The sequence below is a fragment of the Pleuronectes platessa genome, chromosome 16 (assembly GCF_947347685.1).
Source record: "Pleuronectes platessa chromosome 16, fPlePla1.1, whole genome shotgun sequence".
NCBI lineage: Eukaryota > Metazoa > Chordata > Actinopteri > Pleuronectiformes > Pleuronectidae > Pleuronectes > Pleuronectes platessa.
Window position 1 is genome coordinate 8,330,609 of NC_070641.1, and position 110,055 is coordinate 8,440,663.

At 41.7% G+C, this 110,055-nt stretch overlaps 7 protein-coding genes and 1 long non-coding RNA gene across 15 annotated transcripts; 3 read left to right on the plus strand and 5 right to left on the minus strand.

The window, feature by feature from the left end:
- Positions 1–24,379: 24,379 nt before the first annotated feature.
- LOC128459081 (uncharacterized) lies at positions 24,380–40,358 on the plus strand. Its single transcript, XR_008342098.1, has 3 exons — positions 24,380–24,529; positions 33,620–33,710; positions 40,137–40,358. It is a non-coding gene; the product is annotated as an uncharacterized LOC128459081 (long non-coding RNA).
- On the minus strand, positions 25,476–38,270 carry kmt5c (lysine methyltransferase 5C). Of its 2 annotated transcripts, none has more exons than XM_053444190.1 (9): positions 37,918–38,270; positions 37,390–37,522; positions 36,802–36,967; positions 36,564–36,673; positions 36,258–36,421; positions 33,895–33,914; positions 33,538–33,674; positions 33,263–33,423; positions 25,476–32,320 (listed from the first exon to the last, which is right to left on the minus strand). In XM_053444190.1, the coding sequence occupies exons 2-9, from the start codon at positions 37,500–37,502 to the stop codon at positions 26,967–26,969; spliced, it is 6,225 nt and encodes a 2,074-aa protein (XP_053300165.1). In that variant the 5' UTR covers positions 37,503–37,522; positions 37,918–38,270; the 3' UTR covers positions 25,476–26,966. The 2 variants fall into 2 exon arrangements, with proteins under 2 accessions (XP_053300165.1, XP_053300164.1); XM_053444189.1 differs by having other exon boundaries at positions 33,251–33,423; positions 37,918–38,269.
- Positions 40,359–42,873: 2,515 nt separating the features above from the next.
- ppp1caa (protein phosphatase 1, catalytic subunit, alpha isozyme a) lies at positions 42,874–50,805 on the minus strand. Of its 2 annotated transcripts, none has more exons than XM_053444193.1 (8): positions 50,646–50,805; positions 50,277–50,387; positions 45,791–45,922; positions 45,332–45,562; positions 45,129–45,233; positions 44,814–45,037; positions 44,088–44,222; positions 42,874–43,775 (listed from the first exon to the last, which is right to left on the minus strand). In XM_053444193.1, the coding sequence occupies exons 2-8, from the start codon at positions 50,329–50,331 to the stop codon at positions 43,659–43,661; spliced, it is 999 nt and encodes a 332-aa protein (XP_053300168.1). In that variant the 5' UTR covers positions 50,332–50,387; positions 50,646–50,805; the 3' UTR covers positions 42,874–43,658. The 2 variants fall into 2 exon arrangements, with proteins under 2 accessions (XP_053300168.1, XP_053300169.1); XM_053444194.1 differs by having other exon boundaries at positions 50,597–50,747.
- Positions 50,806–57,484: 6,679 nt separating this feature from the next.
- cldni (claudin i) lies at positions 57,485–61,429 on the plus strand. Its single transcript, XM_053442637.1, has 3 exons — positions 57,485–57,666; positions 59,167–59,299; positions 59,812–61,429. Exons 2-3 carry the CDS (start codon positions 59,168–59,170, stop codon positions 60,313–60,315), a joined length of 636 nt encoding a protein of 211 aa, XP_053298612.1. The 5' UTR covers positions 57,485–57,666; position 59,167; the 3' UTR covers positions 60,316–61,429.
- Positions 61,430–61,471: 42 nt separating this feature from the next.
- Positions 61,472–69,851, minus strand: coro1a (coronin, actin binding protein, 1A). Of its 2 annotated transcripts, none has more exons than XM_053442633.1 (11): positions 69,692–69,851; positions 68,345–68,548; positions 67,196–67,318; positions 66,942–67,071; positions 65,354–65,535; positions 64,635–64,754; positions 63,837–63,941; positions 63,598–63,743; positions 62,758–62,815; positions 62,449–62,664; positions 61,472–61,800 (listed from the first exon to the last, which is right to left on the minus strand). In XM_053442633.1, the coding sequence occupies exons 2-11, from the start codon at positions 68,540–68,542 to the stop codon at positions 61,708–61,710; spliced, it is 1,371 nt and encodes a 456-aa protein (XP_053298608.1). In that variant the 5' UTR covers positions 68,543–68,548; positions 69,692–69,851; the 3' UTR covers positions 61,472–61,707. The 2 variants fall into 2 exon arrangements, with proteins under 2 accessions (XP_053298608.1, XP_053298609.1); XM_053442634.1 differs by lacking the exon at positions 69,692–69,851 and adding an exon at positions 68,700–68,840.
- Positions 69,852–72,219: 2,368 nt separating this feature from the next.
- On the minus strand, positions 72,220–81,991 carry paqr4a (progestin and adipoQ receptor family member IVa). Its single transcript, XM_053442635.1, has 3 exons — positions 81,678–81,991; positions 77,708–77,926; positions 72,220–76,073 (listed from the first exon to the last, which is right to left on the minus strand). Exons 1-3 carry the CDS (start codon positions 81,949–81,951, stop codon positions 75,640–75,642), a joined length of 927 nt encoding a protein of 308 aa, XP_053298610.1. The 5' UTR covers positions 81,952–81,991; the 3' UTR covers positions 72,220–75,639.
- Positions 81,992–87,124: 5,133 nt separating this feature from the next.
- Positions 87,125–90,975, plus strand: LOC128458877 (perforin-1). Its single transcript, XM_053443920.1, has 5 exons — positions 87,125–87,215; positions 88,484–89,043; positions 89,168–89,306; positions 89,379–89,593; positions 89,683–90,975. The coding sequence occupies exons 2-5, from the start codon at positions 88,511–88,513 to the stop codon at positions 90,560–90,562; spliced, it is 1,767 nt and encodes a 588-aa protein (XP_053299895.1). The 5' UTR covers positions 87,125–87,215; positions 88,484–88,510; the 3' UTR covers positions 90,563–90,975.
- On the minus strand, positions 90,320–105,491 carry LOC128458875 (uncharacterized). Of its 5 annotated transcripts, none has more exons than XM_053443916.1 (25): positions 105,217–105,491; positions 103,793–103,840; positions 103,499–103,525; positions 103,069–103,128; positions 102,944–102,976; positions 102,629–102,703; positions 102,440–102,520; positions 101,755–101,784; positions 101,441–101,485; positions 100,549–100,599; positions 98,711–99,373; positions 96,866–96,928; positions 96,699–96,743; positions 96,523–96,573; positions 95,511–95,561; positions 95,275–95,304; positions 95,123–95,158; positions 94,956–95,015; positions 94,622–94,666; positions 93,819–93,878; positions 93,365–93,439; positions 92,950–92,982; positions 92,262–92,300; positions 91,809–91,865; positions 90,320–91,524 (listed from the first exon to the last, which is right to left on the minus strand). In XM_053443916.1, the coding sequence occupies exons 1-25, from the start codon at positions 105,281–105,283 to the stop codon at positions 91,520–91,522; spliced, it is 1,830 nt and encodes a 609-aa protein (XP_053299891.1). In that variant the 5' UTR covers positions 105,284–105,491; the 3' UTR covers positions 90,320–91,519. The 5 variants fall into 5 exon arrangements, with proteins under 5 accessions (XP_053299891.1, XP_053299890.1, XP_053299893.1 ...); XM_053443915.1 differs by having other exon boundaries at positions 95,123–95,161; XM_053443918.1 differs by lacking the exon at positions 94,956–95,015.
- Between the last annotated feature and the right edge of the window lie 4,564 nt (positions 105,492–110,055).

Consider the following 110,055-nt stretch of genomic DNA (forward strand, 5'->3'; position numbering starts at 1 on the left):
CTGTCGAGAGGGAGAAAATATGCTTCAGACATCTCAAGGCTTTTCCTCAGGGGACACTGAGCAAGAGCTAAAACTATCAGTTGTCCAGTACGCCAAGAAAAGAGAAGGGGGAATACAAAATTAAAAAGAGTCACGAGAAAGTTAGGGTGAAAGACAGGACACAGCATTTTGGGGAAAAACTGCATCTAAGCACGTCATTTAGACTGAAGTTCAAGATGTTTCTTTCCTCTGTGTGTTATTCAGGCTTTTTGTAAATGTAAAAGTTCTACAAACTTAAAAAGCATAAAGTCTGTGGTAAAGGGAGAAAACACTGAAGCTCCTGAACCACCTGGACAATACTGCACCATTGTGATGTCATGTGAGATCAAAATGCCCCATATTTGCATAAAAAGGTTTAGAGGTCTACCTTTCCTACACGCACACAAAGCGGTTGACCAATCACAACAGAGTGGGCCAGCTGGCCAATCACATTAGACTGGGCTTTATCAAGACAGGGCCCCAAACAGACAGGAGCTAAAACCAAGTGTCTCAGACAGAGGCTGAAATGGACAGCATGAGGAAAGTTTCCCGATTGAACATCATATGTCGGTCTTCTCGCTCTTTCGGTGACACCTCAGTTTTCACACTAACAAACTCACTGGGTGCAGGACTGGTTGTGACAAACACTGACTCTGTGGCAGGGTTTCTGCTTTCCAACTTCTGAAAGCCAATTAGCAGGCGAACGTCTGTTCACAGTAACGAAGAAAGACAGCGATGGCGGAGAAGTGTGCAGCAAACTGTAGAGGTTTAACACAACATCCGGACTGCATCACCCATGTTGACGAGACGCTTTGATTTGCAACACTTGAAGCACAGCGACAAATGGAAGCTTAATCACTATTATAACCTTTTACTTCCTCATCATCACTGCACGAATGTGTGTTTTAGATAAAGACATTTTAAAGTCTCCACATCCATATACCATATTTAATGTTCTCATTTAAATCTTTATGTCTACAGTAGTAAATAGTAACGATACAGCCATTAAATAAATGCAGTGCAACAAATAGTGTAGAACCAAGAATAAAGTTGGATTTAACAAAATAACCTTAATCACTTGAGTTAATGCAAACATAAATGAGAATTAACTGGGCACTCGTTGTTAAGTTTCTCCAGTTGTTGCATTTTTAGAGCCTGGGAAAAGGTTAAAAATGTAAATGAGAATTAATGAGGCCTCTTACAAAAAGCTGTTTCTGACAATTTAGAGAAGTGCTGGAGGACTGAAAGAAAACCAATGAAATTAGAGCGGGCCTGTGAGACAGTGAGAGACAGCGAGAGAGACAGCGGATGACAGGGGAGGAGGAGGAGGAGGCTGGAAACCAAATAGTCGGAGGGGAATGATGAGCACAAGGGCACAGGGAGAAAGAAGGGGGGAGAACATCAGCATTGTCTGACCAATCAGAAGGCGGCACCTACACAAGATATGATAATAAGTGGAAGTGAGCAATCCATATTTTTGCATTTAATGCTGAGTAATCAAAGATAGTGGAAGCTCGAAAGGAGGGGGAGGGAAGGGGAACAAAAGAGGAGGGAAGGTAAGAGCGATGCAATTGGCTCTGTTAGGCTGGAATCAGGCCAAGTGGGCCCGGGAACTAAATGCAAACACATCTGAAGGCCAATTCATTTCGCACACAAAGTCTGTGTGATGTAAGATTTGTCATCTGTGTCCACAAAGGTCTGCCAAAGAATCGTGGCACCGGAAAGCGGATTTGTTTGAGCTCGAGGTCACTGGCCACCCAACTACACCTGAAACCTGCCATTGGGCAGTACTACTGTCAATCACACAGCACCATCGCCTGCCGAGAATATAATTTTAAATTTGAACATCCTGCTGTATTGAAGAAAACTTGAAACTAGGGATTGAGACAATAAACTTCTCAGGAAAATGTTTACTATCAATATGAATGAAGTGTCATTTTCTCATAGAGTTTTATAGAAATAGAAAAATAGAAATTGACCTATCTTTACAACCAGCCCCACCAGCCAGACGTTGACATTCTATGTCAACATTTTACTGCTAACTAGGACATGCTAATCTAGCATTGAAGGAATTGAAAGAATGATTAGAGCCAGTAAAACAGAGGGATCATCAGGGAAACTTGGATGTCTGTGTGACTTTTTTGCGTGACTCCATCACAAGTGAAATAATCTACGTGCTGGGAGAAGTGCAGTAAGAGGCAGGGGATTCCAAGCAGGGCCGGGTCTAGACAGGGGCAAGAGGGGGCCTGGCCCCCTCAAATAAATGTTGTGCCCCCTCAAACTAAATAGGGTTAGGGTTAGGGTTAGGCACAATGCCCCCTCAAGATTTGTGGCTGCCCCCTCATACATGCTTGTCTAGACCCGGCCCTGATTCCAAGAGTCATTCAACCTGAGGTCTGTAACAACAAAATGTTGTGTAACTTCATCACAAACATTTTAATTGCAGGGATAAGTGATTCCATTTTATTGTGTGAGCTCCGTAGATATCTGTATCAAAATGTAATAGTAATAAAGCCAATTGTTTGGAGAAAAATCATTGGAATTCATCCTCTGAGGATCATGAATGTCGGCACATATCTCCACGACAATGCATCTCATAACTGCTGAGAAACTTCATTCTGGAGTAAAGTGGTAAACCAACAAACCAGATATTAGCCAAGGGGTGGGAGACTATGACGAAACAAGAGACAACAAGAACACCTGGGTGAAAAGAGAAGAAGAGTGAGAGAATAGAGAGGCAGGAATGCTAGAGGTGGCTGTGAAACCAGAGGCGTGAACGCACAGGGATGGATGTTTGAGAGCAGAGAGGAGCGTAGGGCGGAGAGGATGAAGCCAAGGATTGAACCATGATACCAATGCCAACAATTTCTGTTGGATGTTACCAAAAACAACTGACTACTTACATTCATTATATTTTAATATGGCCTTTCTTTTCAAAAAAATGTTGTCCTAAAAAATGACATTTTGCTAAAGGCTTTGAAATGGAATTTGAGCCTCGTTGGACACAAAAACGCTTCAGTTGAAAGCAAGAGTCAAATGTATTTTATGTTGAGTAGCTCCTTAAAGCTGAGGCTGTTTTTTACAGACTCACACCTTGAAGCCTTTTAGTAGAATCCTCCCACACCTCACACAGTGATCACCAGCCTACTGAAATAATGATGATCTGAAAGTGGCGGTCGTGACAGTTTGTCACGCATTCTTGAGAATTCATATTTTTGATGATCCTGGAAAGGCGGAGCAGAGATAAGGACGGAGGAGTTAAAAGGGTTGAATCCAAACTTTTGAATCGCTCACCGTCAATTAAGCCGGAACAGGTCAGGACAGCGGGAAAATGATGAGATACAAAGTGATAATCAGTTCCAGAGAGAAATGTCATGACTCACACATTAAAGACCTTCATTATGAAGGCTCCGTGTGCGTGTGAGCTTATTTGTGTCTCTCTGTGAGTGAGGATGAAGAGGGCGATGGAGCGATTAGATATTGCCCAATGCAAACAAGCGATAATCATCTCCCCCCGCTTCATATCTCGCTCTCATAAACCTTGATCTCTAACTGTTCTCCTTGGAGAGCTGTTTCAGGTCATATCACTGACACTTTCGGTGAGTTCAGCAACTTAAAACTATATTAACCCTGCTGACCCTCACCTCATTGTGCGATCAGAGATGTTAGCTACACCGGAGACGTAAGACGACCCTGCAGTGTGAATGGCCAGTAAACGAAAACCAGTTGATTTTTAAATAAAAAGGTAGATGATGCACAAAGGATGGGGTGAGTGCCACAACTCATTGAGATTCCTCTGTGATATTCTGCTCTGACTAAGTGTTGCAGTTATTTTTATGGAGCAATTTCCTCTAAATCTACTTCAGTTATTTTATAATTCCTTCAGAAAAGTGAAGGGATGAGACATTGCATAATTCATTGTGGGTTATAAATACAAATCGCTGCAGCTTTGGTTTCTATCATCACGGCAGTGTTGGGATCATAATGTATGGACTACATAAAAGCGCTCCAAAAGTGAGGCCAGTGTTTTTGTTGGTCGCCCCCTGGTGGCAATAATACCCGGCCTCCCCCATGTTAGTGGGTGGGTCCATCACAGGTTGATCTTATCTCACACACACACAGATCAGCTAGTTTGGTTTTAATTAGTAATTTGAAGCTAAAGAAACGGTTTGAACTTGTCACGTCATGATTGACAGCTGGTACTGACTTGCGATTGGTCGAGCGCCAGTATCAGGAGGGACCATGCTTACGCACCTCCATCGCCCTATCGCTGCTTTGCATTGTATTTATGCTAATGCTGGCAGTGCTGTGTTAGATTGCGTGCCCGTGCCTTGGCATATCATCTGTAGAATAATTTGTACCCTTGCAAACATCTGACAGCTTTCATATTTGTCTGCTCCATCAGCAGTGTCACTCTCCGTCGTGTTAGTTGTTGACTCTCGGATTTAAGAGACAGCTGTGTTTTTGTTACACACACAGTCTATGTCATCCTTGCTTAAGATGTGATGTATATGTGGCTATGTTATTTCTCAGTTTTAATCACCCACTGGCATTTTACAATATGTGAAACAGCAGTTTGGTTTTTCATCGCTGCTCTGACAGCAAAAATATATGATGCACGTGGCTCTCATGGGTTTGTTCGATGTGACACCCAATGATCCATCTAGTCACACTCCAGGCTATTGGATGGGAGATGTGCCAAACCAATGAATGAAAATAAACCTTTGACACATTTTTCCAAAAGACAGTTTCTGGCATTTTTTCATTCTGTCACACTGTCACACGTTCGGCGTTGAGGGACTATCGGTAGAACCCCGATATCATGGCTCCACTTCACGATACTGCGCAGACTCTTTTACAGTATGTGATCCCTACATATTAGTTTAAAATGGGAGTCTTTAAAATAATCTGTTGTAGTCATCAGAAAACATCTGAATTGCAGGTATAAATTTACTCTCCAGCTCGAATGAATAATTGAGACAGTTGGTTAGCAGCTCAGGTAGAAACACACTTGTCACAAAATGAAATGTGAAGGTACCCAAGGATGGGGAACAAATGAGACGAGCTTTTGAACATCAGTTTTTAAAGATGCTCACAGGAGCAAGTGGCGTGTTTGGCAAATCTGTGTTTTGGCACGGGAGACGTGGGTTTGATCTCTTTCTGTTGAGTCACGACACAGTTACGAGGTGTGAACATAATCCATCTAAATCCTGCTTCATAGGCATAACCACACGGTCGTGCCGCACTTTAGAAACGAAAAATGGAGGCAAATGGGCTAAGGGTTTTTTTTTTTATAGAAGTGAGCAGAGGAAATCAGGTAACTTTGCAGGGTGAATGTCTGGAGTCTTGACCTGTTCTGCCGAGGTTCAATTTATCAGTTGTTCGAGTGATGGCATCCAAAGACTGATATCCCACCAGCATTGTGACATTTAACCTCCATCGCTCTTTTTATCTCTCCTACACTCCAACACTCATATCCACATGTGCTCTCTCTCTCTCTGTCTTTCTCTCTCTCTGATTCACCCTCTCTTTTATGTAGGACAAAACGCGTATATAGATAGATATTTTCAGTGTCTTGGTCCCCAGGAAATTTCACTGGGAAACTTCCAAAGAACAGATCGGCCCACTTTCCTGCCACTAAACTGGAACGGCCAATTTCCCTCCCTCCTCGTTTGACATCTACTCACAAAATGGTACACTGATGCGCACAAATGAACCTGAAAGCCCCGCACAGTGAGTTTGTTTTTGGGTCTCTCGACAATAACGAGGACCATTGCCACAACGCACTGTGAAGCTGTGAATGGACACAGCTAAAGGCTAATAATGTGTGTAAACCCTGACCCTCTGGTCAATTGAGCACACGTGTAATCATCCTCCAGGACCAAAGCGTCCGCATGGGAGCTGTACGTCACACACAATGCCAATCTGGACCTCAAGGACCCAGGGGAGCTTGAGTGAAGGAGAATGAAGCCACATGTTCTACTCTCTATGATCCACAATCTGATGTAAGCGTCCCTTGTGTTATAAAACTAGGGTGAGCGCCGGTGGAGGAATGGTTTGAGTTTGAGCGAAAAGGGCGGAGTGTACAACTGCATCATTTGTGTTCTCATCATGGACATTTTGTAGAATTGGGCCCAGGACACCACGGGAAACAACCCCAGCACATTTGGTGACCCAGAATCTCTCTTTCTACAGTCACTCATCTCAGCACATCTATACTTAGCGTGCCGACAGGAAGACTGAAGGGAACTTTAAGCCTTCCTCTGAGCTGCAGGTCACAGGGTCAGATAGGTTTGGGTTCTACGTCCAATAATAACTGTAACTTTCTCAAACCGAAGATCAAATGGTCACAAAGTCATTGGGAGGGATGAGGATTTAAGTTCTCTGTTTAGCGAGTGCAAAACTATAAATTTCTTCCTGGAGAGAACTTCTAATATCACTTTTACTTTGTCCAGCCTGGACATTTGGAACAACTAATAAAAATGTTTTTATCAAGACAAAATGTTCTATGAACATGTTTAGGAAGTATCATTAACCCAAGATGAAAAGTCAGGGAAACAGGGAATGTTGGCAGCTGTGGCTCCGGAGTAACGGCAGGTTTTTCATTAACCAGAAGGTCATTGGTTCAACCCCCAGCTCCTTGGTCAAGATGCTGAACTCCCAAATTAACCCTTGCAAATGTTCTTTCAGTGGGTTCCATAAAAGTAAAAGCTGCATAAAGAAGCACTGTGAGAACCTGTGTGTGAATAGGTGAATGTGATTTTCAGTGTAAAGCACAGAGTGGTCGATAAGAGTAAAAAAGGACTTAACAAATGCAGTCCATTTAACACTTTTAAGTTATTTCTAAACGTCCTGAAGGACATCAATTTCAGATGATCTACAAACTCATTTGTATTCATCTTCTGGGCACCATAAATATATGAACAAAATGTTGTTTTGAGTAAGGTAAAAATTGAGATATACTACAGTCTGGACCATAACAACCAACAGACATGTTCTGGAGTTCCACCTCAAATGTGATTAAAAATCATAATTAAGTTAAACCACAGACTTTTCTACTTTGAAAACCAAGTACTCTGAAACTATAGCTGCTTTGACCCGTCATGTAATAATAAACAAGGCAAAACACAAGCCAAGGCACAGAAGCCATGACATGTATGCTTACAAGAAAACAAAAACCTTTTAAGACAATAAGCCACGACACATCTAAACAATTCTGCCTCTCTGATTTTTGAGCATCAAAAGAAGCAGTGCTGTAGAACAGGAGGAGAATTCAGAGACATGCTGGGGTAAAGCAATAAAAGAATCCCCAAGAGGGATCCCTATCTTTAGACAACAGTGGTTTATAGTGAAGATGTGAGTGGGTGCATGAGACTCCATGAGGAACGAAACAGACATGTGAGCTCTTCCTGAGGGGTGAGGGTGACCTCGTAGCCCATTTTCCTGTGGTTCAAAACCGTGTCTACCTCAGGCAAACAAACCCTGCCTCTCAAAACATTTAAGGTATTTTCCATTTAAAATCTTGTTTTCCAGACTATTAAGCTTGCTGTAATAAATAGTAGCTGGAAACTGAGCTGGCAAAATCAGGGACAAAAATAAACAGCAGCCTATTTTACAAAGATTTCTCTTCTCTGTCCTCCACAGGTCGGTTGTAATATCATTTCCTCTACAAATATTATCAGGTTGTATCAAGGGTGCTGGTATCCTCTGAGAACCTGTTTGTTCATTTGCTAACCTATTGATCAAAGAGAGGCTGGGTTGTTTACACGATTTTGTGAAAATCTTGAAGGCTAATGAATGTCAGAACCACACAGGGAGCAGCTCCCTGACTGACTGAGCAACACGCTGAGACTCCTGTTCGAAAAAACAATAGTCACTGCAGTGATGGTACGGTTTAAAGGCTCCTTTTCAACCATCCATCTTCTATACTGCTCATCCTTTGAGGGTGGCAGTGAGAGGAAGCGGGAGAACCCTGAGACAATCCACGCAGTGATGGAAAGACAGGCCCCGGCCGAACAAGGATTTAAACATATGTGAGGCAGTCGAGCTAATCGCTGCACAGTACTATTCCCAGTTTCAGGTTTGTTCATTACAACCAGCAAGGAGGCCATGTTTTCACCTCTGTCTGTTTGTTTGTTAGCAGGATAATACAAAAACAACTGAACAGCTTTCCATGAGACTTGGTGTAAGAGACATAGGCCAAGAAAGAAGCCGTACAATGTTGGTGAAGATCCAGATCAGGGTTTGATCGTAGAATTTTGTGAGATAGAGGGTGTTTTTCAAAATGTGCATTGATTTCTCAAGGGGACAATAGATGGATCACGATTAAAATGTGTATTTAGATATTATGAATGTATGCAAGTTGGTTCCGATCCAAAGGAAAATCTGGATCCCGTTAAAAATGGCGTTGCATTCATTGAATCAGAAAAGAGACAGAATCCTAATATATGGGGTGAATCAAATACTAGTGGAACTGTATCTCCGTGAGATCACTCATCAGATTCTCCAATATCTTCTGACACATTTTTTCTTGAGTCGGCTCTCGCTCCATTGTCTGTTGAGTCATCATGACACTAAGCTTTCTGAAATGGAAACACTTCATTTCCTGTCATTGAGAGAATTTTCCCACAACAAAATTAATGTTTGCATGTGAAATGTCAGTGAATAGGTTAAATTTAAAGATACATTAGTTTGTGCAGGTGCATGTATGTGAAAATGTCACAGGTTGTTACAGACAGGCAACTGACAACATGAATCATTGCACAGATTCCAACTCAAAATCTAAACAGGCGAGCCAAAAGATTTCACATTAACTCTCCTGTTGGATGCAAATATTGATATTAAAGTGATATGTAATCCATAGTACAAGTTAGATGATGTAACAGTGATGAATGGCGATACATTTTGGCAAATAATGAATATTTATGATTATAAGAAGCACATTCTCATTGAACAATCATTAAATAATTGGACCTTTAAAAGGTCCGTAGGTTACCCAGACTTATCCTTTCACACTGGCACAATGCAGCAGGAGGTTTTCCGCACAGAAACGTTCACAACAGCAACAGAACCTCCGCATCATTTAGGCGAGAGGTGGAGCAGCCGGGTGCAGCAGACAGAGGCAGGAAGTGACATATTAACTCCACTGCGGAGATCATGGGATTTTCTTTAAAGCACACTGACACCGGTGTTGGCTCTAATCATCACACAATCTCTTAACATCTTCTTCAGTGTCTTCTACTAGATACTTTTTTGTATGTTTTATTTTTTAATTTTTTTGTGTCTGTTCCGTGTTTTAATCGACAACAACCCCTACACTTGCTCGCAGTAAATCCATGCTATATTCTCATATCGGACTCTCCTGGATTTCTAGGGACATTATACCAAGAGGCCAGGCAGAAAGACTCCACAGAGACTGTGGAGCGTCTCACACAGACATTTGCGTCCACACATGCCCCTCCAGAGAAAATCTTTTTTCATAAAGCAATCTTGTACAAGCAAAAACTTGTATGAATGTGAGGGGGCACAGTGTTTGTTAGAGCTTCTCTAGTCCCCACAGAAGACATGAAGACAGTCGATCAGCCTGGGAGCCAAAGAGCTCAGATCACATTCAAACAGCCTGTTAATTAATTAGCTTTATTCGTCATTGGCGGTGAATCTCTGTGGGACTGCATGGACTCAGTGCTCACTCTCTGGTCGAAGCTATGCGCTGTTTGCTGTATGTTTCAGAGAGTTGAGTAATAGACCCATCCTAAATCACACAGACTCGTTTCTCGTCTGGCTGAGGAGCTGAAGTGGTGGCTCGGCTCAGAGTGGCAGGACCCACTTGCTGCTATCTAGGGCCTCACTGAGGGCCATGTTGGGACTATTAGTTGGCAGCACACTGGGAGTTCATGAATAAACGAGCAACGCTGGGAGTAGCCGTAGGGGCGGAGACTGCCTGAACATATGAGGGGCCGTGAAATATTTAAGGTGGATGCTGCTCCCCGGCTGCAGGCGCCAATCGGAGCCTGGCCATGTGGCAACCTCAGGGTCATCCCTTTATGTTTCCTACAGGCCAACAGAAAGCGAATCAGCCGTCCAACTCCACTAGTCTCACCGTGGGTCACTTTCACACAAGACTGCTTGATTTCTGCTCTGCCTCCCTCTTCAGAACAACAGATCTTTGAAGCCCTGTCAGAAAGTGCAAGCCGTCAGCAGAGTGAGTGCAGCCATGGGAGTTTCGATCTCGACCCGCCGGGAGTCGACCAAAGCTGGGTTTGTGATGAGCGCGCAGCTCTGACGAGACTGAAATGTTTTATGAGGTGGTTGGAGTTAAGCACCTTCAACGAGGACACATCGTGGGAGCTGTGAAACACACTCACTGACACTGATGCAGAAATGAGCAGACAGCTAAATAGCTGGACAAAGCTGTCAGTGGGTGAGAGAGACTGTTTTGACCAAGTGGAGAGAGTTTTTGAGATCCCTGTGGTGCAGCAAAGGCTGAGTCAGCAATTCTTCCAGGAGGGTCTGTGGTTTCGTGTTTCAAGGCTTTTGAATGGAAAATCTATCCCCTCAGACGGATACAGCATCCCGAACAGGCGCATTATTAAACACATCTCTCACCACATACTGAGCAGCTCTGTGCTGTGGGATTCTTCGCACACAGCAGAACCAAATCCATTTCAATTATTAACACAGGCTAATAACAACGGTTTTATATCAACTGAGAGTTCTCATAACTTTGCTGCACAAGTAAACTCATAGTGGAGCACAGACTGTCAATAAAGATGGACAACCTGTCTCCAATTCCTCTCCATAAACAAAATTGAAGAAAAGAAAAAAAAAGTTTAAATAACAACTTGACACAGTTGAGCATTGAATTCTGACATAATATTCACTTGTTTTTAGGTTTTGCGGAGAGATTATATGAAGACATGTCCAACAGTTTATCAGTATGGGAGTTATATAGTCGCTCAAACAACCTAAGAATTCATAATCAAGGAATAAACATGGATAATACAATACAATCCAAGAAGCTATTTTCTGCATAATAAATCCTTTTGCTTTTGATTTTTAAGGAATATTTTGGTCATAACATTTCTTCACATTTACTAAAGTTTACTTGAGTACTGTACTTGTACTTAGCTTTAGTTTTAGTATTTATTTAAATGTTCTACTTCTTCTCACCTTCATCTCATAAGTAAATATTGTACTTTTTACTCATTGGCATGTGTCAGACAGATCATGTTACTTTTCAGATGGTAGCGTAAACCATGTTTGTCAAGATGTGTTGATATTGAATGTGTGTGATAAACGGAAGGAATGTTGTGTTATTTATGTGTTGAGGAGATTCTAAATCAACCCCTTTAAAAAAGCCTCTGGATGAACTGGAAAATGTATCATCACAAAGCAGAAATCAAGATGATTTCTGAGTCCATTAAAAGTTACGACCTGAGAGAAACATGGTTCTCAAAGACATATGAGGATCTTGTAGGAGAGGATGCATTGCTGTAGATTAAACAACAGTATTTAAAGTAGTTTAAATGAACTCAATGAAACACAGACATTAATTCAGCAATATTAATCTAAAATATAAGATAGAATAGTCAGATGGAATGTGTCCTTTTAGTTCAGTATTGGATTTGAATACGTCTTCCCCCCCATTGAGTCCTTCTCTCTCTACTCTGTCCCATTCACATCGGCTGATCTTTAAATCATTGTCCCGAACGTGTGGTGGGGCTTCACTGTTGTCGTTGACATCTTTGTCCTTTCTTTGCTAACATTCGAGCTGTCTTGTACAAACACAGGCTAACCTCCTTGTCCTTCACTTCCATAATCCCCTGGGATTGGCTTGTTTCTGTGTCATCTTTGTTCCTCGTTATCTCACTCGGAAAAAGTGACAGATAAGCTAGAAAAGAAGATGAGGAGCCGAACGACTTTGATCCAAAGATTGAATCAGACTTTATAAAGAGGAGGGAAATCCGGCACATGCTGGCTGTTTTCATCGAAGCTATGTAGGCCAATCAATATGGCTTCACATCAAACAGATCCGATATCTCCTTTGTTTCTATCCATGTGTTCCTCCCTCTTCTTTCACCTCTCCTCTGACTGTTCCACTCATTTTCAGGCTATGGCGAGGACTTAAACTCTCAACAACGCTTGGGTCACGATGCACTTGAACTAAGGCCCCCCCCCCCCCCCCCCCCCCTTTGGCCAATTTCACATCCAGCACTGCCTACCGCCGCAAGGAAGCTCTGATATCCAGGCAGAGCTGGCAGGATGTACGGTTATCTCATATATCAGCCCCCCCCCCCCCCCCCCCCCCCCCCCCCAATTGATGCTGCCATGGCCCAATTCCACTGTTACTATAAATACAGCCAGCAGTGCCTCCATTATTAATGCAGCAAGATGCCCAAACCTCCGCTGGCCCCCGAACATTGCCGATTCATCATCTCCCATAAACTTTAAAACACCCACTGCTGCCTACTGCTGGTTCAAAGTGATACACATAAACAAGCAGATGAGGTGCATGCACACACACCAACACACACACTTCTCTCCATGGCAAGTTCATTGGTGGAGGAGGGAGGCAGAGAGAGAGAGAATAAGCATGAAAACCGAAAATAACCCGTTGCAACTTGATGACAGATCGGTTACTGTTTTGGCAAAAAAAGTAATTGCAACACGAAGACAGAGGACCCAGATGAGGGGAGGTCTGTTGTCTCTTGCTTATCCATGGTAACAAACTGAGACATTTAAAAGGGGTTGCAGAGGGAGAGAGGAAATAATCATCTTTTACTGCACTGGAAAAGGTTGTGTCAAAAGCAAAAGCACGACTGCATTTTGCAGAAGTTGCAGCTGTTTCCCCGCAGCTTTACACTATGACAAATACAAGGCTATGTGCTGCTCGACACATTTCAATCACGAGCAGCAAACCTGACACCAGCAGGAGTTTGCACAAAGCAGCGAGTCACACTCAGTGACAGCAGCGTCAGCTGACGTCTCAACATCACCACAAAGGTCCAGGTCTGAACCGCCAGGGGAAGTTGACATTTACTCTAAAACATGGACGACCTCACGCTATTGACTGACACATCCTAACACAATTAAGGAAAAACCACATTCACTGTGTGACATGCAGTGATACGCACTGACAATCAAGATTACCTGTTTGGACTCAGTGTCGGTTACAGCTCTCACAGATCTTACACATTTCAGTGTTTGGCTGAATCAAATGAGCCCAGAGAAATAGGTACATCAAGCACTGGCTTTGGTTGGTTACTCAGAACACAGCTCACGATCCCATCAGCCTGTAGGGCTGCACTCAAGACTTTAGGGAATAACTGTGAGAACAAATTTAGGATTTCCAGCAAACAACATTGAAGTGTTAGTGCATCCGAACTCAATTCAGGTTAAAAGGTTGTTTTTTCCCCCCTCAAACTGTCTGATCCATGATAGCATTTTGCTGTTGACAAAGTACAATTCATGTCTATTCAGCAAACATGCAACTGGTAATTAAATCTAGATAAATAAAAGTGATAATCAGAGACTTCAGTCACTATCAGCTCACTAATGCACCATCCTCCATTGTGCCTTTGGCAGTGAAAACAGTTAATAATTTACTGTATAGTCGGTGATGTTGGCAGTCGTTGGTCGTACACCACCTGAAAGCTGATTCACACTGTGAGAACTTCGTGTCTGCTGCCTTTCCCACAGGAGCTGAATGCAGCATTAGATCCTGCAGCTGATTCTTGTGCGGCTGCCTGCGTGCACAAACACACACACTAACACAAGTCATACCCCACCCTACACTCTAATCTTCTTACCGGGCCAGCCCTGCTCCACCGCCACCATGCATCTGCTGCTGCTGCTGCTAAAAATAGCATCCCCACTTTGATGATGCAGCGGTGACTGTTGGGAGAACTCATCCCCCCTCTCTGCCTCTCAATGGCGCAATTAGCCCTAATAAACTGGGAGTGCCTTCATGATGCATGTAGGAGTCTGGCCAAAGCCCTCCAAACCCCCCCCCACCCCCCCCCACAGCACACCCGCCCACCTTCCTCTCCTCTAATTACGATGAATGGAGTCTTTGCATTGGTTCAGATGTGAAAACTCTGTTCATGAGGAGAGGAGGCAGGAGTAAGTGAGAGAGAGCAACATAGGATGACAGATATACGATAAAGATAAAAGGTTCCAGTGTGTGTGTGTGTGTGTGTAAGGGAGGATGGGGGTATCCTCTTGGCAACCAAAACCTGGCTGGTTCTTGTTTCCACAGAGAAACACAACCAGAGCATCCTGGATTTGAACAACTAGAATTACCAGCTCATGGTTCTATTACCTTAAACAAGCAGAAGTTTATATCCACGTCTGTCTCATAGATTGTATGTTAGATGGTTGACTTGACAGTTGCCCGGCGAGTGCACAGAAATTCTCTTGGTCACCTCCTGGTGGCCAGCTGCAGAATCGGTCCTGCTATCCCGCTTCACCCATCTTTGGATACAGTTTATGGTCGGCCCAGACCTACATGTAGTGAGGGTATGCTTGGCCAATAAAGTCAGTTGAAGCCATGACAGGAGGATAAACTAAAAAGGAAGTCACTGAAAAGAAGCTAAAAATTATAAAAAATGAAAACACAGAATCTTCCACCCAGCAGTAACACAGAAGATCCAGCTAACCAGGACAATAATTTGACTTTTCAGACACAAAATACTATCAGCTTGCATGTAGGTTCTTGAGCTATGGCAACATATTTATGTTTTGTGGTGTCATAATGACCCTGATAGGCTATCTGACCTTTGACCACCAAAATCGAATCACTTCTCTCCTGAGTCCAAGTGAACGTTTGTGCCTAATGTAATAAAATCCCTTCCTTCTTAATATTGCATTCACCAGTTTGGGACAGTCGGCTGCAGCTTTCACCAACACAAAGACATAAAAACAACACCCAGCAAACTAAGCTATGTTTACTCCAAATCGTCTTTATCTAAGATCAGAGGTGTTTCAGACAAACGGCAGGCAAACCTACATTTTCAGCATCACGCCTTGTGCAGTGGGTAATGATGCTGCCTCTTTCTCCCAAACGCCCTGACAGCCTATTTCCACCAGACAGAATCATCACTCTGCCATGATGAAACACATGCAGACCGAGAAATGAGTAATAAACACTGACACAGAGCATCTTTCCAAGAGAAAGGTGGACAGAGGTAAATGACGGGAGAAAAGGAATAAGGAGAGACAAGAGAGAGGACAACGCTGAAGTAGGACAGAGCGCAGGGGAGGCCTGTCCGTCCCAGTTCAGTCGTTTACCGCCGGCGAGAGTGGGATGAGGAGTGAGTGAGATAGGAAAAAGTGAGGGAGGAATAAGAGAGTAAACGAGTTGGCTAAATCTGGAGTTATGAACTACATCCCCTCTGAGCAGGGAGGAGGAGATCCTGACTTGAGCAAATAAACCATGACAAAAATACAGAGGCAAAACCTGAGAGAAAATCTCACAATGGGACTTTGACAGCACAGCAGCAATCCCTAAACAGAGGGATGATCGGAGGAGGAGACTCCAAATTAACTCCCTTTCTCTCCTTCCCACTCCCTGTGGAAGAGGACTCCGAATAAACACCAAGCTTGAAATAATCCAATTAATTCCAATTAACCAACGTTTATCTCGGCTAAGGCCTGTGTTTCTCATCGAGTCAGGTAAGCTGTGCCTCCGTGCGCTGATAAACCCTCGTTTTGTCAAGCTTTGTTGAGCTGGATGAGTGGCGAGAAGAGATTCTGGTCGTCTGATCCCCAGCGAGGGAGCTGCCCGGGTGTAAATGTCAACTGTGTGCTGTGTCCTCTGAGCCTGTAGTGAAGCTAAAGTGTAGCGTTCCATAACCCTTCCCAGCCAAGAAGGAATGACCTGTATTTCCCTCACCAACGTGGCATGAAGGTTAATTCATCATGGGTGTTCGCTGGATCACTCAACAGTAGCGGAATCAGCCGACTTCCATGAACCAAATTAATTGTGCACTGTGGAAGTCAAACTAAACAGATCTGAACTGAGCTAAACTGGGCCAAACTGCCAGATTTCACACTGACTGAACCCATTAGTCCGAGGCTATTTCTGTCTTCCCATCACACAGAGGCAGCTAACTTTATATAAAGCTGGACGACGTGAGGAGGAGTGACACATACATGTTCAGTGTTGTGTTGGTTCAACAGTGAAGGAATGGTTTTCGTTCACTGACATGATGCCTGTTGATGAGGTAAATAACAAGAAATAACAGCGTAAAATAGTTAATAAATAAATAGATAATTCCTGTTTCCCACCTTCTACCAGAATACAACAGTTTTTCAGGTCATAAATTAGAAATGCAAAATGAGTGTAGTGAAGCAAAATATTCTAACATGATGAATTCCCCTGCACTATATGAAAATACTTAAGACCTTAATTTGTGTTCTGAAGACCAAATTATGTTGTTTTCACCCAGTCATTACTGATGTGTTCGATGACACTGTGTGAGTGTGTGTGTGTGTGTGTATGTTTGTCTGTATGTGCGTGTCTGTGTGTCAGCCATTTCAGAAAAAGTGTCCGTCATTATGTGCCCAAGAGTAAAAAACAGGTCAACTGGACTTGGTTGAGTTTCATTCTTCTTTCTGCTTCAAGAAACTCAACCAAGTCCAGTTGACCTGTTTTTAGCACTTGGATATACCATGACCTGGATGACTGAGAATCTCCACAGACATACTGTCATTATGTGTGTGTCTGTGTGTGTGTCAGTGCAAGAGAGAGAAAGAGAAGAGTGAGCGAGCGGACTGAGGACGGACTGAATGAATACAGACGTATTACATAATAAGTGTTGGTTCATAGGTTTATTGTTCATAGAGTCGAATGAATACTTGAACAGACAGACCATTATGTTTCGCAAAATCACAACACAAAATAAAAAAAAAACAATTAACTAAAAAACAAATTGAACATATATATGTCCAGTCGCCCTAACCCTTGATAAAGGCGCCTTGGACAAAGGTCTGAACCACAGACCAAAATTCAGCCAGACTTGAAGGAGTTTAGGTCTTAATCAAAGATCAGTTAATTTATTGTTTGAAAATACTTTTTGAGATAGTTCAGACTTTAAGACCAAATGCAGGAAGTTGCAGTTTCTGCCTGTGATGATATAATGTCTGAAAAACAAGGACGTTCATTTACCTGGTAGTAATACCATAATGATATTGTCTGTGGTAACAAAATTAATGAAGTGTACCGGTTCATTAGTCTCCATTCTGACGGGAAGATGCCTTTTTTTTCTGAAGGCAACACTCCAACGTCAGATGAACACCTACAAAACAATCACTGTCAAGTATGAATTATGGAGCTTATGACGGGAAAGTTTTTGGGTGAAATCCATAAATTATATGTGAAACCAAAACTAACCACATTGAATGCAAATAATGTAAAAAAAAAAAAAAACATTAAACTTGATTCAGACTTTCTGGTCTTTCTCTACAGTTATGTCATGTTGCTCGCTTCATTTCTTTAGATAATATGACAGATTGTGTGTTTTGTTTTTTAAAGGATCTTATATCATTGTTGTGTTTCTAGTCTTTTTGTTTTAGTGATCTTTTATGAACACCATTTCCAATTAGCCCCAAAACGTATTGGGCTAAACTCAAAAGAATCAAAGGAGCAGGACCAGATGTTGAGTTTTTTTTGGGAGTTTTTAAACAACTAGAAAGATGAAAATAAGAAAAGAGACGAGGTGAGTTCTACAGACATGAATGAAACCAAGATATGACAAGTTGTTTAGGTGTATTTTTTTTTGTATAGAATAGAATAGAATGTCAGTATTATCATTGTACAAGAGAAAGTGCTACAATGAGATTGATAAATAAAAGAGTGGTTACCTGTTTGTTATTACACAGAATCGATATTGCACTTAAGAATGATGTGGATATATATATATCATCATATCATATTTATTAATAATTGTATATAGCCTCAGTTTTCTTAAAGTATGTGCTCTAGCAGATGAATAGACTGTGGCAGTTGCTAGCCTTGACATGAAGTCATGATTGTGACTCTCTACATGAAGAAGAACAAGATTAACTGTTTATTATAATGAAGTGCTCGTCTTTAAAAGTAACTTTTACATAACAGAACCGCAAAAATCACAAAGCAGCTCTATTTCTCTGATGATTGGAAGATGAATCAGCCAAAACTAAGTTCCAAACAAAGACAGTTTTTTTTCAAATTCATCCATTTAACCTCTTTGGCCTCATCTGAAATGACCAGTTCTCAGGTCAGTAGCCAGTCAGTGATTGGTTGGACATGCACAACTCCAGCCTCAATCACAAAATAAATCTTACAACTGCAGATTATTGAAATAAAAACTGACTGAACTGTTCTGATCAGAGTCAAATGTGTCAGGTAGATTTGAGATATATTTCTCCCATGAGCGAGTGAAGCGACAGAGAATCTGATCGGTGGAGAGCTCGCAGCGACGAGTCACTGGAAGCGACCGCTCGACATCAGCATGTTTGAACTCGGGGCTCCACTCGAAGCAAAGACTGAGTCACGTCTGTTCACCAACACTCAACACTGCACATTGACAAAAGCACTCCACTTTCATACATCACTGCAGACGGTCCACTTCAACAAACCCACCACTCACCGACAGCATTCAAAGTTCTCATCGTTACAGGTTCTGCTCTTGGCGTGTAATGTTGTCGCACTGTCACAAATCACACACAGAGCAGGGACGGCATGCGTGTGTGAGTTGCAATGACTGTGTGTGGGCGATATGCAACTGTCCATACAATCTCTGTAAAACCAATACCGAACACACACCCCCATGCCCGAGCACCTCCAACGAGCAAGTTTAAGTTCTGCTACATTTTGCTGAAACCCTCCTCGCCGCTCCGTGCGACAGATATTGCAATTCAGAAGAAGCCTGTGTGTAATTATGTCTGGTCTGCCATCACCTTCCTGTGGGCTGTGCTCAGAAACAAAGGCATCTATAGAAAGACTATAGACTGAGGTGGGGAGATAATGACAGGGGCAGAACAGACACTCATTCCCTGCTGGCTCAATGACCTGTTTCCTGTAGAGGCGGCCACTCAAGTGAGAGGACAGCAGTTTGAACGTCCGCTATCAAATCCATCTGCTGCTTAATGCATGGCAGAGCATCCACTGTATCTCCTGAGTGACTCACAACACACATTTTAAATGCCGGGGTGCACCTGCGTCCATGTTCACCCACGGCCACGCTGCCTTCACACGCTGGAGTCAATATGTCCAAAGTGTGATTTACCGGGTGACTTAGTGCACTGGGTAGCCTTTTGACTGTGAACAGCTAGCATGCACCAGATCCTTCGCAGTCCTTGGCATGCATGCAAACGTACGTGGGAGGGATTATCAGTTTGACACAATGACAAATCCAAGAGCTGACACGTAGCATCTGTCATACATCTGTCTATATATAGACGATGCCACGGAAACTGTATGATTCCCCGTCTTGTCTTGTGTTTGCATGATCTACACATACGTGTCTCCCCTAGTTCCACCTCTTCTTCTTATCCTCCCACTTCCTCTCATCTTCTGCCTCTCTGCAAAAGCTGAGATAATGCAATCATCTGCTGGTATCAAGGAGCAAACCACACTGCTGGCTTTGCCTTCCCCGTGTGCGTGCATCCCTCAGCAGATCCTCGCTGTTGTGCTTTTCTCATTTCATTTCATTTTCATTTTGGATGAAATATGCATATCTTCATATGAAACCAGGGTGTTGCATGCACAGAAAGAAATGTGACAGAGGAATACATGTTACACATCAATGCAGTAAACTTGAACATGCAAACCCTCCCTTTCCATTCCCTGCTGCACACACACAAACAAAACCCCTCTGACTCCACCACTACCCCTCCACTAACACAAAATCGTACTCCGCTCTGCTTTGCCATGCACCCCCCCCCCCCCCCCCCAAAAAGCTTTCCCTTCCCATCTCCATGCATGACAAAAGAGAAGAGCCAAAAGCAGAAAAGACAGAAAACATCCTTACTGTCTTCTACAATCCCTGATGAGCAATACAGAAATCCCTCCTCACAAAAAAAGGGGGACAGAAGTAAGAAAAGAGAGGAGGGGGAGAGCCCAGCGGTTGCCAGTTGCGGAGGATTGAAGGAGTGAGGAGGGGCGAGCGGGAAGAGGATGAAGAAGACTGTGGCAAAAGAAGAAGAAAAAAAAAGAAAAAGAAAAGAAAGGACAATCACTGCTGCAACAATGACAGCCCTCCTCCTCCTCCACAGCCGCCTCCGCCGCCACGAGATATCACAAGGTGTCCAGCGTACCGCTGCACTCTGAGGGATGGAGCATTATCCTCGGCTCCCTGCCCGTCCTCCAGCAGCAGCAGCAGCTCTGTAGTAACACTTCTGTCGGCTCGGTCCGGCAATCTCCCCATCCCTCCCCTCACTCGCTGGCTCTCCTCCCCACCTCCCTCCCTTCAGCATGTTCTCAGTGCCCCTCTCTCTCTTTTGCTCTCTCTTTTCTTGCACTGGTTGGTTGCTTTCTCTCCATCACCGCCTCCCCGCATGCCTCTCTCTCAATCTCTCTCTTTCTCGCTCTCTCTTTTGCTCCCCCCCCCCTCCTCCCTCCATCTCTCTCTCCTCCATCATTACCAAGATACAAGGCATAGCCCTCCCTATGTCCCCCCTGCTCGCTCTCTCTCTCTCTCTCTCTCTCTCCCCCTCTCTTTCTATCTCTCTTTCTCTGTATCTTTGATGTTTTGGAGTTTGACTCTTAGCTGTGAAAAGAATCTCGTTTTTCTTTCTTCTCCTTCTCGCAGAACTGTAAGCATCACAGAACACAGTGGGATCCACCCCAAGAGCACACACACACACACACACGCAGACACACACGTTCACAAACACACTATTATCCAGTAATTACTACACAATATCAAACAATAAAACCAAATACATCGATTAGAGCAAAATGTCACATTTTTATAGTATTACTTGCATAATCCAACAATTAAATCCATTTCAACTCTCTCTCTCTCACACACACACACACACACACACACACACACACACACACACACACACACACACACACACACACACACACACACACACACACACACACACACACACACACACACACACACACACACACACACGAATTAGGAATGAAAGAGATGTGTACAAGAGGATGAAGGGAGCCACTGCTGCAATGCTTATTACCATACATAGAGGTGGCTGAGGGAGGAGAGGACTGTGGGTGGAGAGGGAGCTTTCTACTGACGAGCTGAATTGAATAGCAAGTAGAAATCAACTACATTACACCAATCAGTGGCGAGTAAAGCGTGTCAAACTCGCCCCATGGGCACTGAGATGACACCCCTGTATTGGTTGGCAATGAGGGAAGAGGTCGGCTAAGATTGTCGTGTATACGTATGATAACAATGATCCCAGAGCAGCAGTCAGGTCTCTGTCTTGTTACTTGCGGAGATCAATATAAAACTGGAGCTGCTGGCCCATGAGCTACAAAAAGAACATCTGCTGGAGAAATGTCACAACGGAAAACTGTCTGGGTACGTTGACAAGAGCCAGGCGACATTTCACACGTTGACATAATCCAGTGATGAATCAAAGACGATAAGATCTCCTGTGTTACACTGCCACATCATGAAACATGAGTAGGAGATCATAAAAAGTGGTCGCTTCTCAGACTTAACAGGGAGAACTGTCATCAGTCTCTCCCGTAAATTCAGCTTCACGTATCCTTACATAACAAACTGAGTACTTCCTGGATTTTTCAGATTATCATTCTCCTCAAATTAGAAGCAGCTCAGTGCTCATCTATTTGATTTCACAGCTCGTCCTGAAGCAGTGATATCATAGTAACACTTTTCCTGTTTGAGGATTCCTCTCGCTACTCGAGAAACTGTATTACTGGTGAGATGCATATCTTCAAAATTTCACACCATGGTGCTGTTTTATTTGTTTTTGCCATTTGTTATATTATTTTTTCCAATTTCCTGATAAAAATCCTGCCAGATTGAAACCTCGCCTTTTAGTTCCAAAAACCTACACAAGCTATAACTCAGCAGCTGACTTACCTTATTCCAATTATGATTAATATATCTGACAATTGTTTTCTTTTAATTAATCGTCTAGCCCAAAAAACATGGATATGACTGCTTCCCAAAAAATAAGCCAAAGCATCTCAATTGCCCCCTGGTGGCTGACTGCAGTACAAGTCATAACCCTCGCCTCCTTTACATTAGCATATAGGAAATAGAGTTAACCAGGTGACAGATGGCTTTTTTCCCCCGACAGTGTAGAGATTAGTTTTATTAAAAAATAACTCTGTATGGACAGATAGCATTTTTTCAATTTTTTTACTTTTTACCGTTTCTACAGTTGACAATTTTATCTAGGGTTTTACCACGAAGTGTATTGTTTTATGCTGTAATTATCAACTATTTAGCATTGTTGTTAATCGTTTGTGAAAGAAAGTTACACATTATTTGTTTGATTGACTAACTGACTATACTCTTTGCACCGTTAGACGTCATCTGCCTTGTTATTTAAACTGAATTATCCATCACGCATCTGGACAACATTTACCTCATTACATTTTGCAAATGCCATACTGCATGTCCACATTAGTGCCGCTAATTCCATGTCAGGGCATCTAATTCAGGATCAATGAGGCAGTTGAATTAATTGTTTTCTGTTGACAGGAAAACCCTGACGTCTCAGACCTCCAGGGTAATGCCTATAAATATCACGTCATTCATTGTGCTTTTTTCTCATTGACATAACATTCATTAGCTCCAACCTGAGCATTTAGGATTGAATGTGAATGAAACGCAGGCAGGAGCCTTTCCACCTTTTTACAGAAGCAGTGACTCATGTGGAGGCAACTTTCTGACACAATATTAAAACTATGATAGCGATCTGCTCTATTGGGTTCTTTGATTGAGGTTTGCATTGATTGGTCGGCCTGCATGTGCCAGCACAGCTCCTCTGAACGACTCGAGTCTACATGAAGCAGAAGAGGCTGCGTTTACATTGTTTTGCTTTGTTCACCAGGCTCAAGCTGAACCCATAGTAATAACTGTTTGAGCAGTGGAAGCAAGTAAAAAAAAAATATGTATAAAAGGATTGCTGTGCTTCATCAAAACAAGGCGTGCGGCTGCAGCTCGTACAGGGAGACGGGGGAAGTGGGCTTAATAGCGGAGTCAGACTTAATCAAGAAAGATGGCCATAATAATGATAAGAGCAATATCCCTGACATGTTTATTCAGCCCCCTCTGTCAGACACGCAGGGTTTGGTTACAGTCATAATTTACACTAATGCACTGACATCTCAGCCAGTGGCCGGTCATTAGGAGCCTCTGCCACCTGGGAAATAATGCACAACTCCAGCACACCTTTCTAAAGCTCCTTCCTCTCTCCTCCTCCTTCTAAAGATTAGTTTCTCAGCGCTACAGATGCTTCGGCTTCCTCGCTGCTTCAACACGGCTGATGGCGACGGTGGTTCAAGCACTCGGCACTCCCAACAGCGACCCGACACAGTCAGCCACTTCCCAAGGCTGCACCGTTGCCGTGCAACACTTCTATCCCATGATGGATTATAATCCCTGGAGAGCAGAACACGGGGGGAACACGGAGTCATGTGGCCACGCACATGCATGTGGTTACAGGGTTTAATGGTATTATGATGTACACCAGAGCAGGATGAAGAGTGGGTGAGTTGACATGGAAATAAATAATTAAAACATAGAAACCTATGAGCATTAAAATGGTAGGAAAGAATTTCATGTGGCACAAACTGGAAAGTCACTGCATTTTGTATGACACTGTCCTGCACAGAGGAGTGAATATTAAAAGAGTTAAGTAGATTTACTCAAAAGGTGTACATATATACCACTTTGAGGTACTTCAACTTAAATACCATTCTCTTAATTTATACTTCTGCTTTTTCATACCTCAGAGGGATATATAGTAATTTTTCAAGGTTCCAGCAGGTTTCCACAAGTTAAATTGTAAGATTCGTATGACCATAATGAATGAAATATCAGAGTTGCACAATTAAAAAAAAAACGTTTCTTTTGGAAAACATGAATTAAGTAGAACGTGAACAAGATTAGGACATACCTAAACTGGTGCATATTATCTTAAATCACTGTTATAATAAGATCACAGATAATAGTAAAAAGTCACAGGGACTATTGATCTGGAATATCTTTATGTACTTTGGTGTAAATATTAATTATCCCAAACCCCCTTTATTTCCTGTCCCTTTAACTGAACCATGTCAAAAACACCCAGTCCCTTACTGCTATAATGGATCATCTCTCCATCCGTCTCTTTCCTTCCTCATTATAAGGAAACTGTTACTTGGCAATGCTCGGCTGCTCGTAAGAGCTAAAAAGAAAAGCAGAAGTGGGTCATGTGCTGGAGGAGGGGAAAGAATTGAGGGGAAAAGCAGAAGATGATCAACAAATGCTGGTTGAGTTGGATGACAACACAAGTTGTTAAGAGAAAAGAGGTAAGTGCCGAACAATGAACCAGGAAGATGCACGTTTGACTCGAAAAAATTAACCAGTTGAGTGTGTGAGAGCAGGAGACCGAGAATGAAGCGAGACCAAAACTTAAAGAGGAAATGATGCTGCAAAAACAAAAACGTATTCTTCGCACTTGACTCCAGGTCATAAGAATGTTTTCTGCTGATTACTGTGGTGGACACATCACACACAAAAACAGTAGAAACATTTTGCTATGCAACTTTTTTTTACCTTAAAACAGCAGATTGATTGAAATTACTCTGAATGTTCACTGAATGTTTACCTCTTTCATTTCTAAACGTTTGTTTTTGCTCCATGTACCTTTGGTGAGTGGGTAACATTTCCTGAGGGCCGTGTGGAACTGACTGATAGTCATAGCTTCAATTCTCAGAATCAGGTCCAATCAGATGAAATCATTGTGGAGTCCACAGCAGTGAACGTGGTCTTCACTTCTTACTCACCTGCTTCTTCTTGCTCTGCCTCGACTGACTCCATCCTGCCTTCTCTCCCGCCTCCTCTCTCCAACTTTGTGCTGCCAACTAAACAGGGCATTTATAATCTAATAAGAGGAATAAACTGATCCAATGTCGAGTGTTATTCTAGTTTAATTGTTTTATAAACTAAATTCAGGTGAACTCACAGGGGAGAATTTTTACTAAATATCAAGTCAAATATACAAAAAGAATTCAGCATCTTGATTTGATGAATCTGGATTATTACCAGACACATGATCATTTATTTAATTATCATTAATCATTTTTCAACATTTTGTGATTCCATAATCTCTATCATTTCAATCAGAAAAGACATACCGCTGCAGTGTATGCATGTATATTGTAAAATCGCAGAAATAATGTTAACAGATAGGATTTCTTTCTCAATTAACTTTTGGAAAACATTTTTTAAGAGTCAAAAAGAGAAAATACAAAAAAGAATTATGTGTCTTTAATGATATAGGCTACATTTGTACATTTCTACGGCAGACTTTCAGTAAGACTAACTGCCTTTTAGAAAAGAGGACAGACCAAGTTTAACCTGTAAAAACCCGACAAACTGGATGTCAAAGGCCGTGAAATTAAATAGTCAATGTAAATAATTAGTTCAGTATTTTGTCCCATTAAATAATAAAAACATTTACATCTTCCAACAATCAATGTGAAATATAAATTACTTTATAGCACCATTTCAAGAATGAGGATATTAAAATAAATAATTGGCCTTTCCGTATCAAGACAGTACATTTTTATGGTAGTAATGTGAGGATATGCAGTCACACTGAGCACTCCTACCAAACAGGGGTTCAACATACAGAGCATCATAACATGAGGGTAATGCTCACGTGACTTCCACAATCAACCAAAAATAACTATGGTTACAATATAAAAAGCTATGAATGTGTAGTTCCATCATGTGTCACTGAATTAGATGTTGCATGACTTATTCTTCCGTTCTTTCCCTTGGGGAAAAAAAGTGAGATATTCTGTGAGAAGATTGTAACTTTTTGTTTTGTAAAATGTTCGTAAATATTTGCCTTGAACTTCCAAATTGAAGAACATGTGTTGTACCATCCCTCCATCCATTAACCTGAAAAACATGTCCTACTCACTCATCTGCATGACTACTCAAAAGAGCAGCTGTGGAAAGTTTTGTCCCACGTCTTCACCCAGATGTCTAGATGTACAGTTTAAGGTATGGGAATCTTTACTTGTTTTTTTACACTGTTCATGCACAAACCTTGCATCTATGCGCTAATGACTAATGGTCTTTCTTACATCTGGCAGCGCAACTGTAACGTTATCAGGGACGACTACACACCTCACTTTAATCCCTCAAGACCTGCCTGCTAAATGCATGCACACACACACACAAAGTGAGAACAGAGCTTACTGTGAGTATAAAAAAACGAGGGCGGACTGTTTCAACGGGTACTTCAAAAAGTCACAGAGAACATATCAAAGACTGAGGCACAAAGCTGCCTTTTTAAAACCCACCAATACAAGTACCATGAAACCACATCTCTCGTCTCTACTGCCATACCTGGCATAGAAAGATTCACACAACTATGTTACAGTATAGTAAGAGGGCGTTCAGTGTTTACAGGTCATCTAGGTTCAAACTCCTACTCACAAATATATTTAATACTTTGTTTTCTTATATTAGGTATTCTCAACAAATCTATCATGACAGGGTCTTTTTTTCTCTCTCATACAGTAGCTAAAACACACTGATGATAGGTCAACTTTACATAAAGCCCTGTCCAAGTCATTCAAACAATCCATCAAAACAATGATTTAAAAAAATGTCAGTCAGTGGGCTTTAATAGCGGGTAGACTATGAATTACCATGTTTACCAAAAGATTTTGGGGGAGACACTATAATCCGCTTTGAGCAAAACATCGGAATATTTGCAGTGACTATAAATCAGTCCGAGTACTGGAGATCTAAGTCTACTGTGCCGTCTGTCACCACTAGCCTCACCCGCTTGGGTTTTGTGGGGCCCATGGAGTGAGATGTTGCAACAGGTCCGAAGTGGGGTGCGCCCTGGTGCTCCCCAGGTGGGCACTGTTGCTGCATGTCTTTCCTGCAGTGTTCGTCCTGACCTTTGTGTCCTGAAAATCCACCCAAGGAAAACGATGCCGGGCTTGAAAGGTGGGGCCCACGGGGCTCTAGAACCAGCCGCCCTTGTGTGCCCGAAGGTTCCATCAGGCAATGGTAGGTGTAGTTCGTTGAGCCGAGTCCTGGGTAACCGTCAGGCCCATCCCTGAGACCCAGGGTTAATGAATGGTCTCCACTGAAATTGACTACATAGGGAGGACCTTGACAGCCATAGGGGAAAGAGGCTGAGGAGGTCGAGGTCGAGGACTGGCTCTTGTGTGCTGCTGCTGGCTGACCAGGTTGCGTACTGTGGATCACTTGGGGGTTGTTGTGCTGAGGCATGGGTGAAAGAGAGGACCCGAAGCTGAAGTCAAAGGGGTCTTGCTGGGTGTAACATGGCTGGTGTTTGTCTGAAGTCGACACTGTGGATTTATCATGTCTCCAACTCTTCTCTTGTGGTAATGAATGACTATGTGTTACTTTGCTCGGAAAGAAGAAGGGTCTTGGCAGGGCTGAAAAGTTTTTGTATGTCATGCCTGTTTCTGCACTTTCCTGTTTATCAGATGACATCTTGCTTTTACAAAAAGACTGAGGAAAAGAGGCGCTGGATTGGTTGAAAGGAGGGGTGGACCTGTTGGGGGTGTTGGGCGAAACAAGGTTGCTAAAATCTTTTCCAAACCCTTGAGCAGAAATGACACCTCTGCCGTCTATACCAAAACCAAGTCTCTGATTCTGCTGGGGTGTCTCAATAGCATCTGATTTTGCACCAAGTGTTCTGGACGCGATGGTTGGGCTGCCAGCAGCCATGGTGTCTTTACAAGGAGCACTGTACAAGTTCTGACTCTGGTTCCCCCCTTGAAACTTGAGCACCCTGTGAATAACTGTTGAGGGTTTCTCGTGGAAGTTGAACGGATTGTCTGGAGGATTGGGATTTTTCACAGTGAAGAGCTGTGGAGATAAGAGTCTGTTGGACATCTGAGGTGGTGGAAAAGACTTTGTCGAACAACTGTGGGACAGTCCTCTGATTGGGTTTGGTTGACCACTACTTGAAAAAGACTGAGTTCTATTCGGCATGGCCATGCGGTGGAAGGGGGTCGGGGCTTTATGGTTAGTCTGGCCTTTTGACTGGCTTGTGCTCGGCTTGACGTAAATGGACGGCTGTGTTGTAGTAACAGGATGCTGAGACGTAACAGAGGACAACGTTGCACCAAATGGCCGAGGCTTGCCAACTACAGGCAAGGACTGAGTTCTGAGGTCTTCTTTGGATAGCCTCGTTGCTGAATATTTATTCATACCTCGATCCTTTGCAGTAAAGTCAGAGTTGCTAAGAGATGAGAAACTGAAACTGGGATTTGGGGGGTTTCTGTAATTTGAGGCATCCTTCACTTCACATTCCAGGGGAACAGAGTCACTTTTGGAAGAAATTAGACTTGGAAAAAACTGCAGATCCTCACTGGTGAAGTTATTTCCTGGACTGGGAGGGCCAATGTACGGCGTCTCGGTCGTCCATGTATCAGACGGGCTGTGAGAGAGGGGACTGCTGAAAGGATCGGTGGGTGGATCCAGTGAACAAAGATCTGATGGAGAAGATGGAAGGATGTTCTGAGGCTGGTAATAACCCTCAAAGTTGAGACACTGAAAGTCCAGGATATCATCGCAGCAGTTTGTGAAGCTGGGCTCACCAGAGAGCATGCTATCTGCTGTTGTGAATAGAGGAAACTGAGATGGGGACTGGACGACAGAGCTAGAAGTGTTGGAAATGGCTGTCGGCTTTTCCAGAGTCTGAGAGGAACACAAGCCTTCGGAGAGCCTGGAGAGGCTGTTGTCAATTTGTTGGAGAGTGTGACTAAGACAAGTGTTGGGTGTTTCTACAGGTCCATACTTGCGAGTTCTCTCCATTTTGTGCCTCTGATTCCTTCCACCACTGTTGATCTCTGGCCTATCACTGATTCTTTCTGCAGCCACGCACATCATTTCAGTTTTATTGTCAGTAAGCGGAGAAGACAGGGACAGCGGTGACAATGATAAGGAAAACGCTGGCTGTTCCGTTTTCATCAGGGCAAGGTTGTTGTTCAGTCTCTGAGAGGATGGGAACTCTTCTTTGAACTTGGTAAACTCAAAACATTCTTTTCCTAAAAGGTGACCCTTCATCTCTTTCTTAACTATGGGCTCTACTTTAAGCTCAGTGTGTAAGAGCTCCTCTTTGCTGTCCACCTCCCAAATATCGTGCGTCTTTCTACGTAGTTTAATTACTGGTAGCGAAAAACCATTAAAATCTAATTCTGGCTCCTGTTTCTGTTGTGACGCAGTTTCAAACAAACAGCAATTCTTTTTAAAGCGATCTTCTATTTTTGTTTCAACTACAGTCGGCAAAGATGCCTTGTCATTTTTTTGACACTCCAACTGCTCGACTCCAGCCAAAAGCTCCCCATCATTCTCCCTGAGTTCTACTTTGTCACCAGGAGTTTCATGTACAATTTCAACATGGCCTAGGACTCTGTCTTTCTCCAATTTTGCTTCTGTGGAGACATTTACTTCTTGCCTTTCACACAACCTCTTGCCTCTTTTTTTCAAACGATGCAGTCTGTTCTTTGACTTCTTACTAGCCTGCACGTGAGCCTGGGCGGCCTCCATCTCCGTGTTTAAAAGCGATACAGAATCCATGATGGCTTTAAAAGGATCGCATGTCACCAACTCGTTCCCCTTCTCCGTTTTTAACGCCATATTTTCAAGTCCTGCACTTTGCATCTCCCACACTCTCCCTTTCCTCCTCTTGAAACGAATCTTAAAATTAATACCAGGCTTCGTGTCCTCCAGATCACTTTGATCGATTAATATTTCCTCCTCATCCGTTTTTAGAAATTTATTTAAATATGAATTTCTACCAAAATGGTCTTGGATTGCCGGGTTCTCAGTTTGTTTGTTCTTCGCAAGCTTATGACCTTTGAGTGTCCGAGCTTTGTCGATGTCATAATCTCGCCTCTCACGTTTACACCTTCGAATCTTCCTCGATACATGAACTTCATTAGCTCGGGGGCGAAGCACTCTGATTAAGGAGTTGTGTTTTGTGATGCTTTTGGGCATTAACTTCTGAAGTTCGGTTTTTCTAAATCTTCTTTTAAATTCTCTTTTCACTTTAGTACCCTCCCCTGAAACCGACGTCAAGTCCTGCATCCGCAACGGAGAGGAATTTAACTCAGCGCCTTCTTTAGAGGCTTGATCTGAAGCAGAATTCAAACCATTTTCGGAATCTATCTCCATAGAACTGCGAAATGTGCGCTTCTTCAGAGGTATGTTGGACTGCATGTGTGCCTGTTGATTGGAATCTGGATGCAAACTATTTGTAGCCTTTGCTGAAGCTAGTGACCTATGAGGTAGTGTGCTGATGCAGGAGGCCAGTGGGTCTTTATGCCTCTGTGTTGAATGAAGATGTAAACTATCATCACTCAACTTGGTCTCAACTGTAGCTGGAACCTCTTTGCTCAAGGGTCCCTTGGTGATTCGTTTATCTTCTTTTGTTTTGGCTGCTCTGGGCCTCAGCTTTTGTCTTCTCCTACAGCTCCTCTGCTCCGTGCTTCCATTTATCTCAGTCTGTTCTGCTTGCTCCTCAGCACTTGGCATTTCTTTAGAAGCTTGGGTGGATAACCTTCTTCCAACAGCATCCTCCTGTAATCGCTCACCTATTAAGGGTTTATCTCTTCTTAAAATATCAGATAGCAGTACCTTTGCCTGCTTAATGACGATATCCTTTTGTCGACTTTCCGGACATTTACTCGCACTACTCGCCAATTGTTCTGAGAGTTGAACAACTCCCTCCTCTGTACACGCGCCCGCGACTTCAGTTGTAACACACTGGACGTTGTTTTGTTCTGTGATTTTTTCACCGGACACTATTTTACATTCAGACTCTTGCACTTCTTCTGGGGTTCTGTTAGTGTATCCTATCACTGTAGCTGCATCATTTGTCTCTACTTTCTCCCCTTCAACATTGCCTTGTAAAATATGCTGCTGCTCTTTTTGTGCAAAAATCGTTTCTTCTTTTGACACCGTTTGTATCTCAATAACCTTGACATTTCCCCTTTCCTCGCTGTGACATGAATCACCAACGGTTTCACTTGCATGTCGCTTCCTTAGATTTACTCTATCGGTGGCCTTAAAAAACATCTCCCTCACCCCTCTGTTACCTTCAGCTGCGCAGACCTCTGATGCTCCTCCCTGATTCTGCTGAGATCTCGACACTCTTTTTTCTGACTGTACAGTCAGAGGCGCTGGTCTAGGACACTGGCTTTGCCTGCTCCTTCCTCTCATCGCCATTCCAGCTTTCCTTTCTTCACATGTTTTTACTGCTTCTACAATTTGTGAAACTGATAACCTTGTAAGGTTGACTGTAAGGTATTGCTTCAGTGATATCAATGGATTGTCCTCCGTTTTCTTTGAGCCACCTGTGACATTGTCACCCACTTCTAACAAAGATGGTGCGCTGATGGTCTTTTGCGCTGTTTGCTCAGCAGCTGGACTTTGAGCAGATTCCAGGCTGCAGCACTTGTTGCTTTGACTGTCTGTGAGTGACTTTGCAATCTTCTCTTGTTTTATTGCACCGCAGGATTTCTCGATCTCCACAGGGTGACAGACTGGTGTATTGTTAGCTGTGTTACTGGACCCAGTTGGCTGAGTGAGCGTAGCTTGAACCATGCTCCTTGTTCTTGAAGAGGTCCTCATTTGGACTGGCTGCTTGTCCACAACTTTGACAGACTTCCGATTTAGACCAGCTCTATTTGCCGATGGTCTACTTTTCTGTTGGTCTGATGAAGAGGTATTTAGAGTGAAAGGCTTCAGGTTGACCGTACTGCTGTTATTTTCGTCACCAGGGGAGTTTGGTATACTCAGCCGGTTATCATTTAGGTTCAATTCCTCCAGCAAGGCCCTTTCTTTGCTTTTTGGATCCCTACAGCAGAGTAAGAAATCCACTGAGTGATGCCGTAGTCTGATTCGGAGGTCCCTCAGTGTAACTTGGGACAAAAGAGGAACCGTCCGATGCTGCTTGACTGTGGAGGACTTCAATGGGGGCTTTCCTGACTGTCTGTGTTTCTCTCGTCTCCACTTCTGTGTTTGACTCAGTTTTCTGTTCTTCAAGGCATTTCTCCTCATCTGCTGGGTAAAGGAATTCCTTGAGGGGATGGCTAGGAATGAAAGAGAACAACAAAACAAAAGATGAACTTGAAGCTGCTCTATAGTAAATTGCATTTCTTCTGCAGATGTGTACATTTGCTACATATGCAGGTCGTGGAAATCATGTTTGTTTAAACAGTAGCCAAAAAAATGAATTATTCAAACAACCATGTCATGGATATGGTCTGAGTAACTGAACACAGACCTTGAGCCAAGATGTGGCTGTGGAGACACAACAGTGTGATTTCAAGAATCCTGCTCATTAAGTAGCTTTAAATAATTTCCCATCCTGTGAGCAATTTAATGCAAAGGAGATGCTAAGGTAGTGCTAACAGAGTATAAGATGTTCAGTGAGGTGTGGGTAAAAGTTAACAAATATACATTAACTGTAAAATACATGTTTTAGCAAATTTTTCTTTTAAAGAAACATCTTAGCATGTCAATTAGAGGAGAAAATATTGAAGCAGCACTTACACATCAGTTTAGTAGCAGTATGCTACTTTTAAATTATCAAAAGAACATTAAATCGAGTTTGAATTCACACTCCCTGTTGAATATCATATTCCAATGTAATTGGTTCTGGATGATGCATTCGCAGTTAATTACAAAGCAGCTCAACACCCCCATCTGTTTAAAAAGTGTACACAAAGTTGATCATTAACAGTAAACTGTCTGTATAAACTGAGATTTATGATGCAACATTGTGCCGAGGTGTCAAGTAGACTTAAAAGATTTATTAGATAATGCAAAGCTGAATTTAAGCTGAAATCTTGATAAAAATGAATAAAACATATGTTGTGATCTGCAGGTAGATTACTTTTGAAATACATCTATGGTGCTGACTGGGTTTTTAAAAAGCCAATTGTTTTCTATTTAAAGTAGCTGACCATCAATATTTACTTTTTTGACTGATTTGAGAAAGAAAATCCCTAATCGGTTACCTTTAAAAATACCTGGGTGTATTCCTGGTGTGATCGGCCTCGGAGGAAAGTGACTCTTCTCTCTGTGGTGACGAAGATATCTCTCTCTCAGGCGGTATTTCTGGCCCACAGAGTCCTTTGTTTCTTCACACTCAGGCTGTTTCCCTTTGTGTTTGAAGTGGCCTTCTCCATTCCTATAAAACATTCAAAAAGTAGTATTTTTGTCATGTTGGATGCAAGAAAACCTTCAGTATCGAGCAAAAAACTAAATACAATAAAGACGATGTCTGATGCAACGATGGACACACCTCTCACAGGTGCAGCATTCACACATTTCGTTGCCTTCGCCAAAAAAGCTGGCGCCATAGTAACACGTGATCTCCTCCCCAGGTGAGATGGGACGAATCACCTCCACACAAGCGTTATTCTTCTCCCCAGGGACGAACTGGGTGGGTGACAAGAAAGAGAAAGACAAAGAAAGGTTGGTCCACCCATGGGATACCTCAACACAGCAGATAGGAAGCACACTGAGAACATAATGTTGTTTATTCATTTATAACTGTATATAAATGAATAAAAACATAAGATTATGTATGGAGTAATAAATATTTTTCCTTCAACTTATCAATTTTAAGTGAATATGATAAATGAATATTGATGATTACCTTGCAATTCGGTTTGCAGTCTTCAGGCGAGAAGGACAAAGAGAGACAAACACAGAGAAAAAATGTTTAGTAAAATGAATCATTTAATTCACAGCAACGAATGACACATTTTTGATCAGCTGCCATGTGCTGAATCCTTTCTGCAAAGTCTCAAAGGCTAAGCTGAAAAACCCTCAAACATTATTGAAATATCTTTTGACAAACTGTCCTGAGCTGTGGAAAGATTTAACTCAAATTACACTTGATCATTTGTACAAATTACAATTCAGGCCGCGATGCTGACTGACATCTGGCCTAAGAAAAGAAAGCTACTTGTCCTAATCTGATGTAATCATGGCCGACTTCTATTCCATATTCACGTAATCAAATCATGATTTCAAATAATTATTTTACACAAGTTTTTCAGGCTTTAACATCTTGTGTGATACATCGATAATCAATTTTGTCATAAAACGTCAATAAATAAATATTGTCCATAGCAACCTAATTGACTCTCTTATATGTCTTGTTTTATTTGACTTACAGTCCAATATCCCAAAATATTCAACTTATTATCAGTGTGGACTATAACCAGCAAATACTCACATTTTAGAATATGGCATTGGTGCATTTTTTAATGCTCAACAACAATCAAATAACTTTGAAATGAATCCTGTATTAACCACTTAAAGTAATACTCCTAATTCTACACTGAGCAATTTGTTGAGTCAGATTCAGTCATGACAATAAAAAACTTCCTCTACCGCCCTTTAGTTACACATTTTTTAGTGGTGTTTACAAAAATAATTAACGGAAAATCTGAATTTTAAGTGTAACTACGCAACAAACTAGTTTACCTATGTAAAGTGGATTTATTTTCCAAACTGAAATAGGAAACCGTGTAAGAATTTACATAAAAATAAAGGTTGAAGGAAATCAGGGAACTGCGCGAGTCAGATAGGGGAACAGCATTGTCTCCTGAAGTTAAGGAAGATTTTATATATTTGGCATTTATGTATAAATTATGTTCTATATTTTTATTAGATAATCTATCAGAGTATCTACTGTTAGAAGAATTTGTTTCTAATCCAGCGCTCAAGCAGATCAAAGAAATTATCTTTGATCATTTGTACAGCATTAACATGACATGTAAAGATCTAATCATCAATTGTTAACCATATCAAATGCAAAACTTTTTGAATACATACTTTTTTGGGGATTTTCCTTAAATTAGCAGACATTATCTCTCTTTCATTAACTGGAGTATTCACCAAGAATTAGGAAAATTATTTACTCAGCCTTGTTGTCATGTGTGATCGCGTTTACATTTTTAGGTGTCCGTCAGTTTTTGTGTGTTGTGATTAGGGTCGCAAAGGGGTGGAAACTTTCCGGTAAATTTCCGGAAACTTTCCATGGGAATATTGAGCTAGGGAATTTTGGGGGGGGGGGAATACACAGACTAAACGCTGAGCAATAAAAACATCATTCAAAAGTCTATTTAAAAGATGTATGGAATGCAGCACACGCTGCACGTTGAATTTCAACCCTGCACTGTGCATTTCTCCATCACTTGCGCAGATAATTCCCAGCATCCTGCACACTACAGCAGGGCTATTGAGGCCTTCTGTAGTGTGCAGGAATAGTCATGTAAGTTTCGATGATATTACTGGGGAAAATATTTTAACATGCTGATTGAGGATTGTTCATCTGCTCATCTAGCCTATTTCTATTCATTTATCCATCAATTGTAAAATATTTTTAAAGACGATTCCAATTGTTTGGCAAACTATTTATATCTCTGGCATTGCATTAGTGTTTTTTAGCTTTTTTCTCATCTTATTCTACAGAACAATGCACCGTAATGTGTCGAGACACTTCACCCCAGCCAATGTAGAAGGAAAGGCTGTATGCATTTGCAAATACGATGCAAAGACTTATGTTAAGAATGACACAAAGATGCAGATTACAGAAGCATATAGTCAAGTGCCCAAAGTTTCCTCAGGGCTCATGACAAAACAAATGTTTATATTTATGTCTGTATATGACGAGGTTAATACAGTTAGTATAAATTACCCACACAATTTCCAGTTTATTCCCGTTAATTCCCATGGAAAGCTTCCAACTTTGAATATTCCCGGAATTTTTCAACCCTAGTTGTGATTACAATTTCCCACCTTGTGTTTTGATTGTAGGTATGTGTGTTCATTTCTTTGAACATTTGGTTTACAGACTGCATCCTAAAAAAGGTCCTCCTGGTGAAATGTAGTTCTGATTAAACTCACAGACCAGCAGCACTCCTATCAGCTATGACCACTTTGAGTTGAGTCTGTGTAAATAAGTGCGTGTCCTTAGATAGAGTGAGTCTTGAATGCGAACACACTCACCGTGGTTAATGAAAGCTGCAGGTCCAAGCCAAAGCTGAGCGCAACGTTTGCGTGTGGAATACATCACACTGAAGTCGTTGACTCCTGCCCTCAGGACTGCACTGTCGGTGGGACTCAGCTCTGCTATGCAACCCAGCAGGACCTCCATCCGCTCTCCTGCGAACCTGAGGATCGACAATTTGAGCATCACAAATCTCCAATTTAAAAAGCAACCACCTGGCCAGGAAACTCTGCTGTGACAGTGACCGTTGCTATTCAGCGACATGCTGCCCTAACAAATGCAATGTTAAATTTCCAAGTTATTACCAGTGTCTTGTTGAGGTTATCTTCCCGCCATTGGTCTCTGATGAGTATCTGTCACAGGAGTCTATTTTCACACCGCTATCCAACAGGAAGGCACTGAGGTAGCGATAAACCTGCAGACATCACAGATGGTGTAGATTGTGTTAACACATTCAAGTGACAAATTCACGAATTTATGGTAGCTTCCAGTCAACCTGTGATGTTATATGATACTGATTTGTAAATTTAATCATGAGCCTACGTGTTGTCTCAGCAGCTCCTGCCGATGGTTTCCCAAAGCACTGAAGTAGTCACCAGCCAGTTCACCCACTGTCAGCGCCTCAAACGTGGCATTGAAGTCATGCGTACGCTGAAAGCGCAGCAGGGTCTCTTTCAGGTTACCCCATCGCCGGATCTCTGGTGGGGGACTTAAGAGAAGCGAAAAGCAGATAACAGCACATAAGAAGAGGAGAGCGGCATTCTAGTTTAAGCTGTTCTTGCTGCATTATACAAAGAGGCACCCTTGGTATTTAACAACTGTTCATATAATGCAAGGCAGCACCAAGTGCATCCTGTAAAATTAACATCAAATTGGATCAACAACTCTCTGAAACAATTACGATAAAACTTTGTGACCTTCAGTAACTTGAGATTTCTAGCAGGACAATCTGCATTAGACTGCAACAGCTTTGGCTCAGTGATACAAACAGTCTGACAGACAGGGTGTCCGGCCAGAGTAAACAAGCCAAGACTGTATTGATGTAAAACAGAAGGGCTCAATGGTGATTTGATTAGGACTGATCTGAGGAAGCGTTGGACTGTCGTGTTGATTCATTTGACCTGACGTTACCTGATGTTCATCTTGTGCGTGCTGAAGCCCAGCAGGGGGTCCAGCACCAAACCGGTGGCCAGGTCATCGGTCTCACACAGCTCCTTCACACTCATTCTAGTGCACCCGTCCATTGCCTCCCACCATCAGCATGCTGCAATCACAGGGTCAAAGTAATGCTCTTACATCAACAACAACAAACCATCAACCACTAGTTTTGCATTCCTGCAGATCCAGCCTGGAAATAACAAAGCATTAGCTGCCGGCTCTCTTGTTGAACACATACAAAGCCGCAACACTCACTGAGACCAATAAATCATAACGGTGTTTACGAGTTAGGAACGCGCCTAGGTTCCCTGATAGCATCCATAGCATATTAGCCTAGCATGTCCGCTAGCTGGGAGATGGGTTATCGTATGAGAAAGCTAACATGGTAGCACCAGCTGGCTGCAGCTAACAGGACTGCACCCGATCGCCAACGAAACCCAAGCACTGAGAGCCGAGCTCTGGCTCTCATGCACACTGGACACGCAGCATTTGAAAACGTACCTGGGAGTCTTGTGTGGGCAACGAAAGTTTCGTCAGATGGACAATTAATCGCAAGCTCGTCGCTCGCCCTGGCTCCCGTCCGCCTAGCAGGGAAAGTTAGCCTAGCAACATAAGCAGCTAGCTTCCCGCTAGCCCGAGCATCCGCTTGAGAAAATGGAGTCTCCTCGTCCCTTCTGGAATTTGCTGGTTTGTTGACGTTTGAAAAGTCCAAACCCGGACGTCAGGGGGCGGGAATGCGCGACAGACGGGGTCCCGCGGGCCTGACAGGTCTTCGTTGTGTAGCTCGATCACTGTCGCTGCACAGGCTTCGTTTTAGTTGCAAAAGTTGATGAGCTGCGTGTGGTGCAACCGAACTATCAGCAGGCCACGCCCACGCATTGCGCTATTCGCTGGGGTAAAGGCCAGTTTTACAAATCGAATTGAGAGCTCCCCGATCATTGGTCGGACTCTTAAACGGGCGGGGTTTTCCGATGCAGTTAGGTTTACCATGTTGATAAGAGCAGAGTATTTACTGAGTGATTCTCTCACCGGGAGCCCAACCAGCACATGTCAACATAAGCGCGCGTTTAACTACAGATCGTTAAATGAGGTTGAGATTATTCAGGACATTTGCATTAAATTGTAATAAGTGAGTAACTCAATACGCCAGGTTCGTGTTCCAGAGGATCCGATTCATTTCAAGTGGAGAAATTATAATGAATATAAATGATTGCTGTGTGTCGGAGTGAAACATGAGCTTTTGTTATGAGCCAGGTCTAATGGTGGCCACAGGGAATTTAATATAATTTATATGGAAGATTTTCCTAAAAGAAAAAAAAGTCAGCATCTTGTATTTTGTATTTTTCAACTGATCATTTTCGAAAATGCTACTCTGCTTTTAATACCCGACAATACCCAGAACCCCCAGAGCATCAGAGCCCATTATTGAGAGATTCAGTTCGCAGTGATACTTCTTATCTTGTACATTGAGCTATGGTGGAGCAGGTATTACTTAATCAGGTATAAGTGAATTCATTTGCAATATTACATTTCACACGGTTTAAAATGCAAAAATGTGTACATCCTATGTTTGAATCTTGTCATTCCGAATGAATTCATTATTTTGAACTAAGAGGTAGATGTTTGCATCGCTCCGATATAATGCACTTTATATACTCTACATGCAGCTCTGTGACCACGGAAATCAATCCAATGGTTTTAATCATCATTATATTATGTTTAATCTAGAGTTATACTCTGGAAAGAAATGTGTTTTTCGATCATCAGCTCATCTGGAATGTCTTCAATCGAGATCAAGAAGCTCCCTGTACCCTCACCCCAACCCCCCTCCATTCGCTGGACAGGTTTCAACTGGTAAACAATCCAGAGTAGTGCTACTGCATATTTTACAGGGCGTAATTCAATTCAAGTTTCCAGGAAAACAAAGGAACGCTGAAGTGTTTTATATTCCTGAATGAATTCACGACTGACCACGATGAGCAAGTTTCAAAGAGTGACTGATGACTGTTAAGGTATACGTCACTCATCTGGAAATGATTTGTAGATATTTGTTTGTCTTTGAACTTGTTCACACTCCCGGCTCATGTACAGCCTTTTATTTTTTTCTTCTCTTTTTGGTGTATGGTGTGGGGATGCATGGGATCTAATGTTGCCGTCGGATGAAAACTCGTACATGAGTCTGATTCCTAAATCATCAGGAGGATTTACGATGTGTGGTGACTTTACATTGGAGGACATATGTCAGGCCAAGTTGTGATAAATCTGCAGCTAGACATCACTGGCAAAGCTCAACCACCTGATGTAAATGTTACAGATGTCACATCAGAAACTTGGGCTGCATAAAACAATGTACATTTAGATCTGACTGAATTTCATGTGAACGCAATAAACCAATGCCCAGTTTAGAGTCACTATCAAACATGCAGCTGTTCTAGGCTCATTGCATCAGAGACTTTTTTCACAGCATGCTTTGAATTTTTCCCCCCCCAGCGAGTGACAGAAAACCATAAGAGATAAGCAAAAGGGAAAAGATAAAGAGTGCAAGGACAGACTGGCTGCCCAGCTCCTGCTCCAGCCTCACTTTTAAATCAGGGGAAGGAAGACGCTGGGAACATGAATGGAGACAAACTGTCTTCCCTGCTATTTTTACTCTTTACCCGACCGGTTTACGCTGGGCATGTTCAACTGACAGATTCTTTTTGATTTTTGTGCTTTCTCAGCAGGAAACATCTGAGAAATACATCGGTAAATATACAAACATGCACTATGCAACCGAAGAGGAGTTTCTTCCCTCAGGCCAACCAGACTTCCAGCACGCACCTCACTTCTTAACACACTTGCAATCTCTGCACTCACTGCTGTCTTTGTCACTTTATCTGTAACGATTTCCCTGAAAAATTATTGCTTTTGGAAATAACTTCGAAATAAATTTGTATTGCAGATATGTAATTTCCCTTCCTCTATTGATCCTTAATTCATCTGGTTACTGTTTATTGTTGAGCCCCTGGTATGTCTGCACAAAAATGGAGACCCCCCCCCCCCCCCCCCCCCCCCCCCACACACATTTCACTGAAGGTTTTTACCTCAAATTTATGTTCATGTGACAAATAATAAATCCTCAAAATCGTATATAACACTGAGATGTTTATCAGACAGTAGAGGCAGCCTCTGCAAAACCAGATGGGTGAAGTTGTCTGCCCTGAGGCAAAAAAAAGACGTGAGGAAACGACACTCCCAGTGACACGGTACAAATAACAACCAGCAGGTGGTGGCTTCTTTCACTTTTTCTGGTGAAAGTGTAATGTTAGATTGAATTTGAAAAGGAAAAGCAGACACAGATGTACAAATTCTATGTTTTTATTTCTAACATGTAACAGAGACAATTTGTGATTGACCTGAAATCAAATAAAAAATACAGTTAATATCTGCTGTTTCCGTTTTTCTGTTAGTTGTATTAATCTATTTCATATTGTCTAACCAGTGACAGTGCCTGGTGCAAAACATCCCTGATTGATTAAAAAAACCCTACACTATAAGCTTTGCAGTGTCTAGCATTTAAATTTGTCTGTAAAAATATGAAAAGGGTGATTAAAGAGCAGATTATTGGTAATAACAGTAAATATAGAATTTAAAAATAATAAAGAGGTTATACAGCTGTGGGAAAGGGAATGGAAGTGGCCTTTATTGGACCTTATATTCGGATGACGAGACGTTCCATCTTTTATAGCACTATATTAACTCCTGGATGAGTCACTTCATTATTTTTGAATTAGTGAATGCAGATCATCTCCACAACATCATAATGCTCAGGCCTTATATTAACATCGACTTATGCTACCAGACTTTAATACCCGACATTTCTGTACATTTTCTTAAACATCATAGGTGATATGTAACTTTATCAAAGAAAGGGGGGTCTGCATCGGTTACAACTTAAAAAAAGAAGAGAGCGTCAAAGCAACAGATCATTGTGAAGGTTAGCCAGCGTGTGAAGACTGGGCTCCGCTCATTTTAATTCATTTTTCATTCAATTTCAAATCTGCAATCATCTGACTTGTACACAATCTGTGATACTGGTGTTTAAAGCATGTCGTTTTCATACTCTACTGAACTCTCACCACTGAACTTCATTCTCATGTCAATATCACTTCCTGAGTTGATCTAACTGGAGGCAAATTGATTACGATTTCCAATAATGTTGTCTTCACCTGGCCCACCCCGACACAACAACCGACGCAGCATTGAGTGTTAACTATGTGTTAGAAAGCACAGCAGGATTCCTTACTTTCTAATTAATTACATTACTTACAATAGTTTCATTAAGAAGAGAAAACAAAAACATTTAGTTTCTGAGGTACTGAGGTGAAAACGTCTGGCACGGAAAATGGAGGTGAAGCCGGAGCATCTTCAAAACCAGTTGGTGCTGAAGAGTGAGGACAGACAGCAGGCAAGTAAAACAAGACACATCAATTATGTAATGATGGGGGGTGTTTGGGTTACTATAAATGAGCAGTGAAAGACCCTGAAACACTGTTTTTTTCCCACCAGTTGCCACAGCCTGTTCTGACCCATGGACTGCTTTCACTGGGGAAACCCTGTACGCCAGCTGAAGTTAAAGGGGGGTGCAAAATGGAGAACGTGCCATGAAGCGATGGAGAGAAATAGCTTATATTAACTTCAGTAAAAAGATTTTCTCGAATCCGCATTGAATCAAGGAAGCTGATGTCTGAGGCTTCGGTTGTCTCTGAGTGTAACTGATCTGTTTGCGTGTGAGCTGCTGAAAGAGAGCGGTGCTGTGAAAAGTGAGGATTTTACAGAGCAACATCTCACTTATGTAATTGCTGAGCAGCAGACGCTTTTTGTCTGGGAATCATCTGGCACTGAAGCCAAAACTTTGGGATACATTCAGAGGGGGATTTGCTGCACATGATGTTCTTTGTTAAATCATCATCGTTGGACTTCAGTAATATTTTGTGCTCAGATTCTCCATCAGATTTAAAGGGCTGTGTCTACAACTGTCTTCCCTTTGTTGTATCGTGCATGGTTTGTTTTGGCTTCATGGTTAAACAGGCCCATTCTTGATGTTTTTTTTCCTGGATTCAAATGAAGAGGACTTGACTGAAAATGATCCACCAGCTCATTTCCTTTTGAAAGCTCCTGATCATAACTAAATGAATGAAGAAGCTTGAAGCGATTTTCTCCCCAGGAACATACAGCACTAGGTTTAAGATCAGAGCAGAATAAATACCAATTAACTAAGAGCTGTCAGGTTTCACATAGTATTTACGAGGCAATTAGCAGCAACAGCAGCTCAGTGACGGAGCTTCTGTATCTTCCTCAGGTTTCTAAACATGTGAATTGTCCTTTTGTTTCAACTGCAGGCAAACTGGGGCCAACAATGACACTTTCGACCTTCGAAGCAATGGTGAACACAAAGTGATCAGCGTGGTGGCATAATTAAAATAAATGGTTGTTTTTATTCATCTTAACTTTCAGTGAACTAAAAACCAAAGAAGAAGAAGAAAAATAATTAAACCAAGTTGGTTTCATATATCTACAACAGAAGCAAAACCATTTCACATCCATGACTGTTCTCAAATCAGTTTTCTAAAAGAAAAAAAAAAAAAAAACATGTCTCATGGATTCACCTGCACATATTTCCCCCGGTGCACCCAGTGTGTTGTATGTGCCGTTTCTGTTTGACCCCTCCCACCGAACGTGCCCGCCCATGTGCCCTCCCAGCCCAACCCCATCACATAGACACACACAGACCTCGGAAACAGGATGTACAAAAGCTTTTGTTTAGCATTAAACAGTGCAGGGCCCTAACATAAACAGCCAAGGCTCCTTTCTCGTGCCCCTTCCTCTCCCCCTGCACCCAGGTTTCAATTTACATCATAGATAGGCTCCAACCAACCTCTACAAAATGACAGGAAACAACAGAGGGTAGCCTACTGAAGGAAGAAAAAAAATTATAATAACGCATATACAGAATATAGAAATTACTTCTGTATCAGTCACACTTTTTATACACATTTGCACATAAGGAATTACACGCAGACAGACAAACAAACTGTTAAAAATAGTTTTAGAGAGAAGAAATATGATTGAACCCTGGACACTTGTTTGCTTTTGTTGCTGTTTGGTGACGAGGGAGAAACAAGTTAGGGAGGTAGAGGGGAAAAAAAGACTATTGGGCCGACAGGGGGGTGGCAGGTTGTTGGAGGTGAACCCAGTGGGTGTTATTTCTTGGCCTTGGCGGCCTTGGCTGAATTTCGCGGCGGAGTGACCGGTCTCCCAGATCCCATTCCTCCCCCTCCGCCATAAGGATACAATTTCTTATCTGCTGGTTTCAGAATCTGTGAAAGAGAAAAGAGCAACGATAAGGTTTACATGAATCAACTTTTAGTAGAGATACACCAGTATTTGTCGTACAATAAAGGTAAACAAGATAAAGTGAAACAGATAACGTGTTAAAAAGGGAAACATGGCAAGCAAATTAGGTTCATTACACAATGAGATCTATTAGCACACGCTCCATTTGAAGATAAGATAACCCTTTAATTTCCCCAAGGACATTTGTTTTCTCAGCCTATTAACAATCCACACAGAAACAGAGATATGTTCACACAACAATACAGTCACGTCCCAGCCTACACACACACACACACCTGGAAGGAGCACATGAGCGTCTCATCCACACTCATCATGGCACCAGCGTTGTCAAACTCTCCACAGTAGTTGGGAGCCGAGAATAAGGTGACGAGCTGCCTCTTCGCGAAAAACTCATACCCATCTTCCACGACCTTAGGATGAGATGAAAAAGTCAATACTACACACAGTGTAATGAATAGAAGCAGAACCTTTAAAAAAAAAAATCAGTTCAGTAGTTAATGGAGGAGGATGAACCCATTATATTTTGTTGTGGCTGTGAATCAGGGGGCAGATCCAGGATTTCCCCCTTTTCTAACATTGTGAGACAGGACGTTTAACACTTTTGTTGATTTCTCAGAGAAGAATTCTTGGATCTTGATGAAAACTATCAGGAATGTTAAAAGGGACTTTATGAGTTGGTTTGTGAATTAAAAATTCAGTGTCAAAAAGGAACTGTTGGGCCATGGGGTAGGCAGTCTGAGGGACATTCAAGTTAAACTGTGTGTTTATTAAATATGTTGTACTGGGTTGAATTATTATGAATAATCACCTTCTAACATCCCCCCCCCCCCCCCTTCATGTTTGTAAATGAGGAAATTTCATAATATAAGAAACATCTCTCAACATACAGTTGTATGAATAACCCTCTGAAAATGTCAATGGAAAAACAAACAATTTATTATTAGTGTATCTTTATTCCTTACTGAGGCTTTAATCTCTACAGAGTAAATCATAAACATTACCTGATGTGCCCTGCATATTAGGTCCATGTCGTGTTTGTGCAAAAATTTGGCCACCACATCTGCCCCAAACGTGAAGGAGACCCCGCGGTCGTTTTCCCCCCAGCCCAGCACATCTTTGTCTGGATCGGCCCACAGCAGGTCACACAGAAGACCCTGGTCAGGAACGTCTGTGGGTCGCATTACTCTTCGGATCTGCTCCATCGACTGGAGATCAGGAGAGAGACCTGAAACGAGGACATGCACGAAACAAAACACTTAGTCATGTTCTCATTAGCTAACGTGGGCTTCAATGCATCTTCTATTGAGAAGACCCACCTCCATGACAGCAGAAGATTTTCTCATCTACAATGGCAGCCACAGGTAAACAGTTGAAGCAATCTGTGAAGGTCTTCCACAGCTTAATGTTATACCGTCGCTTACCTTTTAACAAAACAGGAGAAAAAAAAGAAGTTAGTAAGGTTTAACAGTTCAGATTTGAGTTATATGGTTTGTTCCATCAATAGGCTCTGCACACTTACACTCATCGTAGAAGCCGTAGATTCGATTAATAGAAGCGCATTCATGATTGCCGCGCAGCAGGAAAAAGTTCTCTGGATATTTAATCTTGTACGCTAGAAGCAGGCATATAGTCTCCAGTGACTGCTTCCCTCTGTCTACGTAGTCACCCAGGAACAAGTAGTTGCTTTCTGGGGGGAAGCCTCCATATTCAAAGAGTCGGAGCAGATCATAGTACTGACCATGGACATCACCTGCAGGGGGCAGCAGAGAAGAGTCATTAAAAGCCGTAGTTTGCTGATGGGTGTAGTTGGTTTCACATGCAAAGTCGACACTTACCAAGTGATACAAGTGGTCATAACAGACGATGAAACGGCCAGGCAGATCGTAAATAAAACCTCACATGATGACCATCCTACCAGCCTATTAAACTTGATATTTCAGACTTAAAGCTTAACAGAAACTAACCCAGCATTACTCACCACAGATTTTGAGGGGAGCCTCTAGTTCAAGCAGGATTGGCTGACTCAGGAAGATTTCACGGGATTTGAGGCAAAGGCCACGGATCTCTGTTTCTGACAGTTGAACATTCTTCCCTGGCCGAGAGCCCTTGACTGAAAAGAAAAGGAGACAGGTGTTTTATTGGAGACACAATAACACAACAAAGACAGCGGTGGTCAGAGCTGTAAGAAAGACTCGTATAAAGTATAGCAATGAAATCTGAAGCTGGGACTTTGAGCCCGGCCACCAGACTGGAAAGTTAACACCTCCCACCAGTCAAATGCTAGTGAATTCAGTGAGCCGTCGACTCCAACAGCCACTTGAGCAGGTAACCATATCATTCAGAGGTATAACTGCTGTCTGTAATTTTGGAAACCATACACCGTCACACTAGATTCACCTTTTACTGTTCATCAGACCACAACACAACAAGATGCGCTTGTGTCGTATGCAAACAGATTCAACATCGAAAAAAAAAAAATCAGTGGAAACTAGTCTGATGAAAGCTGCAAAAGGTTCTGCGGAAGTTGCAGTTCAATTTGAAGCTAAGACGTGAAACCCACTTCCCTCTTCTGGCTAATGTAGCTGCAGCAACGACAATGCACACATATAATTAGGGCACTCGTGATATAGCCTGCTGAGCAACACAGAAATAACAAACCACAGGCTGTTATAACACTTTCTGTTGCTGTCATCCAGAGACGTCCACTGATACAATCTGCAGAACTGAGTAGGTCTATCAAGTCTCTCCCTGTTTACACTTAGAACACAAACTGAATAGAGTCAAACAAATGATCAGGTCTTGAACATCGATAATTTCCTGACAAATATCTTTCTTTCTTAGAAGGTAGAAATACAATGGGCGGCTGTGGCTCAGGGGTCATGGCGGCCATCCTCTAAATCACAGATCAAAGTGCTGCACATAGATGCACTGTATGAATGGAAAACTGTGCTTGATGTAAACTGTTCTAATGTCTAGTAAAGTGATAGAGACCATTTCCCATTTCAATCAATCGTCAATACATGTGACTGGTATTTGTGCTCAAAATTCAGATACAAGTAGTTGCCCTTTGTGACTGACCGTGATGCTGTGTGTGAAGTGTGTGGCCTTGTGCAAGACTGATCCTGATGGAGTTTGGATTTGGGGTTGTTTGTAACATCGACAGAATCAATCCATTCTGTTACATGACAGCAAGGCACCTCCCGACACAAACTGCAAGAGTGACGAGTGAGGAGTCTCCGTCCCACCTCAACAATCCTACTGAATAGTTAACAGGGTTCATACACATTTTGACCAATGGATTTCCATGACTTTAATAACTTTAAAACAAATTTCCATGACCGAACATTTTGTGAAATCTCGGTGTATACGCGATAAAGTGTCAAAATTTAATATTCAAACGAACAATGAGAATTCCAAGGCATACAGTACACCTTAATTGACACAAACCCAAGTATGCCTGCTTATATTGATGAAACTAACACCATCAAAGTGGGTTTTCATTTTCTGTTGCATTATTCAACTTGTCTTTCAAGTGGGCAATTCAGCTGGGCAAAAAAAAGAAAAATATCATTGTATAATTTTTTGCTATATCGTACAGTCCCATGTTTCCAAGTGAGTAAAGAACATTTGATTGGATGTACCAGAGCAGAGCCTTAATAGACAAACATAAATTTTGCATGACAATGATTTAACTGTGACTTCATTGATCACGTTATGTATGCCATTAATGACAGCACCTTATAAAAAAGACACGGGAGGAGTGAATCATGTGAAAACTCTGGACTCAAGAGATAATATAGATAATTTCTGACTAAGAAAATGTTCTCGTAAACAGAGGCACACCATTGACTGTGTTTTTAAGCCATGATTGGAGGAAGTTACAGATTACTTCTTGGGTTACAGAACCTGTACCTGACCATCAGGACTATCACCCCAAAAGTCATAAATGTGTTTGCTAGTTTCAGACTGACACAGCAGCCATTTTCCGGTCCCGTGTATATGGTGTTTTAATGGCAAATGCATCTGTCTTAATGGTGCTCGCAAGGCACTTGGGAGAGAGGGTGAGAGGAGAAATAGACAAATGGGCGAGGAAAACTGGCTTATCATGGCATGACACCAAAAAGCAAGGTCCTAAAAAGTGAGAAGTAGGAATAAATACTGCAGTGCTGCATGTCACTTTAACCTGGATTACAGAGGGCTAAGCTCTGACAGAGCTTACTCCAAAGTTAGCCACATAGCCAGTGGGCAACAGTGAGCTTATCATGCGGGGTACAGACAAAAGGCTTTCCATTGCGCTGATCCGGGGACAGAAAACAAAGAGCTGGACCAGCACGGCAGAAAAGCTGTCGCTGTTGCCGGGGTGCTGTGATCAACAGTTGGTTTGGTCCAGTACTCCCGATTCAGTGTTAGGCGTTCAGCTCGGGCGTATGTTATGCCATGTTCTTCAGACATGCTACTAACAACTCTCACTCCTTACAGTTAACTCCAGCTGTATGTAAGTAATCCAATTGAAACCGCTTAATATCCAAACACATTTAAATGGTTTGGTCTCGAAACACAGTGAGCTAGCAAGGGGGTTACCTCGGTGTCCACATAGGAAATCAAGCTGCTGTGGGATAATTTTCCAATCTCTTAACGTGGCACCTGCAGTGGGCCGGCTATTCTTAAGTCTGCTGTAGTCTTAGAGTGGATCAACAAAAGTGTAACATTAACTGGTGAGTGGTTATTCTCAGTAATAAAACTGCTAATGCTGAAAAAGGTCAAGTGAGTTACATAAGAGGATATAAATACTGCCATTATCAGGGTTGTTTGTCTTAGTCTGTGTTTGGCAGACAACCTTATCACAAACCTTACCATAACAACCCATGTACAAAACACTCCAGTCTGGTCCACAGTCAAAGTCAAACTCCATGTAGGCACCATGAGTGCATATGCATATTGTCAATAATCCCAATCACCTCCACCAGCTTAGCCTAGGCCAGTCACACGCGGTCTATACTTAAGATGGTAAAGAAACAGGGGGCTACGGTCACATTTATTATGAGAGTTATGTCTGGGGAAATTCACTGTACCCTACACTCCTTAGTTACTGACCAAAACAGATTCTGATACTGGGACGAAATGTGCAATTTAGAGCCGTAGCCAACAAATACAATGCCGCTCCTGTGAAAGTCACGCAAAGATGTTTCTTTTCAACAGTTCCACTGGGGAAACGCATACATGTGTGTGTGTATCGAGTTTTTGCACCCAGCACACCTTTCTTGCAAGGACAACTCCAGAGGTCACGCATGTATTTCCAGTGCTCTTTAGATGAACTGTACAGTTGAGTCTGAAGAGATTCATGCTTCTGTTTATTGTCCTGCGGGCTCCTGTTACACAATCATCATGTGGCTGTGAAGATAAAACAGCCCTGTTTTCCCTCATACAGACAAAAACCCCGACCATAACAAATCTGTCTCCACAGACTGTACACAGTTGGACATTTAAAACCCTTTATTCAGGAAGGAATGGTTTGTGTTGAATTTGCAGGGCCACCAGCTCACAATCAGTCTGTATCTGCCGTGAAACGTTTGTACGTCAAAATCATTCCACAGCATTTGCTTGCACCTTGAATTATCCACGTGTTTAACAACAGCTCTACTGTACACATTTAAGGCTTTCCCACCACGGGACCAAATGACGCTGCCTTACTGCAACAAGATATTATATTAGTCATTCAGGTTCCGCTTAAAACTGCAGAGAAAGCTGACCAAAAGATTCACACGGTAGAATAGCTAACATGTGCCACTCAAAGCACCTTCGTTCGTACACCTCTTTAAGTCACTCTGGGGGAAGGTTGTGGCTGTGAAACTGTAATCAGATCCTGACACAATGCAACTGGAACAGTGAGCACAACACAGGGCAGTGTACCCAAGTAACTGAGAAGCCCTCATGGGGAAGGGCAGAAGAAGTACCCAACAAGACGGTTCTTCCAGGAAACAAGTACCAATGAAAGTAAACATTTAAAAGCTAAATATATAACCAGTCATTGTTAAGAGTTTTTCAGAGTTGGGACTTCTCTGAGCTGAAATACAAGAAAAGTCAGCTGAATTATTAAAAAAATAAAAAGCCAGTATTGTATGAGAATGGGCATCAAAGGGGCCAGTGATGTAGCGTCATCTACCTCCCCTGAATTGCTGTACGACCCCACGCATGCATTTCAGTTGAAAACTGAATGTAACAACTGTGATTTTTTTTTTTTAAATACACCACTTAACAAAGTAAATGTGGAAAGAAGGGATTTGGTTTCACTTCAACCTTTCATCCAAACCCCACCAGTGCGAGGTCGGCTGCTACAACATAGCGTGGCCGCCTTCAACTTCGACCCACTTACCTGGGCAATAAAACACACATTGCACCGGAACAGAGATCACTCGCTATCTATGTGGCGAACAGAGCCGCACAGTGGGTTCGGTCTTCCTCACCTTCCAAGAGACGCTGAATTATAGAGTCGATGTTCAATTTGTCCGGCTCCGCCATTTTCTTTATTTTCTGACGTTCACGGGCTGTGGAGACCTTGGTTTTCCGCGCGGCACCTTGGGTTTGAAGAACAGAGAGAAACACACACGGACTCGTTAGAGAGCTGCTGATAGAATACGTGTTGCCTCTGGTCGGTGAGCTGGCGGTGGTCTCGCAGAGCGAACCGAGCAATGGAGGCGGACTGGAACAATCAATGAGCTCATGCGAGCCTGCGCTAGCCCAGCTAGCTAGGTAGCAACTAGCCAAGTAACGTAAGCTACGGTACCGCGGCTGGCGCTAGAGCACGACTCAGGATGAGATGAAATCCTCCAAACCTTGTGTCACCGGCCCTCTGGGTGAATGATGAGTAAATCCTGGCCCCTCTCCCGCGGTTCGCCCGGATCCCTTTGCTCTCCCCCCAGGAACTTCAGAGGAGGATCGTTTCTCTCCGAAGTGTCTACGGTGCCAGAGGAGGCCGAATCAAACCCAGCTCCCCCTACGTTTCTCACAACCTGATTGGTCGGTCCCAGAATCTACAGCCAGGATTCTCACATCTGATTGGACGTACGGTGGATCCGTCTCAGACCGCGCCCCCAGCCGTTTACAACGTCATCACGGAGTTTCAGTCAGAGCTGGAAGCGCGCCACCGTGTGTTTACAGTATAAATTACAACTTAGAGCCTAAAACAACACTACAAAGTTGTTTCAATAAACATTTAAAGTTGATTTAAATGGTCGATTCAAATCAAGAATTTAAATACTGAATCGAGTTGAATACCCTCAATATAATCCTTTCAAGTTTATTTATAAAGCACATTTTAAAACAATCAGAGAGGGCCAAAGTGCTGTACACTAAAATAACAATAGAACTTATTATATTGTTATTTTAGTGTGCAGCCCAAAAAAAAACGAATAGCAATAGCCAATAAAAATAACAGTAGAATGAAAGTAAAAGTCACCCAATAAGCTTAAAGTGCATCCACAATTCAAACCCTTTGACTTACAGATAGACTAAATGAGCAAGAAACAAGATAATTTAAGATAGGATTAATAGGTGAGACTTATTAATCCTTCAAGGGCAATCAAAAGAGAGAACAGGTGGGTCTTGAGTTTATATGTCACAACAGAGGGTGAGCACTGAATTGGTCTGAGGATCGAAAGGGATCTGTGGGTTGGAGGGAGGCAGAGGAACTCAGATAGGGTCCCAAGCCATGTAAAGCTTTTAAAAACAATTAAAAGAGCCATTCAATCAATCCTGTACTAGTCATAATGAACCCTTGTGTGGTGTTGGTGTTTTGGTCACTCAGCCAATGTTCGTGGGTCTGGTGGACCCACCGTATTATTCGGTTTTTCAATCAATACAGCTACATCAATATACGTAAAAATACTTAACTGATTTTAACTTTATCCCAATTACAAGCAATATAAACAGCATATATGGTTAATATTTGTCATTTACCCCTGTTAAATCACATTTATGAATAAAAGTGATTTTCATTTTTTGTGATAAAATGCAATTAAACAAAGAAACATGAATTACAATCAAGATATGATTGGAAAAAACGAATATGAAACAAGGTTTTTCATCAGTGTTGAGGTATATTTCTTGAACTTAATTAGAAATTAACCCACTCATGTCAGTCTACATGAGAAATTATTTTTGAAGAGAGAAAATCTTTTGAAGACAATGAAGGGGAAAGCTTTAGAGAATATGAAGATCATGTTTCTATCAATTCAGAGTCTGACAGTGAGTTTGAAGATGAGGATGAGATTGACCATCAGCCAGCTACATAAAAAGTTCATCTGCAGCCAGTCCCATATTCAGGCCAGGCCATCAGAAGCCAACATATGGATGTCAAAAAATGATGAAATCGCATAGCTACCAATGTAATAAGGATGCAACCAGGGCCGACACGGATAGCAGTGAATCATGTGCAGGACATCAAGCCTTCTTACGAACTTTTCATTACGTAAATCATTCTGCACTATTTTGGAGGGACAGCATGTTTTCGTAGAAAGCTGGAATGAGATGGACCAAACCCATTTATCTGCATACTTTGGGGTTATTATCCTTGCCGGAGTTTTCAAATCCAAAGGGGAATCCACAGAATCCTTGTGAGATGCAGAAATTCGCAGAAAACTTTTACATAAAATGTGCAGGAATGTGGGAGCAGAGATGCTTAAGATGTACAATTTACCACTTTACGTAGTCCTGTGTCCAGTGGACCCAAACACCATATATGTAATATAAATGTGTAGGGGGGGTGTACAGTGTACAGTCACTGAAAATATGTCATTTTATATGTTCATCACAGAAAATGAGCCAAGGCCAATGAGTCTCAGGTTGAAAAAAATATTTATCGCATAATTTTTCTTTTATCAAACATTGAAAACGGGTCCCATAGACCCGAACAACATACAAGGGTTAATAAGCCAACATCAAGTCTGCCTATTATTGCACAACATGAGTGAAGCGGAGGAAGAAGAGGCAGATCCCGTGGATGGCTCTAGTTCACCTTGGACAGAAAATCCAACGGTGGTCTCCGGTTCGACTCCATGGAGCGACAACAAAAAAAAACAACCTGGATGGACAACACCTGGACCTGTTCCCCACCGTCTAAGTGCCCCTGAGCAAGGCACTTTACTCCCCCAACACCTGCTCCCCGGGCGCCGTGCATGGATGCCCACTGCTCTGTGTGTCCTCCTGTGTTCACCAGATGGGTCAAAGGCAGAGAACAAATTTCCTCCCCTTGCATGTCGTGTGTGTGCATGTGTGTGGGACCAATAAATGTATCATCTATCTTCTTCTTCTTGACCATCGTTGCCATCTTCCAATACCACAAACGTAGAAGCAGAAGGTGTGATGATCCGAGACCTCCGGTTATTCATATGAGACCTCCGGTTCTTCATACGAGACCTCTGATTCTTCATACGAGACCTCTGATTCTTCATACGAGACCTCTGATTCTTCATATGAGACCTCTGCTTCTTCATATGAGACCTCTGATTCTTCATACGAGACCTCTGGTTCTTCATCTGAGACCTCCGGTTCCTCAACTTCGACCTCTGGTTCTTCACCTGAGACCTCTGGTTTATGGGGTGGGATTTTCGCCCACTTCCATGGTTTGAGGTAACATGTAAATCTTTTCCACCCTTTTTTGTTCTTTTTTGTCTCTGGTCTTTCATCAACTTCGACCTCTGGTTCTTCATCTGAGACCTCCGGTTCCTCAACTTCGACCTCTGGTTTTTCACCTGAGACCTCTGGTTCTTCATCTGAGACCTCTGGTTCTTCATTTGAGACCTCTGGTTCTTCATCTGAGACCTCTGGTTCTTCATCTGAGACCTCTGGTTCTTCATCTGAGACCTCTGGTTCTTCATCTGACCTTTGGGCTGATACCTTTTTTTTATCTGCAGAAGCTGCAGACTTCCTCAGCTCCATTTGAAGCTGCTCTTTGAGGTCCTGGATCTTCTTTTCATAGTCAGAGATCTTTTGTTTATCCTTGGAGACTTTCTGTTCATTCCCAGATAACTTTTGTCTATCCTTAGAGATCTTTTCTTCATACTCAGAGTTCTTTTCTTCATTATCAGATATCTCCATTTGAAGCTGCTCTTCGAGGTCCTGGATATGCTTGCGGAGGAGCTTCTCCTTGTCAAAGACAACCGGGTGGCTCTCGGCAGGCGGAGAAGGAAAGAAGGCTGATTGCTTCAGCTGGTTGTTGCAACGCTCTAGCTCTGTGATCTTTGTGTTGAGACAAAAACTCTGCCCTCTTTTTAAAGAGTGGTCCCTCTATGATCTCTTGAATGCAGGGCACATTTTGGGAGCTGGTGATGAGCGTATGAAGTAACGTTTTCAGGTTCACCTTCTCTGCTTTTTCTTCTTTGTATTTTCCCTCCACACGGTGAAGATCCTGCTGAAGCTTGTTAATACAAGCGGTTATCTCTGCACAGGGAACTCCCCCCTCAATGGTCGACACCTCACGTCTGCCTGGATGTTGTTCATCCTGGACCAAATGGTCCTGGGTGACTCTTGGAAACCTGTTCTCTGTTGCCATCTTGCTTAAGAATATAACCTCTGCTGCTTGTGTGTGGCGGTTAGCAAGTGAGTAAAGTGCAGTAGCGCCACATGGAGTACACATGATGAAGTCTTTATGATCATATGAGAGTGCACTCCAAATAAAGGATTCCAAAGATCATAGGGGTTATCTTTTAACACTCAATCATTTCCTGTCCTTTGTATTTCAATTAACAACAATCGGAAAGTTTTGATGGAATTTTTTAAAATACACAAAATTCTACATATTCAACAATTTCAACATTTTGTTGAATAAACTTAGTCATTAAAGACCTAGCTGCTAGTTAGTGAGGCAGAGGAAGAAGAGGCAGATCCAGTGGATGGCTCTAGTTCCCCTTGACGGTGGTTGAGACTTTTATTCTGGGATCTGTTGTGAACCTGCCAGAGAGGTGGCATCATGCACGGGATTTTCATATGGTCTCTTTTTCAATATTGATCCATGATTTACTGATCAGCAAATAAGAATAAATACGCAGTTTATCAAGGGGCTAAAAGTGTCATATTCAAAGCTTCTCTATCGAAGCTAATTCTCGTCTGTGCTGATCTCTCACTCTCTCTCTCTATCTCTCTCTCTCTCTCATGTTAGTTATTCAAACAGAGGAAATATGTCATTTGTCAAACTGAGATAGAAGCAGGAAATATAACAGCTACAAAGTGAAACGTTTTTCATCCAATAACTAAACAGTCTTTTGCTCACAAATAGTTTCTCATTGGTTTAGTTCCACACCTGGTTTGGTTCAGAGCTTCAGACTCAAAGAACCTTAACACTTCCCTGACTAGTGAAGAAAGTTTGAAACCTCTCCTGCAGAACAAGCCTCTCATCTGCTGCTGATCAATAATCAATAATGTCATTAAATATCATTCAAATCTGTTAAATTAAATGTGTCCGTCATCAGAAATTTATCTTTTTTGTTGTTTTTGTAGGTGATACTGCTGATCTGGGGGAGGTGTGTAAGTGCATGTGTGTGTGTGGATGTCCCTTTGTTTCAGTGTGTGTGTGTGTGTGTGTGTATAAAGATAAAGATAAGGTAGCTTTATTGTCAATTTCTTAACATGTTCAAGACATACAAGGAATCGATATGACGTTTCCCACTCTCCCACAGTGAAACATATAAAGTGCACAGGCAAAAAAGTGCAACAGATAACACAAGACATTTCTAATACTAAGTAAACATACAGATTTTTTTTAAATACAGCAGCACAAGGTTCTCTAAAGTGTAAACGTAGTGATTTCAAGTGATAACAGTGCAAAAAGTACAAAAGTACAAGAGACAGTTTGTTGCAGAGTCCTGAGTGTTTTTATTTTTTTTGGGGGGGGGGGGGATTTCAGCTTCCTGTCAGACTGGAGGATCTGGCTGTGGGGAGTGAGGGGAGAGAATTTAGCTTCCTGACAGCTTGGTGTATGAAACTATTCCTGAGTCTGGTGGTGCGACAACGGAGGCTCCTGTACCATCTTCCAGAGGAGGCTGAACAGACCCTGTGCAGGTTGGCTGGTGTTACAATCGAGGTGGCTTTCCGGGTGAGGAGGGTGGTGTGAGTGTCCAGATCCAGTCTAAAATGTCGTCCAAATCACATTATTACATCAGTAAACTCCCACAGGCTGTTTCGTCATATCAATCCTCCGTTTACATGTAAACATGGAGGCGGAACTCTGAGCTTTAGATTGACAGCTCACTCGATCCAATAGGAGCTGGCCCGACCTGTCCACAGCCCACGAGAGACAACGAGATAATGAGCATAGTTTTGTCCTTCCTAGTAATAAGCAAAACATGCACAGTACTCAGCTGACATCACAGGGAACCTTGGGATTAGTAACTTACAGCATTTTATACGTTTGCCATTTCAGTTTACATTCAATTTCCCAAAACATGTACTTACCAATAATTGTATCATCATATAAGCCTTATTTCAACCTTAACTGACCACAGCATTAAAACGCATACATACTTAAATTGGCTAATAATAACGATCCAGTCTTGTAATATATTATCTAAAAATAATTACATTGTGAATAAATAAGTAATAAATAATATAGGAAATAAAAGGATGAAATTAACAGTGCAGTGTAAGAAACTTGTAAATATTTGATAGATTTATTTATTGAGTTTGCTGAAACTTGTATCCTGTTATTTATTAATAATAAAGTTACTTTATTTATTTGGGAAGTTTAATAATGATAATATTAATGACAGCATTACTACCACTATGAGTGGTAATACTACAACTACTACTACTACTACTACTACTACTAATAATAATAATAATACTTATAATAATAATGATAATAATAATAATAATAATACTTGATTTACTTAGTGGGGTAAGATTATAAAAATACTAGCAGAAATAGCTCATTCATTCTGACTGAATGGATTTTTTTTTATAGTGAATACTATATATATGTTTTTTATTTGGTATTAAAAACTGCAGTTTGTGAGCAGCATCTGTTATAATACAATATAATAAATGCAATTTTTTTTCATGTATAATAAGTTTTTGTTATACTAAACATATGATTTCTCTTCAGAGAGAAGGTCTCAATTAGCACATGTGTTATTCACTGCATGTGTCCCTTTCTGACTTTTCATAGAGGCTCCATAGATTTCCTTTTCCTAATTTTTCCACTTCCCATGATCTACAAAGACCCTACTTGTAATGTTGCGCAAAATCCTACACCCACTCAGTCTCGGTTTCCTAAATCCAGTCGCTTCACATTCGTCATCGCAGGTTTCGACACATGTCCAGGTACAGAATCCCAGGTGGTGTTTATTGTTTAGACTGCAGGAGCGTAAAGAAAAAAACAGATGACACATTTTTTCTTTCTCTGGCAACTCGTGATGGATACAACTAGAATGATTCACTCGTAATCGTCATCATCATTCGTGCATCACAACACTGTCTCTGAGTGTCTTTTATGAATGTTCACCAAGAAAAACTGATACTAGAACATCACACCTTAAAAAAAAACAATCCCCATAGAAACACTGAGCTTTTCCCTGTTGCCCCACTGTTGCCAGGACTAAGGTGGAAAAAGAGAGGGAAACAAACACACAAGACAAGTCCAGTCTGGTCGTGATGTCCTCCCCTCCATCTGAGCTCAGCCCCACCCTACTCTTTACATTCCTCTACAAATACCCCATCTTATTACACCCGACTCTTGTACATCAGAAAACAGCATCTTCAAAACAACGCACAGGCAGCAAGAGAAAAAGATCCACCAAAAAAAACAACTTCACCTGAATTTTTTCAAGTTTTCACATCAGGTTCGAGGACGCAGGATAAAAGGTAAGCATCACTTAATTATTTTATTCAGCATGAACTCTGAGTCTGCAATAGCTTGAAGAGAGCAAGGATGAGAGGATTGTTTGAGGATTAGTTTAATATCTTTTTGTGTGCGCCGGCAAAAAGGATGAAAAAAGAATTCAAATTAACAGCTGAAAAGGGAAAAACATATTCAAGGCTTTAATTTAAACTGAGACACCCTTTTTGTCTGTGTCCCCTGTGTGAAGGGACGTGTTGATCGCACCGTCTCATGAATGATATTGATAATGTTACAACAGTTACTCTTTTAGGATGAAACTGCAGATCTATGAGGGACAGTAAAACACCATCTGATTTTAATTCCACTGACCCACATCAGATTAGTCTCTAGTGTTTAATCTGCTCTGGAAGTTTGAGATGTGGGGTGGGTCACATATGCTTGGAAGTAAGATATTTTTGTCCCGGCCTAATTCCAGCAGAGGTGGCCCTGCTGTCCCTGCCGTGTCTCGGTCATTGGCTCCTCTTTGATATTTCACATTAGGAGACTAGATTTAATAGTAATAGATAATAGTCATTTTGTTTGTGTGACATTTGTTGATTTATAAAAAGAAACAAAAAGTGTGTGTTTTCAGGTAAAATAGGATGATCTGTAAACTCTGTTGGCGGAGAACAAAAGAAAGTGATTCGGGTTTTCCCCTTTTTTTCCTTTACTCAAATTCTAAATTCAGATTTTCCTTAATAATCCGTGATTCTTTATCTTGGTTTTCAATTTGCAGATATCAAAATGCGGCGTATATCAAACTAAAGCTAACTAAAGTTATCGCACTGCATCACAAAGAAGTCTTCTGTTCCTCAGATTGACTTCGAGCTCCCTTTACTTTATTATTTGTATGAAGATTAATCGTAAAGTGACCGTTAATAAATGAGTGAGGCGGAGGTTTTGGAAGTGAGGAGATGTGAGGGAGTGGATAAGCAGGTCCTGGGCGGAGATTCAGGAGGCGAAGGCCTGTCGGGACATGAGTGTGTCTCAAAAAACATAGCCCTAAGTGACATTATCCATAGGCTTGTTGGAGGGAACAGCTTTCTGTCTTAGGAGTGGTTGTTAGTGTTCAGCTATGTGATCTCACACACACACACACACACACACACACACACACACACACACACACACACACGCACACACACACACACACCATAACGCCACAGTGACAAAAGATAAATAGCTCTTACATCCTGGATCAGTGGAAGAAATTCAACAACTCCTCCTCTGTAACAATAAGAGGGCGCACTGGAAGAACCAGAAAATAAAAGCATGAAGTGATTCTAAGGATTTTATACTATTGATATATTCATCATTAATTCACGTTTATGAACAGAAACAAACCAAAACACATCTCTTTTTTGGATTTAAAGGGATCCACCCTCCTCAGATGGCTGATGGGAGCACAAAGACAATTTGAATTACCTATTGAGTAGGCCTGAGACAACAGCCCATATTTTTATCTTTTCGCTTGTCTTTTCCAGGATGGGATCTGTCGGAGTTCATATTGTGTGTGTGGCCCTCGGGCTCCTCGGCCTGATCGGGATCATCGTGTGCTGCGCTCTCCCTCAGTGGAAGGTCACCTCTTTCACAGGATCCAACATTGTGACGGCACAGGTAGATAAAACTTCAACAACCACATGATATGAATCTTAATGATTGGGAAAAAATACATCAGACTTCATATTTTTCTGAAAGCGCAGCAGTGAATGAAACCTGGCATCAGGTCTTTTATAGGGACATTTCTCAACATGATAGAGTTTAACATTTCTGGTGCTTCCATCAGCAATGTTTAATCTGAACTACATTTAATTATCTAACTAAATGTTTCCAATTTTCCCCACTATTGTATTGTTATTATTATTCAATGTACTGTTGGGAGGTTTAATTCTAACAGTTCATCATATGTATAAGCTCATTATATATTTTGTTAGTCAGATTTTTAAACCAAAAGAGTAATATAAATAAAGTGGAGTAAAAAAGTAATGTCCTTCTCAACTGTTGTGTAGAAGAAGTAAAAATCTCTCATAAAATGGAAACACACGAGTTTAACACAAGTTACATTTAACCACCGGACATGACGAGACTGATCTCTTTCTGTGTGTGTGTGTGTGTGTGTGTGTGAGCAGAGGTCTCAGCAGGGCCTGTGGATGACCTGTGTGGTGCAGAGCACGGGCCAGCAGCAGTGCAAGAACTTTGAATCCATGCTGGTGTTGCCCTCTGACCTGCAAGCCGCCCGTGCCCTGACCATCATCGCTTGCATGGTCAGCTTCCTCAGCCTCCTCATCCTGTTCTGTGGCGCTGACTTCACCACCTGCGTCGAGAACGAAGAGGCCAAGCCCAAGATGAGCCTGGTGGCCGGGGTGGGCCTGATGCTGGCCGGTCTCCTGGTGATCATCCCCGTCAGCTGGTCGGCACATGTCACTGTGCGAGAATTCAACAATCCCATGTCGACCGGCTCTCCAAATATGGAGCTGGGAGCGTGCGTCTTTGTGGGTTGGGGGGCCGGCGTTCTGCTCCTCCTGGCTGGAGGTCTCCTGTGCTGCTTCAGCAGGCCCAAATCAGGTGGTTCAGGGGGAACGGCCAAGTACTACAGCAACAGCGCCACAGCCCCTAACAAAAACTACGTGTAGGGCCTGATGAAAGGGACTGGAGTCTGAGAGAAAGGATGGGAGGGGGATTTAGGTGGAGACAAACTGGGAAGGAGCAAAGTAGACGACACCAGGGGAGAAAAACAGAGTAAATGTGTAAATATACTGAATTCTGATAATAACTGGCTCCAGTTTATTTTTTTTTATATTCAAATGTGTCATTTTAGTTTTAATGTCCAGTGTGTAAGATTTAGGTGAAAGGGTTTCTATTGGTAGACATTTCATAAAAATAATATTTGATATTTTCACTGGTGTGTTTCATTTGAATTGAAAAAATTATTGTTTTCTTTATACTTGCATGGGCCCTTTATTTTTAATAATTTATATTAACATCAGTAGAGGGTCCTCTCTACGGAGGCTGCCATGTTTTGTGCAGTAGTTCAGACTGGACAAACTAAATACCTTTTGAGTTGTTATGAGTTGGTATGATAACTGTAGGCTTCAACAGGTTCTCTTTCATGTAGCGGCAAAATGCAACTTCACCACTAGATGTCACAAAATCCTACACACTGAACCTTTAAAGCTGTTTTATTGTTAGGTGCTGGGTTAGGCTTAAACTTTTTAACTGGAAGAAAAATACTTTACAGGCCATAGATAACAAATGAAACACAACGCTTTGTGATCATAGAAAAAAAATGTGTTAAGCTTACTGCTTTGAAATATACACTATTCTCCTTTTCTTAATTCCCAATTGTCTCGAAATGAACCAAACAAGTGGAAATTAAACCTTCAAGAGATGATGAAAATGTGTTTGTGAGAAGAAAACATGATCTGGTGTACTCAAAGATAAAAGAGGGAATTGAGCTTTTTAAATACCCTACTGGCTCATGTTTCTCACACAGTGTGGATCAACCTTTCCCCTCCTGTGATTGTCTTCAGTCTTCTGTTTCTCCTTAATAATGTTTTAATAAGCTGTAAAAATTGTTTTTAACCAAAGGCACCTAAGGAGACCTCAGGGAGCATCTGCGTCTACTTCTTTGACGACACACATTCTTAAACGGTCTTGTGATATTTCATAACTTTTTTTGAAACAATTGTTATTGCTCCCTTTGTTTTGTAAGATTGTAAGTGTGATTAAAAGTCTGCCTCATTCAAATGGGTGTATTGTGTGTTTGTTTATAAAAGAAAAAGGCAAAAATAAATCATCGAAATACAGATTTTATTTCAAACTAAATGCATATATTAAAAAAGGAATAAAACAAACAAACAATTAAACCAAATAAACAAATTCAAGCTTCAAGGCCTAAAAATGGACATTGAATAACATCTCTTGCCCTGATCTCTCCCTTTGTGTCACAAGGATCAGAAGGTAGCAACCATTCTTTCCCTCGCATTGTTTGTTCATCTGCTTGTCTCTTGATTTATTTCTCTAGTTTACTGCTTGCTCTCCAGCTCCCTAACACGCTGGGTCAGCTCCTCTACCGCTGCAGTGAGGTCCTTCACTTCCTTCCTCAAGGACTGGACCTCCTGAGAAACAGACAGAGTTGGGATGTGATGGAGACTCATTAGGCACATAAAAGTAGACAACATTGAAATATCCAGCTATTGAAAACAGCACTGAAAACATTTACTGCTAATCGTTGTTGGATGAAGTTCAGTAAAAGTTCCAGTTTTAAGTAGAATGGCACTGAGTGGAACCTCTACCAAGGGCTAACACTCGCTTTTAATTCAATCAAGCTGCACCAAATCTCACACACTCATCGTCTCTTCTACATATGCCTGATATGTCATCGAGATTTCTGAATGATTCTCTGGGAAATTGGGGAAAAACTTTTTTCCCTTGGCCCATGTTCATCAATCCACAAATTTGTCAGTGGTTTGTGCATAATCCTGCTCACAAACTACTATGAAAACATAATCCACCTTGGGGAAGGTGAAAATGTTCTGCATTAACAGAACTATTATCAGTACTAAAGTATGGAGGTAAGTAAAAGTACCCATTATACTTAAAAATAGTTCCCATTAATAAGAAAACAAAAACTTAATTTGGACAGATTGAACAACTTTATAAAAATGCAATACATTTTATTCGAATTTGAGTGGATAATTTATGTAAAACTTCAGATTACAGTTTGACCCTAATAATAAGATGGCGTATGGTTTTAAAAGTCTCACCCCGCTGTTTTCTGGTGGACCCCCAGCAGAAGCAACCGTGGTCTTCAGGAGAGTCTTGTGAACTTTGAACTCCTTGGCCTTGGTGGTTGCTACGAACCCGTCCTTTAGGGATATCAGAATGGGCTGGGCATTCTTGCCTTGAAACCACTCGTCAGCTTCGACCGAGGGCTCAGGGCCGATGGTGTCCGGGTACAGATCCTCCTGGAACAGGTCAGACTGCGCAGGTGGAGACGACAGGGTCAGACCAAAAACATGCTGAAATGAATCTGGACTAACTTTGCTTGGTTAACACTTGATTAAAAACGTTACCTTGCGTGGTACTGTCATCACTATGGGCTCACATTTCCTGTCATGGAGTTTGTAGAACCTGCAGGGGGAATTATTTGTTCAAATCACGTTCTTCACAACTCAGGTTCTTCCAAATACTGAACACACCTAGCAAAACTAAGAGTCTACACTCATGCAAAGCAGTAGACTGAGAGACTGCACAGCAATACTTTCACTACAGACAGGGAATATCAAGAAGCATCTTTTCCATTTGAAAAAAAAATCTAATTTTAAGAAGAAAATATCTAACTTTGACTATCATTAAGCAAATTTCGAATTGTAAAAGCAGATTTTGTGCATGTGCATTAATAGAAAATTTATGGGACACAAGATATAACAATGATGTGCAAATGATTCCAGCAGACGGAATGTTTTCCTTATTCTAAGAGTAATGCCACTTGTACAACTTCTTAATTGATCTAAATGCTAAAATAAGCACTGTAACTCGATCAAAAAGAATAATGCTAAAATACTGTAACTGATTGACCATGTGTTACTGGTTTTATTTATTTTTATTAGTATTAAATGTCCGGGTTTGCCTGATGTTTTGCAGGTCATAAACCATAGAAATTGGCCAATTTAAGGTGCTGGTTCTAATGTTGAGGATCACCAAATCTGCCTTGGGAGGGGTGGGGCCCGACCACAATCATAAGGATATCTCCTCTGGTGACTATGACCGTCTGTACAAGATCTTGTGACAACACATGAAGTTAATGTTGGGATATTTCAGGTTGCATCAGCTAACTGAAACACAGACAGTCATGCAGCCAACACACCTCAAAACTCTAAAATTGCTACTTTTGGTTTTATAGACACACAAACCTGGCAATTTCACATTTGTTGACCTCCAGGCCTCTCTTGGCCATGTACCCCATCCCCTTCTGGCTCTCCTTGCTGCTGTACATGGAGAGGTAGTGAACATAAGGAGCCTCGTCCGTCACCTCAAAGTACCGGATGCTGCTGTCCCCCTGTGATGGAGACATGACAAACAAGTCAGCCGTTTGTACATGTGGGTGAGACAGCCGCAGAGTGGCAACCTCATTTCTTCATCTAAAGCTAACCTTGCCACAGAGGTAGACGATGCCAGTGTCCGGGTCAAAATAAGGCATAAGGACACCGCTGCTGGTGTCCAGCTCCTGCAGGGTCAGCGCCTCGCCGAAGTTCTTCTGTGAGAAGACATTCACATACACAGAATAAGTAATCACATTACATTTAATGCAATATCCCATATAAAAACAAGTAAGGCTCGGGCAGTCTGCGGGTAAGACAAGGATTTAATGATGTGGGTTATTGCTGAGCAACACCGCCCTTAATGCTTTAATTAGGCTATTGTGAAACAGAGATGTTGTCAATATAATAAGTAAGTGCCGAGACAAATAATTATCAGTCTGAATGCACCACAAAGTACAACTGGAGAGATTTTCTCACCATATCTACGATTGAAAGTCTGATCTAAGAAGCGTTGGTTACTTTGAATTTATGAAGTGAAGGTATCAACCAGATTTAGTCAAAAGCACACAAACACTGAGGGTGGACTTCAAGTGGGAAACATATCCCTAACAGTTTTTAATAAACAATGTCTCACATGACTGTTTTCTAATTGCTGACAGGTGATAATGATCTGGAGCAGGGTCTTTTTAAGTCTGAGACTGTGGATCTCCCTTCAAGGCTTGGAAAAAGATGACCCCCCATAAGGTCACTGTAGTCACGGGAGCATGACTATTCTAATCGATCTATTCAAAATTCACCAAAAGTTAAACCAAATCTCACATTTATACTAACCACGTGATTTATTTTGAGAATTAATGTGAAACCTTTTTTTTTTTTTAAATGCTGAGATTTAGGTTTTTGTCACTCACCGGATCCCACAGCGCCACCTGCCTCTCACTCACACGACTGAAGCCCGTGGTGAGGATCTTGCCGTTGGACACGAACACCCCCCTGATCGGCCTGGAGCCCTCATGAGCCTTCTCCTTCTCCTGTTGATGTGAGCGGCACAGTCCAATTCATCACCACTCAATGCTTCTATATGGGCCCTGACAACTGCAGTAATTCTATTATCATGACTTTTATGAAACAAACTGTCAAACAAAAATAAATGATGGAAATTATTTCTTATACAGTAAGTATTAGGACTAAAACAATATTAAATGTATAGAAATATTCAGTTTCCTACTCAAAATTCAGGTTTACACAGAAATCAAAGTGATTAAAATGTTCACGTGTAGAGAGGCAGAGGGACAACCCCATTAGGAGCAGCAACACAGTGATTCTTATATCCCAATGGTGTTTTTGTTTATAATAGACCATCGAATGAACTGATCACAATATATACTCAAAAATGGAAAACATTAATAGAAAGTAAATCAGTAATTAAACATCTTTACAGAAAAAATGTCAAACATCCAAACAGTAGCTGCTTTCCAGTCATACACATTTGATAATCTGTTGTCTTTAATCATCAGACAAAAAAGATCATTGGATATGGTGAATTTCATTATTATGTGATCTTTTAGGCTTTGTGCCCTGATCATGATGACAGTTAAATGTCGTTACAGATGCTCGCCAGTAAACCTACAAAGAGGACGGTGCCCTTGCGTGGGTCCAGCACCCGCATGGTCTTGTCCTTGCAGGTGGTGAGGATCATGGAGCCGTCCCTGTTCCAGCTGGCGCTGTAGATGAGGTCGGGGTGGACCGTGTCGATCCTCACCACCGCCTCCCCACGAGCCACATTCCAGAGGATCACCACGTTATCACAGCCTGCATGGACACAGCGGTGGCAAATGGAGAGATGGGCAAGTATAATATACACTATAAACACAGTATAAGTCAAATTCAGTCTCCTTTCAGCTCATAATCTGCCTTATCTTTTACAAACAGACACAATTCAACCTGGAGCAAGCTGAGTAAACGCATCACACTCCATTTCCTTAAAGGTTCAGTGTGTAAGATTTAGTTGAAAGGGATCTATTGGCAGAAGCTGAATACAAAAAAATCATAGATTTGATTCACTAGTGTGCTTCAACTAAATTGTATAAATTGTTGTTTCTTAATCCTAGAATGGGCCTTTAGTTTATAGAGCAATGTTTGCTTCGATCACTGAGGAAAAAAGAAAAGAGCACAATGAACAGATCTAAATAAATCTTGACTGTGCAACAAATCCCTTGACATGTAAACATAAAAGCTTTATCGCAGACTTAACTAATCAAATGTTTGTTGTGTGAGCAGCAGTAAGAGAAAGATGGGTGAATATAATTTAATACAATTTACTTTCTACCATATAGACTTTGCACAAAGATGGATGACATGATGCTCCCCAAGAGTGAGGCCAAAACGTTTTGATCGCCACCTGCTGGATGGGTGCAGTGTAGGTCAGAAAACCCACCTCTTCTATGTTAGTGAATGAGACATCAGCCAAACTCAAAATAATCAGATTTTTCTCCCAGGTGGTTTCTGTCATTTTAGTTTGTTCGAGTGTTAATCTTCCGGTAAGTTTTGGTTTTGATTAGCTTTTTGATGCCACTAAAAAATGAGGTGAAACATCATGATTGACAGCTGACACTGACTCATGATTGGTTGAGTGCGTGTTTCGGCAAGACCGCGCTACCACTGCTCCATCCCCCGATCACTACTGCACAGAGTCTGGCTCCAAATGCGTAAGATGGCAGCGTTGGTATATCCGGGGTTTTTAGGTTATATTTCTGGGTCGTGGGAGGAAGAGGAGACGCGTTGTCCATCTTTTTATTCAGTCTATATTTTAATTTCAGTATAAATACATGATGATGAGATAATCCTACTCTGGCCCTGATCACATAATTCTGTGGTTCAAAATTTATTGTTTCATTGTATGTTTTTCTGTACCTGCAGCCCTCAGGTGTTACTGTAGTATTATAGTACTAGTTCAGTTCACAGTCTAACACACACACTGAGCGGTTCAAAGTCAAACTAGTGTCAAAAAGAGGGCTGATCGTTTCTCAGAATGAAGACTGTGGGTGGAGGCTGTGAGAACTTCCTGTTCCACGAAGGTGCGAGTCGCATTCAACAGAACATCTGTGAGCTTTCATATTTTTATCCTGGTTCCTCTATTGTACCGGCTATATTTCTGCACAGGAGCTCAGCGTGAATGTGTCTTTAGCAGGTTTGTGAGGATGAATCGTGGGTATTACCTGCACTCATCAGCACATTGTGGGCAGTGGGGTGCCAGCTCAGGATGCCAACACGTTTGGAGTGGCCTTCCAACTTCACCACAGGCTCTGTGAGAGAGGATGTCAGCCCCCCATCCGGGATCTCCCAGATCTATTTGTTCACAAAGATATTTGGTCATGAATCGCGGTACATCACCAGAATGGGTCATGCCATGCACTGGAAATACATCAAAAGATACATTCATGTTTGCTGTTGAAACATTGTGAAGCTTTACCATGACGCTGCAGTCCTCGGACCCGCTGGCAATGATGTTGTCATTGTGTGGACAAAACTCGATGTCCAGGACGGGACCTGTGTGGCCGCACACAGTGGGGTAAGACATGTCGATACGCCCCGTCTGCAGACAGATAAACAGCAAGAAAGATGTTGAATACGACATAAATGAAACACAAAACATACAACAATCACCAACATGGCAGCTACAAAGCAGTACAAAGAAAGAAATCATCTGGTTGGATGAAGCAGAGAAACTGCACACAACTACAGGAAGTTGATAGTTAGCTGATTTAAAAAACAACACATAGAATTATTTATTAATGTATAACATTTGGTCAGCACTTCCCAGGAGTATATAACTGATGATGTATCACAAATTTCAAAATAAACATTTGTTAGATGTTGATGAGCTTCATCAGCAGCAGCAGTGTTTGCTGCAGGTCTTAGGGTGGAGCTATTATAAAAATAATATTTTCTTTTATTTTATACATATGTAATAACTCATAACAGCCCAAATCAAATAAAAATATAGATATTCATATCCTCCTTATAAGCAGGGAAGAGAAATATTTAAGATTTAAGTAAATGAAATGGAAGACTTCTTAATCAAATTTAAGACCTTTATTTTAGGACTTTCCAATACCTGCAGAGACCTTAAACCCATCAACTTCACAAGCCTCACATTGTGACATTCCTGACCCTTGACAAGGTCACAAGGTGTGTGGCCCAGTCTCCACTTTCTTTCGAAGCATAAAAAACGGAAGACAGAAGTTGCAAAGCGCCCAACTTGCTCCATAAGAGAACTGCAGAGAAACCGTGATGATGCCACATCCTGCCCTGACTGAACTGACAACAAACTCCTAATATGGTGAAAACTTCTCAGCAGCAGAGCGAGTGACGTGTAGCAAGAGTCAATGTCGCTACTAAACTTCCTTATTCAGCTCTATGTGTGACGGTGACTGGCAGTATTCAAATTCTAAAACCTGGCCATGGTGTTACAAAAAAAAACACATCACGCCTCCCTGCATCTGAGATGATCAAAAGTAGTTATAAGTGTGAGTAAAAAAAAAAGAAGTTCTATGAGGAGTCAGAGATGATTATCTTCTTTGTGCCAATGTAGCCATGGATGTGCAATGTGAACCTTTACCTTGCCCATGGGCAGCACGATGAAGGATCCTCCGCCGCTCGCGTCCACGATCATGGCGACGAACTTGGGGTTAACGGAGCAGAAGCCGCTGTCCCAGGTCATCTGGGAGATTCGGATGTCATCGTAGCATTGGTCGGCTTTCAGAGCCTGGCCAAAGACGTGACGGAACTTACTGCTCCTCACAACCTTCCTGGACATGGTGAACTGAGACATAAAGAGAGCAACATGAGAAGAAGATTAAAAAGGAAAAGAGTTGTATGTGTTTTCAGGCCAGCTGAAGTTAGAGATTTGATCAACCGTCATTTTAATGTGAATGAAAACGGTGACCTGTAGAAGTTCCACCAATGTCACTTACCTTTTATTATCTATGAATTAATGTGGAAATAAACTGACACGCAAAAAGCTGACGACACAGTTCAAATACACGCCAGATAGAAAAAAAAAGAGGAAGAAGCAGCTTTCACAACTCCTTCCTCTCGTCTGTCTGAAACTGGCCCTCTCTCCTGCTCTACACTGCGTAAATAATTGTGCATATGCCGAACACAAGAAAAGAAGACAGCAGTGTGCAGACGACACATAAAAAATGCAATGCTGTTTTTCAAAAGTTGACTTGCACATGCTCTGTGCTTAAAATTTGCAGATCAATTTTCCCGAATCGACAGTTAGACCACATCCTTCAGATTGATCAAAACCACGAGCCCTACTGAATTCTCATTCACCCACCTCTGTGCCATCACAGGCTTGCACACTTTAAAATATGTCATTTCAACCTGCACCTTAAAACACATGTCGCAGAATGAATGAACCCTTCATCAGAGCAGGAATCGAAACTTGAATGAGTTACGTGATCAAATCCTTTCGGCATTTTAATCGCCACCTGCTGTGAAATGAACAAACCCTGCATCATAGAGCAACAGAGCCGCCAATTAAAAACACTGAATATGTCTTGCTTTACCTCCATTTGTTGATTTTACTTCCTGAACCATGCAGCCGCGCCTAATCTTAGAAGCTCGGAATCAGAAGAAGCCTGCAACAGTTTTGCTGCATGTGCATCACAAGACCTCTCCGGCTGCTCTGCTCTAATTTAATAATCCTTTATAGAGTGGGCCCTAATTTTATCAGGAGCCTAAATGCATGTAAATAATCTCTCCCTATCACTGTCTCTCTCTCTCTGTTGTGATGGGAAAGACTTCCCTCTACAAAGTAGGAAACAGCTCAAACTAGAAATAGGAGAAACTCATGTGATCGTGTGGAACAAAGACAAAATTCAAATCATATGTTCTATTACACACAAATGTATTTGTTCAGGGATGCTCTGAAGGTGTAAGACGGATGTTGCAGGCCTACCTGGGAGTTGTGCGGGGGGGCGATACAGCTGAAGGAGTTCCGGCGCGGCACCAAACACCCTGTCACCAGAATAAGGACTTAGAGTAGATGGTGTTGGTTAAAGTACATCACAGAACGACACGGAGGAAGTGAGAGTTACAAACGAAGGTGGAAGTGGGAGGTGTCTCCTCTGACATTTGGAGTTTGAAAAACTGCCGGAGGCAACGTGAAGTGAGTTTTCACGAGATCAGAATATTGTACTAACACAACTTTGCTGTAGTTCAGTCAGATACGATTGTTCAGGGGCCACATTGATGTCAGAACGACTTAATTTGAGTCATAATAAAAAGGTTAAAAGCTTCAGATGATAGTGGTGCATTGATGAGATGCACCGTGTCGGGCGGAGGGGAAGTTTAAATCTGACAGGAAAGGTTTTGATCACTACAACACGACGTCGAGACATTTGGGGAACTGCTGAGAGAACTTCATGATCACAGTTGACTTTTTTAAATTATGGTAAATGTTGGACTCGGTGTTTGGTTTTAGTATAGAGTTTGAGCCATACTCCAACTGCTGGCCTCTTTGCATTCATATGAACCGCAGAAAATCAGGTCGGCTGATTCAGTCATTTATTTTTTGACATTTCTTTTATCAAGAGCATTCCTGATTTTGCTGGAATTCAAGTCTTCTTTAAATTGCCTAACTTAATGAAGTTCAATCTTGAATTAGTGGAGACTTAATTTAATCTCCTTCAGTGGACCTATATTGATTTCCTGGAGATTTACTCTTACCTTAATCGTAGTTATTCCTTAACTAGCCTTACCGTCATCCTAACCTATCCTTAACCTTATCATTTCTTCAGCTTAAAATTCATTAAATTACATTAATGTATAACACACACACTTGTCAGTAAATAACAGATACACTAGATGCAGTTTTTAAAAAATATAGACTTCAGTTTATTGCACAATCGTTGCTGGAGGAGTGTGAGAGCCTGTCTGTTACACAGGACACTAACGATGGACAGACGGGTGAACTGTAGGAAAGGGACAAACTGTGCGTCTGTGTTCGTGCACATTCATTTGCAAGCACACATACTGGGTTACGAGGCGCTAAGGGGATGCAATCAGCATCCCCTCAGTGCAACGGGAGAAATGAACCGGACAACATACAGATTTCATGCTTGAATGGGCCTGTACACACGTGTACACACATGGTCTGGAAATGTAAATGAAAAACGCTGCAGGATGACTGCAAACCAGCAGTGACAGTTTAACCTCCTGCCACTTGGGTTCATTTGGCTGCAGTATGGCTACAGTAATGCCTGCATCAGTGCACAGGAAGTTCCACTAGGTGGAGCCACACTGGCACCTTTTGTCATTTTAAAAATCCCATGACAGCAGATATGAAGAAACGATAACAGACAGACCCTCCAGAAAGCTCCCTTCATCTTAAAGGAAAGGGCTCGTCTCATTATCTGTACATATAGACCAGTGTCATTATTAGGATCCACAGAATAACAGTAATCATAATAATCAGTATATAACAATACAGGTAATCCATTATAAACAGGTCGCTAACAGGCTATCCGGCACCTGTGTTATATTAAAAAGTCAGAATTTAGTTTTCTTATTACATCATGTCATTTTTTTTTCATTTAACATACAGACAAAAGGACAAAGACCAATTTTTCTGGCCAGGCTCCACTACTTTAACATGGTTTTCAGAGATTTCCTCCATTTTACCTTCTCTCCAACCTGTTACCAGCTGCTCAGTATGTGAACAGTCTGGACAAAGAAGGCAGATGGAGGTAGACTGAAGTCTCGTAGCCATATTTCAGACAGCGGAGGTCAGGCCTGGGATGTTACAGCTACTGTTGTGGCACCCTGAGAAGTGGGAGACCCAGGATGTTGGAGCGACACCCTCCATGAGAGCGGATCAGAGAGCTGCTTTGAACAGACGCAGATTGACTTCACTGTTACGTATCCTTCGGCTGATAATGCATAGATAGACCAGTGGCAGTCACGAGGTATTCACAAGCCCGCCAAGATTCCCCCCCCCCGCGATGGTCGCTAATGTCTTACCCACATGTCTGAAAGAGCGCTCGCGTTTAAATGATCAAAAGCATTCTTAGTTAGGGTCACAAAAGGTCAAACAAGTCTCCATCAGCGCTGAAACAGATTTCTGTGGTTCTTTCTGTGGTCTTCTCACTTGTCTTTCCTTAACGTTTTGTGTATGTATCAAAAAGGAATAAAGGTATAGTTTCTGCCCTGTATGTATATATAATCTACATACACATATTTACATTATTTATATGGACTTTAAATAGGATTCAGAATAGTTTACTTTGATTCAAAGCCCTTTTGAGAACGATGAACAGTGCAGTTTATTTGATCGTGGTTTGTTGCCTCTGATCCGCTCAGTTCAATCAGCTTCCTTTAGTAAACCCCCCCCTCCCCCCCTCACTAACCACAAAGTCATTTCATAAAGCGAATGAACGGCTTGTGGATGGCTGCAATGAACAAACCACTAGGGGACACTATGATACATCACTTTCTGCTTCACAGCAGCTTTCATGCAGTTTTTGTCAGTTTCATTCAGTGGCCAGAAATACATTAATTTCAGCTTTTACATTGTAGCAAGGTTACTGGCAGGAGTTAATCAGTGTGACAGAGTGAGACTTAGGAGACGCACAGTTTCTGACTCTTAATCAAGGCGAGGGCAGGGGCGGGGGTGCAGTCTGAGGCTAATGTACGTGATGAAGACTGAGGGAAATCCTTCCTCCTCTATGAGTCAGTGTTACCACAGGAAGCAGAGGACGTGCTACACCTCAGTTGACGCTAATTTGGCAAGAGTGGGTGTGACGGGATTGGCAACAAGTCAGTGGGCGGCTGCGACTGTTGGCATGGGAGACAAGTGCAATGTCATTAAAAGGGGTCTGACAATAGAAAAGAAATCAGGCTTCAGCCACTAGTCTTCAGCAACTATATAAAGATGGACGACATACACTTCTTGATCTCCCCCTGGTGGCTGGCTTAAGATGGTTTCAATTATTGAAGGTAGTTCTGATCACACAGATGCATGTTCAAGTGTTCTTGATTCTGATCAGTTAGGTTTAAATTACTTATCCGATGCAGTAAATACATATCAGGGTTGGTTGGGGTTAGGGTTAGAGTGTGTATCAGCTGGACCTTGATACCACACCACCCCATGACCAGTACTGCACAGACCCTGGCTCCATAAGATGTACAAATCACAAGAGGGAGGAACCTGTGTTTAGGATATTTAGATCAACTTTTGTACACTGGGAGGAGGCTGAGACGCATCGTCCATCTTTACGAAGGAACTGAGCAACATTTACACAAGAGTAGTGACTGAAATAAAATGGCAAATAATTAAGACAATGCAATCATGAACGGTTCCACAGTAACATACACATGACAAGAGGGTGTAGGGGTTCATTCCTGCCCAGTCAGGTCGGCTTAATGAAATACTCCAACACTTTAAAAACAATCAGTAGCATCTGAACCTCGGTTCGGGTTTAAAAAAGTGCAAAAACGGTTGCAGAGCAAAAGCAGTGCATTCAAACAAAGAAAGTAGAAAGCTGAAAAAATAATCAACCCCTGTAAACATTCAATATCTAGAGCCTGTGTTAAAGTAAACATCCAAATACAGTAGAGCTGTGTTCAGCCAAGCCTTCATGCATATTAAAAAATGCCAGATGCCTAGAGACAGGTCTATTCCTACAGTATTACTGTGACCCAGGAGTTAAAAATCCATAGTGTGAGGAGCTAATCCTCAGGATTTGCACAAAAGATATTCTCTGACCTCTACTCTGATCTGTCAGTCTGTGATCCTGCACAGCAACAACACTTTTCAAAGTGTCAGACACACGCTGTATCAGTGAACAATCACGACTCAATAGAAAGCACAAATAAATAGCACATATTCCTTAACTCCAGTGTTGTGCATATTGTGTCAATAGGTTGACTTTTGCTGGAGTTTTACAATTAACAAACATTTCATATTGACTTTTAATTGCATTTAAGTTGCTGTAAAAGTTGCCAATCGTTATGAGGAAACCCCTCAACTTTCAGTGCACGCTGCTGCCATGTGTACATTAAGATTTAATGTACACACAGTAACATTTTCAGTGTTAAACATTAACAGTGTCATCTTTGGATACTATTCTCACATAATAGAATTTTTACATAAAATGGGTTTTCTACAAACATATGAGAATATAAGTCTTTTGAATAAAAACGAAATAGTGGTTAACAATCTTCCTGACAATGCAAGGCTATCATAGATGATCAACAATTAATAAATAGGACATGGAGTACCATGAACAAGACGTTTGGCAAACACTAATGCGCCTGAACAACACCGGTTGTAAACGTGTGCAATTAATGTCCTGATGATAAATGCCTGAATTTCATTGGCACTTGTGTCCGCGTGCAAACGTACCAGATAACACTGACCGATCGATTCTAATGTGAGGCCCAGGACACCGGCAGGAAGTACACTCAATGCCATAAGGCCGTCCCTCTCAGGAATGAACCCCCTCACCTCATCGTCATCTCATCGTGTGACAGAGAGGACGAATCAAAACGAATGAGGCAGCGGCAGAAAACAAGGGAGCACATACAGAAACAGTCAAATTCAGTCAGATGGACAAAGTGATAAGTCTATGAGTGCTTTGTGCAGCATCTACATTTTGTGTAGTGTGTGTATAAAAACATAGGCGTGGGGGAGTACGTGTTGTGTGGGTTAAAGTATGCATGTACTGCATAGGTAGCAACAGGGACAGCTGAGAGGACTCAAACGCGTGATACCATTTAGCCACAGACTGTCAATCAATCAATCACAACGTTCGCTCAAGTAAATCTTGTACTATTAAGTAAAGGCAAACTCATCAGTTACCTTTGACCTGGGCCTTTACTTAAGAGTATGTAGTGTTCAATACTAATTTAATACATACTGTTTGAAATGTTTGTGTGTGAGGGTGTCTGCGCTTGTGCGTCCATGTTTGTGGCAAGTGACAGACAAAATGCTTGTGCGTGTTGCTTGCAATATTTCTGCCTGCATTCGCACACAATACTGAGATGGACGAAGATATGAACATTCTGAGTTTGAGCACATGAGATGGTCACGTGCACCGGCCAGGGATGCACGATACATATCGGACCGATAATTGGAATTTTGTCTGATAAACACAGACTTCATTTACCCGTGCCTGCCTGTATGTTCACATTGGAACTGAAAACTGTGTTGTTGGTGAGTTTTTCAATTTCTGAGAACGACTGTATGATCGCAGTTTGCAACAAATGTGCAAATGTTTCGAGAGGTGGAAACATTTAAATGCTATTAATCTCATAAGTCACCTAAAAGTCAGTCATCATGACGCCGATGTAAGGCGAGAATACGGGGTGCTTACAAACTCTTAAACTTAAAGCTGCTGGCGACTAGCTTTGCAGCTCAGTATTTTATCTGAATTACTATTTTTAATACATTGACATGTCTTATATTGAATTTAAATTCCTTTTGAAGGAGAAATGTTTAGGTTTTCTGATGTACTTTACTTAAAAAACTAAACAACCACTCAGAACTGGGTCAGAACAGTTTTTGTTGTGTTAACACTGGAATATTAATTCATCCATATTTTCTTACTATATTTTGCAATATTACCCTCAGGTGTGCATTAACTACAGGCTATGAACTTCTTTTTAAGAAACATGAAATTATTATTGGTATCGGCCATGTGAAGCATTTAATTATCGGTTATCGGTATCGCACGGAAAAACCCATATCGTGCATCCCTAGCACAGGCGACACATCGTCTCACCTCGCAGCATCAGTTCCCCCAGATCCCCTCCCGCTTCCCTTACTCCCCCAAGCCCTCCCCCCCTGAGGTCCTATAATCTTAAATCCTGGCGTTCCTTGCTCGGGGGCGGGGGCTGCAGGTAGGGTCAGTCTGAGGGACAGTTGTAAGTGTTGATCCACAGCAGGTCATCCAGCACGCCCCAGTGCAGGGAAAGGATGGAGCCCACCACCAGAACATGCATGATCTGGTGGCTGTTGCACCAGTAGTCAAAGAGGCCCGGGCTGAAGCGCTCCGGAATGCGGGTGATGTTGATGATCCCGCCCAGGACAGCCAGGACATCCATCATGAGGAAGTGGCGTAACGATGTGGGGCTGCCGCCACCCAGGCCCACCCAGCGGAGCAGGAAGAAGGAGAAGCGAAAAAGAGCCTGCCAGGCAAAGGAGCGCAGCCGGCAAACGCTGCTCCGAGCCGTCACGGCGCAGTAGATGGCGTGGCTGGACAGCAGGATGTAGACTACCAGGGTAACGGTGCGGATGAACGGGTAGCACAGCAGTGTGCTGTAGACAATGGGCAGAGCCCCTGAGACAAGAAAACACACACATGAAAGTCAGCACAGACACCGAGGACTCAACTCAACAGCAACACAAATGCCTGACGCACAAAAGAGGTCAAACTGTCTGGATCTGGACACACTGCAGCTTTCAGATCTTTTGATCTGCAGCCATGTCCTAAATCAGACATGGGTAAAGTACGGCCCGCGGGCCGTATACGGGAGTGTGCTGTATAGGGCTGGAAAGGGCACATGATCTACCTTCACTTTTTCGCTTTGCCCTGTGAGCCCTTCTGTAAAATGAGCGGATCAAGGAAGCGAAAAGTGGACATTAATTGCCGACTGTTAAGTGTACTTTGTCACTGAAATCCAATCGAAAGCTGCATGCCTGATATGCCGAGAGTACAACATCAGCTGTCACTTTGCTACGAAGCATGCTAACTACACTAGCAAGCAGTCAACGCAAGAACGGGCGGCTAAAGCTCAGAGGTTGGCTGAGTATTTGTTAAATAGCCTTGCAAATTAATGCTTTGATATTTGTTAAAGGCCAAATCCTTTCATGTAATGATTTTTCCATGTAATTTATATTACATCCATCCAGTACTCCATCCATCTGGTCCTGGCCCGGCCCCTCTGTCAAATTTTAGAACCCACCCCTGTCCTAAATGGTCTTCTCATGGGAAAGCTCCTTCACAGTCTCCTGAAAAACATCACTACATCCATAGGCAGGGTGCTTTGACACTGGCAGAGAGCTTTTGATTTGCTTAAATGTATAAAATGGGTTAATCTTCTTGATTTATTCAGCAGTCTTTTCATGGGTAACTACTTTGTTCTGATCATTTAAGACATTCTAAGAAAATTTGGCAAGTATTTTCTCATGCCAACTTCTCATGTAAAGGTAATAATTTAATGATTTATGTAAGATTTACATATTTTTTGGGAAAAGCAAATCATTTGAAAACAAACTAATAAGAGAGAAGAGGTATATTAACTGAATCTGTGCTGCCCTCTAGTGGGTGTATTGCTTCACAACCATGCCAACGTAAAAGATTCATGTAAGTTTGCCGGCAGTGACTGTTACATTATATGAAACGAACATATATCAAAAATAAATGAGGCTTAATATAGTCTCTTTGGCTGAAAGTATAATTGCTGCGACTCCAGCCCACAATTTTTCATAACTGGTGCAGCTGCTTTACATTAATGTTGCCTTGAAGGAAAAGTTAGCATTTAAGTTAAATGATCATACCGAAATACCAGAGATATAATCTCATATCACAATATTAATAATTACTGTATTATTTGTATAGTGGGGACAGTAAGCTAATCTATAAAGCTTGTACATAGTAGACATTCGTAAATGCAAAATAATCCCCTTGTCTTGGTAATATAGGCAGCAAGGAGAGATCAATAATCATTTCAGAACTTGGATCATTGCTTGCATTGGCCATATGACTTAACAAAGCAGTAAGCAGTCAGATGTGTTCTGACAAATCAATTTTGGTACACTTCCAAGCATATAAGCAATACTGCCATTGTAAATCACTCCCAATCAATAAAGAAATAATGCCTTCATAAAGTTAACAGACGGAACAGCAGCCGACTATGACCAGAGATGACAAACGGTAAAGAAATCTGCTGAGCTTCCGAGTTGGAAACTCACCGAGCGTGTTGATCATGCCGATTCCACACACGTCGAGTTTGAGGAGGGTGTGGTAGACGGGCTCCCCTCCCTCGTGGTTCATGAAGAGGTGGTAGAGCACAGAACCCAGCTGGGGTGACAGGCAGGCCAGGAAGTGCACCACGCCCAACCACGTGACGCTGATCTGAGACCAGGGGATGTTGAGAGGCAGCAGCACCAGAAAGCAAAGCAACGGAATGCCTGAGGGACAGAATGGTGAAGACACAGCACAGGTTATTACCAAAGACTTAATATAAAAATGGACGTAGGCTCTGCATCCACAAGGTGAGGCCAATGCAAGCCTGAAACCTGTATCCTCTGGAATGATCAACAGAGAGCAACTGCAGTGGTTTTAAAAGAGATCAGTTTCTTTAGAAGTCTACAAGGATGTAAGATTGGACATTTTCACATATTTCCCTCGGAATAATTTCTGGATCTTGATGAGAAAATCAGGCATTTCAAGAGGACTGTGATCTATGAGTGTTTTATTTGGTGCAGCTTAATTTAATTTAAGGAAACTGTTGGCACTCGGCCGATGTATTCCACTTTACATCCGGTGTAACTACAGATGAAGCTCATGGTTTGCACCTCAAAACACCTGAAACTAAATATATTAAAGGGATCATAAGGCATGCACTTACAGGTTCAGTGTTTAGAATGTAGCTACATCTAGTGGCCAAGTTACATGTTGCAGCTGCACCTCACCCTCCCCTTCCAAACACAAAGGAGAACCTGTGGTGGCATTCAGTTGTCTTTAAAAACTCAAAAGGTGTTTAGTTTGTCCAGTCTGGGCTACTGTAAAAAACATGGCGGCCTCCGTAGAGAGGGCTCGCTCCCAATGTAAATATAAAGTATTTAAATATAAAAGTCTTCTCTAGGGTAAAGAAAACCATGATTCGTAGAATTTAGATGAAACACCACTAGGATTATTTCATATCACATTTTTGCGAATAGCTCCCTTTCACCTGAATCTTACCTTTAACAAATGTAGTATATTTTTTTGCAATGTATCCTGTGTGTTATTACACATTTCTTACAATAAAATCTGTACAACAGATTCTGAAGGATTGATCTTGTTGGAGGTTTCTTCTTGGGGGCATCCTGTGATTGACAAGAAACCACAGCCTGAGGTAACGTGCATACTGGTATGAAGACCATCGGCTTGAGCCCGATTAAATAAGAAGGAAACTATGACACAAGCAAATTAAGGTGTCATGTTTATTTTGATGGATCGTCTGGCTCTCTCCGAGCCTGTGGACATTGTATTTTTAAAAACTGCAGAAGCATGAGAAGGTGTGAAGAGGCTTCGTGCTGAGTGTGTGCACACACCAGCAAGAATAATGCACAGGAGTGCAGAGAAATGCGACATGATTGGTCCAAACGTATCAGTGTAACCCTGAAAGAAAGACAAGGTTCACACTAAGCTCATGTTCCGATGCAGCAAAGGTCCCATACTGCTGATGGTGTCAAAGCTCCAATTTGAGCTTCTCTATTCTGCAAGAGGGGTGTGTGCGTGTGTGTGTATGTGTGTATGTGTGTGTGTGTGTGTGTGTGTGTGTGTGTGTGTGTATGTGTGTATGTGTGTGTGTGTGTGTGTGTGTGTGTGTGTATGTGTGTCGTGGATGGGGGGGTTGTCACTGCTACACGAGCAGAATCCAGACCTTGAAATTTGATCCACATACAGTTGTTACGATCACTCTGCCACACACATATCCCACTGCCTTCCACCTATTTCCGCCTACTCTGCCCTTCCCAATGTCGAGGCGTTTGTCCTCGCCAGGTGGTACAGGCGACGGCATCTACTGTAACACATCTATTTTAAGTGTGTTATCTGCGCTCCTCCCCCCACTCGTCCTGAGCCGACCGGCTGGAGAGGACCTCCTCCAGAGGCCCACTGCATGGACGTGTTGAAGCAGCTGAGGGCTGACGTTCTCAGGTGCAAAACAAAGCAGCTCATTAATCTTAGCTGAATTGTTGTTACACAATGAAAACTAATGTGTTTCCGAATTTTGAGAAAATAAGACAAAAGCCTGGTGGATTAAACATCACTGTAATAGGAAATGATGTTAATGGTGCATTTGCCGTCACTGGAGTGAGGATAGAGACTTACAGCACTACTTCCCCGATGATCACTGCCGTGCTTTATTCTGTGAAGAGCAATGGAACAACGACCTTCACCTCCAGGAAGTGGCCAGACTCTCAGAAATCAGCGAACACAGATGAAGTGCTACACTCCCTCACAATACAGGGTGTGTCTGGGTGGAGGTATGAGAGGGCAAAAGGAAACAGGCCTAGCTACTGTGTGCCACACTCTTGGAAGTCTTATCATGTCAAGTCAGAAGGACGGCGTGCAGATCGCTAACAAGCTGACACGTCAGTTTCACCTCTGACTGCTCAGACTGACACATTACTGCAATTAAATTAGGATTGCTCCAACCTATTAAAAGAATGGGAGGTTGTGTAACTATTACATTTTGGACGAGATTAAAAAAAACACACAAACCAAATGAGTCAGTGGTTGGTTGAGCAACAAAAGCTGTTCATTTTCTAAAATGAACACTTTTGCACACATAATATAAAATCTATAATGGCGTTAATCTAATAAGTGCTTCTATGTTTCCTTTATCACCAGAATTGTCTTTCTAAGAAAAGTGTGAGAGACTGACTTTGACCTTTTATTTTATAAAAGGCAAAAAATCCTGTACAGTTTATATATATATATATATATATATATATAAATAATAAGCTATGAAATATATAAATACTACAGATGTGTCAATGTGGAAGTTACATTTTAATTATTTATTATTTCTACGGCTGAGGAGGCTGGAGCCATTTCTTACTATATGACTGAGCTGAGATGATTATTAAACTGATCAGTTAAATTTTGTTTTACATAATTTAAAGCAAAAAATGTAGGGAATAAAAGGTCAAATATTCAATTGTAACAGCTTTTCATGTGAGATGACTTCCTTTGGGTTTTGGAAAACCCAAATGACTGATTTATCTAAAAAACTATTTGCACATTGAGCGATGGTGAAAATAATTACAGCCTTATCATGTATATCCTGTTCAGTCTTTAACAGTGCGGAGAATTTTATCATTTTACCACACGTTTTTTTTTTGTAAACTCATAATCAGACAGGTATCTAGAATAGTGTCAAGTTGTCAAAGTATGTCAGTTAAAGTTTTAAGTTCAGTAATAGGTGAAATGTGATTTTAAAATTACATGGAAATATAATAAATGCATACAGGTATTGATGTGAAGAATATGTTCATTATCCATTGATGTCTTAGTTGCTTAATGATAAATAACATGTCTCTGAATGTCAATATTTGTCCAAACTGAAATAAAAGAAGCAGCACCGTTAAAATTAATATTCCATAATCTAAATAGATTTGGATGCATTTTGTGGTAACTGACTAATTGATTAATCGTCTAATATTGCAGCTCTGTTTAAGTACAGTAAAGCACAGGAGTATACACCTTTCACTCAAATCCAAAGCAAACATGCAAAACATGTTATCACTCTCAGATTCCCTGGAGGACCTGTAACACTTGGACATATGAAGGTAATTTGAGTTTTCTGATGCTTTTGACTGTTTAATAACCAAAACAATCCCCATACTCTCTCTGCTGACCGACGTAAAACACGCATAGGTGGTCAAATCGCAAGGGTTAAACTCATGTGGACACTTTGCAGGATGTGCAGGCTTCAGTGCAGAGTCCTAGCATCATTCCCCCTGCAGATACAGATACAGATGCATCTGTGGCTGCAGGAGGAGAGGAGGAGAGGAGGAGAAGAGGAGGAGAGGAGGAGGAGAGGAGGAGAGGAGGAGAGGAGGAGAGGAGGGCTTCACACTCAAAGTCACCCAGAAATCTCACCTGCTGACTAAGCAGCCCCAGCGCACGGGCTGATCTTTCCTCTGTTGCATCTGTTCTCTTACTCACCGTGAGTGTAGATGTTTCCCAGCTCGTTGTGCAGGTAGAACAGGCTCCGGATGCAGTCCTGCACGGAGGAGATAGGCCGGTACCCCGTCAGGACGTATCTGTTAAACTGAAGATGCGGAGGTGAACTCGCCCAGTCCAGCAGCCTGGGTCCGTTCAAAAAAGCCATAGCAAACAGGGCGGTTAAAATAACGCCGCCGAACAAGTAGAAAACGGACTGTATACCTATGTACACGTTGAGCAAGACTATTGCCACGAAAACCTTGTGGGATACCATTGGTGTTGCTGTGTGTTGGGTCTCTTTAAAATGTGCTGTTAGCCGCCTAGCTTCGCGCTAGCGGGCTCCCGTCAAGTCTCTCGGCTACCCGGCGGCGGTGTGTCAGCGCCGCCGCTGTTTGCTCTGAACCGCCGGTACCTGTGCGAGTGTCATCCGCGGGGCTGGAGACAGACACGGGCAGCCACGTACATGGTGCAGCCTCGGCACGCTCATCACATTTGGCATTAAAAAAACTAAAAGTCAGCGTGGCACCTTCAGGAGATACAGGAGGTTCTTCGTCATGTTAAAGCCGCTTCCTCGATGGTTAGCATTCTGCAGCGGCAACAGCAGCAGCAGCGGCGGCAGGGCAGGCTCGAACGCGTCCCGGGCAGGGATGCTGTGTGAGCCGCTGGTCCATCCGCCTCCAGAGGATGATAGCTTGGTCCTAGCGGTCACACTTGCCGTGGAGGACTAGCAGGTCACACCGGAGTTACTTTAATGGAAGCTCGCATGAGCCCGGGTCCGCTCAGTGGGATGGTGACTAGCTTTCATACAGCCATTTAAAAAAAAAAAAAAACCTGATGAGCTCAGTGATTGTGTCGCGGAGATTTCGGGAATGACTGCGGGGCTATCGAGCCAGAAAGCCGGCTACCGACGTCCTGTGAGTGGGGCCGAACGGGCGGATGTTTGAGCCGACTGACCCCGAGCACACGCGGTAAAGTCCGTACAGATTGAATTCAGTTCTTCCAACAGCAGTTTGATGAGATTAGGTGCCGCAATTATTCCAGTGTGTCTGTGTCCCTCGCAGCGCGGAGTGCTCCCGGCGGCCTCAGCTCTCCCGCACCGCTCCACACCACAAGTTCTCTGCATCCATCAAGTACACACTTCCGGTCAGCACTTTCAAAATAAAGCCCGAAACAGTGAACCTGCACTACTTGGAGGTTTGATTCTGGTTCCCATAACCCAGTCTCTTGTTTTTACACATATTAGTTAAAGCCTCAACCACTTTTCAAAAGCCCTTTCAGACACGAAAGGTCTTTAGTTAATCATGACACACGCCAATGTTTCACGTGAATAATATTAATTGCAATTGCTCGACAAAAGTTACTTCTCTGGGTCATGTGATCACAGTGGAGGGCAAATCCCTCTCACCCAAACATATTTGGACTAGACCGAAGTAGAACAAAGACTTGATTAAGACTATGCACCTCTGATTTCCCTATGAGCAAAGAGAAACACGCAGATAATGTAGATATCAGGACTTCACCCCTGTGGGTTAGGGCTAACCATCCATGTTTGTTTCAACTTCAGTCAAATCCCTTCTGCTTTCCATGATTTCTGTTACAAGTGTGATTTCTAGTAATCAGACTGCATTCTTATAATTCTAATAATTGTGTTTCTGACATTCTAAATGATTTACAGGAATGTTACCCTTATTTGTGACTAATTCTATATGATACTTTGTAATGAATTCAAATATTTAAGTCTCAGTTTAACTTTATAATTGAGCATATCTTTTGTTTAATAAATTATAGTCCTCCTAGTTGATGTGATTATTATTGTTCTTATCCCAAGGGTGTGAAGGTCTAAAATGCTCAGTTAGTAAATGTCCCTATAATTTTGTAATTATACAATATAATTGTTTGGAATTTAACAATTCAATTAGAGAAGAAGTTTATTGAACTGGTAACATATATCCTGTGTCAAATTTGTTATACGTATTCAAGAGCAATTCTTGTTAACGGGACTAGAAAGTCCATCTTATTTGTTTTTTTTTACTTGTGAGTTGTTTATTTTATTTGTTTTATTCATCAAGGATGTTTTAATATTTCTAAATCAAATTCAAATATGAGTAATGTTCATTGCTCTTTGAAAAGATGAACTTGCATGATTATGTTATAATATTCGTTTTATATCAGTGTCCTAAAATGGTTTGAGAGTTATGACAGTATATCACCCAACAAAATTTGCTATCAAGACAGGTCAATCATAATATTGTTATAGTGCACCAAGTTAGAGGTGTCCTTGCACTGTTACACATATCCAATCAAAATTGGTGAGAAATGTTATCTTGTGAATCGGAATTGATTAAAAATAAACACTTTTTTTGTTCACTGAGAACAAATTTGCAGTGACTGAGAAGCAATTTCCCCTCAAAAATGCTTTGTAATTAAAAAATGTATTTATTTAATTCATTTAATTTTAGAATTGGAAGATAAAGACAAACCTAAGAATTTAACATGAGATTTTCACCCTTAAATATAATATGCAACTTTTATGACCCTTCGACATTACACAACATCTAAATCAGTGCTAGTAACAGTAATTCAGACTTTTATTTTAAACTATTAGTCAGACTAAATCATTTTCAAATAGAACATTTGACCTTTGTACCTCTTCATATGACCTGAAATGCTTATTTTGGGTGGAACATATGATTTTCACCATGTTAATGATGCCCTAGATTGAATCTTTGTGAATATCGGGATCTGTTGTTTGTTATGATGTTTTGTATATACATATAAAAATGTTACCATCATACCACACTATATGTTATCTCTGCTTATGCATACTGTTTCTGCTTTCGTAGCTGCTATGATGACATCAGGGCCACCAATCTGAAACTGTGCTTGTCTTCCCCCACATAGACCTCAAAGAAGTCTTTAGCCTCGGTCTTGGTCTTATCTACCGGGATTTTAATATTTACTCAGTTCACACACATAGTACACATACATACACACACAAATAGGTCAACTCTTCACACACACACATCTCTTCACCGCATCTGAAAAAAAAGCACACGCCTGCAACTGTTTCTTTGTCCTTCCCTCTGCAGAATGCTCTGCGCATGCTGTCTGACCTTCCTTGCAAGGAATAAAGTAGACTTAAAAGACTATGATTCTCTAATCTTTTTATTTCAGAAGTCTCACCAGGTCAAATTTCCATCACAATATCAGTTTAAGTTTCAGGAAACTAAAAGTATTCCACGAGGAGGTTTATCAGGTTTCACACAACATAATTTAAAGTTCAAGTGTGTAAGATTTAGGTTAAAGGGATCTATTGACAGAATTTTAATCTAAAATAGTCATAGAGATGTTTTCACAAGTGTGTTTCATAGAAATTATAGAAATTGTTGTTTTATTTACCCTTGAATGGCCCTTTATACTGAAATATTTTTATATTTTCATGGGGGGAATCTTCTCTATGGAGGCCACCTTGTTTCTTGTAGTAGTCCGGAATGGACAAACTAAACACCCTTTGAGTTTTTATGAAAACATAAGGTTACCAGAGTTTCTGTTTCATGTTTGGAAGGGGAGGATGAGGTGAGGGGTAAGAAGCTGCTAAATGACACTTCACTACTTTATGTCACTAAATTCTTCACACTGCAACTTTAAAGCTTAGAGAATTAGTCACCATTGACAGCTGACGCCCTCTATTCTCAATGTCCAGCCTTTTGTATTACTGTGCATATAACCTGTGAACCAGTACTACCTCATTGGGAAAATGTACCTGGCATCATCCAGCCCATTCTTTCAAAGCACATAAAAAATACTTTCTTTTAGCGAGTACATTTTATTTTGTAGATGCACCCTCTCCACTTCTGGTCTTATTTTGGCTGACCGACCATTGACCGACTTGGTTGTGTAAATGCCAACACTGATTTAAAGCATAAATTATCATCTGAAAAATGTATATCATTGAATGTTATTTGTTTTAGTTTTCGCTAAGGAAAAATATTTTAATTGCAGCAACAACATGTCTCCTGTCCTACTGCAGTAATATCATAGATTAAAAAAATAGGTCAGTCCTTCAATGGTATCTCCAATGGTCCAAAACTCTTACACCAGGGAAAGAAAATAGAATTTATAATTCTGATTTATGATCAGATTTTTATGATTAGCTAGGCATTGATGTTCGAGGGAATAGTTTGTTGATCTTGATGAAAATAAATCACATTTAGGAGACTTAGTGGATTTAAATGGTGGTTTCATGGGGGTTTTAGGCTTTTTTCGCCCACTACACAGTAACACATTTTGGCACGGATTAAGATGGCAGGCCGGATGTCTAACGGCCGGATGTCTAATGGCCGGATGTCTAATGGCCATTGTTGTTTCCTCAACTTAATTGATTTGTGTAAAGTGTTTCATGTCCGTATTTTGGCCCCATAATATACTGGCGACCTTTCCTGGGTGTACCCCACCTCTCCCCCTGGATGGATGGATGGATGGCCCAGGAGAATAGAATTGTACACCTTAGCAAAAGCAGCGTAACGGCTTAATAAACAACACGACAGAGTCAAAAGACATCAGAGTGCTATTAAAGGGCTTTTAAAACGATTGTGGACCAAAATCACATTTTTAAGAAAGGTGGGAAGTGTTTGGCATTTAAAAATGTTAGTGTGACTCATGCAGTGAGCCACTTTTCTGTATGTTAAACTTTTTTACTCGTTTTCAGGAGAGAGGGTGGAGAGGCGGTGGACTAGTGGCAGAAACTTGGACTATGGGCAGAAAAGGTCTCTGGTTCATCTCTGGTTCGACAAAAAAAACAAAAAGACGAACCTGGATTGATCTGTCCAAAAATCCAAGAGGATTCTCCCTACCCTGTCTAGTGCCCCTGAGCAAGGCACCTTACTCCCCCATCATCTGCTCCCCGGGCGCCGTACATGGTCGCTCACTGCTCTGTGTGTCCTGCACCAGATGGGTCCAAAGCAGAGGTTAAATTTCCCTACCTGCATGAGTGTGCCTGTGCATGTGTTTGGGACAAATAAATGTATCTTAATCTTCAGGGTAACGCCATCTCCCGTCACAGCAAACATGTTTCTGTTGAATATCATCATCTGTTCCAGCTGCATTCTGGAACACGCATCAGTCATGTGTAAATCTGTTTTAGTCATAGTCATATTTCATTGTTCTGTGGAAATTGATCCCCAGTGTGTCACACTCTCCAGTTCTCACCGTCCTCGGCCACAGCCCAACACCACTTCAGAGAAATGATAGGTTTGTGGTCTCTGGTTCGTTAGTGACTGGAAAGCCAGCCTTTGCTTTCATGTTGTCACTATCAGTTTGAGTTTGTCAGCTCCTCCCACTCAACAATGCTTCTGCTCAACATCGAGGAAGCTGTCTAACCACTGCTCCCCCCTCTGTTCTCTTGTAGACCACCATCGACTCGCCCCCCTCACCCCCCCACCCCCCCACCCCCTCACTGCTTTTTATAAACGTACAAAGTCAAAGCTCTGGTATTCTTGCTCGCAGTCAGTTTATGCAGCATTAACATGCAAGACGGAGGTGAGTCTGTGCTGAACTGTTTATGTTAAGATATTCTTGGACTTTTGACTTGGTTTTGCTGGGGCCTGTTTAATAGCATGTTAAGTTATTAATTCCATTACTGTGTAGATAAATGTTATAAATAGAGATGTAAGAAGAACATTTTTCTGAATATGGCTGTCCATATATAGTCGCATCAACTTATTATAGTGAGTAGATTGAACTTTATTCAACTTAGTACATTTTTCTATACAGAGCTCTTAAAGCAACATTGTATCTTCTGTAAAGTCCCATTTTGAAGTCAACTTTTTCAAATAAGTTTTCTGAAGGTGATGTTTGTGTTTGTCATTGGTTTCGGTTCTTGGGAACACGGAGGCGATTTGGCTCAAACCGGAGTTTGGTTTCTGAGAAAATAGGACATTTTTGGATCTTTAATTTGGTGAATATCCAAATAAATATCTGGATGTGGTAAATCAAAATGTGGTTATAGGTGGGCTGTTTAGCTTTATATGCACCTATTGTGATTTTTTTTTTACTACAAATGATTCAAAATTGTAACCTTGGACCAGCGATGCTTTACTTGATGGTTTAATTTGATATATGCATTTCCATCCTCCTGAGTCTTTTGCAAAACTCCATAGGAAGCCATATTTCATCAAACCAGACCCAAGTGACACCAATTTGGTCCTAGAATCTGGCCTTGAGTATCACCACAAGTGAAGGAATCAAAGCGAAATACGGAGCTCCAATTTGAAACCGAAACTGATTTATTGTGCAGATGAGACTCTAACCAAGACGCAGACCTGACTATGAAAAACTTGATTGAGATGGTTCAACCGGGGTCTTTCTGTGTGGAGTTTGCGTGCTCTCCCCAAGTGTGTGTAGGTTTCCTCAGGCAGCCTCCCATGGTCAGAAGACATACAGACTTGGGGTTAGGTTAATTGGAGACTCTAAATTGTCCATAAGTCAGAAAAGTTTTTCATGTCCGTATTTTGGCCCAATAATATACTGGCGACCTTTCCTGGGTGTACCCCACCTCTCCCCCTGGATGGATGGATGGATGGTCCAGGAGAATAGAATTGTACACCTTAGCAAAAGCAGCGTAACGGCTTAATAAACAACACGACAGAGTCAAAAGACGTCAGAGTCCTATTACAGGGCTTTTAACAGGATTGTCGACCAAAATCACATTTTTTAAATAGGTGGGAAGTGTGTGGCATTTAAAAAAAAAGGGTGACTCATGCAGTGAGCCACATTTCGGTGTGTTAAACCGCTTTACTTGTTTTCAGGGTAACGCCATCTCCCGTCTCAGCAACATGTTTCTGTTGAACGTCCTCATCTGTGCCAGCTGCATTCTGTCCCTCCCTCAGTGCACGCATCAGTCATGCACCGATGGGAAACCCAGGCAGTGCGAAGAGGCTGAGTTCATGCCGGGTACGTCTTTGGCCGGGGAAGGCTTCGACATAACCAAACTGCAGCGCATGGGGGCCTTTGTGATCGACATGCATCAGTGGAAACGCAAAGACAAAACATGCACGCTGTGTAGCAACCCCTATCTGGAGAACAAACGGCAAAAGCTCCCCTTGTCTGTGGTGGACTGGAGGGCAACACACTCCTGCAGCAGTAAAGTGGCCAGTCAACTCCACGACTCCAGTGAGTCTCTGGTCAGTTCAAGCTCTGCTTCTATTGAAAACAACTGGAAGACCGAGCTAGATGTTGATATGGGCAAAAGAAGTGGCTCACTGATGTTGGCCGGTGCCCATTCTAAACTGGCTGAGTATTCCAACGAAAAGACCAAGGACGACAAGTTCAGCTTCGCAAGTCAAGGCATATCCTGTGACTATTACAGGTAAGAAGACAAGAAATCAGCTTGAGCTTTTGTCCACACACTCCTTAAATAAATAAAACACTCTTATTCTCTGTTTTCATTCTTGTCTTTGTTTCCCTCTTGTCTGGATTCTCACTGGGAACAGCTACAGAGTGAGTGGCCATCCCAAACTGCACAGAGAGTTTAATATAGCATTGAAACAGCTTCCCAAAGCCTACAGCCCTGAATCCAAGCGACGATTTTACAGCCTGATTGACAACTTCGGCACACATTACATCACTAAGGTGAAGGAGACCCCAAACAGCTATATTATACAAAAACTACACTTTAATAACACATTTATCATATAATTCCAGGTAAAGTTGGGGGGAAGTGTTAAATCTGTGACCAGCATCAGGCAGTGCCAGGTCAGCCTGCAGGGCCTCAGCACAGAAGAGGTGGAGACGTGCCTGGAAGTCGAGGCTTCTGTCAACATTGCTGTGGCTACGGCTAAAGCTCAAAGTAAATTCTGCAATAAGGACGCTAACAAGATGGACAGTAAATCATCCTTCTCCAGCCTCTTCAGTGACAGGTAGGGACATCATGTTGTTGTTTTTTTTCATTTGCATCTCTAAACTCATATTTTCCATTCATCTGTTGAAACTACACTTCCCTTTGCAGGTTCACAGAAATAAAGGGAGGCCATACCACAGAGCCGGATCTTCTCTATTCTGCTGACAAAGATCCATCCGCCTATAAGGAATGGCTAACCACACTGCCACAGAATCCAGACATCGTCTCATATTCCCTGAAGTCACTTCACGAGTTGCTGCCTGTTAACGCACCCCTCCGGAAGAACCTGCGCTCAGCCATCAGCCATTACATCCTGGAGAAAGGCCTGTTTAGGAACTGCAGTGAAAGCTGTCAGGCCGGGATCAAGAGCGACTCGAGAGATCCATGTGTCTGCCAGTGCCACAACGATCCTGCTGTAAACCGAGACTGCTGCCCGGTCCGTAAGGGCATGGCACAGGTAACCATAACCGTACAGCGGGCCACTGGTCTTTGGGGTGACCACACAACTTCCACAGATGGTTACGTGAAGGTGTCCTTCGCCGGAAGGTTCGTGCAACAGTCTCCCATCATTTGGAACAACAACGACCCCCACTGGGCCATGGTGATCTCCCTGGGCTCTCAGGATTTGTCCTCACTCCCTAAGGTGAGATTTGAAGTGTGGGACCGGGACAGCCAATGGGACGACGACCTGTTGGGAGAATGTGAGAAAGTTCTGTCTGCTGGTGTCAAGGAGGAGGTGTGCAAACTGCAGCACGGCTGGCTGTACTACAAATGGGAGGTGAAATGTGCCCCGAGCCTGGGTGGAAATACATGCACTGAGTATAAGGCTTCACCAATGAGTTCAAGCCTGAAGAGGCTGTATGTGTCCCGTCATGCCCACCCCCTTCCAAAGGCCCTCCTGTTAGAGATGGGTGTGTTTGTGGACAAATCGAGCTCCCAGGGGAACCAGAGTCTTCCAGCTGAGAGTCACATGTTTGACGTGGTGTAATCTGAGGCCAACGTAGCGGCTACAATTCAATTGTGAAAAACGTTCCTAATATTATGTCCAATCTGGTTCAGTATATTCTATATTTAATCCTTTGACTAGCAGTTTCCATGCAAGCATTGTAAATGAAGCATTATAGATAATTGAAATTGAATGTTTTAAATGTATAAAACAATAAATACAAAAATAAAAGCTGTGGGAGACAAGATTTTTTTATTCCTTATGAATATATGTATTTGTTATACATTGTGCCCATTTCATCAAAGACACACTGGTCTGATACATATTTTGTGTCATTTTGTGTCACTGTAGCACAAACATTTATAAGATGAGCTGGACTGTTGCATTAATCACACTGTCACTTTGTTTATCTTGACATGATCATTATTTATCCACAATAAAGCCATTATCTCTGATCTGCTTGTGGTATTTCATGTCTCGTCTTCTTACTTTAAGTTTCAATTTGAGCGCTGGTGTTTCGTTTATCTCAGACAGCGCTGCCCAACATTAGAAAGGAAGTGGTAAAGCTTCCTGTGTGCAAATGAGGCTTCGCTGATGCGACTAAAGAGGAACAAAGTGTTCAGGTAAACAGGTCAAGTGTTTGACTAAGAAGCTTAAAATCAGCATTCCTGGACATATAATTTATTGGAATAAAACATTGATCTTAAAACATTATCTCAAAACATTGCCACAAATTTAATGTTTATGTTCACCACCATATTTTTCATCATGGAAAGAATGAGACTGGTGGGGCACTGCAGGTTCTGGACCAGGGAGACAAACAGACGCTGGTAACAAATGTCCCCTTACAGAGAAAAGACGAGGAGAATAAAACAAGGACAAAACTGACAACAGGACAGGACAAAATGGACCGAAACACACACACAAAAGGCTTTTAGAACAGATTACAGTGAACACATCAGGGAAATTATCCACTTGAAGAGGCTCGGGTCATTTGAATTAGCCTGGTTGAAAAGGGGAGACAAAGAGGGCAGATACATAATTAGTAAAAGATTGGATGGTGATGAACACAAAACCATAAAAAGCACACAATGTCCTTCTTTGACAAATCGTTGGGTTTCATATTCTATCTAAAACTTCATTTTGAGAGGAAACAACAGAGTTCTATTAAAAAAAGAAACTGAAATAACCAGTTTCACCCACTGTGTGGAATCTTTTAACTTATTTATAATGTTTCAACTGGAGCTTAATCGTCATGCACACAATGTAAACCTGCCTTTATTCTCACCTTTGTATCCATTTCCAAGGGCACCGTTAACTCCACCATATTTGCCAGCCTGCTCTCCTGTAAACGGATCAAATCTATGTTACAAATGTGCCAAAGAAACGAGGCTTGACAGTTTGACTCACACCCAATTTCTTCCTTTTCTTTTATTGGACAACTCATCCAGCTCAGTGTGCATGTTCCATACCCTTGAGTGCAAAATAATCCATAATGCATGTAGTTTCCATGTGAAAGCAATTCATATTAAATGTTCAGAATATGTAACAAGGACAATTGTGAGTTCCATTTCCAAAAATAGCTGTGCTTCATTTGTTTTACTCAGGAAAACTGTGCATGTTCGTAAGAAAGCACACACGTATTGAGACACAACCACATAATAACCAGACAGGATAAACGGATAAGAAAATGTGGTTGATGACTAATATAAAGACAAAGTCGGGGGGGGTTCTTGCTCACCCATCGCATCTTGAGTCGCTCCCAGCTGTGCACCATAACCTGATCAAACACATGCAAGAGATACCAAGTGTTAAGACCAGGACAAGCACACTAAATATTTCGTTATGCCCGGGGACTGTTTTGACAGATTTTAGGAATGCTTATTTTGTGTGTGTGTGTGTGTCTTATGATGTTGAGGGGATCTAAGGTCAAGGTTAAGATAAGGGATAGAGTTTGTCAAGTAGTACAAGATTATGGTAGGATTAAGGGCCTTTCACCTCCACCTTGTTTGCTTCAAACCCCATTTTCAGTTTAGTTTGAACCAAAGTAGGTGTGAAAGGTTCCGAGAACTATTGTCTCGAACAACGGACCGTCACTGGATCCAACAAGACATTCAGAGGTGTGAAAATCTTTTTTGGATAGTTTGGACCAGAAAGTTGAGACAGCATTAAACTCTAAAAGACGACTTTTTGTAATTGTCAATACACAATCATCACACACACGCCCATCTACAAACCAATCAATGTGAAGAATAGGGATACGCGGCCCATGGAGGTGATGACAACTGAACATATTTCATACAGAATTCACAAAGGCATACATTTGAACCTTGATTTGGACTCTCAGGTGTGAAAATGCCATAAGTCTCCAGGAAAATATATGTAAGTGACCGTTTTTCTTTGGGGGAAAACAGTGCATGAAAACTCACCTGTCTTCTGAGCTCTGTATCCTGCAGCAGCTCCTGAAACAACACCCAACATGAAGATACTTTTACTTCAGAGTGATTACTTGACTTTAACAGACAGAAATACTGGACAGACAGGTGATAGGACACCATATCACATAAATCTGCTCTGTCCCGCTATTCTTCAAACTCTTCTTGTTCATGGAGAATCTCGTATCTCTACCAGAACACATGACTACATATAAAATCGGTGTTAAATGACTCCTGTGGCTTATTGTTTTAAGTACATAACTCAATATTTTCTCTGTATCTGTTTGCACTCGTCTGCTGAGAGCTTTCACTTCTTTGTGGAACATGAAAACTAAGACAACATACTGCACTACATTTTCCATCACACCGTTATTCACACGTAATTGCTCTCACATAAAGTCTTTCTCACCATATTTGTCAGAGGATTTAGCACCTTCAGCTCTGAGGCTGAGCGACTGAGCGCCGTACGGGTAGCCCCCTTCACCTAAGAGAAAAAAACTGCTGTTAAAACATTGAGCTCATGGCTAACTAACAGGATGAGGGGTGAGGTGTGAAAAAAGTGGAGGGTTGTGACTTTTTATAACTGCTGCAGCTGCTGGTTTTATTGTTCTTATCTCTCACAGCATCATGAGGCCTTTGACACTGTGACTGGCTGCGCAAATAAAATGACTGGACCTTATTTCACTAATCAAATCTCATGTAACTTTAAGATCTATCAAATACTGATGGGGTTTAGTTGGTCTTTTGATTTCCTGCCGGCCAATCCGAAAGTAGCATTTTCATTGACTGTGCTGGAGCTTCTCATAATGTGCGTGAGTGTGATTACACTTAACGTAAGGTGTAACACAAATGTAGTCCCCTACCTTCCAGTCCAGTTGGAATCACTGGAGCGCTCCCATAAGGAACCTGAGCAGCCCCTGCTCCTGCGGAAAAAATACAAATCACATGGTCAAACTGACTCTTTCACCCTGACATGTGCTCGGAGGATCAACCAAGCCCGGCTGTCTGACTCATGCATGGAAACAGCTTCCAACTAATAGTGTGACAGACAAATAAAGTCATGTCAGAACTGCCCACCATATTTGCCACTAGTTGATTCTAACCCTGCACCAAGAGCTCCTGAAAGACGACAAGAGAGAGATGGGAAAGTCTTAAAATAATAAACAATGCATGAAGTGAGTTCACCCGAAAACTACTGACTGGGTTCCACGAAACTTGGTGAAAGGATGTGGTATGGGTCTGCCTAACATTGTGAGATCAGACGTTTTCTCACAGTTTCATTGAAAATTCATGGGTCTTGATGAAATGTTTATGGGACTGATATTGAGGAGGGTGTGACATTCTGGATTGAGTACATTTTAATTAGGTTTCATAAGGGTAATTCTCTCTGTTCCATAGTTGTTATTTGATGCTGTAAAAACATGGTGAAATATCGTAGTAGACAGCCAAAGCTGACTTGTGATAGGTCAAGCATGTGTATCATGGACCTTGATACCTAAACTCCAAATTAAATCAGATGAACAACATGACAACCATATCCAAGATATTTTGGCTTCATTTGGTAAAAGTGTGTTTTTGACAGATCAGGGTAGTTTGGATTTCCAGTATTTCCACGTGTTGGTTTATGTGCGTTCATTTGATGCTGCCCCATTCTTAAATCTCTTACCATATCCTCCCTGGGCCTGCCCGGCGTAGCCTCCCGTGCTGAGGGCTGAAAGAATAAACATGTAGGTCACACTCTGCTGCTTCATTAACCAGATCACAGCAGAACTGTGTGAATAAGCATCTACAGGAGCAGGAAGTTAGAAACTATGGTGGTCAGCTTTTAGAAATAAGAGACAACAGCTGCACCCAGTGGAGGAACCACCAAACTGGACATGTTAAGCAGAGCAGGGGTCGCTCCCCTCATGGCCTCTTATTTTAAGCAGGTTAAGCATCTACGGGTTAATGCCATCCCCCGTTATGGGTGTGAGCTGGTTATAACTGGTTATAACCATTACCTTTATTCTTCCCTGCTTTGTTCTCAGCCCCATCAGCTAAGTGTGCTGGGTAACCAAGCCCTGAAACATAGTTCTAATTAACACTATAACAATGTCTGTGAGCCTTTGACTCTTTAAGTACACTCAGATCCGCCTCTCCTCCCCATTTTTTTTCCGAGGGTACTCACCAGCTCCGTAACCGTCGCTGTAACCATTCCCGTAACCTGCTGAGACGATGGGGCAGTGAGTCAAGTATATCATGACAATGACAGCTGAAATTTAAGGCCTATATTTTCACTTCACATTGAAAAGACAGGGATTTCTAAAGCACGCCCACTACCTGCAGCCAAAGCTTTTGCAGCGTCTCCACCTACAAAGAGAACAGAACAAAAACAGCCACTGAACACCGAGGATCAGCGTGTCTCAACTGAAAATCATCGCTCCTGTCGTGAGGGCCTCGATGCAGAATTAAGAATGATCCTTGGCCGCCCACATTTCAAGGTTAATATTTTGGTGCGCTGAGTTAAACTGTGTTGCACAGGATTTGAATTTGTCAACTGATGAGTTGCCACTTACCGTAGCCATTTCCAACAGCACCCAGCAGCCCGGTTGCTCCGTCACCATAGCCTGTGATAAAACACATTTAGAACGGACAGACACTTATTACACTTCTTTGACCAAAAGCATAATTATTTAGCCGAAGGCAAATATGAAACAAGGCTATTTCCTTGTACTGACTTGCATGCAAAAAGGAGATAAAGTTTGGGAGTAATTCTCTTTTGTCAGCAAATTATTCACAAGAAAGTGAAGGAAAATAGTGAAGCAGCTTGTTGTATGACATTTACAGCAAGGTGAAGAAAACATGTGAAGGACTAAAAACTGATCGAATTAAAGTAGAGTAATGGTGCATTCAGACAACACATGAAGCAAACTTTTTGTGCAACGAGATTACATACAGAGTCCATCGCTTCATTGCACACACACATACGCAAATGTGAGGCAAATAGCTTGGGTCAAAGTTGACCTAAGTTGAACTCTACGCAAAGCCACGATGCGATTTGCCTCACACCAGGACGTGACATTTGTATACGTCTCCTCGCTTGCACAGATCGGAAGAGAACGGGAGGTTAAGGATCACCACTGAAACATTTGCTTATGTGGGACTGGGCCCTTATCCTGCAGCCAAATTCATACAAGTACACAACATTATTGGCTTCGCATTTGAGGTGAACATGGAATAAGAGCTTATTTTTTTATGTGTGATACATGATCTATTGTGCGTTGTTCTGTGTTTTCAGACAAGCATATTTGAACAGCATAGGGTCAGTGAAAGGAGGCGCTCAAAAGAATAGTTTAGGATTTAGGGCTGTAAATGTGTTTGCTTTCATGCCAGGAGTTAAATAAATAAATTGAAAACATTAGCCTAGGGTGGTGTCGACTAAGCAAATAAGGGTGTTTCTAAAAATGTTTAACGATTCCTTGAAGGATTCAAGAGCTGCAGCAAAGACTGAAGAAGAGCAGACTGAAGAAGGAAAGGATGCAAATCGACAGATGGAAGAATTTTCCTCCGCCTCCCTGGTAGACTTGCCTGGAACACCTTGAGGATACCCACCCTGTCCGAGTGCAGCGGCAGCGGCAGCTAAGATGTGTTTCACAGACAGTTGAGAGTTAGGACACGGTGCAAAAGGAAAAAATGAGCACACAAATCCCTCAGTCACAACAAAGGAAAGGATGGTGAAAATGGAAAATGTGCGTGTTTACCACCATGTTTGCCGGCCGCACCACCCAGGTATGCTCCCTGCCCCAAACCTGCGGACAGTGCGTTGGAAATATTTACCACAGGTAGTGTAAATATACATCAACATCTCAGTCTGCTAAAAAAAAAAACACTGTTAACTTTTCTTTTGTGACGTGTCAGTGCCCAACGCTACCTGCTCCGTAGCCTCCAGCGCCCAGGCTTGCTCCCAGGTAGTTTCCCGCTCCACCCATATAACCTGTGGAGAAAGTTCACACAAGTTCAGCAAAGTCACCTGTGGCCCAGAGGGATATGATGTCCAACAGTTTAAAGAAACACTAGTTTATTCCTCTATTTATGCTGAAAGACAGTAATTATGGTCTAATACAGAGCTCTGCTGGTCACTCCCAGATCACAGCTTATGGTTTTGTTATGTATATTGATAACTTCTATATATTTGAAGTTATAGACTTTCTTCATTCTTCTGTCCTGTGCTTGGGTTCTTTTGCCTGATTCTCATTCAAGTTGCTCAATGAATACATTTTGATTATCATCACAATTATACAATGTTGATCGTCACACAGTGAGGCTTTGGTTGAGAGTCTCTTGATATGATATGCAGAGGTTGCCCTAAATGAGACTTTGACATGTGACAGCAGGACAAAGAGACACACGGTACATTTCAATGCTTCTGCAGCCTCTTCACGGGGCACTGACTCAAGTGGACTAAATATTCAAATGCATCAGATACTGTGGACCTTCAAAATAAGATATCATGACAACCTGAGGCACAGTCCAAAGACCTTTAAAATAAAAGACTGACAACCTGAAACACACTCCCTGAATCTGAGGCGAACCAGACATTGAGATGCAGAAGTATTGTTGGATGTGTTCACTCTTCTTCTGCAATTTCTGCATTAGATCCAGCAAACCCAAACCAATTTCACCAACCAAATGTGTGCCAACGATAATAAAACCAACCAACTGGGAATTTGTAATAACAGACCACTCTTGTGATGAATGAGATCTTGAATCAGACAGGATCTTTAGCTGAGATCTTTAGCATCGCAGACAGGTATGAAAATATTATCAATTAGCTGAATTTTTCCAACAGAAAATCAGCTCATATCTTCCAGCAGATGATTTTGTATGATAAGAAACCACATTCATTCTGTCACCAAGCAGCATTCACATTTGCCTACAGAAAGAGATAATGCAGCGAGAACACTGACACTCAACAATTCAATCAATGAAGTGGGTATGCCAAGGGTCTGTTGGAGGCTTAAACCTCTCAATCATTAATGCTGAGTGACTACTCTGAGTCTCTGTCCATGTAAAAGCAAAATTGCGGGGACTCTCTTCCATGCACCAAGCAATACACATCCAGGCAACAGTTTGACCATTTATAGGACGTCCACTTGCTAGGAAAACAAAGGGAGACACGCAAACACACCTGAAGGTACAAATACCACACCAATGTCAAAGGGTTTCACTTTCATGTGACTCATATCCACATAAATATCCAGATAAAGTTCATATTCCCTCATTTACACTTAACTCATTTTAAACATCTCTATTAGATGGATAGGATGCGTTTGCCTTGGATAATGACTGAACTAAGGTTAAGAGCCAGAGTGTTTGTTATGGATCATGTGAAAGGTTCCTAGTTGCATTTACACTTTGTTATTTCCACAACCTGGTCGCGATCTGATCTGCCCAATTTGAGCTATTTACTGGTTATAACTTAATAAAAACAAGGCCAACACGTCAGAAGGGTAATCTGAAAATAGATTTGTCTAGACGGCTGAAAAAGATGACGGTACTAAATTAATCTAAAGGGGGGGGAAATCAGGGATGCCAGTTCATAGCTTCACCTTCCTCAATGATGAACAGAACCGCTTTGGTTTTCTACAGCAACAGTTCCACAGATTCTAAGCCCATTTATGTCTTCAGCCAAAGGTGTCTGACACCATCGGCCCATCCAATGTAGCAGATCAATAGTTTCCAGTTCACTGACCCTTTGGATGAGAGAGTATATTACCTGTGAGATCTTGAGGCAGTGGATAGCCTTTCTCTCTTTCTGCTTGTGGATCTGCATGTCCGAGATGTTTGTTGCCTTTACCAAAGTGAAGCTGAGGCAAAAAACCTTGAGTCCTTTCTGATCCCAACATCTCACGGAGATTGATCCTTGATACCTCGGACAGATCACGAGTGGATCCACAGTTTGTGGGTCGCTGATTTTGTTGAATCGATAAATCGTAGTCTCCAGCACTCTGTGCCTGAGAGGAGATGGGGTTTCTGGTGTTGTCTTGATTCAGAGGCAGCTGCTGTCTTACTCCTCCAGCTGCCAGTGTGACTCCATGGCCTGTGGTGATCTTTCTTTTCAAGAAAGTAGGCTCATGACTGTCTCTTCCTTGTGCTTGTGAAGCAGCAAGACCAAGATTTTTACTCGGTTTATCAAAAGGGTTCGTAGATCCAAGATTTGATGACTTTACTAACGGTTCGAGGCTGTGGACTCCAGCCAGTAACTCAGGTGCAATAGGACCAAGAATACCGTCCCCTCCAGCTGGTGTTTCAGGAACAAAACCTTTGTCTCCTTTCCCCTTCAAGAGACCAAGTACTCTGCCCTTTTCCCTCTTCAGATCTTGAAGAGCTTGGCCCAGACTGGCCAGCTCTGGTCCCCCCAAATCTGCTGCAGACACACCTGGCAGAGAAATATCATGCATTCGTGACTTCTTCGTGGCTCAGAGAGAACAGTGTTTGTTTGAGTGTCAACAGCACACTGTAGTGGCCAGTGGCAGAAATGTGGTTTGATTCAAAGTCTACTTTGAACTCAATTCAATGCAATTTAACACATCATCCATTGAGGGATCATCACTCAAATGGAGGTGAGACTGAATCGAGAAAAAAAAGAGTCCATTATGGCTGAAATGAGTCCAGATAAAGAAGGAAAAAATCGTCAGCATAATGTGGAACTGAGACGGAAAGAAGACAAGACGCAACTGAAGCCTCGGAAGGACAAATATTGTACTTCTCATTGCATTGGTGCAAGGGCTTCCACACATACAACATGACATCACAACAAAGGGTTGCCACCTCAAACAGTTGAAATGCCATAAAAAACACCACTAGACAAAAACACCGCCTGACACACAATATCAGTGTGCAACAGAAACAAAGCTTTTATAAACACTGATGGGACATAAAAGCAGAAAACTGCAGTGGAACACAGCAAATGTTTTAAAAGCCAAAACATTTGACAACAGACTGAAATAATTCTAATTTTCACAACAAAAGTTCACTCGGTTTTTGAAACTATGGAGATATTGAACTCAAATTATAAACAGTGACTGTGAACCAGAACCAGAACAGGAACCAGATATTCCATACACTCAAATAAAAGGTCTTTGAATGGATCAAAATGCGTCTTTCACAATGATCACAGCATCATCTTAGTCTTACATCAGGTCATAAGTGTGCTTCATTGACTCTATATAAAGATGGATGACATGGCCCCTCCCCAAAAGTGAAGCCAAATCATTTTGATCACCCCCTGGTGGCTGGCTGCAGTATAGGACAACAACCCTACCATCTTTATATATAGTCTATGGTGTGCATGTATTCGACAGAGCCGGTTTTCCAGTTGCCCCATTCGGTTTGTGTAAACCACAGCTCTAAGTGCACCGCAATCATTAAGGCTAATAGACTCAGACTGGACCTGTGGCAGTAGGAGCTGCAGAACTCATGCAACATGCAACACGTACTGTATGAAACACTCACATCAGCATGTGAATCTTCAATGTCACAGACAGGTTACAGACAAGTGGACACAGATTAAAGACACAAAAACACCACAGGTGGCTGTGGTAGAGGCTTTACCGGGTATTTGTTCCTCAGCCCTCTGTCCAGTGGGATAACCAAGTCCAATTCCTAATGACAGCAGACAAGGGGACTGTCACTGATTTCACTGACAAACTCAGGACGACACTGTGATCACATACACTGACAGTCTCTAGATTTAGAAAGGTTTAAAAAGCTGAGCATTTCTGAAACAGTGATAAAATAAGAGGCATCCATCTCATTGGAACAAGACAAGGCTTTATAATAAAGAAGCATTTTTTTATATAGGTTTTACACAAATGACAAATTATTTCATTTTAAAAGTCTGCTTTGTGAAACATGATTAACATGTTTATCCATGAAACAGCATTAGTGTGAGTTAGTGTGGGTGATAGGACACAAGAGAATGTCATCCATAATTCATTCAAACTGAATGACTGCTATGCGGTCTGCAGCACTCTCTACTTCCTCTATTTGCAAGTGTCTGTAACTGCAATTTTTCAACAATTCTTTAAAAAAAACTTGTTTGAAAGATTTTCTGAAGTTGCATTTTGGATGTATTTCCTAGGCCTATAATCATTTTTTCAGAATATCTGATTTCATTTGATAACATTCATTGTATTTTCTATCTGATGCACAAAGGATGTGACATTGATTACATTATACGCAAAAATTCTAGTAATATTAAGGTTAGATTTATCTCCCAAAAACAACTCTTGATTTAAATATATAATATAAATGTAACCTTAATACTAAATAAATTATAGTTGACAATTCGAATGAAAACAATAAGCATAAATGTTGCACTGCTGCATTCAATATAATATCGCACGTGGCATTTTATAGAGCTTCTCTCAGCATCACAACTCCAGTGTCTCTGTACAAATCTGAACTGAATAATTCATTTTTCATTTCAGGATTCATCGCCTACCTGGTCGGGCCTCAGGATAGCCCATGCCAGCCATAGCCCCATATCCTGGCAAGAAAAACAAAGAGCAGAGTTCAGAGGACGTGGAGCGAATCTTTAAATCAGACAAACACACTAATCACCAGAAGCCCTGGATGTTTCCCTGGTTTACGAGGACACATCTTTTATGCAGTCTGCCCCAGACATCGTGTTCAGTGCCACTCAGCTGAGATTTATCAAACAAGCAGAGCGAATACAGACGGTGTAATTCTCTGTGTAGACCCTCATCTGGGAAAACACTGCACAGAATTCACAAAACAAACTTTGGGATCACTCACCTGGCAGAGTTCCGACGCCAGCACCATAACCTGCAAAGTCAGGAAAACAAAGAGTTCATTTCTATTTACAAAGATTTCTACGACTGACGACCTACTTAACTTTTTTGCAATATTCAGCTTTTTCCTCTAAAACATCACAGATCACACAGTGACTTTACTTTTTGACAATTTCATGCTTTAGTGTTTAAAAGTAAATCACTGCAGTAAATCCTTGTCTTTTAATGAAATAATAAAATTTGTGATTTTATTTCACCTTTTAAGATTTACATCTTCAGCTAAGACCTCATTGATTTAAATAAGAAGATAAGGACGATGACAGATTTAAGGGCATTTAGGCAGTCATATTTTATTTATAACGCCTACAGTGAGCTGTTAGTGTTTATTAACTTTTAGTATCTATAAAACTTCCATCTATCCATCTGTGTATTTTCTTTTCCGAAGGGTGTGCCAGACACCCCTCTCCCCAGGTATGCTATCCAGCCGCTTCTAGGAATCCCGAGGAGTTCCCAGTTAGGATATCTAATCCCTCCCACTGACTTCTGGTTCTACCCCTGGGTGTCCTCCCAGTTGCGTGTGCCTAGAAAACCTCTAATGGAGGGTGTCCAAAAAGCCTCCCTCAGAAGACACCTGAACGAGCGCAACAAGCACAACAACTCAGGTGTCGTCCTTTAAACATTATTCTTACCTCTTTTTCCTCCCTGGCCCAAGCCCTGTCCCAGTCCGTTAAATCCAGTCCCCATTCCCATTCCGGTGCCCAGGCTGGCACCTGCAATCACAAGAAACATACACAATAAACCACATGGAACTCATACACAACAGAACTCTAAATCATTTATAAGAAAGTGATAGTAGGGTGTTTTATAATCTGATGTACCATAGGCTCCCTGGGCTCCATATCCACCTTGCCTCAGGCCTGCTCTTCCTCCTAATCCAAGAGATCTGTAACCCCCTGGGAAAATCACGACAAAGAAAACGATGCTGTTGAACAGCAGAATCTGGCAACACGTATCATCATTAAGAATTAGGACAAGATGAATCTCTGCAGCAGAACAGGATGGAGGATCCCCAGCGAGGAGTTTTTCACTTTGCAATACACCTCAAATACAAAAGGACAAAAGACTTCATATGATTCTGTTTCTGTTTTGCTTCTCAGTGCCATTGGTCACACGGGTTAACTGATGAAACTTACCCAGACCGAGCTGAGCCCCAGGATAACGGCCAACTAATGTTTGAAGAAAAGAGAAAATACAAAAAATTACTGATTTGATGTCAAATGAATGTGCGGGGATGCAGAGTGCAAAAAGTTTGACGTACTTCCAGCCTTCATCGCTTTGTTGCCATAACGATTTCCCATAGCGCCAAGGGCTCCTGAAACTGAAACACCAAATGTTCAATATATTATTCAAATATGAAATGATCACATGAACGACTCGTGTGATGTATGTAAATAAAACAATAAGCTTCAAAGTATTGAAAATAATTAATAATTAAACTAATCATTATGAGATTTTATTCAATAATTAATGTTCATAATAACATTATATTTATCTTTTTAACTTTTTCATCATATGTTATATGTCAATATATGAGAAAATAAAAAGTGGCATGACAGTATTGTTGGAAGTCAAAAGAGGTAATTTCAATTGTTTTATGGTATTATGTTTTAATGACATATTTATGCATTTCTTCGGATCAACAATCATAATAAATAATCAAAACAATGCATGTTGAGAATACAACTGACCTGCTGGTCTAAGTCCAACACCAACACCTGAATAAAAATCAAAACACAGACATGGGTGATGCACACATGAGCAGCTTTCAAATGAAAATGATTATTCTCTTATTTGAATTTACAGAACTTATACATTTTTCAGTTAAAATTTGATTTAATTAATTAAGTCAAAGACCTTTGACTTGAGTTTAATTAGCAGCAAAACTCATGAAATACACTGTGATTAAGGGTAAAAAAAAATTAAGTTATCATGGCATGAACATGCTTGAAGAAGTAAAATAAAAAAACAAGCATGTGACGTACCTCTGGCTGGCAGCACTCTGCCAAAGGATACACTCTGAGGTCTAACCCCTGAAAAAATAAAAAAAACATTAACATTGCACCATCAAAGTTGGTTGAAATATTCTCTTTAAATTCATCGACACAGCCAAACCTTTTTTTTATAGCTGACTGATACATTTATTTAGAAAGCAAACAATGGGAAATACTGACTTCATTGTGTAAAAGCAATGTGCACGTGTGCACAAAACTGTAAATAGAGAAAAAATACTGAAGACTGAAATGGAAACTCTTCTTAGTGAGCAAGATATGTTCTCTCTGCATTCAGTATAATTTTCCATTTAAAGTGATAAGGCAGACAGACAGTAAGACAGACAGGCAGGCAGGCAGGCAGGCAGACAGACAGACAGACAGACAGACAGACAGACAGACAGACAGACAGACAGGCAGACAGACAGACAGGCAGACAGACAGACAGACAGACAGACAGACAGACAGACAGAGATCCTTTGAGGGAAAAATTTAATATCAGAACGACTCTGTGGAGCCTGTTAGTTCTTCTCACGATTGGTCGTCACATTTATTTTCCCACCTCTGAATCATAAAGATCTAATGAAAAGGTGGCCTATGAATTAGAGGAGATGAAGCGTGGGGACTTGGCGCAGGGATCACTGATGTCACAGAGTCCAGCACTTTTCTCTGCCTCCATCTCACACAAGTGATATTTAACAAGGGAGTGATAGGGAGTCATTGAAGACACAGATCCAACAGAACTGTGACTGTATGAAATCATATTTCCATTATATGTTACAAACAACATATTAGAATGAATAGAGACATTACTTTTTACACACTTTGCATCAATATTGTACTTTTAGTCAAATAGTTTAGTATGTATAATTTTCTTTTAATCAAACGTCCAAATTGCACGACTGAAATGCATGTACCTACCACTGAGAACATATAATTAACTTTCTGAAAGATTAGGGCAGAAAAATTATACCAATCATTTTGACCTTACCAGGATAATAAATTAATTGATTAACATATAATTACAGTCTGGCTGCAAAAATATGTTCTTGGCTAATTATACATTTGTATATTGCCATAACTTGATATAGTCAGTAAACAAATATGGTAAGCTACTGATAAGCCAGGAAATGTAGATTTGGGTTTGCTACTATAATTATGTGTTTATTAATTTCCTTATATATTCTGATAAGGTCAAAATTATTAAAACAAATTTCAGCAACTTTTCCACATGCAAACTCCATCAAAAACGTTGTTAGATGCCAGTAGAAGATGTTTTTCAACAGCAGCAAAGAAAGGCAAATATATTGTATTATAAGACCATATTCTAGACAAAAACTGAAGAGAATAGATCATAAAACCGTGATTTTCTTCAGGATATGAGTGTGGAGGAGTGTTGAAATACCATTTTTACTTACCGCCTTGCAGAGTTTGCTGAGCCAACCAGAGAACCAGCGACGTCTGGAGCAGAGCTCGAAACAGCATGATGGAGGAGAGCGGAGTTAAAAAACTAAAACTTTGCAGCTAAGAGAGCAGAGGAACCAGGTGACACACCAAGAGACAAACTGAAGGATGGGTATTTAGCCAGCCCCTAATGCCTTTTATATGATTTTCTCTCTGATACACTCCCACTGACACACACACACACAAACATCGGCCTGATTGTGCCAATTCTGGTCCGTTTACATTAGCTGAGAAACCACACACGCACTTATACAGACACACTCACAAACACACACACGCACGCACGCACGCACGCACGCACGCACACACACACACACGCACGCACGCACGCACGCACGCACGCACACACACACACACACACACATACACATACATACACACACACACACAGGAACTGAAATTTATTATTTTCTCCGGCACCTGAAAATTCACACCCTCTGTTAGTTTGGCATGTAGCACTTGGAGAACTGGAGATATCAGATGGATTTCAGGTCAATGAAAATGTATCTCATAGTGCATCAGTCTTTCCATGACTGATTTACTGGGTATAGATGTAATTCTTTCTTTCATCATGCATTCATCAAGATTCCTCGAGATGACTATTAAAGCAAAAAAACTAAAACAATTAAAATCAAACCCTTAATGTAACTGTCTCACTTTTCTGCCACTTGTTACGCAAAAGGAATTCAATGATCCATTCAACAGTTCATTTGTCAAACGTGCTTCACAATGTATTTGTGTGGTGAAATGCAGAGTGGCGTGCTCCGGGAGACTAATCAGAAAGTAGATCACTTCCCTCTGCCAAGGCCTAACAGGTCCATTGAATTCAAGTATGGGGGATGTCGGGGATTGAACCAACAACCTCCCTCTTTACCTCCTTAGCAACACAGCCGCACAAGTACCGTAGCTCTCTGTGGGGCCCTATGGTTTAGCAGAACTGTTCGTAGACCAGTTGATGATGACCCATATTAGGATGTTTCCACAGCCCATCAGCCGAGGAGCTCCAAACACACACAACAGTGTTTTCTCCATGATTATACAGCTCTTAGGATGGAAAAGCACCATGAACAGTGGTACTTTTTTAAAGCCAGAAGACCGTCTCTACACACACGCAGATATAAAAAAGCCTCACAAACACTCTCATAAAGCAAATACACAGCTAAATTAAATAAGGATTTTTTTTTTAATGACGTATGGGTTGAACTCAAACAAACTCGCCTGCGTTGACACCTGTTTAACAACAGACATGTTTTGTTGGGTTTTTGGGTGAATACTAAGCCTCTCGAAAACAGGTAGGGGAAATAATTAGTAAGAGCAATCAGAATGTGTTTATGTACCGCAAATATCCAGTTGAGGAAAACATGCTCCTGAAATTGCAGAGTAAATATTACATCATTATGGTGTTTATAAGTATGTTGAGGGACATCAGAGTAAGGCCTCAATTTAAACACCATTATTTTCTAGCGACGCTCATTGTAATCTCACTTTAAACATGGTGGGTGTAAACCCTCACAGGGCTCTTCGGGGAAATCAGAGTGTGTCACTACAGTCTGCTGAGAGTGTGTACAAGACCCAGCGGCCCATGGTGGCATCAACACTGAGCTGCAGGACCTTCATATCGTATAGTATGGGAGGTCCATTGTTCAACAGCCTTTTCTCGGTGTAATGTTTAAGTTTACTTCTTAAACTCGAGCACTCAATGCAAGAACCACATACGACGGTTGTTTTCACGCCACCTGAGGAGAACTGAAGTCACATGTGCAGACCACCGCATCGTCTTCCCTGGTGGTACCGAGCATAAGACAATAACATCACCCTGAACGTCTGACTCATCAGTCCCTCACCCATGATTCACCTCTAAACATTTATCCGTCCGCATGTTTGAGATGTCTTTCTAAAAGAAAACAGATCCATAAGGAGATTGCCGATTTTTCAAGACGAGATGTCAAAGCTTTGAGAAGAAGAGCAGATGGTTGAAAGACAGAGGTGCAGACCGCGTTGGCTCATTCACTGGAAAACAGATGAACATCTGGATGACAGTTTTCACTGTGGTTTTTATATTAGAAACACTCTGCGCCCAAATGTATAGGGATACAATCTGTGTGTCCTGTCCTCATGTGTCCTTTAAGGTTGAAAGAGGAGAAAACTGACCTTAACTGACACAGGCTGGTTACTGCTAGAGGGTTTAGGATAGAGCCAGGATTATGTTAACATATGCTGAGTTATCCTGTTGGTAAACATACAGATGTGACTACATATGGCTTATGGTATATAATGACTCAATTACCAACTAAAACAGCACTCAATGAGCCCCCTATGAAACCACATTTCATACTTACCCTTCCCCTAAACATCAAGTTCCATGAATTATTCTCTGAGAAACCAGCTTAATATAGAAAAATGCCTTATCTCGCCTTATCTCGCAATGTTAAAGTTAAAACAAAGATCCACCCCCTGACCTCCACCCCCTGACCGCACCAAAATGTACTGGATTCTCTCCTGACCCATTCCCCATCCTTCTACCAAGTTTGGTGAAAATCTGCTCAGTGCTGCAAACCAACAAACGGACACGGATGAAAACAAAAGCTCCTTGGCGGAGGTAATAATTACAGTTTGTGCCACAATGTCAGCTTTGATGATTAACATCACGACTGCCCAGACCCTCTTATTAGTGTGTCTCAAATACAATCACGGGCTAATTAACCCAAGCTATTTGCACATGGATATATTTGCAATTTAGGCTCCAAGGACAAACAATTACATAGGCGTATCTTTAATCAGGCAATTTAGATGCAATTATGAGGGAGACTTTGAGGTAAAGTGGGGGTGCTGATTGGATGTGTTAGCTCCTATAAAGCTATATAGCGAATAAAATTGATTAATTTTCTTTTCTGGTATATATTGGGATTAACTATTTTATCGTCGACCCATCCTATATTGAGCCATGCTTTATATTTACAGAATATTACTTATCACATATATATTTTCTTTTTCTTTTAGGGACTATTTCCTACACTTGCGCCTCAGTGAGGTTAGTTTTCATCTGTTCTTACATTAAATTACCCAGTTAGATGTCATATACAGCTGAATACAGCTCACCGGTTACTGTTGAAATAGACTCCAATGTTCCATTTTCACCTAAAAATAAACCAAAATGTTCCCCAGAGAATTTGAAACCACAAATAGGAAAATAAACACGGACTGAGCAGTGAGCAGGAACACAGCCTCTAATAAAGTACCTTCATCTTAACTTTCTTAATTACATTCATGATTAACCTCAATGAAGCACAGGTGTAAATATAAATATAAATGGTTTCCACGCTTTGTATCATGTCACTTTCATCAGCAGGTTGGTACCTGGTCATTTGTTTTGTTTGTTTTTGCAGCATCAGTGTTTATCGCAGGTTTAATGCTGTTGTAAGAGACTGTGGGCCACCTCCTGGTTAATGTTTAGCCTTCAGGTCCATGTAGCATTTCCAAAATGCTATAGAGCGATCATGCAGGAGAAAACCATTGTGCAGGTGTTAGGTGTTAGTGCAACCGCTGGAGTCTAACATTGTATGTGTGTGTGTGTGTGTGTGTGTGTGTGTGTGTTGTGTTGTATTGTGTGTGTGTGTGTGTGTTGTGTTGTGTTTTGATGAAAAGACCATGGACATCTTTGGTAGTGATCGCTGTTATATTTTGTAAAGAGGCAAATATTAAAATAATTTGGTCAATAGTTTTTATAAGTTGACTCATGTTACAAAAATGAAATGACAGAAATATCGACATATTTAGAGGTGAAAGTGGGACACATCATTATAAGGTGGGGTCTCAAGCGTTCCACATATCGATTATTGAGGCCAAAACATGTCACATATAACAATTTACACTAATCTTGTTTAATTATACCATTACATTCAAAGGAGGTTTTCCTCTGTGTTGGTTTGCTTTATGATAGTTAGCACAATTACACAAAAACAAATCGACAGATTGCCATGAAACTCTGTAAAAAGATGAGGTAAAGGTCAGTAAAGAACACATCAAATTTAAGAGCGGATCAGAGGGCCGATCCAGAAATATTAGTTTACTTATAGATTGTGAGATGGGGCGTTTTTCAATATTTTCATTGATTTCTCCGATTATAGTTCATTAAACTTAATGTAGAGGGGACAAATATCAATGAGTGTGGGTAATTTGGAGCAGATCTAGTAGAAATCTGGATTTAGTGAATTTGAATGTGGTTACATAAAGGGACTGTTGGGCCTTGGTGGATGTATTCTAGTTGTATTACTGCTATTGAAATGGTTGCATTCGTTAAAGTCAAAGGGTGGTGGGGGCTGAATTTCACTTACAATGAATAATGTCTTAAAGAAATCATGAAATTGACTCATTCAGGAAGTCAGTTGACTTTTAACCATTTTCAAAGCAGTTTCAAAATAGTAAGTTAAAACTGTCCTTTTGTCAAAAGAAGCCGATGAGTGTAATGAGGTGGAAGATGTTACAAGAGGAAACCGGCCTTAGGATCATTCAAACTCATGAATGATTCTAAAATAACTTCTGATTTAAATTGTTCAAATTTTTGTTTATTATTATTATGGTTCCAGTTAAACATTGTGTTGTGAAAAGAAACCATGACTCCGCTCTCCAAAGGCAAAGTGAAAAAATACAAACACATCGACTGTAATCCCAGCGATTTCAAAGCGCCAGAAGAATGGTTGCCATGACGCCGCCGTCCAAAACCAGTACAAATTCAACAAACTGCTGAGATGTGAGCTCCTCTGAAGTCAACGCAGGAATACGGTGAGGTGCCC

What these genes read in the sequence shown, in the direction of transcription:
- kmt5c (XM_053444189.1), bottom strand. Translation starts at nt 37,502, where the DNA reads ATGGACGGGTGCACTAGAATGAGTGTGAAGGAGCTGTGTGAGACCGAT. An exon ending in TGCAGCTTTCATTAACCACG is followed by an intron (nt 33,915 to 36,257) that starts GTGAGTGTGTTC and finishes TCTCGCCTGAAG; the next exon opens with ACTGCAAACCGAATTGCAAG. An exon ending in ACACCCAGGTATTTTTAAAG is followed by an intron (nt 32,321 to 33,250) that starts GTAACCGATTAG and finishes TTTCATTCCTAG; the next exon opens with CCATCCCCTCAAGGAATTCC.
- ppp1caa (XM_053444193.1), bottom strand. Translation starts at nt 50,331, where the DNA reads ATGGCGGAGCCGGACAAATTGAACATCGACTCTATAATTCAGCGTCTC. An exon ending in GGCTCCCCTCAAAATCTGTG is followed by an intron (nt 45,563 to 45,790) that starts GTGAGTAATGCT and finishes TGCCCCCTGCAG; the next exon opens with GTGATGTCCATGGTCAGTAC. An exon ending in AATCTTCTGCTGTCATGGAG is followed by an intron (nt 45,038 to 45,128) that starts GTGGGTCTTCTC and finishes TCCTCGTTTCAG; the next exon opens with GTCTCTCTCCTGATCTCCAG.
- LOC128458877 (XM_053443920.1), top strand. Translation starts at nt 88,511, where the DNA reads ATGTTTCTGTTGAACGTCCTCATCTGTGCCAGCTGCATTCTGTCCCTC. An exon ending in ATATCCTGTGACTATTACAG is followed by an intron (nt 89,044 to 89,167) that starts GTAAGAAGACAA and finishes CACTGGGAACAG; the next exon opens with CTACAGAGTGAGTGGCCATC. An exon ending in TCCAGCCTCTTCAGTGACAG is followed by an intron (nt 89,594 to 89,682) that starts GTAGGGACATCA and finishes TTCCCTTTGCAG; the next exon opens with GTTCACAGAAATAAAGGGAG.
- coro1a (XM_053442633.1), bottom strand. Translation starts at nt 68,542, where the DNA reads ATGTCCAGGAAGGTTGTGAGGAGCAGTAAGTTCCGTCACGTCTTTGGC. An exon ending in CCGAGGACTGCAGCGTCATG is followed by an intron (nt 67,072 to 67,195) that starts GTAAAGCTTCAC and finishes GTGAACAAATAG; the next exon opens with ATCTGGGAGATCCCGGATGG. An exon ending in TGATGACAGTACCACGCAAG is followed by an intron (nt 62,665 to 62,757) that starts GTAACGTTTTTA and finishes CCACCTGCGCAG; the next exon opens with TCTGACCTGTTCCAGGAGGA.
- paqr4a (XM_053442635.1), bottom strand. Translation starts at nt 81,951, where the DNA reads ATGGTATCCCACAAGGTTTTCGTGGCAATAGTCTTGCTCAACGTGTAC. An exon ending in GGGAAACATCTACACTCACG is followed by an intron (nt 77,927 to 81,677) that starts GTGAGTAAGAGA and finishes TCTGTCCCTCAG; the next exon opens with GCATTCCGTTGCTTTGCTTT. An exon ending in CGGCATGATCAACACGCTCG is followed by an intron (nt 76,074 to 77,707) that starts GTGAGTTTCCAA and finishes TTCTTGTCTCAG; the next exon opens with GGGCTCTGCCCATTGTCTAC.
- LOC128458875 (XM_053443915.1), bottom strand. Translation starts at nt 105,283, where the DNA reads ATGCTGTTTCGAGCTCTGCTCCAGACGTCGCTGGTTCTCTGGTTGGCT. An exon ending in ACTGCCTCAAGATCTCACAG is followed by an intron (nt 96,929 to 98,710) that starts GTAATATACTCT and finishes CTTTCTCCACAG; the next exon opens with GTTATATGGGTGGAGCGGGA. An exon ending in TGCAAAAGCTTTGGCTGCAG is followed by an intron (nt 95,162 to 95,274) that starts GTAGTGGGCGTG and finishes CCATCGTCTCAG; the next exon opens with CAGGTTACGGGAATGGTTAC.
- cldni (XM_053442637.1), top strand. Translation starts at nt 59,168, where the DNA reads ATGGGATCTGTCGGAGTTCATATTGTGTGTGTGGCCCTCGGGCTCCTC. An exon ending in CCAACATTGTGACGGCACAG is followed by an intron (nt 59,300 to 59,811) that starts GTAGATAAAACT and finishes GTGTGTGAGCAG; the next exon opens with AGGTCTCAGCAGGGCCTGTG.